We start from the raw sequence: 128,161 nt of genomic DNA on the forward strand, positions 1-128,161 counted from the left end.
ACCTTCTTGTATGTCCTGTGCTCTAACACATTAGAAATACTGCAAGAACATTCCTTCAGTATCTTTATTATACTCCCCACACACTTGTGGCTCTAGTCAAAAGACTTAAAGAAGTTTTTAAGGTAAATTAATTAAGCAAAATTCCTATAGAATTAAGTAGATGGAAAAATACTGCTACAGCTGTGCCTGTTAGAACCACGAGAGAATTTTTCTTCTCAGGATAAATTAGCAGTTTTTTGACATAATGAAATATTTCCAGTTCCCTGAAACAAGTTAGTACTTATTCTCCTCCTGCCCAGTAGCAGAAGAGATATCAGCTCACAGTTGTTCACAGCAGGTTTTCAATGATATTGTCACATATCAACATTTCTGCTCATAAACGCTTAAGTACACTGCAAATATGCAAACATGTAAAAACTGTGACTATTTAAATAAACTTTCTCCCTTACAGCTCTACTAGACTCATTGTGTAACAGATTATTTAAAAGAGAACAAGACAGCCATCTAGAGGGCAAGAAAAATAAACTATCTTTAGATCACAAGGGAACGCTGAATGACCAATTCACCCACTGCAAGCCGGGGGAGAAAAAAGGCCAAATGGATGTGAACCTACGTGAAAAGGATCCACCTTACTGTTACCCACCAGGGAATTGATTTTTATATGGTATTTCAACATAACGCACTTAATCCATAACCCTGAACCCCAAAAGTGGCAATTTTCTCTATTTAGGATGATAATTTATGCAGAAAGTACACATTTTTATAGAAGTGTTTCTCGCTATATGGCATAGAAGTCTAAAAAGCACGGATAAGCAGGGATAAAGATGTCCATTCTGTCTAGCTTCTTTGTATTACTGTGCTCGTCATTTCCTTCTCCCATACTGAGTGGCTCTGGTGCGAACCCCACACAGCATAAAAAGGCAGCTAAACTACCAGTGTGCTTCCTTACTACAGTATCGTAAAAGAGCATTTATGGCCATAACGCCCTCAGCAGTTCATAACTGGTAAGTTGTAAACTTCACAGTAAGTCAGAGAAGTGGCAGTTCCAAGCAGGGCATCTTTATAAGTAGCCAATTCTTTGTACACCAGAGGATTGTATAAATTTGAGGATTACAGCCCAGTGGGAAAGGATTCTTGGTAATTCTTACTGTTTTACTCAGATCAATTCCTGGCAGCGGGAAAGCTTAATGCAGTTCTGTTAGCATAGCTGTTTCGGAACAGATGTTATAGATGAAGAAAAACGTGCAGAAGAACTGAATTATCATTTGAAAAAAGTACAGAGAAAAATCTTTCTAGAGTTTTGATTCAGATTGGGTACAGGAAGATTGCGGGGTGAAACAAACATCAGCAATGTTTTTCTCTCTCTCTGGACTGATTTCCCTTTTTGTTGGTCTAATTTTCTACCCACAGTGACCACTGCAGGCTGTCTCTTAAGCCCATTACAGGTACCTGGCATATTTTTCATTGTATGGGGGACAAGGACATACAAAATTTTCTCGCATCTCTTGCCGTTTCCACAACATGGAGTAAAGGTCTTGGGTTGTCACGCAGGAAGTGGGGGGATGCATGGGGTGGGGACATTTAATTCTACTGTATACTGATTTAGAAAAAAGCCTACAGAAGACCGTTAACAACTGAGTATCTCATCCGCTAGATTTCTGTGTGAGCCCAAGACATTTCAAACCTTCTCTTTGCTTCATATCTGACATGAAGCATGGATGGCCTACTTACCAACACCAGCAAGAAATAATATTTGAATTAAATCCAACTGTGTTCTTTTAAAGACTCTTTACACTGGTCTTCTAATGATGACCTCTTCCCTAATCTTGCAGTGGTCTCAACCGGCTTTTCGATCATTGGTATAGCTATAAAAAGCAAAACACCTCCTCCTAACCCCATTATGATAAAAGCTGTAAATTTTATTATTCATTTTTAATGGGAAGAAGTTAAACTCCCTCAGGAACTATAAAAGGTAGTGTTTTGATCTATCTGCTAATGGAAGGTTGCTACAGAGTCATGCCTTCAGCAGACAGTCTGATAAAGAGTACACCCTGCAGTTGGATGACAAGAGAAAGACAGATGTTGCCCATTGTTGGGTTGGGTTTTTTTTAATAAATTCTTTCACTTTAAACAGGACAATTTCAGGAGTTCTGTTGTTTGCTATTTGGTGGGGTTTTGTTTTCTTAATCTCTTATCAGTCTTTGAACAGTATTTAAAAAATCATGTACCATCAACCAAAATTGAAAGCTCAGACCAAGACACTGTCTTAAGATAATTGTCTATTTAACATTTGGATCATGCTGCACAAAGGTAACATTTCTGTTCATCACTCTGTAGTTCTAAGTTGTAATAACCCCTGCTCTACATAGTGCCATTTTCCAAAAGCTGTTAACATCAGTATTTGTATCAGATACCATAAAGGCTATTTAAAAAAGAAAAAAAAAAGAAAAAGAAGGGAGGGGGGTGGTGCAGAGGGGAAGAAAGGCTGCAAATCAGACCACCTTCCAGGTCAAAAACTGTCTGGCCTAGCACCTGGTTGATCTTCACATGATATTTCAAAACCCGAGTGACTGCAACAGCTCAGAAGATGCTCTGAACAATAAGTATGATGAGCCTGGAAGCACGTTTTTATCCCAGTGAGCTCCAGCTGACGGGTACGTGACGTGTGACAAAAGCTGGCCTTGAGCCACTGGGGACTGCAAGGGTGACACAGGGAGGCTCACAGGATTTTTGAAGAGTGAATGTCCTTATGGGGAAGGGAGATATTTCCTTGCTTTCAATGGTAATCAAAACACAATTATATAGGCTTATAAACACAAATATTTCCTCTTTGCTTTTCTCTTACAGATTTCAGATAAAGAATAAGCAGTCAGCAGCCTGAAAGACACTGCAGGGGCAGACTGGGGAAGAAAGGGTGGGATGGGGATGGACACGACATAGAATCACAGAATAGTTTGTGCTGGAAGGGACCTTTAAAGGCCATCTAGTCCAACCAAGTTGCCATCTTCAACTAGACCAGGTTGCTCAAAGCCCCGTCCAACCTGGCCTAGAATGCTTCCAGGGATGAGGCATCCACCACCTCTTCGGGCAACCTGGTCCAGGGTCTCACCAACCTCAGCATAAAACATTTCTTCCATCAACAATAAAAACCTCTACTGTGAAAATTAAAGTCGGAAGCGAGATGTAGAAAGAAAACGGAACATTAAAGAATCAACAGCCGCCTAATTTACACATTTACCACTTTTTAATCAAAGAAAGTCCTACCTTAGGATTGCAACAGACTTCAGGGGAAGAGTTACTTCACCTCCAGACAATTCCATTATGAAAGCAAAGTGTGTAACTTTAGACATTTGTAGTTGCTAGAAATAAATACAAAAACCCTATTAAAAAGGCTGCATGAGGTGTAGCTAAAAACAAAGTTTCTCTCCAGGAGCTGAGCTCTGTTCCTGCATTTGGAATATTCTCTACTTTGCTGTGAAAAGAAGAGTTTCCAGAAAAGTCATAATTCAGATTCTTTAGTCTGGATCTTACAAACACTCCACTCTCCAAATGCCTCAGCTGTAGCCTCCAGCATTTTTCTAACCTCCTGTTTAAACATAGATTTATTTTAATTGGTCCTTTTCCTTCTGAATGGTCCCCAACTGCTTTTCTTCACTTGCCTCACCAGGTGTCTGAGAAGTAAATCAGGATAATTAGTTCTGAATTGCCCAACTGATTGTTGAAAGAAGTGACATTATCTAAGGTAAAAAAAGCAGGAAGGGTTATTCCAAAATAACAAAACACACAAATAGAGGGCAGAAAGGAAGAGGGCACTCAGAACAGTCTTCTGTCCTCCATCAAGCCCACGAGGCTAGCAAATGTGGTCACACTCCCTGCTACCAAAGGCAAATCAGTTGCTCACAAACCTAATTAGCAAACCCCATTTTGTGACAATTAAATACCCAGTAGAACTCACTGATTGCAGCCTCAGTAATCTGAAGAACATGACCAACCATCATATCTTCACCATCAGTAAAAGAGAGAAAGCAGCAAACCAGTCTTTAGGAGGTGTCATCAGCCCTGAACCTGTTTTCTCTGGAACAAACTACAAAAACCTTGGCAGATTTGGTTTGGCTTAGCTTGGACCGATTTATTAATACCAGCTGTGAATTTACTTCCACACAATTTTCCATTTATGTTGTAAAAATATCTTAGCTAGATAAATGGCATCAAAAAAGACGGAAAATATATTTGCATACAGTAGGTACTATTCTAATGCAAGCTAGAACTTTTGAAGTCAGTAATCTCTTAAAAGAGCAGGAGGAAGAAAACCGTGGCTGGGTCGGTAGAAGAAGGGGCATCTCACACAGAAAAGTCATGCCAATCATTCCCCTCAAGTGAGGGGTAACAGGCTACACCTGCGTGTGCTTGGTATAGCATTTAACCCAGGTGAGCAGACAAGGAAATAAGGACCTTTCTTGACTTACCACTGGGTTTGTACCCAGTGCTGAAACTGTATTTTGGTGGGTTTTGTTGTTGCATGCATTTGTTGTATTTTCACCTACAACACAGAACAAAGGTTTGTTTTAAAGAGTCTGCTTCCGATTTATTCAAATCAAATTTTTCATCCCAGAGCCCATACGAAAATGTTTTCAGGACACCTCCTAAACTTGAAGAAATTATATACAATTAGTAACTGTAAAACAGTAACCAGGTTTTGATGCTGCCGAGAGAATTATTTTAAAGCCAAGTCTTTCTGTACTTGCACTGAGCGTGATTACAGAGAAAGGCTGCTGTGGCACAAGCCCGGTGACTATGCTGCTTTTCCTAGTTGACACGAAGTGTCCTACTCGGTAATCACTTTTGATTGTATAGTATGTTACCCCGTCATTCAAAGAGATCACATCCTGTGTATGCACAGAGACTGGGAATAATGAGCAATCTATTTGTCACCTGGGAGAATACTGTGAAATTGTCAGCATTAATTACGTTATCAAATATAAAATGGTCTATTATTTCAGTGACAAGTTCTATAAATAGAAATACGATTTGTTTAAAGGGCGAGCCAGCAGCGTCAAACAGCAAGCACTCAATACCTTCCGAGTAGTTCAGTTACGCAGAAACATACACCAGATAGACTGTATTTCAAATTTTTTCCTCCATTATATGGAACTTTTACAGTGGGAGTGGGGAGGAGGGTCAGGTTAAGATCCTCAGCTGTGCTCAGTTAACACTGAAGACGAGTGAAAAATAACTACAAATGGCTGGACAAGCAATTCAGTAACTGCAGAAGTAATCCCAATCCAGGCACACGCAGTTTGGAATGCTCTCGCGACACGTGGAAGTCCTCCCCTAATACCTACACTCATGAACGGGTCGTGATGGTACATGTCCAGGAATACCCAGAGGGAAATGTTTTCTAATAACGCACAGAAATCTTAGCCCAGCAAGCAGTCGATATTCATGCCGTGCAAAGGACTGAGGCGTTGTGGGTATTTGTTCATTTAAGTGAAGGAGTTGCTTTGCGACTTGTATTATCACTAAATATTTAGGGGGTTGATGGGGGACTTTTTGGGTTTTGGGTGTTTGGGGTTTTTTGTTTGTTTGATACAGCTCACATTTTCTTTCTGGGATCAATGCTGTCACAGCAATGATGAAAAATAAAATGGTAGTACCTTTACTTACATTTCTAAAATACCACGAAAACTGTTCCCAGGCAGAACCCAAACTACATTATAGACTCACACTGTCACTCCGCTTGAAGCTGTAAAAGATTTTTTTTTTTAAGAAACCAATAAATCGGTAGCATAAATAAGTAGCTTTCTGTTGAATACAAATTGCCTAGCTGTGGAGGTACAGTAAGTGCCTGACATAATGACATAACGAGTCATGACTGGAGCTGGAAGGCTTATCTGCCCCTAAGTGACACAAAACTAGGGAATTAACATCAAAGTAGCTTACATCCAATATAAGATACATTGCTTCACTTCACAGCAGGTTTTTAGACTCAACTGTTAAATGATGGAATATTGATCTATTCCTCTGTGAAATAATGAAACTTGAATTTTCAAAAAGCACATCTTAAGTTATTTGCTGTTTCAGTGACATTTCTTTTCATGACGAATATATTATATTGTTATAAATTCTTTAACTAATATTTCAGCCCAAACACAACCATCTAGAAGGTTAATCACAGAAACAAAACAGTAGCTGCTTATGCCCAGAAAAATTATAGCTTTGAAAACAAGTATCAGAACAGAGTGCAAAGGAGGACAACATCCAAATTGCAAGCTAGCAACTTTGACTTCTATTTGGAACCACAAAAATGCTTGTATTTAAAACAAACTCTTCTACTCAAAAACCAATCTACTTCCTGACTAAAACCAGGAAGAAGTCACAAACTTAAATAAAATTATACCAAGGCTATGCAGCCTTCTCTGTGATATGGCTCTCCCTCCTAGTTTTACAGTGTTTGTATTTTTATAATGGTGCCTTTAATAAAGCTGTGCACCTGGAGATACACAAACACCCACCAGCAGCACCTTTACATGGATTTCAGAGCATACCCAAAAATCAAGATACAGTTAACATGCGGTTAATTAAAAAAGAAGAAATTGGCATTGCTTTCCTTCTCATGCTTAAGGGATACCTGTTCACTCATTAACGTCCAAACTGAGCAGCAACATACAGCTTTGAACCTCAGGAGCACTGAAGAATGTCAAATAATTCTCAAATCCAGACAAAAGTGCAGCTAGTATAGCCATATGTTAAGAAAAGCTCGGCAGACTTGCTTGGTTCAGAGTAAATTTAGGCAATACATCCTTTAAAACTACAAAGTTAGTTAAAACAAAGATAGATGCTTTGTTTTGCTTTACTGCATGGTCCTGCGCAATGTTTACATCAATATGAACCTTTATTCCCAACAGTAGCCAAGCGTTTACTTACTTACCTCACATTCTCTTGGGGAATAATACTTACAGAAAGAAAAAAGCATTTTTCTCACTATTTTTAAACATATTACACACTACAGACAACACATCTATTCCTGGTGGTCCTACCACCGATCTCTCTTCAGTAATACTGTATTTCGAACCACGAACAGACTGCAAAGTAGAAAGTGTTTAATCTGTTGCTCATACTCCTCACCTAGCAGAGTCAGAAATATTTTGCAGCATCATAGAGCTGTTGGACATAAGGAGCCCCTGAACGTCTTCATGCCCAACTGCCCTCTCAAAGCTATCACCAACACTCCACCAGGTCAGCCCTAGCTTTTCCTGGCTGAAGCGTCCAAGGATGGAGACCCATAACTCTCTGGGTAACCTGTTCCAAGTACTGCACCACCTTCTCAGCTAAGGCTTTTTTGCTTAGTATCTCGCCTCAACTGCCCAAGCTGCAACTTGTTACTCTCCCTCATCGTGCCATCAGCCACTATCAAGAATAGCTTTGCTCTACCATCTCTGTACCTCCACTTTGACAGTCCATTTACAGACACGTGGCGAGAACAAACACTGAGGTTAAAAAGAGTATCACGTAGTTGCAAAAACACGGTGGACAGTTATACTGAAAATAAGGAAACAGAATAATAATTCTAGACATGGAAAAATACTCTGTTCATAACACAATGGGAAAAATCCTAATATAACAGATTCCGGGCAAAAAACATTTACTATGCACTTGAACAAACGTGACAGGAGAAGATCCTACTTATCCACACAACATAAGAGAATTTTACCAAACGTAAGCTGACTCCAGAAACACTCCAGTAAAGGCACCTCTAGAACTCCTTTTTAGAGGACAGTCCCCTCCCGCCACCCAGCTCTCAGGGCAGACGCCAGCGCTAGGAAGGCAAAGCACAACGGAGAAGGAAAGAAAGGGAGAGGGTGGCCACAGGTTAACAGGAGTCAATGGAAACGCAAAGCAAGAAGAAATAAAGCACTTTACCTGGGATACAGCAGCGGCGGTTGACAAAACAGAAGCGTTTAAAGACGCCCGTTCTCCTCCGCTGCTCTCGGAGTCCACTCGGTCTCCGGGGAGGACCCGCCAACGCCCGCGGCCCGGCAGGCCCCGAGGGGACGTGCGTGAGGGAGGACGCGGGACGGCGGCTTTTCAGCGGCTTTTCAAGTCCTCAGGTGGGCGCGTCGCGCGAGTGCCACCTGCCGCGAGCGGCGTCTCCAGCGACACCGGCCCCGCCGCTCCGCGCCGACGGGGACACGGACCTGCCCGGAAGGTGGGGGCGGCTCGGGCCCTGCCGCCGCGGGACCCGCCAGCCCAGCACCTGCCCGAGCTCCCACGGGGGCGAGTAACGGCGCCGGGGCTCGCCATGGCCCTGGCCCTCGCCCTCGGCCCCGCGTGAGAGAAGGAAGCGCGCGGGAAACCGCCCGGAAGCCGCGCGACCGTTGCCCTTGCGACACTCGCGCGCCCCCTGCTGGGCGGGGCAGACACCGCGGACGAGGGCGGCGCCCCGGGCCCGGCCGCTGTGGCCGCCTCAGCGCCGCTCCCGCCCCGCCGCCCGCCGGCACGGAGCGGGGGCCTCGGTCACGCGTGTCTTCGGGGAGGCCCCGGCAGGCCGGTCGCTGCCCCAGCCGAAGACGGGCGGCTTGGAGCCCTCAGGGCAGCAGACACACACCACTGCCCGTGGCTGCGCCCCCTCTGCCCAGGCTGGGCCTCGCCTGCCCGCAGCCGCCGCCGCGACCCTCACTGGAAGCCCAGCCCGCCATCGCCGGCCACCTCCAGGCTTTGGAAGGTACCTCACAAGGGATTGCCTTAGTCTTCAACAGAAAAGGATTTTGTTCCTTCCCCCTGCAGAGGAGTCACCTTTTCCCTCACACCCGCCCCTGGCTGCAACTTTTTTCTCCTCAGAAGCACAAGGCCTCAGCTTGCAAAAACAACTGCAGGGCACCTGTACAGGTACAGGTTCAGAGGGGAAAAAAAGGCGGGAAGGTGAAGCAGTAGTTGATGGTCTGCTTCATAATTTCAGTCTGTTTCTTGGAGAGACTGTGATACTGCCTTCCCTTCTCTCTAACAGGGAATCTCTACCTCCCCCCAGCAGGTCAGCGCAGGAAGGGGAGACTGTCCCAGCACAAGGGAGAAAATAAAGCGTAATTACTATCCTTCCCCCTCCCTCCCCGGCAGCATGAAGGCTTCATCAGAAACCAAAAACTGCCTCACTAAAGCAGCAACGGGTTAAGTAACACTCTGCTTGAATAGCAGCATCTGACTTAAATTGAGTAATGTTAGGAAAGATGTTAAGACTAGTTCTAGTAAATCAAAGAAATAATGTGCTCCTCAGTAGAGACAAATTTAACTTTTAAAGCTAATATTGTTCAGGTAATAGTGAAAATAATCAATATTCTGTTTTGAGATGCTACCATTTACCTTAAGTAAATGCAACCTTTAAGAGTAAGGTAATGCTGACAAAAAAAAAAAAACACCACCAAAAACACACACAAAACCACACAACCACCGCACACCAGAAGGCAGAATTTCAGAACACTGCCTAAGGCTCACCATTAATCAAAAGAAGAGAACAAGTCACTTAATCATTTATATGCCTTTAAAGTCTAGAGTCATCTTCTGAGAACTGAGTATTCAGTTTGGAGTCAGCTATTGAGAAGAAAGCTAAGGGTGACTAAAATTTTTAAAGCCTGACATGGGAAAGTGGTATTTACCTTTTTTTTTTTTAAATACTGTGAAGATAACATGGCTTTTTAAAATTTGCTTAACCATATTGGCCTTTATAGACTTTTGTTGAAGTGTCTTACCCTCCAACAGAAACAACAGTGTTATGTTTCACCTTTTTTCATTTTATTAGCACAAAATCATGTAGAGAGTGAAGACAAAGAGAGGAAACATACATGTGTACTTACAACATGGAAAACTCACTGCACGAGTGGCAACGATTTCTTCCTTCCTGTGATCTTGCCCATTACTTCTCCTCTCACCTTGAGTACTAAAACACTGTGATAGAGCTTGCAAGCTGCAAAACCCAATCTTACAAGCCTGCAGCATTTTCTTAAAAAAACCCAAAACCCTGCAGTTCCATTACCAAAAAGGGGCTTGGCCTAGGTTCAGAACTACAACTGGTATTAAGAGAACTGAACTAGAGTACTTGAATTCTCAAGTCTCCTGCTGACTGTGGTAACTTTTGGAGCAGATCCTTTATGTATTTAGTATCATACAACATCTTTAAAACAAAGGAAAAACATTTAGACAGTATGTGGATACACCCTAATGTTAATGCATGTATATTCATTTTTACACAGTTCAATGAAAATTCATTTTATAAGCACAGAAGCAACCCCGTGGTTATCTCTGACCACATAAATACATCAGTTGCAGAGATCGCTTACAGTTACAGATCTTCTTGCAGAAACTTTTACAGTGGCACTTGTATAGTCAATTGGTCCGGTGGCTTCGCGACACCTATACATACACAGGGACAGGTAAAAAGAGGCAAGATCTTTATGGGCCAGAAGCTGAGCTTACCGTATAGCAAGGCTGATGTACAGAATGACACCTGCAGTAATAATACCAATAAATTAGATTAAAACAATTCAGATATACCTCCCATAGTATGAAAGCCAGCATTCACAAAATCAGAAAAAACGCTATTCTATTCAGATTGCATGGCGACAAACAAGAAGGTGTTTGCCACAGTCCAGAATCAACGCACTTTCAATGTCCAGTATTATTAGTAGGTTGTGGCACACTGATATTTAATCGCCATGCAAGCATAACACCCTCAGACATTTTCCTAAGAATTGTCTTGATTATCAGTCAGAGGGTAGAGAGAGATCCACCATCAAAAGTCAGTTACTTTGCAATTTCTTTGCTTGGGAATAGCTGAAAGTGGTTGTTTTCTTCCAACGGATGGCAGACATTTCAGTTTGGTTAGCCATGCAGTTGTTTTGTGAATCGCACAGATTTATGACATCCATGTTTTTGCAAAAGAGAGCAGGTAGTTTATTTCTGTTTTTAATACTTCCCTTCCATCAAAGGGGGCATACCAAGAAGCGTGGTCTGAAAGCAAGTATCACGATCTCTGAAAAATGAAGCTCCAGGTCAGCTCTCCAAACAAACACAGAATCACCTTGCATCCATTTAACAGGTACTGAATTCACAAGAATACTCTGAGCACACCGGCGAGAGCAAGAACTACTTTATGGAATGATTTGTGAGACCAGCCTCACCAAACAAAAAGCCTGTGTTTCACAAGCCTAAATAATAACACCACCTTTTTTCTTTTTTCTTTTTTTTTTTTCCCATAACAAAAGGGTAAACTTAAGCAAAAGTGGATATTCTACAGATTAATTTAAAAAAAAAAGTTGAGCAAGTGACTGTTCAGTGTTTCACGCAAAACTCAACTCAATCATTTGGAAGTCTTGACCGGGCAATCAGTCAGAGACAGACTGTTAAAATAGGACTCCAAACTGAAAAACCACCGCATTTGCAATAAAGCTGGTTTCAAACCGGCATTTCTAAGTCCACTGGCCTCAAAGTATTTTTACAGTAGTTTCAGTTGTCCAACGTGAGTTACAAGCTGCTGTTCCACAGTTAGCGCCACTCTTCTCCTGTGAAACATACTTCAGGCTTTCAGACTACTCTTCTCTTGTTCCACAAAACTTTGGAGTGAAGAGCTGACAAGTCTATCCAATGTCTTTAGTTTTCCTCTAGACTGCATTCCTAGGTGTGCCATTGTGAGTCACTGCTTTCATATTTGAGGCGCTTGATTGATGGTTGCAGATTCTGTGGGAAGCAACACCTACTTCAAAGACTTCATGAATGGCTTTGCGGAAGCAATGAAAATTGTAGTCTATCAGACCTGTCAAGAAGGAAGGGGGAGAGGAAAAAACTGTGCTTAGTTCGGCACATTTACATAATCAACACAGCTTCAAAATAAATATAAAATACTTAATTTAACCAACAGCTATTTTGCTTCTTATTTTAGTATGAATTTGGATTCAGAAGATTTAACAAAGTGTTACTGACGCCAGTATTTATTTAGACTGTCTCAGTTTTTACAAAAAAAATTAAAAAAGATACTCATTTGGAACGCAAGGAGTATATTTATAATTAAACAGAAGGTGAGCGGACACCACCAGACTCTACCCCCAAAAGACATGCTAGTAAAGAATGACCATCACTTGAACGTTACCTTGTACTTTATGTCATTGATATATATGCTAACTCCAGTCAGAAAAACTTTGAGATCAACTACAGTACAGTAATTAAAAGAACACATCTGGTTTTTATCTTTTTAAAATGCCAAGGTAAGTACTGTCACCATTTAAGTCAAATACTTTGAAATTAGGGCCTATGCTGTCATTTCTACCCTGTAACATGGGCAAGACCATTCACACCATCATCTCCTACAGGTCCAAGCAACTATAGTTGGTTAGACCTGCAATGTATTAAACACTTTGTTCTAAGTTCACAGAATCACACTCCTACCACACACTGCATTAGCCTACCACTGTTGATTTCTTCAGTCATACATTAAAAAAAAGTTACATCAGTGCAACACATAATAGAGAATACGGCTATTCACAATACAGCAGCTGTCAAGCAGAACATAATAAGCATTATTCCATTCTACTGATTCCACTATAGCAGATGGTAGTGACACAGAGCACATTAGCTACACAAGTCATTTCAGCAGGATAGCAATTAAAGCAATGATTCACAAGGATAAGAATAGGACCTCTTTACACCTATCTGTAGGAAAGCTTAAAATCCCTCCCAGAAAAAAATAAACAAGTTTAGTTACACAAAAATCAAGGTGACTTGTAAAGTCATATTAATATAGTTGATAAAAACCATTAGATAAAAGCCATTCCATGAGGGGGCAGTCCTTACCTTTGCGCTCAAAACTCTCTTCTCTAAGAATGCAAACTAATGCCAAAAACTTTGTTACTTCCTTTAAGTACAGGACCGTTGTGTTATTGAGCTTGATAATTGCCATTGACTCTTTATCATAAGCACTTCCAGTGCCATCTTCCTTTAACCTAAGAAAGAACGAGTTAACCCAAGACATAATATAGTAGGCACGCACGCGTAACTTCAAGACAAATACCTGTTAAATGCAGTCGGAAGAATATTACTGAACAGTGAGCAAGTGAAGAACCTGCAATGCAGGTTTTAATACCATTGTAAGACCATTGTCACACCTTAAGTTTCTCAGGAAAGCTAGACCTGAACAGAGTAGAGGCCTTCACAAGACACTATCTTAGATGAGTAGTTAAGGGCAAGCTATCAGCATGCCTTCTCTTGGTATCAAAGCAAGAGCTGTGGCTGGTTAGTCGACACTGTTTTCAGCTTACAGCCGAGCATTCTTCATGGAGGTAGTATAGTACATCAGTTATAGCACAGTTTACCTTCAGCCCAAAGAGTCACTGCTACTCAGTGTCTCACTGAGCTTACAATGACACACTGAAGCATCAGGTGACTGAAGATTCTAATGCAGCACTTCTATGCAGAAAGGTCAATGGAGTCACATCTCGGCGAAATTCCTTTTAGTAAATTAATACAAAGGCTTCCTCAGTGAGGCTGGGGCGGGCAGGGGCAAGGTGTGCGCCACAGGGAATAGGACACTTTTTGGTCTTAAGCTAAACCAGCCTGCATTTTCAAGAAAAGATTAGGATGCTGCTTTCTATTTGCAAGTTATTAGCGTAAGTTAAGTTACGGTAGAAGCAAAAGATGTATCACAAGCTACTTCTAAGCATTCACTCCTGAAAAAAAAAAAATCAAAACATTTACGCAACCATGGGTTGACCCGTCAGGAGACAGACCATTAAACATCGTGGTACTTCTTGGCAGCACTGAATTTTACAGGCTACAACCACAGTTCTAAAATAAGTTACCGCTTCTCCAGAGCCACTTCAAAAATCCATTGTGAATTATAATTCAGCCGTAAATTGTGAGAAACAAGCACTATATGCATCCCTCAGAGAAAGTCAGCAAGAGCCAAGCTGACCTCACACAAGCTGTTCTGTTCAGATAGCGGCAAGTCTTAAAGCAATGTGACTGCAAGTTACGCTTAAAAGCTATGGCAAGCTATCGACCCCAATTACTTACAGGTATTAACATACTTGCACCCACCATGCCAAACAAGACACAGTAGTAGTCGTGTTTTACATGAAACACTTGACTTTTACAAATGTCAGATGTTGGCCTAAGGCCACGAGTGGAGGGCAACAAACTGAGTACAAATGCTCAATCCAGCTGCCAAATCGTTTGGCTTTATTCTAGTTTCTTACAGAACCGATGTGCTCAACAGCCCAACCAATGACATCTTGCTGGATGACAAAGCCAGCACCACTTGCACAGTTTGCAACCTATTCTACAACTTTCAAGGACTTTTTTCCTAAGAGTATTCATCACTTACCCGTATATACAGGAAACATCTATCACTACATCAATCATGTCACAGCACAATTCATATGACTGCATGTCCACAGGGGAACTGTCTGTTGCAATGTAGATTTTGCTGACTACATCGAAGAGAAAAGCTTTTTCAATGCCTGAATTCTTCAGAAAGAGAAAGAATTTGGATGAATTTTAAGAATAACTGCATTTTTAAAATCGCAAGTAGAATGCATACACTTTCACATTCTTAATAGCAGAAAATGGTTTAAACATAACCAATTTAGAGGCTTAAGACAGAATCAAGATTTAGAGCATATAGTTTATAAATACAATACCCTTGTTGTCATAGTACATATCAACATTACCTTCTAGCTTACAAAACTAAAGCTGGGGACTCAGTTAGAAATCTTTTAGTTTATTATTTACCAGATCATAATTAAGGTTACATTTTACTATGCTTCCAGAACCCAAATTCAGCAGTTTTCCTCTTCTGTGGTTCTGTTAACTCCAGAAGAGCCACACATCCACATCCACCTGATGGACCAGGCTCAAAGACAAGCTACTTCATAGCAGTATGCTGACACTTAAATGTTACGCTTGTAGTAGTATCTTGGCAGTTCAGTTTCTGTGTGAGGCAGTTGCCGTGTAGTTTAACACAAGAGCAGATAAAGTCAGCTTCTAAACTTATGACTCCGTGGAGAGTATCACGTCATGGCAGTTACGTGTATGGAAAAGCGTGAAGCCCATTGTACCATGCCATTTGTAACTGAGCACTTTGGCAAAGTGCACGTGCTCATATCAAATTCAGAAGCTTTCTGTTGTTAAGCGAGCCAACACATATACACGATGGATTTCTGGCAAAGCTTAATTTCTATTTATGCACCAGAAGCATTCCTTATCGCTTCTTCCTAGCTAGTCTGAATACCCAGGGCAGTGTCCTGAGGACATCCAGATGATCCTTTTGGCATCAGCGCCACACTCTATACCCTTGTGGCACTGAACACAGTGAGCCATTAACGTGCCCTTTATTCACTGGGCTGGGTTATTAGAGACAGTCCTCTACCAACACAGGAAACAAGCATTATACAGCAGCAGGGGCGACACGTCTGACCTGCACGGCTTCTCTCAATCACAGCTGGTTTTTTCCACATTGTCCACATGCCTGCAACAGCAGCCTCACAGATGTAACTTAAATGAGACAAGCTACTTCAGCCTTGTCTCTAGGGTGAGATTTCGTTTGATTTAAAGTAGACAGCAGCAAATTCCTATATCATAAATTCTATAAGAAACACAAACACTAAAGGAATAAGGGCAAAAGTCTCACAGACCACATGAAATAGTCAGCTTAGCTCAAGGCCAAGTTCACACTATGAAAAAAGTCTCTTGCCAGTACAGCTACTTAGACTACTAAGTGCCTTAGCAGTCTAATCAGTATATTGTGCTAACAGAAAACTTCGTATCAACAGTTATAACCAGCCAAACTATGCCTTGTCAGATTTTAGATAAACCGTCACAAAGCACACAACAGTACAACTCAGCTGTGGTAAAGAGCTTCTGATGCAGACAACCTGGCCAGCAGAGATCACCAACATGAGTGCCACCCAAATCTCCCACGGGCACATCTAGCCAGCGTTCCTTAGCAGAACGACTTGCTTTACCATTCCGTGTATTTCACTCAACACTTACAGATATAAAGATACTAGTTAATGCTTACAGATAACACTTACAGATATAAAGATATTTAGTAGATTTTCCAGCGTTGGCAGTTGCGGAATGAGCTTCTGTACCACTTTACTGAAGGCTTCAAATATTGAATGGTCATAGATACTGGTCAAATAAAAGCTGAGAGGAGGAGGGAGGAAGAGGGACAAAAAAAAGGAAAAAGATTCAAGAGAACTTCAGAATTGCAATAGAAATGTTAAAGCTATACTTTCTAACATCAAGGCCGGATGATTTAGCTAGGATGCCTTTATCACAAATATACCTGGCCATTGCACCAAGAACCTAATTTCCAAGCGACTGCAGTAAACATGAAACAAGACTGCCCCCATCCCCAGGAGATGGGAGAACAGAGAGAAAAATCTGAACACGCTTTAACACATTTAGCCTAAAGAATGCTTATCACAAAGGCGTTAAACATTCAACTAGATTTCAAGTCCCATTCCTGATCTTCCACTGTATTCCGACTAACACTGAGGGGCACAGAGTCTAGTTGGAGACCAGTGACGAGTGGTGTTCCCCAGGGGTCAGTACTGGGTCCAGTCCTCTTCAACATATTCATCAATGACCTGGATGAGGGGATAGAGTGCACCCTCAGCAAGTTTGCTGATGACACCAAGCTGGGTGGGGTGGCTGACACACCAGAAGGCTGTGCCGCCATACAGAGAGACCTGGACAGGTTGGAGATCTGGGCAGAGAGAAACCTTATGAAGTTCAACAAGGGCAAGTGTAGGGTGCTGCACCTGGGGAGGAACAACCCCATGCACCAGTACAGGTTGGGTGCTGACCTGCTGGAGAGCAGCTCTGTGGAAAGAGACCTGGGAGTCCTGGTGGACAACAGGATGACCATGAGTCAGCAATGTGCCCTTGTGGCCAAGAAGGCCAATGGCATCCTGGGGTGCATCAAGAAAAGCGTGGCCAGCAGGTCAAGGGAGGTCATCCTCCCCCTCTACTCTGCCTTGGTGAGGCCGCACCTGGAGTACTGTGCCCAGTTCTGGGCTCCCCGGTTCAAGAGGGATGGGGAACTGCTGGAAAGGGTGCAGCGGAGGGCTACAAAGATGATTAGGGGACTGGAACACCTCTCTTATGAGGAAAGGCTGAGGGATTTGGGTCTCTTCAGTCTGGAAAAAAGACATCTGAGGGGTGACCTTATCAACGCTTATAAATACTTAAAGGGTGGGTGTCAGGAGGATGGGGCCGGGCTCTTTTCAGTGGTGCCTGGGGACAGGACGAGGCAATGGGCACAAACTGGAACATAGGAAGTTCCACCTAAACATGAGGAGGAACTTCTTTACCCTGAGGGTGGCAGAGCACTGGAACAGGCTGCCCAGAGAGGTGGGGGAGTCTCCAACTCTGGAGACATTCAAAACCCGCCTGGACATGTTCCTGTGTAACCTGCTCTGGGTGACCCTGCTCTGGCAGGGGGGTTGGACTAGATGATCTCCAGAGGTCCCTTCCAACCCTATGATTCTATGATTCTATGAAAGACACTGGCAATACTTAAAAGCTCCGTGAGAATCAAAATAGCAGTAAAAGCAGCGAAAAGATAGCTCATTTAAAAGGTGTTGGTAGAAGATACCTGGCTTAAAAGCAAGCCAAATATCAGGTAAGAGACTAAGTTTTTAAAACCAATCACGCTGAGAAGTCAGTGCTAGCCAGGACTAGAAGGCAGTTAGCTTCCCCTCTCCTTCCCCTGCCCATACCCCTCCAGGCCACACGTACAGATTTGGCCTCTTACGCTAAATGAAAAGTATGCAAAAGGACCCTGAGTTATCAGCAAGTTTATGAATAAATCTGTTGACTGGAATCCGATACAGTAGCCTGCCTTATTCTAGTCAGCCTAACAGCTGAGGCTTGGCCTTAAGTTCAGCGGTGTATGTTATAACAAGAGTTTGTGCAATATTAAGAAACTAACAAGTCCTGCTCCAATCCTTCCACTATTACATCTAAAAGCCATTAGTCTGTATGCATATCAGCAACAGCAGATCACACACGCCAGAATCTTTAACTCACCTAAGGTGAAGTTTTTCAAGCCCAGCATCCGCAAGGTCATCATTAGCCCTCTGATGAATATCCCTCTGAGTTTCTATTTTATGGTCATCCGATAAACCATCAACTTTATGAATAAAAACTTCAAAGTTCATTTCCGGGTTGACCTTGTAGGCTTTTGAAACTGTAATGTGGAGTCTTGTTAAAGCTTCCATGTAGTCATCCTGTAAATCAGTTTTGGCAGGAATGAATGACACGGCTTTATCTCCGATAACTATTCCATTCTGCACAAGGACAAAATATTTCAGTGCAAGAACTTCACTTGTGTAACTAAACAGAAGTATGGAAGAAGATAATACCTTGGAGTGTCAGAAATCCAAGCAGCTTAGATTGTTATGTAAATTAAGTTGCATCAGCTATACAAGGCTCAGCTATGCAGAACTAGGGCTCAGAGCAACAGGAAGGCTACGCTTCAACTCCAGCAAAAGGCAGCAGCAATCTCCAAGACGGTCCTAATAACCAGGTAATCTTCCATGGTGCAGTTCCTAAATTCACTAGAAGCTATCAGATACTCAATAGTACCAGTGCTTGAAAGTGAGGTCAGGAGCGTGCTGTTGTTATATGAACGCCACAGCAGCCAAGAGCAGAGGCGCGAGAATTCAGAGCACCTGGCACAGCAGCGTCTCACTGCTATAGTAGAAAAGGGAAGTTCAGAGTACTCGCCCCTCTCCACTCTCTCCACTGGAGCGTATGTTCCAGTCACTTCACAAAACGAAAAACCACACACCAGAAGTTAGATTGCCAACGCAACCTTTCATACGTAATAGATGTTATACGAACTTACCTAAAAGTATAAATTATTAGCTTCTCAATAATTCCTCTCACACACAAAGCAAAAAAAGAAAAATTCCTTGTGATTCTTAGTGATTTGTATTTACCTGGGCATCTATAACATATATTAGAGCACCTGTTCCTCTGAAGATCATCTCATAATCAAATGTTGGATCAAAAAAGTCCATCTGTCCAGGAAAATCCCATATTTGGAAATTCACAAATGAACTGTTGGAAATATCATCTTTGTAGATCTTGTTGGTACTTTCCAAGAACAGAGTCTCGTTGGGAGACATTTTGTGAAACACCACCTGTTAAAAGAACACAAATGATAGTCTCAACTTTATCTTACTGGAAGAGATTGGTTAAAATTCTGTGACTTGAATCTTACAAATAGGTTTGTCCATTCTAAAGCGTACAGTCTCCTTTCGGTGAATAGACAGCTCCCTGTATCAGCTAAGGAACTACCTACTCTCAACCAGAACCAAGCAACCGGACACAGTTAAACATTTTCACAAGTCTAAATAACACTGCTGCCCAGAGACACAGACATCCCAGTTACTCTTTCGTCCTTGCAAGTCTAACACAGTATTTCCAAATTCTGTTTTATTAGCCAATTTGGATCTGGTATACAGCCAGCATGGTAATCAAGCAAGCTTTTAAGAACTGTTGCTTTCCAGTCTTAGAAATTCCTAAAGGAAACTTTGCTTTTAGTCTGGTGTCAAGTGTTATGACAGAATATAATCAGACTGTCCTAAACTACAATAAAAGTGTACAACGTCTCAGCTTTAGAGACCAGAATAGCTAGGTAGTTTGCCATCTATTAACAACTAAATTATGTTTGTTGACCCTCTCCTTTCAAATACCCTAAAGAAACGATGAAAGCTTTCATGCTAGGTGGTAATCAGTTTAGCTGCAGTGATGGAAAACATCGCTAGTACTCAAAAACTGGGATTTTAGCCCTTTCTGGAACAAACAGAACTAACGTGTAACCCCACAGCAAAGCAGCCTGTAGCCAAAGCAGTCAGTTTCAGCAGCAAACGTCCTGCTAAAGCAACTCAACCACATATTACAGAAGTTATTACAAACATAAGGTGGTCCAACACTAGGACTGTTTCTATATAGCACTTGGTAATTTATTTATTTTTTTTTACATTTTGCACAGTTAGAGAAGTCATCCATTACAGAGACCTAGTGCAACAATCTGTCAAAAAAACTGCAAGACAAACAACTCTACACCCAGCGTAGTTAATGGGTTGTTTAGTGAGGTTCAAAGTAGTACACCAGCCTAGATTTTTAAGACTGAGGGGGAAAAAAACCAGCACTGTTCCTCAAGGCAAAAGTCAGACAAAGCCAGGATCTAAATGAGGTTTTAAACAGCAGGACATTTGCAAGGAAAAGTAAGAACAGTTCTAGATATGTAGCGGCTGCATTGCAAGGACTGGAAATTTCTCAGCGTTTGCAGCAATTTTAAAGCATTCCGAAATCAACGTTCCTTCTTCGGAACTCAGCATCTCCCACAGGGAGCAGGACAGAATTAGTGAATCCAGTTTAAAGCGGAAGAGTCTCTGAGAAGCAATGCCATCATCCCCCTTTCCCCTTCTTCCCAAAGCAGCACGTTTCGTCAGACTGCTGTTCCCCATCTGGTTTTTACACTAATAGGGGGACCAGGACACAGTTTTGATCGAATTTCATTTCTACCACCCAGCATCTATCCCCACTCTTACTTGCTTTACACAGCTTCGATAAAGCCAATAAAAAGCTGTGGAAACATCTGATCGGAAGCACGCAGCTAACACTGACGCCAAGCAATTTTGACTAGGCATATGCAGGCAGAGCAGAGAAAGCTACTAAAATTCTAAGAATCTGCTGAGTTTCCTCACTATGACTTTTATCATTTCCAAGTGTTCTTTTTATGCCTTCAACATCCAACAGTCTCATCGACTTCCTGCTTTTACCATATTTTAAGAACTTTTCACTGTCGGCTTGAGCACTCTCAGCAGTACGCTTGTTCAGATTTTTTTCTTTATCCCTCTGAATTTCCCATTCACACCTGACCTGTCAGGATCGCTGACTCTTCAGGATTGTTTTTGACGCGCCAACCTTTTCTCTACAATAACTTCTCTACAGCAGCACGTGGTTTTATTTTTGAATTGCAGCAGGTAAGCTGCACTCCTGATGCAACATTTCTGAACCATCTCCGTGGCTTTGGACTGCCCTTTTCTTGTTTGTTTGTTTCATTTCTTTAAAAACTCACAATCTCAGTTTTTGAGTAGTTACCCTTCCTTGGACCCGTGAGTTGAGCTTGTCGGACACGTTCATTCCCGCTACCTTAAACTTTGAACAGACTCTCCAGGGAAGTATGTGGTTGTTTTGGTTGTTGGTTTGGTTTTTTTTTAAACAAATCGGAGAACAGCTATATTCGGTATTTGACTTCCAGCTGAAATGTGGGCCTAATCCATACAAACACAAACTACCAAACAATAATCCTACGCGTGAAGTGACAAGCATGACTCCCACAGCATCCCTACTACAGGAGCTTATGATCGAATATAACCTGCCGCCACAAGACACCTTACAGGGTACATTGTAGCAACACCTAGAAAATGCAAGAAGAATATCTAGGGCAGGAATTACAAGTTGCTGAGAAAGTAACAACCCTAGGACAGTTTCCTCCTTTTCTTTTTTCTGACACACTGCAAACATGAATAACTGTTTTCTATCCAAGACATCTACATCCTTTTCCTCAGAAAGGAAACAACAACCGGAGCCAGAACTTTTCTAAGAATCTTCACAGCGCAAGTAACCCGAAGGGAAGAATCCGTCACTGGGAGTTGTCCCAGGCCACCACGAAACACGCCTCCATGAAGTCCGCAGAGCCAGTCTCCCCACGGCAGCACAGGACCATTCTGCACGTAAAAATAGGCTCCTTTACCTATCAGTCCAAACACAGAATGGGTTTTCAAACTCCCTTTTTTTTCCAGTCATAGTAACCCCTTGTTTTCTTGAGATAATATTAGACTATTTCTATTGCCCTGATGTCCAGAAAGGAATCTGCATGGGCAGACAGAAGGAGGTCCCTGAAACGAGAGAGAAAGTGTACAGTACTGCACGATTGTGCCGAGAACCTCATAACTAGAAGCAAACAACTGCTTCACAGCTAACAACGAAAAGCAAGTTGCAAAGGATTCCCTCACAGCAGTAAGATGTACAAACATTTTGTCATTTGCATGCTTTCAGGAATCTTTGATTTTGTGGATTTCTTAAGCTGATAATGAACGAGACAGTCTCAGAAGTAGCAGCTGTCTTTTTTCTCCAGAGGAGAGATTTGGGGTGTGGGGTGACGAGGGAAGAGAGTAAGTACAGGGAAAGGAAGACAAGACAATTTTTTTAAAGAAATTCAATAGTTATTAGGAGCACTACATTACATCTTGCTATAAGATTTTCTAAGTATTAGAGCTTGCTACAGAAGCACGACAGACAGCTGCTTCTGACTCTCTACTCACCTAATTCAATTCATTTATTTAACACCTTTAAAGAAAAACGGGTACAAATGAACGGTTTTACAGCAGCTCCAAACAAGTTGCTGCTTAAAGTTCTACCACACACACAAATTCCTCCCCCAATAGTATATTTATGCTAATCTTATGAAGGCAGAACAGCAAGTCTGGTGACCGTGACCCAAAAAAAACCCTGAACAAACAAACAAAAAAAACCCACATCCCCAAAAACCACAAACCAGGTACTCTGTTTGAACTCTTTACAGGTTCCTATTACATAAGGACAGTACAGCAGGTCCAAGTAGGCAAATCATAATTCTGCAGGAAAATCTCTGAAGGATTCCACACTTGGATTTGAGAAAGTTTGAGGGCCCTAAGTCTAGAGCTTGGAAACCATCGCGTTTCACTAGTGACGCCTTCCCATAAAGATATCACCTGAAAACTTCATAATAGGGACTGGAAATACAGAACTTGCACTGAGGAACAAGGATGGTTCTTAGTGCTCACTTCTCTTGAGCTACGTGGCAAATGAAAACAGCCAGTTTTGTCTTTTGTTTTTATTAAGAAACACTAGCAACTTTACGAAGCTACCAACAACCTAAGGCACTGAAACTTTTATTTCCTCCTCGACCAGCGACTCTCGTTTGCTCGGCCTAGCGCACCAAAGGAAACCAGAGGCTGCCCTTCTGCTCGTACAAAAGCAGAAGTCTCTTTCAAAGGATCACAAGGCAGAACAACAGCTTCTTCCGACCCGGAGCGACAGCTAAACACCGCGCACCTGCATCGCTCGTGGTGCTCTCACCAAAACGTAGTAAGTTTCACACCAGTATCTTCACTTTTTATTTTTGAAGCGTTACAGTGAAGAACTACAGAGGCTACCACCTGTGCCACACAGCCTCCCGCTCCGGGCCGGAGGGTCGCGGTCCGCTCTGGGAAGGAGCGTCCTTTGGCAGCCGCCTCCCCTCGCTCCGGCTTCGCCACACGCGCCCACGTTAAAGAGCAGGACCGGCCTGAACAGCCACCGGGGAAGGAGCGCGGGGGCGGGGAGCCGCCGGCCGCCCCTCACCTTCTGGATGGAGGACTTGCCGCTGCGCCGCAGCCCCATGAGCAGGATCCGCGGCTTGGAGTCCGCCCCGCCCGCTCCGCCGCCGGGCCCGCCCGCTCCGCCGCCGGGCCCGCCCGCTCCGCCGCCGGGCCCGCCGGGCCCTGGGCCTCCCTCCAGCTCCGCCTCCTCCTCCTCCTCCCCGTAGCCGAAGTCCTTAGGGAACGAGTCGGCAGCCCCGAAGCTGCCCCCCACCAAGGCCGGCTCCTCCGCCGCGCCCGCCCCGCCGAACTGCAGCGCCATGTCCGCCCTCCGGCCACCAGCGCCCGCCCCACCGCCTCCTCCTGCTCGCCCAACCCAACCCGCCACCGGATTGGCTGGCGCCAAGGCTCCGCGGCGCCGATTGGCTGAGGAAGGCAGCGGGGTAGGGTGGCTCCGGTCAGACGACCCAAGTCACCTGACGGCGCTGCCGCACGTGAGCGGGAGGGGCGGGGCGAGGCGCGGCCCCGGGCGCGCGGCGCAAAAGCCGCCGTAAAGCGAGGGCGGGAGCGCCCGCCCCCCCCCCCCCCTCCCGGCGCCTCAGCGCCCTCGGTAAGCGTTAATTGCCCGCCGGCGTCACTGCGCGAGCGCAGCGTCAGCAAACGCGTGTTATTTCGTCACCGCCCGCAGGGCTCGCAAGAGCGAACGTCCAGACGGGTGAGCGCGCGCCGCCGCGACCCCCGACGACCCCCTGAGCCCAGAACCCCCCACCCCCGCCCGGCCGCCGCCGCTCCACAGCGTCCCCCTCGCCCCGCTCCCCCTGACAAGGGACCTTCCTCCCCCTCTGAGGCAGAGCCTAAAGGAACACGGATATTAGCGCTTCGGTTTGAATAAAGTGACTCACTGGGTGTCGGGCCGCGCCGGGGCAGCGCTTCCAGCAGCTGGAGTCGCTGAGGCCTCAGGCCGCACCCTGCGAGCTTTCACCGGCGGCAGCTGCGCTCGTTTTGCACTTTAATTAATTACAGAAAGGAAGGCCCAGAGAGCGGGAGGCTGCTGGGGTCAGCAGAGCCTGCAACTCGAGAAGGTAAGAACATTTTCAGCCCGCCCGGAGACAGAAAGACTCCAGTGAGGAAGAAGGGCCCAGACCACAAACCAGCATTGAAGCAGGTGGCGGGTGTGAGGCACATGAAGGACACCTGAGGCTCGTAAGGGCACCATCACCCGGGAGTTTCTTGGTTCCTCTCTGGGGGCAGCTGTCCTTGCTGCTCTACAACTCAAGTTATTTTTACTCTCCTTGGGATTATTGCCTTAGACACCCGTATGGGAAACTTAGGGTAAAGAAACCTCTAACACAGAGGGTGGGGTGTTTTTTCTGTTTGGGGTTCTTCTCAGGTTTTTCCTTTGTTGCTGTTTTAAGGATTTGACACAATATTTTCCCCTCATTTTGCTCCCTTCTGGTCTCCTTAGATCAATAATAGGTAGAGTAGTAAGTTAAGCAACCATTACATTCATTAGCCCTTCATATCAGTTTGTAAATTGCCTTTAGCAAAAGTTCTGACCCGGCCTACCACACCTGTAAGACAAGCTGCAAAACACTTCCTAAGAACAAAGTTGTTAAACTAATATCCAGTAGATCTAATACATAAGACAACTACTGCACTCTTTCCCCCTCCCCTTCCTTTATTTTTCCTGTCATCAGTTGCCTTTAAACTACCTAGTTTTATGACAGGAGACAAATGCAGCTCTTTATAATGTTGTGGGTTTTTTTTTTTTTAAGGACAACTTTGCATTTCAGAAGAAATGTGAAGCCAATTCAGGGAAACAGGGGCTGTGGAACATAGAGGTGAAATTAGAAATGACAAGTCACACACACACACACACACTCCCCCCTTGGATTTTCTGCCCTGCCTAGATTTTCTTTTCCCCATTAGATGAATCAGAAGGCAAAACTCTCCACATTGTACTCTTACATGCGCCACTCCCATTACACAGGACATCCATTACAAGTAAGAATTTTATATTCTGTTCAGAACTGTCCAGGCAGTATCTGTATCAACTCTCCAAGGTCCGGTTTCTGAAAAAGGATTAGAAACATGAACTGCACGGAAACAGGTACACCTCATGCAAATTAAAAAGTGTAAGTTCAGGAGGTACTGTATCTCCAACAACAAAAAACCCACACACAAAACACATACACCAAAACAAACAAACAAAAAAAAAAGACTGCAGTTCTCAGGAAGCCCTTTATTAAGTCAAGGCATTAAAGGAGAAACTACTGTTATTCACCATGCTTCTCGTCTTGAGGTGGTTCATACTGAGCCAGCTGTGGATTTAAAGAGAGGAATTCAGTTAGCTGCAACATTTCAGAGACACTTTTTACATTAAGAAGTGTAGGAAAACACGTGGTCTGGAAGCGTTCCATTCACTTTGTGCATTTTAATCCACCACTGGCTTTTATGCCAGTCCATTTTCAAGTCAGGCAACAAAGTAACCCTTCCCTTAAAACATCGGTTTGTCACCTTGTATAATCGTGCAGCTATAACAAGTTTTTAAATGCATTTTCAAGCACATAGGTCTTGCTCTTCATTTTCCCCTGTTTCTTGTTCTAGGCCTCATTAAGTACTTTTCATCTCAAACTGCAGCTGATAACGATCAGTGCCTTCTAAGCTTTGATGTCACTGAAATATGATTAACAACAGTACCCAAGCTTACATTTCCTGTAATCATTCTAGTTTTCGTTATGCTTTCTGGAGACCTTAGGCAACTATGCACTAAAGTTATTTCCAAGTAAATATATGAAGGTGTTTACTTGACCTCAGTTACATTAAAGATAAGCTCAAGCTTCAGAAACAGTTCAAGCATTAGGACCAAGTCTCTGAAATATGCCAGTCCACTTTCCTTAATTACGATTCTTCCCTTCTCCTGCAAATTGCAGAGTAGGTTAAAAATAAACAAAATACATAAAAAAAATTAAGATACCCACATGTTTCTCGTAGCAACACTAAATTACAGCAATCACTATGCCACTAACACGAACCACTAAAATAGCGTTTTGTCATTCTTGTAGATTTTACCACAAGAGACGGCCAGTACACAATCCCAAATCAGTTTTCTTTTTCACAAAGGACCTGACCATTGACTTCCTGCCCCTACTCCACCCAAATACCCGACATTCTGACCAGTAAACGTAAGGAAAAGAACAGTTCTTCACAGATGAATGCAACAGAAGAACACCACCTATGTGGACATGATTCAAGTTACCAATAAATGCACAATTAAAGGTATGTGATTTATACTAGAGGACCACTAAAAAAAAAAAAAAAAGAAAAAAAACAGCAAAAAAACCTCAAAGCAAAACAGTGGTGTTCTCCCTGCATCCTGTCCCTCTGAACTTCTACAGTATACCAGAATGATGGGAAACAGGTAAAGTAAGAGTTACCATTTGAAGGCTGAAGAAGGTGAAAGCACAAAAAAAACCCCATGATTATGGAAAAGCTTACTCTCCTGGAACAAATTTTGACCTCTTTAAAAAGATTTCTTTAAACAAAGACCCAGGTTACTCCACTTTCATGTGTCTACTTACTATCAGTTGCATTTTTAAGTCGGCTACGCCGAGCGAACTGCTGGTCTATTGCTACTCCCCCTAAAATTCTGCTCTTTGCCATATTTCCTAGTAAGAAATAACAAATGTAGCTGTAAGGACTCGCAGCGGGTAACAGAGGAGGAGGAGGAGAACTACTAGGACAGCAAGAGGGCACTCCGGATGAGAAATACAAAAGGGTAATGCCCAAGAATCCCTTCTCCCAGACCTAAGGGGTGGTAGTTGTCTCCCAATAAAAAACTGAGGGATCTTCACACATAACAGCCGCCGTTCTCTTCCAGCTAATGCACAGAAACCTGCAGCAGCACGTAAGCTACTAGTTATTAAAGTTCTCAAATGTTTCCTTCTTCAGTGTTTTTCGGTTTACGGTCAGTGCCCTCTGGTAAGGGGACGTTGTTCACATCTCGGAGCTGTTCCAGGCAGCCCACAGACCCGTTAAAGGGTGGCTCTGCCTTCGCCAGCGCTTCAGATCCACCGTAGTTGCAGACAGAGGAATACCAGGGTCATTTTAGCTGAAAAGTGCAAGTTACTCTTTGACGTGGATACGAATGCCTCCACTGGTAACATTCTGCCACGTGCGAGTCTGTGCCAGGCCACACAAGCTAATGTATAATATTTCATCCTGCAGTTTGCCTTTTGAAAGCCTTTATAGTAGATACATCAGCTTTTTTTTTTTCTCCAAAACTCATGTGGAAACATGAGCTACATAATATCAGACAACTTAAACACATCCAGGCAGGGCTGAATGAAGACATGGGATTAGCCTGGAGAACATACACTTTCACTAAATAAATAAAATCCCTAGTTTAGCAATACCGTTCTGTGTTATAGAATATCAGAAGTGTCCCATCCAAAAAAAAAAATAAAAATCTTTACTATGATGAATTCTACCAGCATTCCTCAGACGTGAGGCTAAACAACGCAACAACGTTTATCAGTTACTCTAACAGACAAAAGTTAACCGTATTCTAAGTATTAAAGTATTCTTGAGTGATATGGAACTACTCAGGAACACTAAGTAGACCGTTACCTTGGTTTTCAGTTTTTTATTTTCTTCCAACACAGCTTCATATTTTTCTTTCATCTCTGCCACTTCCAAGCGAAGTGCCTCTATTTCTGGATTCTCAGGAGCTGAAGCTCCTAGATGATGCTTCAGAAAGCTGATATTTAGATGTTAAGTATTTCTTCAGTTAGATAACATAACCCCATTTTAGTTTTAAAACTTACGATGAAGTTAGTACTACAATACACGTGACCAAAACTGCATTAAACCACTTACGGTAACTACAGTGCTTTTCACCCCACAGGATGAAGTTACAAAAATAAGAAAGCTTTTCAAGTTCAGTGGTATATTCCTTTAAAAAAAAAAAAGAAAAGAAAAAACAAAAACAAGAGATCAGTACACACAGGACAAAGTCTCATGTTTTACTACATCCTCCTATCAAACACAGAAGTTTTGAAGAGTTAAGAGGAATAACCAAAAATTAGAAGGAATAGCCAAAAAGGGACGCTGCTTAAAACCAGCGAGAAACAAAAGACATTTTTTCCCCCTCTTGTATTATTAAAAGGAAAAAAAATACAACCCAGAAGTGTGCAGCAGCCAGCTTCAGAAGCCACAGATACTGTAAGCACTCAAATCTAATGCTGCAGGTCTACGATATTGTGTAATGGCCTGTAACTTCGTAATTGCTGGCACACTGATACGTTCCCCTGCGTCCTGCCAGACTGTCTGTTGCCTTGTAACAACGCAATTATCGGCTGAAATGCCTCCATAAAAGCCGTGTTCTCAACGAGTCTCTCCAGTTCACCTACGAGTCAGAAGCAGGACAGCTGTTTCGCGTCAAGTCTCTACAAAGAATTCACAGAAGAGAAAAGGATACTCCAGTGCACTATTTGGTTTCTCTGGCTCTTCGTATAAGGCTACCAACACTGCAAATAGAAAATATTCAACAATTGCAGGAAGTTCATGCAACTCCAAGTTTTTAAAACACGTCCCACCAGTCTGAAGGCACACAAGTTGCATGCCACATTTACCGCACGTTTTTCTGTTTAACAAGATTTTCACCTGTATACTTCAACATAAAGAACAGGTTTGCTGTACAGGAGGGAACAGAGCATCCCACCCAGTAACAGCCAGGCAGAGGTTCTGTTGATCCCCCTAACCACAGTCTTTGACTATTCTAGCACAGAACAGCCTGGACGGTTTTTAGACATTCCACACACAGCCCTAGTATTGGCTTTCATCAGCAAAATTGAAATTCTAACTATTTTGAGACTCTCCCTTCACAAACCATTACTTTCACTTAAGCTACACCTTTGAACCGCAGGACATCAGCCCTTCCGTGACTTTCAGCATAAAAGCTCCATCGAACACCTACAGTTACAAAACTTAACGGCTACCGTCAGAGCAGGTGACACCGATAATCTTCATGGATGGGGGCTCTGGCAGCCAACAGAGTGCCAGGGAGGTCAGGCACAGGCAGCAGCGCCCCGACAGCTTAAATAAAACTAGCCATGCACACACCAACTCCGTAGCTGGAGAACTCAGTCACACAAATACTCAGAAATTTCCCAAACATCACCACCACCCCACCTCCTCACAGGGCTCACATGTGGCTACAGAAGACATCTGCTTTCATAAATACTTAGATGCCCTTCTCCCAGTTTCAGATATCCAAACTGCACAGCCAAGTTGTGGTTTTGGCTTTGGTTTTAAGCCAAGCACCTAAGTTAAAAACAAAATTAGGATGCCACACTGCTTGGAAGGCTTGTTTTGCCATCCCACAGGATGCTCAGTATTGCAACAGAAGGAAATCAAACGGGACCCGCGTGCCAGACCAAGAGTCTTAGCACGGCACCTATTTGCTTGGCATCCTACATCTGCTGCTCCCTCTTTAAACAGTGTATTTTTCCAGCAGGAATTTTCTCCCCAAACTATCGGGAGGCTCTCAAGGAGACTTTAGAAGGATTTAAAAGACGCTAAGCCGTACAGAAAGCCAAAGTATACATCAAGTTTAGCATCATCATTTTCCCCATTCACTCTCAGAAAACTCGGGGGTCCATTAGTTTTAGGGGAAGCGCCAAGCTCTACCCCAGAAAGAATCTTTTTCGAGCGTTTTTGAGAGCACGTTTGCTGTTGTTTTGTCTCAAGCGTTTACTTTCTCCGGAGAGCTCTGGCAGAATAACGGCCCCCGAGAAACCCAGCCGTTCCCGAGAGCAAGCACAGAGAAGGGTCCCCGGCCGAGTCCCCCCAAGGCCGAGTCCCCCCCGGGCCGAGTCCCCCCCGGGCCGAGTCCCCCCCGGCTCCGGGGCAGGGAACCGCCCCCGGCTCCTTCCGCGCCTCTTCCCCGCGCGGCTCCAACACCCGCCGCGCCCGTGCGCGCCGCCAGCGGCCGGTTACGGCTCCGCGCCCGGGGCCGCGCCAGCGGAGGGGCCCGCCGCCCCGGCCCCCCCACCCCCCCGCCCCACCGGGCTCCGGGCGAGCTCCGCCGCGCAGAGCGAGCGCCCGACCGGAGGGGCCGAGGGGCGGCCGCGCCACAGCCGGAACAGGGCGGCGGCCGCGCCCCGCGGGGAACGGCCCCCGCCCGCCGAAGCGCCCGAAAAGCCGCCGCCGGGCGGCGGGACGCGGGCCGGGGACTTACCCTTGGTGAGCGTGTCCAGCACCCCCGACTTCTCCAGGTACCGGCGGAACTGCTCCCGCTTGGAGTCCGCGGCCTGAGGGAGGACGCCCACACCGTCAGATCGGCGACGCGCACCCCCCCTCACCTACGGAGGCGGCCGGTGGGACCGGGCCGCCCGCCCTCTCCTCCGCGGGGGCGGCACGAAGGGCCGAGCACGGCGCCGGTCCGCGTCCCGCCCCGCCGCCGGCGCGCTCCCTCCTACCTTGCAATGCGCCATCAACCCCGCACCGCGCCTGCCCCGGCCCCGCGCCTGCGCCCTGCCCCGCGCGCCGCGCTTCGGCGGTTTCCGCGGCGACGGGCGAGCGGCCACGCCCCCCCCCCCCCCGCGAGCGAACCGCGCCCCCGGCCACGCCCCGCCACGCGCCCCCCGCCCGGCCCGGGGAACCGGGGGCAGCCGCCGCCCCAGGGGCTCCCGCGGGGAAACCTCCGCGCCGAAGAGAAAGTGCCTTTCCCGAGCCCGCTCTAAGACGCGGGGGCGGTCACAGCCGTGTGGGTTTTGTGAAACGCCGGGGTATCTACGGGCCGGTAAAACCGGCTGGTTATGAAAATTCAACAAAAAAGAACGAACCGCAGAATCCCGCAGCGGCGACGTGAGGGTCTGTCCACGCTTTTTCTGCGCGCTCTCCTGCAACGTCTGCAATCCGCGCGGCATTTACACTTTCCCAGGCGCTGCGATGAAACAGAACGTTTGGCCCACGTCCACACCACAAAAGTTACTAAAACTCTTCTGTCAGCAGCAGAAAAACAAATTCTTTTGTATCTTGTCTTGAACCAGCAGAAATGCAAATGTCATGTCCCATATGTGACCATCGAAACGCTAATTTTCTGTTATTAACACAGTGGGAGCAGAGTGCATTAAATAATAGGCTTTTTATTATAGAGACGTTAAATGCAAAACACGCGTTAGCACAGTTACCGCCCCCAGAAACGTACACATCGAGAAGTGCAAGAATTGGAGCCAGAGGAGCAGCATCAACTCAGATAAATCACGCTATCCATTTATATACATTCCTGGATATTACACAATGTCAAATTTTACAGCGTAAGCAGGATTACACGGGGCTGTGTTTATGTACACACACAGCGATACCAGCGGTGAGCAGAGCGGCTGCTGCAGAGAAGTCTACCGCGAATAGTTTTAGTAGCATTAGCGTGTATTTCTTACGTGGACAGGGACAAATTAATGCTGCTGCTGCAAGCAAAAGAGCCTTTTAGGTTTTCTGGCTCCTTTTTTTCCTAATACTCTACCGCCTTCAGCCAATCTGACACACGGCTGGCTTGTGAGCGCAATGATAACGCTCGTTAAGAGTTTAATGATGTCGTAACAACGTGACGCTACATCTCACAAATTATCTCTCCAGCACACGTAGAGTAAGGCAAGTCCTCCGGTAAAAAATACAGGAGTACGCACAAACGCACCCCAGAGGTGAGCACCTCCCCGCACGTTTGCAGCCTGTCGGTGTTGTGCGACTCAAGTAAATGTATTTCGTTCGTAGAAGTCTTGATTACAAACGTAACGTAGAATTTTGTTCATCTTTCTCTCCTTTATTATTTCAAGGTGTTTCCTGGAACTTGCCTTACGCTATATGGACTGGAGCATCACGCGGATGAATGTCCTTTATTTGTTTTATTACCCCCATAAAAAGCACAGATGGAAACGCTCCTTCTAAAGTTTGTCAGGATTCAGGGGATAGATGGACCCCAGGGCATCCAGAAAAGGGGCAGTTTTACAGTTTGATAAACCTTTTATATGTTTTCTTGACATCGTAACTGAAAGTAGGAAGGTGCCATCATTTTGTCTTTTTTTTTTTAGCATAGTAAGCCGCCTAGTTTGTGAAATCCAAAATTTCTGATTAAAAATTTTCAGTAACTTGTATTCTGATTAAAAAAAATAAGAATAATAATTGGTAGTTACTAACGTTATGCAAAATCTCAAAATTAAAGCTCACGACTCATTTGTAATTCGTGTTGCTTTTAAAATGCAATAGTGTATTTAACGGTGATAGTGTACGGTAAGAGATTCGCTCTGATTTCTCTCGGAGGAAGTCGGTGGTGATACACTGAAGAAAAAGCGTAGGGTAGAGCCAGGGAATGAGCGATACATGTATCAAATGTTTTGTTCTTTTTGTATTTAACACAGTTCAAAGAGCGGAGCACCTTTGCCATTCTGCTTTGAGCAGCTGCCAAATGTCCGTTTGAATCCTCAGAGAGATTAAGCAGAAATGCATTTACCAATAATTAATTTCTCCTGAGAGCGCCCATCCCATATTTAGCCTAATTTCATTTACCGGCCTTCGTAACATATATATTTAGACTGTAAATTTTGTCTTCTACTTTTATTGAGTTTAAACAGTATCAGCTGAGATTTTATGCCTGATTTTTCCTGATGTGTGGATTTACACGATGTACGTTTTCCTTTTTAGGGGTAGTGCAGAAGTTTATACGCTGAGGTCTAAGCCAGCCTTTCCTCGGCTCTTTAGAAGTCACTTCGCTGATATGCCGAGGGCTGCACAACTCTTCTGTCTACGAGAAGCAGCTGGTTCAGGTTGAACGATTTGGCTACTCTTACACAGAGGCCTTGCCTGTGTCGCCATGTTCATGAACTACCCCAGCACTGACGCGGGTGCACATTAATTACCCCGGCACTGACGAGCGCCGTTCGCGGGCTAACTCGGGCTATATCTGCAGGTCAGTGGGGGCACGCCTGCTGCTGGCATCACTGGCCAGCGACAGCCGCCGGGAGAGCGAGAAAGGCGTAGGACTGTCGCAGTTTCTGCTGTGTTTAGATTCCGAGCTCACCTCCCCGGCAGAATCCGGAGTCTCTGGCCGGCTAGAATTTTTTACATCGGCGTTGTAAGGAGGCTGGGCTTTGTTTGCACTGAAACCACTTTGTCTTCTCTTGCTGTTCTTTGGGAGAGAATTCGTTGAAGATCCTGCGCTCTCCACCACGGCCGAGCAGTTCCAAGACGAACTGATTCCATGTTGTCTTCTGAAACCGGCAACGGGAAAAGTTGTATCGGGCTGCAGCGATGCTTGAGACGGCATTTCAGCAGAGCTTCTCAAGCACGTGCTCGAAGCCATATCTGCATTCTGGGTACCAACAAGGAAATGTTTCTTTTCACCTTCTTTCTGAGCATCACGCACTTCGGTCCCAAGGCTGCCAAACGAGCCCTCGTTATTATTTGTGCTGGTATTTCGAGTCTGATTGTCTAAAGCATTTGCAGCCGGCCTCTTCTTCGGTGATTTAATTTCCTGATTGTGATGGGTGTAATTATTGCTGCTTTCTGTACAGTTATTTTGCACAGACTGAAACGTGGGAGGAGGATTTAGAACCGGATAGCCAGCGGCGTCAGTTTGCTTTTCCATTAAAAAGGTATAACTGCTAAGTGCAGAAGGAACAGTTTTTTGCGGGGTGGTGGATATTCCCAAAGAAGAATGCGGGATCACAGAGTATTTCTTCGATTTGTTTACATAGAAATTGGCAGGCTCGTCCTTGGTTTTATTCTGCCCGCAGAGTCCCATTTTAATTTTTCGGAATCCTAGGTGGATAATTTCTAGGATATTTAAAAGCAATGATACAGTCGCTATTGATTGCATGAATAACATGAACACTGTCTTTTCTGTGGGTCTAGATACAAAGCAGTCAACGGTGTTTGGACACGGATCTCTCTGACATTTATAAAGGGGATCCAGATGAAAGCCATAAAGAAGATATTGCCCAACCATAAAACCGACTTCCACTGCGGACCTTGTGAAAATATGTATCACGTAGGTGCAGAGCAAAGAGCCTCTCAGGGGCGCTTTGTTGAGCTTTCGTTGATCCAGCTGCCGGAGTTCTCTCTCCAGCCTTTTCCGATTTTCAGTCATTTCTAATTCAGTGCTTTCGAGTTCCACTCTCACCTGAGCTTTCTTTTTTTGCCTCTCTTTTTCCAAGGCTCTTAGTCTGTACAGGGCATGACCCATGTACACCAAGGAAGGGGAAGACACAAATATAACTTGCAAGACCCAGTATCTTATGAGAGAGATGGGAAAGGCCTCGTCGTAGCACACGTTTCTGCAACCCGGCTGCTCGGTATTGCATATAAATTCTGATTGTTCATCGTTCCAAACATCCTCAGTTGCCACTCCGAGGACAAGCATTCGAAATATGAAGAGGATCGTTAACCAAATCTTTCCAATAATAGTGGAATGAATGTGGACCTCCTCTAAAATGCCTCCAAGGAAGTTCCAGTCTCCCATGGTTATTCTGCCATCCTAACACTACAACGTATGAGAGGAAAAAGTATCAAACACTGTAAAAGCTGCAGTCCTTAACACGTTATGACAAAAATGACAGTGGGAAAACCCATCGTATCTCACTTTGTAACCATGGCAACGTGACCCACTGCTCATCGATAATCTACATATTACTCTCTCTCATCTACAAGATGAAGTGCATCATCCGCCTGTGTCTTATCAGTAGAAGACATCCCGATAAGCGCAGGGCTATGAGGTGTTAAGCACCCTCCGTCTGCATCAAATCGGTGGAAACTAAGATGCCTGATTTGTAGTAAGATCTTAAGAGCATTGCGCGATCCGTTTGACCCATCATCCGACAGCAGCGTGAGAGCAGTACGTTTGCATTTAGGACGCTCATGAAGGTAGAGGAATATTTCCCAGTCCCCCTTTTTGGATGTTCTGAGCCCCACGTCGCAGCTGAAGTTACGGTAATGTCCAATTACTGTTTCGCAGTGAAAGTCGGTTATGCAAAGGAACTTGAGAGGGAATAAAACATCTTGCTAAAATTGCATTGTGAATTAAAGGGAAAATGGTTAAGTGTATAATTTTGGGCAGACAATTGCTTTTTGTTTGCAGATGTCAACAATAAACAAATAAATAGAATCACCATAATCACTCCACTTTCCTCTCATCAACGATACCTGCATTTGAAATACAGGATAGAGTGCCGAGGTGCCACACGTTGCTATCTTTGGCCTCGATTCTGTGAAAAATAAATGATTTATGCAAAAATTCTCTACTGGTATTTTCCGAAATGAATACCATCTGAGTACAGATAAACTGGCAATATATGCGTGCAATCGCACATCCCGCCTTTCTTTCCTATGTTTGTTTCTTTCTCTGTTACAGGATACTACATTGTGGACAAGATTTTAAATTCATTTTCTGTGTTTATGTTATTGTACACACTAACAAAAATATTTTTCTTTTTTATGTGCAGGGATAACCAGTAGATCTTTTCTTTTTACGTACAGTACAATGCAATAGAATTCAGTTATACTAAAAACAAAATAATCTGATTTTTTTTTAGGATAAAGGTGGTTTAACACAGTGTTTTCTGTTCAATTTGGATTAATTTTCACCCCGTAAAACAGGAGGGTTAAGAAATCAAATGGAAGTTGCAGTCTTAGGGCCGTGATACCGATGCCTAGAGAGGAACCTTTACGCCAGGGCAGCCTACTACACATGAAAATACTTTTGCAAATTGCTACACAAATAGGCAAGGCCGATATTTTTTAAAGACAAACAAATTAAAAATAAACGGCAAATTCAAAATAGAACGTACCTTTCTTTACAAAAATGTGCAAAATTAAAGAACCGCGGTGTCCGATTCAAAAGTTACACCTCCTGCCATCTTCCATCCGTGGGAGCAAGTTTCACGTTGTAAGCAGTTTATTTTGCTACGGGAGCAAGTGATAGAGTGCAAGCTTTGCCCATTGAATTTATATTTGCTAGGGATGGAGGGAGGAGAAAATCAATCTGTGGTTCAGTCTGCTGCCGCTCCAAGCATAATTTAACTATGACCGGTGAAAAACCTCATTAAACAAGGCTAGAAACGGAAAATCCGCAGCTCTAACTGCCTTCAGATTATCCTCCCTTTCACCTCGCCAAGTTTTCACCCTTCCAAGTTTTAAGAACGATCTCAGCCTCAGAAAAACAAAATAAAAGAAAACTTTTGGACTGTATTTTAGTTTACACATCTCAGTAGCAGCAAACACTGGACTTGCCTATGCCAAAGCCAAGAAGGTAAATCTTCCCAAATACCATCATTGTGGATTTCTGCAGACATTCCGTTCTCCTGGAATGGCTTAGCACCACTCTCCTCGTGTAAAAACCCAATGGTAGTGCTTTTGGCCCCGGTAAACTCACTCCCTCTTCAGAGACAGTATCTGTCCTTACATTCTACAATTCTGCACCTCTCCTTTATTCTCCTTATCCCACCTTACTTGTCATACCGACATCTTTAAAACACCTCTGAACGTGGCAAATGATTTACACCGTTTTCCCCAGCCATATAATTCAGTGTTTCTTTTTAGGAGCAAGTCATTATCATTCCAGTCTAAGTGTTGGACATCCTAAAGATGTCAGTCATTCTTCTTAAGAGAGCTTAAAATCTACATGAGTTTTTTTTGAGCCTATTGGATTGCCACAGTGTATTTTGCAGACCAACGGTAGACTGGGGAACACCATTTCAAACACTCTAAGCTTTAGGAAATGCCTGCCAAAAATGCTGGGGAGAAGGGAGGGAAAGAGACCTTGTTTCAGAAAAGGAAAGACAGGGAAAGAAATATGCTTGTTTTGTGTACAAAGACTGTCCTGGAGCCAGCGTCAGCGGTGCGATGGCCAAGGCTACGGCCTTGTTAGGCCTGGCCTAACTCCACCACTAGAATCACCAGGAGGTAAGAAGCAGATCTAATACTATAATGCTCTTTTAGATGATTCTCCTCAGCGCCCTGCAAAAACGTGTCACTGATCTAAGTGTCAGGATAATACAGGATAGGATAAATAAACTTCCTCTACTGAGAACTCTAAAAAGCTAATCATTATATTTTAATTTTGGTGCTGGGGATCAGTCAATAGGTCATGTCCGATTTCATGGTTAAACGACACTTGCCTGGAAGTATTCGATCATTTTGGCAAGCTATCAGACTACAGTCAGCCATTTCTATTAAGTACTTGAAGCAGGCTTCTAAACATACATCTCTTCTAGCAAGTACTTAAAGTAGGTTTCTAAACATTTTTCTGCTACTGGTGAAAAAAATTCTAAGTCCTTCAAAGTGGTCCACGGACCCTCCCAGCCCACCTCCTGCAAAGATGCTGAAGCTTTGTTTGAAAAGTCTGAGTGTTTGGCGAGACTAAACTACAGCGGCTGGGAATCTACTTGTTCCGTAAAAATAAATGTTAAGACAAACATTTAACAATCTGAACATAATATTTCTGGGGCGCATTATCTCCTTTAAAATAGTATTTCAGTCAAATGACAACAAGTTGGGAGGGAAAATGAATTCAAGCGCCAACGGCAATTTTATAACACGAATGCTGCTCTTCACCTTAGTCCAGACATTTTGCAGATGTGACTATTTACACAAACGTCACACCAACATTAGGTGTTTAGTAACAAAATACTTTGTCATCTAAGGAGAGAAAACTTGTTTTTCTTACAGCTCTAGAAGCTACCTCACTGGCTTTTCACTGATGGGGGGTTTGCTGCAAAACATCCCACAAACTTTAGCGACTATATGATGTTTTCTGAGCTCAGGGTCAAATGCCACAGAAATCATTCAGTTGTGGAAATATTCTCGGAAGATCAAGACCTTTTCACTCCTACTCATCAATAACGTGCACTTTATGTGTACAATTGATTTTTATTTTCTACAGTATTTGACCGACCCACAAGGCCAGCTGGATAACTGGAGGCACAAACATCAGTGATGTGTCCTACAGGCTTTCCGGGCAACAGGGACTCACTCCCACAGTTTTCTTTCAGTAGTGAAGTTAGGATCACAAATGATAAACGGCAATAATGAGAAATACAGACGACTGTACTACTCAATATTGTCTTTGGGACCGCCAAATCCAGTGGTACTGTGTTTGAAGGCAGAAAGAAGAGGCCGATTGGTTGTAACAGTTGTCACTGGCTCTGGACGTTTGCCCGTGGAGCTGCGAGGACTAAAAATATCAAGTTACTGTCCCTAATGCAGGTTAACTGGTTCTTGTGGGGCTGCAGGTAGAGTGGGTGGAAGTGCACTTTAGTTCAATGATTGGGATTGGTTCACACCTATGGTCACGTTAGTGAGGCGGCTAAAACCAACTTCTAAAAAGCAACTGTAACGTGTGCTGGTGTCCGTCGGCATGTTCTGTTGAGATTTGTGAGGGGCAAAACATTTCGAGCTGTGAGCAAACATTCCATGGCACCTCTGTATCAGTCTCCTGCTCGTATGTGTGTGGTTGGTTTTTGTTTAAAACGGAGGGTTCGGAGTTTGCCATTTACATTTTGTTTTGTTCAGAGGTTGCTGTTGAGGGTTTCTCACGAAGGTGCTCACGGTTCACTACTTTATTCTGTGGGCCTCGGTATTTATCAGTCAGCGTTTCCCGTTCAGTCATTTACCGATCATGGCGCAGGATTTAAAATCTAACCTTATACAAAATACGGCTGTTTCGAGTTCAAGCTGCTCCAAAAGTTCCTCTGTGCTTGTTCTGGGCGTGCATTTTGTAGCGCTTTACTTGCTTTACTTTACTTGATTTCCTTGTGTTGCCTGCGGTGCCGTCTGTCATCCCTGGGGACGGGCGCTTGGCGATGACCCCTGTGCGCTGTGTCTGCTCTGGGGAGGGCGGGCGGCCACCCCCGGCCTGGGCGGCCATCCAGTCGCAGGTAACACTTTTTACCTTTTCACCTCCGAGAGCTTCATGCCCGTACTTCAGCGGCCATCCAGCGGAAATCGTTAGGAATTACACTTTTTACCTTCTCTCCTCCCGGAGCCAACAGCTGGATCGCAGCTCTGGGGATGCCTGGTGCCGGTGCTTGCTTTCCCCCGCATCATCTGCTGTTTATCTTCAGCCTGGGGAAGGATCGGGGAGGGGGGAGAAAACTCAATAAACCTGTTTGCAGTGGAAAAGAAAAACTTGTTTTGGATATTGTCATTGCTTAAAGTACTTCTGCAGCAGAAAGAAGCCCTGCATCCAGAGCAGCCACAGCACTGCAGCATGCAGAGGCTCAGCTTGATCCCCCAGAGCAGGGCTCAAAGGGGATGGTTTTGCTCCCAGTTGCCCGTCTGCTGCAGGGGAGGAAAGCACTAGGCAGGAAAGGCCAATTTCCAGCCTCACACCCTGAGGAACTACTGACGGAAGAAGCTATTTGTTAATAAATGTCTTATTGGAACAGTCTCACACGTTGCCTTGTGAAGAGCATCAGTGGTGTCTGCTATAGCATCTGAACTTGATCCTGAACGCCTGCTGAGCTGGAGAGGGTGGCACTGTGAGTTTGCAGATCCTGTAAGTTTGTAGTAACCACTAACATTTATTAGCCCTAATGTGTGTTTGCACTCGATGAGGTGTGCAGGGCACACCGACTCCTGTAGGAAGCATTTCTTCCTTCCCTGGGGAATTTATCATGTTACCAGTCCAGATGGTGCTAAGTCAGTGTTGCCCACCGTGGCTGCACCCCAACACGCAGCCTTGCCTCCCTCCCCACCACAGAAGAGCAGCCCCTTCCTTTCCTTGGAGCCACTTAGAGAGGGCGGCCATTTGCCTGTTTTGGGAGTGATGCGGATGTGCATGCACAAGGGTCGTTTTGGAGCCTGGGGCAGGTCACAGGCGATGTACAGGCTCCGACTGGCAGCAGGACAGGCTGGCTATGCTCTTTGCCTGGCTGGTGGCACCCTGGTGCGATAAGGGAACTTGGGTTTGATATTTGTCTGTCAGAGGAAATATGAATCGGTGCTCCTAAATACAGCACAACGCTCACTGGAGTGAAATACAATGTTAATTTAACAAGGAGACAGATTTGGGGTCAAAACCTTATATTTCCTTCCCGCATAAGGAATGCTTTTTTCTGTACGTGTCCTCACTGTCCCTTCTACCACCTGTCTCATTTCCAACAGGACTGGTGCTTCGCTTGGAATCAAGCTCTTATCCCAAGGAGAGATTTGGGGGAGACCTGTCCAGCCAGCTGGCCAAGTAAAACAAGAGACTGCAAAGGCACTTTGGGAGGAGCTTTCTAGTCTTGCTGTGGTCGACGTGGGCATGTGGCTGGTGCAGGTGGCTGTAGAAGGGAGAAGCTCCTCAGTGAGCAGCTGGCCAGGCACAGCCCATGTGCTGCTCAGCACTCCCCTTGGATGTCCCTGTCTGAGGGGTGGGGGCCGAGAAGGAGAAGACGTTCGTGTTGTATGTTTTAGGCAGACAAAAACAAACCTTAGCTTGTTTTTATTGCCTACAACCCTGTATTTCCCCTCCATCCTAGCAGACTGCTCCCACCCCTCTTGCAACCAGAGACAACAGACTCATCTCTGTCTCGGGAGGCAGTGAACGGGGTGATGCAGCAGGGTCCGCCGCGCTGCCGCCTGCCCAGGGTTGGGGTGCAGATGGCAGAGGGACACGGTATGGCGCACAGTCTGGGACTGCATCGGCAGCCGTGCCTCCCACCCCCTTGGTCCAAAAAAATCCCCACTTGGGGCTCCCTGGAAAGCTAAATCCACTTGGATTTGTGCAGCTGTAAAGGAGAGAAAAAAAAAAAACATTTTCATGCAGGAAAGCGCAAGTCGCCAATTTTTATGTTGTGGATAAGGCGCTGCCACCACCGCCTCCCTCCCTGGTCCCCGGCGGACTCGCTGCTGTCACCCCCCCCCCCCGGCCCTGGTGCCCCGCGCGGAGCGATGCAGCGTCCCTGGGGGTCATTCTGGGGGAAAAACCCTGTTCCGCAGGTTTTTGGCACGGAGGCGCTGGCTGTCGCTGCCTGGGCTGCGAGCGCGGACAGGGCAGAGAGACGGGAGCCCAACACCCCAGTAAGTGGTTCCAGTCCTCGGCTGGACTAAAGCGGGCTGAGAGCGGTCGCTGCTCATCGCCCTAATGAGCGCCGAGCGCGGGATAACAAGCGGGTGCTGCCGACCGGAGCCGCGCGTGCGCCGTGGCCCCGCCTCCTGCCCGCCCCGGCCCCGCCCCCCGGCGGCGCCGTGCATCGGTCCCACAGCGCGTGCGCATGCGCGGTTCGCAGCCATGGCCGGCGCCGGGCCCCACAGAGCGGCGGCCGGAGGGCGATCCGGGACCGACGGGGCTCGGGCGACCTCCCCGCCAACCGGAGCGGGTTCTGTGCCACCCGTCCGGCCCCGAGAGAGCGACCATCGGCGCCCCGGTACCGGCTCTTACCGCGCTCCCACGCCCCCGTCTGTCCTCCGAGCAGCAATCTCTGTAGCGCGGACCTCCAGGACACCGGAAGTACCCCCTCAGTCCTCCGGAGGGCGTCTCTATGTCACTTTAGTCCTCCAGGACGCCAGAAGTGGCCCCTCAGTCCTCCGGAGGCCGTCTCTATGGCAGTTTAGTCCTCCAGGATGCCCTCAGTCGGCTGCAGTTTTGGGGCTGGCCCAGCCCTTTGGGCAGGTGTCTTTGGGCATGTAGAGAGGCAGAGGTCAGAAGTTTGAGGTAAGACCTTCAGAACCAGTTAATGTTCCGCACCCTGGATAGTAGAAAGTCAACGTGATGCTTTTCTTTATTGTATGGTTTTCTTTATTCCAGGAGCACCGTGTTTTCCTAGAATTCCTGACTTTATTGAAGACGGAACTGTGTGTGGTTTTGCCATTTTTGCTGTACGCTATGTAAGTTGCTGATGGTCTTTCTCTTATTGTTTATCTAGCAGGGGTTGGGTGAGCATCTTGTATGCACCTGTATGTGGCGTTTTAGCATTTCTCAAGAAAGCAGCAGGGGTGTAAGGCGTAGGGCCATTCAGGATGTGGGACGGCTCCTCACCTTTCCCCACTGTCCACAGAGTACCACGGTACCACAAACTGCAGAACAACCGTCTCATCTCTGAGAGCTCCTACTTTACAAAGGCACAAATCTGCTGTTTCTGCTGCAAGGGAAATCCCGGCTCTGCAGGAGGGGTCACGTTGGCAGCCCCTCCCCTCCCTAAGGAGAGCCTAAAGGCTCTTCAAAATTGCAGTTTAGAATTGCTCTCTGCTCCCCTAGTCTGTGCCTGCTGCTTTAATGTCAGGGGGGTTGGGTTCATTTGTGGATCTTTATCGTTCTCTCTTGCAGAAATTGCACCCATGATGGCCAAGGCTGTCAAAGATTTCAAAACCAGGTTCTCTCGGTAAGAAGTTTGCCGGGCCGGCCTGGCACTTTCCCTCCCGGGGACAAGTGGCACTGAAGGAGGAGAAGGTCCCCAAACAGCCCTTTTCTTCGGACTCTGGGGAGGCTGCAGCTTTGTCATCTGGCAAAAGAAGGGCGTACAGAATCTCCCAACACAAAAACCTGGGAAGTCTTGGCACCGGTGGAGAGTGGAAGATCCAGAGACCATTTACTGTTTAACCTCTTAATACGTTATTAAATGGTTTTCATTACTATTTTGCCCCTTGTCATTTTTGCCCTCATCAAGGTACGTTCCCCCCTAACAGCAATGCTGGGGGCAATACCCACACCCAAGTATGCCGCTCGCTCTAGGGTTCATTAAGGGCCAGTTGAGCAGCGCCCAAGATTGGCTTTGGGCCTCAGCTTTGCCCCGGTCAGCGCGCACAGACAGCTCCGCCGGCTCGGCCTTTGGCAGCCACGGAACCAGCGGCAGAGCTGCTCCAGAGCTGCCACCAACAACAGCCTCCACTACCGGCACCTTTTCCGAGACAGCCAAGGCCTAGGACAGCCAACATGGCTTGCGGCAGGACAATCTCTTCCCTTCACCACCCAGCCAGACCCCTGAGCGCTAACAGAGAGTTTAAGCATTTATAAGCATTGATGAGATCCCCCCTCAGTCGTCTTTTCTCCAGACTAAAAAGAACGAAATCCCTCAGCCTTTCTTCGTAAGAGAGGTGTTCCAGTCCCCTCAGCATCTTGGCAGCCCTTTGCTGTCCCCTCTCCAGCAGTTCCCTGTCCTTCTTGACCCAGGGAGCCCAGAACTGGACACAGCACTCCAGATGTGGCCTCCCCAGGGCAGAGCAGAGGGGGAGGATGACCTCCCTCCACCTGCTGGCCACGCTCTTCTTGATGCACCCCAGGATGCCATTGGCCGCCTTGGCCACAAGGACACATTGCTGGCTCATGCTCTCCACACCAATGGGGGCTCTGGTTCCTTTGCCCTCCCTCTCAGCCAAGACCAGAGCAGGGTTTAACCGGTGATCCCCAAATGGAGCTGAGGGACGGCTGAGGAGTCAATGCCAGGGGCTCCGTGGGGCTGGGAGCACACGCAAGACTTCCCATCTCAGCTCAGCATGCTGTGCACAGAGAATTAGTGCTCTCGTTTGCTGACCCTCGTCTCAGATTGGGGCAATAACTCCTGTCTGTGTGTCTTGGCCATTGTAAGCCTTCAGGCACTGGTTGCACAGGCTGACTCCATCTCCAGTAACCTTGCCGTGTTCAGTCCTTTCTCTGTTCATCCCATGCAGTTTTGCAAGGGGAAGGAGAGTGGGAAGCATTCTCAGGCTGTTCCTAGCTAGGGTAGGACTTTAAACCATTCCCCTGCTCCAGCAGAAAGGTGCTGTAACCTGTGCTCTTCCTATTTCCGATACCTTCTCAACGATATCCGTGGCAGTGTTAGTGTTTCTAGGCTTGAATTTAGTTGCCTTTGCATCACCTTGATAGATTGTGAATCTTCTGAGCACCTCCCTGTGTCAGAAAATGGCTTTTGGCTCTTCTGCTATAACTGTTTCCACTACAGTTCTGTAGCAGCTACAGCTCTACCCTGTCAGCAGGACAAATCCCCGGCACCTCTGGGTGCTACCCACACGTTGCACCATTTCCACTCTTTGGTTTTCTTGCCTTCTCCTTTTGAAACATTTATCAGTAATGTGAAAGAATAGGATTTGCCCGGTGTTGTGTACAACTCTATATTGCCTTGCTGAAAGGTGTCAAGTATGAATATTTTCTGGGGTTGAAAATAGGGCTGCTGGCACAGACGTGTATGAGTGAAACTACGGACACCCCTGTAACCGTTTGGAAACGGTCTTTTTTACTCCAGCAGAGAAGATACAAACTCTGCTGCGGGACTGAAGGAAGAAACAGGGCCAATGGTTGCGTTTGCCAGGGACCGTGTTGAGCCACAGTGTGGGCAAAGGAACAGCAGTTCTGAACTCTGAGAGGATGCCGGCATTTTTAGCTCAGTTGGGTTCTTTTTTTCCCCCGTTTTGTTTCCCCATCGATTGAGGTAGGTGGTGCAGCGCGTTACCTGCCCCGGACCCCGTGAATCCCGAGGGAGACTCTGCATTAACGTCAGCCCGGAGGTGCAGGGACGGAGGGCTTGCAGACCCAGTTAGCCGTGGTTACGGCACTATTGCATCCCCCTCAGCATCCCGGCGCAAGAGCACTGAAACACACCGTTACTGGTGGTGTCAGTTTCCCTCTTCCAAAACAATCAAGAAAACCCAAACTTTCAGTCATGGCAATGAATTCCTAAATGCAATGGAGATGGATCAGTGGTTTCTGGTGAACAGAAGCATCTCAGGAGCCTGTCTGAGCTGCCCATCACAGTGGACGCTCTTGTGGTAAAGGGCTGGGAAATCTCTCCCACCTCCCTCCTGTCTCTCAAGTCACCGGATAATCCTGGCCACGGCAATGCTGCTTTCCCGGGAATGGGGCCTGTTGCCTCGGCCACCTGCTGCAGCCCGCTGTCACAGGCACGATTGTGATGCGGTCCTAGAGATAAAAGGCACGCGGACGGAGCGGGGCAGAGCGAGTGTGAAGCCTTGGAGGACAGTGGGTCGCCCTCGGTTCTTCCAGAAGCTTCACACTTGATTGGGATCTGCAAGTTGGAGCAGTTTCTGACGCTAACGGGATTGGCATAAGATTAGGAAGTGCTAATCCTGACAATTATTTGTGACGACTTCTGTCTTCAAACCTACCCGCAGCCATGGTAAATACTAACTTGGGTTATTGCTACTAATAATTAACGTTTGCCTAAGGCAGAGTTAAGTCGTCTTTGATTTACAGAAATGCTGTAATGGCCACTGAAATCATTATGGCTTATATGGGGTATCTCTGCCGTTAGATCAAGGGGGTTTCTTTCTACCTGGCAGGGATAGGCAGCGGGGTAACTTTATTCACTCTGTCGGAAGTTTAGCAGAGGTGAGAATGCTGCGTGTTTTGCTAAGATGAATTGATGTCTGGGCTCTCTCCAGAAGGAGATCGCTGTTGGGAAGACTGTGACCGGCTCACGGAAACTCGAGCTTGTCGCAGACTTTGCGAGGAAGTTCTTAGCCGGGCGGAAGAAGCTGGGCCTGGTGTCCCCAGAGAGAGACAGGTAAGTGAACCTGTTTGGTGATCTTGATGGATAAACTACATTCTATTTTTGAAGTGGGGATGATAAACTTCTCTGATGAAGGTAATAAAGGTGAAGGCTCTGCGAACACTTTTAAGACAAGTGTGCTGACTCTGCCCGGGGTTTCTCCTTGCTTTGGCAGAAAATCAGTGGGCTTTTCCAGCAGTTCTGAGGAGGATGACGATGAGGACAACTGTGAACCACCTACTATGTCCTTTGAGGAGTACCTCACTTATGACCAGCCCCAGAAAAAGAAGCAAGCGGTCAAACCCTCTGTGTCACCTGGGCAGAAAGACCACTGGCACAGCACCTGTTTGCCGTGCCAAGACGGCCTCGACAGCGCCTGCTTGAGTGCGAAAAGCCCAAGCCTCAAGCGCACAAATGAGAAAAGGGCAGAGAAGGAACCACCAGAGGCTCCTGAACCAAAGAGGGTAAGGTTCTGAAGGATCTGCAAGTGAACCGAGAAGGTGGGATCAGCTGCTCTCGGTCCTCGGCCATCTGGGGCTTCTTAGTTTTCCCCTTGGAGGTGCTGGCTGTGTAAAACCTTGACAGATGAAGCTTTTTCCTCAACTTTGAAACACTTTGCACTTCAAAAAGTGTGTTTATAATCTTAGCAGCCTTTTATGATGCTGTAATGGTGCCTCACATCCAAGCTTTGGATTTCCCCCACTTTGGGAGGTTCCCCTCTCCTCCACCACTGCAGAGCTTTTTCTAGGAGGCAGGGAGGAGGAGAAGAGGCAGGAGGAGTCAACGAGTGTTTGACTAAATGAGTTCTTTGCATTGTTAATCTGCCTTGGGTTCTTGACGGAGGCCTTTGGTGCTCAACCTTGTAGGTTAAAGATGTGGATGGCTCTTACTGGATGGAGCCAAGAGCTGAGTGATTCAGATCCCAAATTTTGGCTTCTTTGTATTGACAGCCTAGACAGAGCCACAGTAACGTGGCAGAAGGGCAGCCTCCCGCTGAGGCTACTCCCTGGTGTGAGCTGATCAGCGTTGAGCGGCTTCTTCAAAATATCAAACAAAATGCAGTTCAGCGCAGTTTGTACGCTGGCAGGATGTAACATTCTCCCGTATTCTTGGCTGACTTGCATGCACGTCGTCTCCTTCCAGATACTGTTAGATGTGGACATAAAGTTGCCCGACATCCCGCTGCCGCCGATCCAGGCCAGCTGCAGCCCTCCTCCTCCAGTTGAGTCCGCTCCCCGTTCACAGAGAAAAAGGAAAGGTACGTTGGGCAGGCAAATAGGTCTGAAATGGGCTGCAGCCACTGTGTGTGGGAGGGAGGGGATGGTGGCTGGGTTTGAGTCCTTCTCTTGGGGTCTGGCATCCCACCTGTAATGCCCAGAGCCCGGGATTCAGACAAGCGGTGGCTTCTCTCCCATGTGCTCTAGCAGGAATGAGGAAGATCCTCTGCTGACCCTGCTGGAGCCTGGGGCTTTGGACTTGCCCTTCCTCAACTAGGCTGTGGGTCTCTTAGAGAAGCCCTTTAGCTTGCTTCTGGGGGACTCTGATTTGTGTCTCCTGTGCCATTCCTCAGGCTGGGCTCTTCTTTCCTCACTTCCCTTCTTACCCCAAGTCTTTCACTTTACAGCACCGGCCTTGACACCTGAAGAGAGCGAAGAGGGGCTCTCATGCTACCGGCAGAATTCAAAGACGCTAGTGCGTCCAGGCCCTAAAACCGCCCCGGTCCCACGGACGGTGCCTCCTCCTCAGCAAAGTACCCGACTCCTCACTAACAGCATTGACTGTAAGTACCCTTCCTCGTCTGTCTTAAAGTCGCGTTGCCAGGCAGATATACTGCTGTCTTCCTCACTTGTCTGTATCTATCCCAGCAGCATCGGGCTGGGAGCACATGAATGGTTAGTTGCCCCTTGTCGCAAGGCAAGCGAACTCATATGGGGCACATCTCCCTGAAAGCTCAGGTGCTGCAGCATCGGCAGCCAGTGTGCTTTCAGGGGGCGCTCAAGCACGGGAAACAGGGGTAAACGGAGCCTTGCGCAGGCACCCCTTCACTGGGAGAGACTGGGGCCTGATGGCCCACTAGAGCTACGGCACCTGCGGCTCCTTTCTCCTTCCCTTCCTCTGCCGTAGTGGCGTGCAGCGCTGCACTGCTCTCCACTGCCTTCAACGAGTCAAACCCTTTCCTTGGCGGAGAGGGAGCAGGATAAATACTCTGCGTTTTGCTTCTCTCTAGCCATCTGTGAAGTTAGTGGTGTCCCTTTCTCAGAGCTGGAGCCAGTATTGGAGAGATGCACCCCAGAGCAGCTCCATCGCATTGAGGAACGTAATCATGTGAGTGCCTGGGCCTGGGGAAGGGCTGGTGACACGCAGGAGGGACGTTCTCTCCTCACCTGCAATAGCTGAAGAGTCAAGAACAGCGCTCTTTAGAACAAGAGGTGGCATTTGCTAGTTCTGAGTTCCTGCAGTTGCCATCTGCCCCTCTCTTGCTGCAAGTTGGTCATGAAGCCGCCTTGCCCTCAGTGGTATTCCAGCGCCACTGGCACTAGCTGTTGTTGAGGGAGAGGGGGGCGATGGTCTCAGGGGGGATCCCAGATTACATCTGCATTTGTTTCAGGCCCTCATTGAGTCTACGGATCGACTGTGGCACATCCACTGTCTCCGAGACTTCAAGAACGAGAAGCCAGAAGCGTTTGAATCCTGGCGGGAGATGTACCTTCGCCTGCACGAGGCACGAGAGCAGCGGCTGCTCATGTTATCCTGGAAGATTGGCTCAGCTCATAGCAACAAAGGTAAGGGAGGGCTGAATGACGAGAGAGGGGTCTGGGAATGCTGCCTTGGGGATGTCTTTGTGTGGGGAAGGTCTTCCGGAGTGGCTGGTTTAAATCTAGTCCAATTTAGGAGTTGCTTAACTCTCTGTTCTCTACTAAGACAAGCACTGAGGAGCCTCCTTTATCATAAGCTGCATCTAAGCAATGTTTCCCTTCGGTCTCCTACAGGTCAAGCAGCCAAAACTGTGTTTCTGGCCTCTCCACCAAAGGCCCCTTGGGACGTGCGAAGGAGACAAAAGAAGTTTGGAACTGGGGGACCTCTTGTGCCAGAGAAGACCAAGTGAGTATTTGTCAGTAGCGCCTTGCTGTTCCTGCCTGCTGTGCCTTAGCCTGAAATGTCTGTTCCATCTCTCTTTCAGAATAAAAGCAGTCTTGTGCGCCGCGAGCAAAAGCCACGCTCGTGGGAGTGAGGAGAAGTTCTATGATGGGCCCAGCACCAGCAGTGCCCACTCTGTCCCACCTTCAGCAACCACCTTCTCCTCCTGTGGCCCCAGGAAACCACCAGTGAAAAGTAAGTACAAACCACAGAACATCCCTTCGGCTCCTAGAGCTCCTCCTTTGCAAACACCTGAAGCTGCTGTTTCTGTTGCAAGACAAATCCTGGCTCTGCAGGAGGGGTCATTTTTGTTGGCCTCTCTCCTCTCCTCTCCCTCTCCCTCTCCCTCTCCCTCTCCCTCCCTCTCCTCTCCCTGAAAGGCCAAAGGCTCTTCAAAGTCCTTGCACAAGAAAAAGCACAGGCAAACGTGCGATTCAGCTGCCTGCTCGGTGCCGACTGTCTCAGCCTGTCCTAATGGTACAGGTGAGGCACAAACCCTGCCTTGCCCCTCCTGCTCTCCATCTGTGTTTGTCCAGCTGTTGGGAACCATGAAATTGTCCTGCAGCTCCCTTGGGAAGGAAGCAGGGAGAGTTTCACCACAGACCTGTGCTCTTGCCATGCAGAAAGCTGAGTGGGCTCTCCTCGGTGTGTGACCTGAAAATACAACAGGTCGTGGCCAAAGAGCACACGCTTACGCCTGCCTTGCTTCTGCTTTGACAGGGCTGCAGCTTGGAATTGCTCTCTGCTCTCCTAGGCTGTGGCTGCTTGTCCTGGTTCCGGCTGGGAGGGACAGGGTTAATTTTCCCCAGAATCCCAGCTTTGCAATGGATGGACTGGGAAGAGGTGCTTGGAGCTTGCCGACATTAGACAAGCACTGAGGAGCCTCCTTTATCATAAGCTGCATCTGAGCAATGTTGCCCTTTGGTCTCCTACAGCTCAAGCAGCCAAAACTGTGTTTCTGGCCTCTCCACCAAAGGCCCCTCAGAACAAAGAAAGGAGACAAGAGAGGTCTGGGACTGGACGAGCTCTTCTGCCAGAGAAGATCAAGTGAGTATTTGTCAGTAGCGCTTGCTGTTCCGGATGTCTTTGCCTGAACTGTCTGTCCCATATCTGTTCCATAATAAAACCTGTCCTGTGCACTTCTAGCAAAAGCCACGCTCCTGGGAGTGGGGGCGAGTCCCACGATGGGCCCAGCACCAGCACTCCCCACTCTGTCCCATCTTTGGGCAGGACCATGTTCTCCTCCTGGTTTCCTGAGCCCAAGAAACCACCAGCCAAGAGTAAGTACAAACCGCAGAACATCCCTTGGTCTCTTAGAGCTCCCCGTTTCCAAAGGCACAAATCTGCTGTTTCTGCTGCAAGGGAAATCCCGGCTCTGCAGGAGGGGTCACGTTGGCAGCCCCTCCCCTCCCTAAGGAGAGGCTAAAGGCTCTTCAAAATTGCAGTTTAGAATTGCTCTCTGCTCCCCTAGTCTGTGCCTGCTGCTTTAATGTCAGGGGGGTTGCGTTCATTTGTGGATCTTTATCGTTCTCTCTTGCAGAAATTGCACCCATGATGGCCAAGGCTGTCAAAGATTTCAAAACCAGGTTCTCTCGGTAAGAAGTTTGCCGGGCCGGCCTGGCACTTTCCCTCCCGGGGACAAGTGGCACTGAAGGAGGAGAAGGTCCCCAAACAGCCCTTTTCTTCGGACTCTGGGGAGGCTGCAGCTTTGTCATCTGGCAAAAGAAGGGCGTACAGAATCTCCCAACACAAAAACCTGGGAAGTCTTGGCACCGGTGGAGAGTGGAAGATCCAGAGACCATTTACTGTTTAACCTCTTAATACGTTATTAAATGGTTTTCATTACTATTTTGCCCCTTGTCATTTTTGCCCTCATCAAGGTACGTTCCCCCCTAACAGCAATGCTGGGGGCAATACCCACACCCAAGTATGCCGCTCGCTCTAGGGTTCATTAAGGGCCAGTTGAGCAGCGCCCAAGATTGGCTTTGGGCCTCAGCTTTGCCCCGGTCAGCGCGCACAGACAGCTCCGCCGGCTCGGCCTTTGGCAGCCACGGAACCAGCGGCAGAGCTGCTCCAGAGCTGCCACCAACAACAGCCTCCACCACCGCCACCTTCTCCCAGACAGCCAAGGCCTAGGACAGCCAACATGGCTTGCGGCAGGACAATCTCTTCCCTTCACCACCCAGCCAGACCCCTGAGCGCTAACAGAGAGTTTAAGCATTTATAAGCATTGATGAGATCCCCCCTCAGTCGTCTTTTCTCCAGACTAAAAAGAACGAAATCCCTCAGCCTTTCTTCGTAAGAGAGGTGTTCCAGTCCCCTCAGCATCTTGGCAGCCCTTTGCTGTCCCCTCTCCAGCAGTTCCCTGTCCTTCTTGACCCAGGGAGCCCAGAACTGGACACAGCACTCCAGATGTGGCCTCCCCAGGGCAGAGCAGAGGGGGAGGATGACCTCCCTCCACCTGCTGGCCACGCTCTTCTTGATGCACCCCAGGATGCCATTGGCCGCCTTGGCCACAAGGGCACATTGCTGGCTCATGCTCTCCACGACAATGGGGGCTCTGGTTCCTTTTCCCTCCCTCTCAGCCAAGACCAGAGCAGGGTTTAACCGGTGATCCCCAAATGGAGCTGAGGGACGGCTGAGGAGTCAATGCCAGGGGCTCCGTGGGGCTGGGAGCACACGCAAGACTTCCCATCTCAGCTCAGCATGCTGTGCACAGAGAATTAGTGCTCTCGTTTGCTGACCCTCGTCTCAGATTGGGGCAATAACTCCTGTCTGTGTGTCTTGGCCATTGTAAGCCTTCAGGCACTGGTTGCACAGGCTGACTCCATCTCCAGTAACCTTGCCGTGTTCAGTCCTTTCTCTGTTCATCCCATGCAGTTTTGCAAGGGGAAGGAGAGTGGGAAGCATTCTCAGGCTGTTCCTAGCTAGGGTAGGACTTTAAACCATTCCCCTGCTCCAGCAGAAAGGTGCTGTAACCTGTGCTCTTCCTATTTCCGATACCTTCTCAACGATATCCGTGGCAGTGTTAGTGTTTCTAGGCTTGAATTTAGTTGCCTTTGCATCACCTTGATAGATTGTGAATCTTCTGAGCACCTCCCTGTGTCAGAAAATGGCTTTTGGCTCTTCTGCTATAACTGTTTCCACTACAGTTCTGTAGCAGCTACAGCTCTACCCTGTCAGCAGGACAAATCCCCGGCACCTCTGGGTGCTACCCACACGTTGCACCATTTCCACTCTTTGGTTTTCTTGCCTTCTCCTTTTGAAACATTTATCAGTAATGTGAAAGAATAGGATTTGCCCGGTGTTGTGTACAACTCTATATTGCCTTGCTGAAAGGTGTCAAGTATGAATATTTTCTGGGGTTGAAAATAGGGCTGCTGGCACAGACGTGTATGAGTGAAACTACGGACACCCCTGTAACCGTTTGGAAACGGTCTTTTTTACTCCAGCAGAGAAGATACAAACTCTGCTGCGGGACTGAAGGAAGAAACAGGGCCAATGGTTGCGTTTGCCAGGGACCGTGTTGAGCCACAGTGTGGGCAAAGGAACAGCAGTTCTGAACTCTGAGAGGATGCCGGCATTTTTAGCTCAGTTGGGTTCTTTTTTTCCCCCGTTTTGTTTCCCCATCGATTGAGGTAGGTGGTGCAGCGCGTTACCTGCCCCGGACCCCGTGAATCCCGAGGGAGACTCTGCATTAACGTCAGCCCGGAGGTGCAGGGACGGAGGGCTTGCAGACCCAGTTAGCCGTGGTTACGGCACTATTGCATCCCCCTCAGCATCCCGGCGCAAGAGCACTGAAACACACCGTTACTGGTGGTGTCAGTTTCCCTCTTCCAAAACAATCAAGAAAACCCAAACTTTCAGTCATGGCAATGAATTCCTAAATGCAATGGAGATGGATCAGTGGTTTCTGGTGAACAGAAGCATCTCAGGAGCCTGTCTGAGCTGCCCATCACAGTGGACGCTCTTGTGGTAAAGGGCTGGGAAATCTCTCCCACCTCCCTCCTGTCTCTCAAGTCACCGGATAATCCTGGCCACGGCAATGCTGCTTTCCCGGGAATGGGGCCTGTTGCCTCGGCCACCTGCTGCAGCCCGCTGTCACAGGCACGATTGTGATGCGGTCCTAGAGATAAAAGGCACGCGGACGGAGCGGGGCAGAGCGAGTGTGAAGCCTTGGAGGACAGTGGGTCGCCCTCGGTTCTTCCAGAAGCTTCACACTTGATTGGGATCTGCAAGTTGGAGCAGTTTCTGACGCTAACGGGATTGGCATAAGATTAGGAAGTGCTAATCCTGACAATTATTTGTGACGACTTCTGTCTTCAAACCTACCCGCAGCCATGGTAAATACTAACTTGGGTTATTGCTACTAATAATTAATGTTTGCCTAAGGCAGAGTTAAGTCGTCTTTGATTTACAGAAATGCTGTAATGGCCACTGAAATCATTATGGCTTATATGGGGTATCTCTGCCGTTAGATCAAGGGGGTTTCTTTCTACCTGGCAGGGATAGGCAGCGGGGTAACTTTATTCACTCTGTCGGAAGTTTAGCAGAGGTGAGAATGCTGCGTGTTTTGCTAAGATGAACTGATGTCTGGGCTCTCTCCAGAAGGAGATCGCTGTTGGGAAGACTGTGACCGGCTCACGGAAACTCGAGCTTGTCGCAGACTTTGCGAGGAAGTTCTTAGCCGGGCGGAAGAAGCTGGGCCTGGTGTCCCCAGAGAGAGACAGGTAAGTGAACCTGTTTGGTGATCTTGATGGATAAACTACATTCTATTTTTGAAGTGGGGATGATAAACTTCTCTGATGAAGGTAATAAAGGTGAAGGCTCTGCGAACACTTTTAAGACAAGTGTGCTGACTCTGCCCGGGGTTTCTCCTTGCTTTGGCAGAAAATCAGTGGGCTTTTCCAGCAGTTCTGAGGAGGATGACGATGAGGACAACTGTGAACCACCTACTATGTCCTTTGAGGAGTACCTCACTTATGACCAGCCCCAGAAAAAGAAGCAAGCGGTCAAACCCTCTGTGTCACCTGGGCAGAAAGACCACTGGCACAGCACCTGTTTGCCGTGCCAAGACGGCCTCGACAGCGCCTGCTTGAGTGCGAAAAGCCCAAGCCTCAAGCGCACAAATGAGAAAAGGGCAGAGAAGGAACCACCAGAGGCTCCTGAACCAAAGAGGGTAAGGTTCTGAAGGATCTGCAAGTGAACCGAGAAGGTGGGATCAGCTGCTCTCGGTCCTCGGCCATCTGGGGCTTCTTAGTTTTCCCCTTGGAGGTGCTGGCTGTGTAAAACCTTGACAGATGAAGCTTTTTCCTCAACTTTGAAACACTTTGCACTTCAAAAAGTGTGTTTATAATCTTAGCAGCCTTTTATGATGCTGTAATGGTGCCTCACATCCAAGCTTTGGATTTCCCCCACTTTGGGAGGTTCCCCTCTCCTCCACCACTGCAGAGCTTTTTCTAGGAGGCAGGGAGGAGGAGAAGAGGCAGGAGGAGTCAACGAGTGTTTGACTAAATGAGTTCTTTGCATTGTTAATCTGCCTTGGGTTCTTGACGGAGGCCTTTGGTGCTCAACCTTGTAGGTTAAAGATGTGGATGGCTCTTACTGGATGGAGCCAAGAGCTGAGTGATTCAGATCCCGAATTTTGGCTTCTTTGTATTGACAGCCTAGACAGAGCCACAGTAACGTGGCAGAAGGGCAGCCTCCCGCTGAGGCTACTCCCTGGTGTGAGCTGATCAGCGTTGAGCGGCTTCTTCAAAATATCAAACAAAATGCAGTTCAGCACAGTTTGTACGCTGGCAGGATGTAACATTCTCCCGTATTCTTGGCTGACTTGCATGCACGTCGTCTCCTTCCAGATACTGTTAGATGTGGACATAAAGTTGCCCGACATCCCGCTGCCGCCGATCCAGGCCAGCTGCAGCCCTCCTCCTCCAGTTGAGTCCGCTCCCCGTTCACAGAGAAAAAGGAAAGGTACGTTGGGCAGGCAAATAGGTCTGAAATGGGCTGCAGCCACTGTGTGTGGGAGGGAGGGGATGGTGGCTGGGTTTGAGTCCTTCTCTTGGGGTCTGGCGTCCCACCTGTAATGCCCAGAGCCCGGGATTCAGACAAGCGGTGGCTTCTCTCCCATGTGCTCTAGCAGGAATGAGGAAGATCCTCTGCTGACCCTGCTGGAGCCTGGGGCTTTGGACTTGCCCTTCCTCAACTAGGCTGTGGGTCTCTTAGAGAAGCCCTTTAGCTTGCTTCTGGGGGACTCTGATTTGTGTCTCCTGTGCCATTCCTCAGGCTGGGCTCTTCTTTCCTCACTTCCCTTCTTACCCCAAGTCTTTCACTTTACAGCACCGGCCTTGACACCTGAAGAGAGCGAAGAGGGGCTCTCATGCTACCGGCAGAATTCAAAGACGCTAGTGCGTCCAGGCCCTAAAACCGCCCCGGTCCCACGGACGGTGCCTCCTCCTCAGCAAAGTACCCGACTCCTCACTAACAGCATTGACTGTAAGTACCCTTCCTCGGCTGTCTTAAAGTCGCGTTGCCAGGCAGATATACTGCTGTCTTCCTGACTTGTCTGTATCTATCCCAGCAGCATCGGGCTGGGAGCACATGAATGGTTAGTTGCCCCTTGTCGCAAGGCAAGCGAACTCATATGGGGCACATCTCCCTGGAAGCTCAGGTGCTGCACCATCGGCAGCCAGTGTGCTTTCAGGGGGCGCTCAAGCACGGGAAACAGGGGTAAACGGAGCCTTGCGCAGGCACCCCTTCACTGGGAGAGACTGGGGCCTGATGGCCCACTAGAGCTACGGCACCTGCGGCTCCTTTCTCCTTCCCTTCCTCTGCCGTAGTGGCGTGCAGCGCTGCACTGCTCTCCACTGCCTTCAACGAGTCAAACCCTTTCCTTGGCGGAGAGGGAGCGGGATAAATACTCTGCGTTTTGCTTCTCTCTAGCCATCTGTGAAGTTAGTGGTGTCCCTTTCTCAGAGCTGGAGCCAGTATTGGAGAGATGCACCCCAGAGCAGCTCCATCGCATTGAGGAACGTAATCATGTGAGTGCCTGGGCCTGGGGAAGGGCTGGTGACACGCAGGAGGGACGTTCTCTCGTCACCTGCAATAGCTGAAGAGTCAAGAACAGCGCTCTTTAGAACAAGAGGTGGCATTTGCTAGTTCTGAGTTCCTGCAGTTGCCATCTGCCCCTCTCTTGCTGCAAGTTGGTCATTAAGCCGCCTTGCCCTCGGTGGTATTCCAGCGCCACTGGCACTAGCTGTTGTTGAGGGAGAGGGGGGCGATGGTCTCAGGGGGGATCCCAGATTACATCTGCATTTGTTTCAGGCCCTCATTGAGTCTACGGATCGACTGTGGCACATCCACTGTCTCCGAGACTTCAAGAACGAGAAGCCAGAAGCGTTTGAATCCTGGCGGGAGATGTACCTTCGCCTGCACGAGGCACGAGAGCAGCGGCTGCTCATGTTATCCCGGAAGATTGGCTCAGCTCATAGCAACAAAGGTAAGGGAGGGCTGAATGACGAGAGAGGGGTCTGGGAATGCTGCCTTGGGGATGTCTTTGTGTGGGGAAGGTCTTCCGGAGTGGCTGGTTTAAATCTAGTCCAATTTAGGAGTTGCTTAACTCTCTGTTCTCTACTAAGACAAGCACTGAGGAGCCTCCTTTATCATAAGCTGCATCTAAGCAATGTTTCCCTTCGGTCTCCTACAGGTCAAGCAGCCAAAACTGTGTTTCTGGCCTCTCCACCAAAGGCCCCTTGGGACGTGCGAAGGAGACAAAAGAAGTTTGGAACTGGGGGACCTCTTGTGCCAGAGAAGACCAAGTGAGTATTTGTCAGTAGCGCCTTGCTGTTCCTGCCTGCTGTGCCTTAGCCTGAAATGTCTGTTCCATCTCTCTTTCAGAATAAAAGCAGTCTTGTGCGCCGCGAGCAAAAGCCACGCTCGTGGGAGTGAGGAGAAGTTCTATGATGGGCCCAGCACCAGCAGTGCCCACTCTGTCCCACCTTCAGCAACCACCTTCTCCTCCTGTGACCCCAGGAAACCACCAGTGAAAAGTAAGTACAAACCACAGAACATCCCTTCGGCTCCTAGAGCTCCTCCTTTGCAAACACCTGAAGCTGCTGTTTCTGTTGCAAGACAAATCCTGGCTCTGCAGGAGGGGTCATTTTTGTTGGCCTCTCTCCTCTCCTCTCCCTCTCCCTCTCCCTCTCCCTCTCCCTCTCCCTCTCCCTCTCCCTCTCCCTCTCCCTCTCCCTCTCCCTCTCCCTCTCCCTCTCCCTCTCCCTCCCTCTCCTCTCCCTGAAAGGCTAAAGGCTCTTCAAAGTCCTTGCACAAGAAAAAGCACAGGCAAACGTGCGATTCAGCTGCCTGCTCGGTGCCGACTGTCTCAGCCTGTGAGGCACAAACCCTGCCTTGCCCCTCCTGCTGTCCATCTGTGTTTGTCCAGCTGTTGGGAACCATGAAATTGTCCTGCAGCTCCCTTGGGAAGGAAGCAGGGAGAGTTTCACCACAGACCTGTGCTCTTGCCATGCAGAAAGCTGAGTGGGCTCTCCTCGGTGTGTGACCTGAAAATACAACAGGTCGTGGCCAAAGAGCACACGCTTACGCCTGCCTTGCTTCTGCTTTGACAGGGCTGCAGCTTGGAATTGCTCTCTGCTCTCCTAGGCTGTGGCTGCTTGTCCTGGTTCCGGCTGGGAGGGACAGGGTTAATTTTCCCCAGAATCCGAGCTTTGCAATGGATGGACTGGGAAGAGGTGCTTGGAGCTTGCCGACATTAGACAAGCACTGAGGAGCCTCCTTTATCATAAGCTGCATCTGAGCAATGTTGCCCTTTGGTCTCCTACAGCTCAAGCAGCCAAAACTGTGTTTCTGGCCTCTCCACCAAAGGCCCCTCAGAACAAAGAAAGGAGACAGGAGAGGTCTGGGACTGGACGAGCTCTTCTGCCAGAGAAGACCAAGTGAGTATTTGTCAGTAGCGCTTGCTGTTCCGGATGTCTTTGCCTGAACTGTCTGTCCCATATCTGTTCCATAATAAAACCTGTCCTGTGCACTTCTAGCAAAAGCCACGCTCCTGGGAGTGGGGGCGAGTCCCACGATGGGCCCAGCACCAGCACTCCCCACTCTGTCCCATCTTTGGGCAGGACCATGTTCTCCTCCTGGTTTCCTGAGCCCAAGAAACCACCAGCCAAGAGTAAGTACAAACCGCAGAACATCCCTTGGTCTCTTAGAGCTCCCCGTTTCCAAAGGCACAAATCTGCTGTTTCTGCTGCAAGGGAAATCCCGGCTCTGCAGGAGGGGTCACGTTGGCAGCCCCTCCCCTCCCTAAGGAGAGGCTAAAGGCTCTTCAAAATTGCAGTTTAGAATTGCTCTCTGCTCCCCTAGTCTGTGCCTGCTGCTTTAATGTCAGGGGGGTTGGGTTCATTTGTGGATCTTTATCGTTCTCTCTCGCAGAAATTGCACCCATGATGGCCAAGGCTGTCAAAGATTTCAAAACCAGGTTCTCTCGGTAAGAAGTTTGCCGGGCCGGCCTGGCACTTTCCCTCCCGGGGACAAGTGGCACTGAAGGAGGAGAAGGTCCCCAAACAGCCCTTTTCTTCGGACTCTGGGGAGGCTGCAGCTTTGTCATCTGGCAAAAGAAGGGCGTACAGAATCTCCCAACACAAAAACCTGGGAAGTCTTGGCACCGGTGGAGAGTGGAAGATCCAGAGACCATTTACTGTTTAACCTCTTAATACGTTATTAAATGGTTTTCATTACTATTTTGCCCCTTGTCATTTTTGCCCTCATCAAGGTACGTTCCCCCCTAACAGCAATGCTGGGGGCAATACCCACACCCAAGTATGCCGCTCGCTCTAGGGTTCATTAAGGGCCAGTTGAGCAGCGCCCAAGATTGGCTTTGGGCCTCAGCTTTGCCCCGGTCAGCGCGCACAGACAGCTCCGCCGGCTCGGCCTTTGGCAGCCACGGAACCAGCGGCAGAGCTGCTCCAGAGCTGCCACCAACAACAGCCTCCACTACCGCCACCTTTTCCGAGACAGCCAAGGCCTAGGACAGCCAACATGGCTTGCGGCAGGACAATCTCTTCCCTTCACCACCCAGCCAGACCCCTGAGCGCTAACAGAGAGTTTAAGCATTTATAAGCATTGATGAGATCCCCCCTCAGTCGTCTTTTCTCCAGACTAAAAAGAACGAAATCCCTCAGCCTTTCTTCGTAAGAGAGGTGTTCCAGTCCCCTCAGCATCTTGGCAGCCCTTTGCTGTCCCCTCTCCAGCAGTTCCCTGTCCTTCTTGACCCAGGGAGCCCAGAACTGGACCCAGCACTCCAGATGTGGCCTCCCCAGGGCAGAGCAGAGGGGGAGGATGACCTCCCTCCACCTGCTGGCCACGCTCTTCTTGATGCACCCCAGGATGCCATTGGCCGCCTTGGCCACAAGGACACATTGCTGGCTCATGCTCTCCACACCAATGGGGGCTCTGGTTCCTTTGCCCTCCCTCTCAGCCAAGACCAGAGCAGGGTTTAACCGGTGATCCCCAAATGGAGCTGAGGGACGGCTGAGGAGTCAATGCCAGGGGCTCCGTGGGGCTGGGAGCACACGCAAGACTTCCCATCTCAGCTCAGCATGCTGTGCACAGAGAATTAGTGCTCTCGTTTGCTGACCCTCGTCTCAGATTGGGGCAATAACTCCTGTCTGTGTGTCTTGGCCATTGTAAGCCTTCAGGCACTGGTTGCACAGGCTGACTCCATCTCCAGTAACCTTGCCGTGTTCAGTCCTTTCTCTGTTCATCCCATGCAGTTTTGCAAGGGGAAGGAGAGTGGGAAGCATTCTCAGGCTGTTCCTAGCTAGGGTAGGACTTTAAACCATTCCCCTGCTCCAGCAGAAAGGTGCTGTAACCTGTGCTCTTCCTATTTCCGATACCTTCTCAACGATATCCGTGGCAGTGTTAGTGTTTCTAGGCTTGAATTTAGTTGCCTTTGCATCACCTTGATAGATTGTGAATCTTCTGAGCACCTCCCTGTGTCAGAAAATGGCTTTTGGCTCTTCTGCTATAACTGTTTCCACTACAGTTCTGTAGCAGCTACAGCTCTACCCTGTCAGCAGGACAAATCCCCGGCACCTCTGGGTGCTACCCACACGTTGCACCATTTCCACTCTTTGGTTTTCTTGCCTTCTCCTTTTGAAACATTTATCAGTAATGTGAAAGAATAGGATTTGCCCGGTGTTGTGTACAACTCTATATTGCCTTGCTGAAAGGTGTCAAGTATGAATATTTTCTGGGGTTGAAAATAGGGCTGCTGGCACAGACGTGTATGAGTGAAACTACGGACACCCCTGTAACCGTTTGGAAACGGTCTTTTTTACTCCAGCAGAGAAGATACAAACTCTGCTGCGGGACTGAAGGAAGAAACAGGGCCAATGGTTGCGTTTGCCAGGGACCGTGTTGAGCCACAGTGTGGGCAAAGGAACAGCAGTTCTGAACTCTGAGAGGATGCCGGCATTTTTAGCTCAGTTGGGTTCTTTTTTTCCCCCGTTTTGTTTCCCCATCGATTGAGGTAGGTGGTGCAGCGCGTTACCTGCCCCGGACCCCGTGAATCCCGAGGGAGACTCTGCATTAACGTCAGCCCGGAGGTGCAGGGACGGAGGGCTTGCAGACCCAGTTAGCCGTGGTTACGGCACTATTGCATCCCCCTCAGCATCCCGGCGCAAGAGCACTGAAACACACCGTTACTGGTGGTGTCAGTTTCCCTCTTCCAAAACAATCAAGAAAACCCAAACTTTCAGTCATGGCAATGAATTCCTAAATGCAATGGAGATGGATCAGTGGTTTCTGGTGAACAGAAGCATCTCAGGAGCCTGTCTGAGCTGCCCATCACAGTGGACGCTCTTGTGGTAAAGGGCTGGGAAATCTCTCCCACCTCCCTCCTGTCTCTCAAGTCACCGGATAATCCTGGCCACGGCAATGCTGCTTTCCCGGGAATGGGGCCTGTTGCCTCGGCCACCTGCTGCAGCCCGCTGTCACAGGCACGATTGTGATGCGGTCCTAGAGATAAAAGGCACGCGGACGGAGCGGGGCAGAGCGAGTGTGAAGCCTTGGAGGACAGTGGGTCGCCCTCGGTTCTTCCAGAAGCTTCACACTTGATTGGGATCTGCAAGTTGGAGCAGTTTCTGACGCTAACGGGATTGGCATAAGATTAGGAAGTGCTAATCCTGACAATTATTTGTGACGACTTCTGTCTTCAAACCTACCCGCAGCCATGGTAAATACTAACTTGGGTTATTGCTACTAATAATTAACGTTTGCCTAAGGCAGAGTTAAGTCGTCTTTGATTTACAGAAATGCTGTAATGGCCACTGAAATCATTATGGCTTATATGGGGTATCTCTGCCGTTAGATCAAGGGGGTTTCTTTCTACCTGGCAGGGATAGGCAGCGGGGTAACTTTATTCACTCTGTCGGAAGTTTAGCAGAGGTGAGAATGCTGCGTGTTTTGCTAAGATGAATTGATGTCTGGGCTCTCTCCAGAAGGAGATCGCTGTTGGGAAGACTGTGACCGGCTCACGGAAACTCGAGCTTGTCGCAGACTTTGCGAGGAAGTTCTTAGCCGGGCGGAAGAAGCTGGGCCTGGTGTCCCCAGAGAGAGACAGGTAAGTGAACCTGTTTGGTGATCTTGATGGATAAACTACATTCTATTTTTGAAGTGGGGATGATAAACTTCTCTGATGAAGGTAATAAAGGTGAAGGCTCTGCGAACACTTTTAAGACAAGTGTGCTGACTCTGCCCGGGGTTTCTCCTTGCTTTGGCAGAAAATCAGTGGGCTTTTCCAGCAGTTCTGAGGAGGATGACGATGAGGACAACTGTGAACCACCTACTATGTCCTTTGAGGAGTACCTCACTTATGACCAGCCCCAGAAAAAGAAGCAAGCGGTCAAACCCTCTGTGTCACCTGGGCAGAAAGACCACTGGCACAGCACCTGTTTGCCGTGCCAAGACGGCCTCGACAGCGCCTGCTTGAGTGCGAAAAGCCCAAGCCTCAAGCGCACAAATGAGAAAAGGGCAGAGAAGGAACCACCAGAGGCTCCTGAACCAAAGAGGGTAAGGTTCTGAAGGATCTGCAAGTGAACCGAGAAGGTGGGATCAGCTGCTCTCGGTCCTCGGCCATCTGGGGCTTCTTAGTTTTCCCCTTGGAGGTGCTGGCTGTGTAAAACCTTGACAGATGAAGCTTTTTCCTCAACTTTGAAACACTTTGCACTTCAAAAAGTGTGTTTATAATCTTAGCAGCCTTTTATGATGCTGTAATGGTGCCTCACATCCAAGCTTTGGATTTCCCCCACTTTGGGAGGTTCCCCTCTCCTCCACCACTGCAGAGCTTTTTCTAGGAGGCAGGGAGGAGGAGAAGAGGCAGGAGGAGTCAACGAGTGTTTGACTAAATGAGTTCTTTGCATTGTTAATCTGCCTTGGGTTCTTGACGGAGGCCTTTGGTGCTCAACCTTGTAGGTTAAAGATGTGGATGGCTCTTACTGGATGGAGCCAAGAGCTGAGTGATTCAGATCCCGAATTTTGGCTTCTTTGTATTGACAGCCTAGACAGAGCCACAGTAACGTGGCAGAAGGGCAGCCTCCCGCTGAGGCTACTCCCTGGTGTGAGCTGATCAGCGTTGAGCGGCTTCTTCAAAATATCAAACAAAATGCAGTTCAGCACAGTTTGTACGCTGGCAGGATGTAACATTCTCCCGTATTCTTGGCTGACTTGCATGCACGTCGTCTCCTTCCAGATACTGTTAGATGTGGACATAAAGTTGCCCGACATCCCGCTGCCGCCGATCCAGGCCAGCTGCAGCCCTCCTCCTCCAGTTGAGTCCGCTCCCCGTTCACAGAGAAAAAGGAAAGGTACGTTGGGCAGGCAAATAGGTCTGAAATGGGCTGCAGCCACTGTGTGTGGGAGGGAGGGGATGGTGGCTGGGTTTGAGTCCTTCTCTTGGGGTCTGGCGTCCCACCTGTAATGCCCAGAGCCCGGGATTCAGACAAGCGGTGGCTTCTCTCCCATGTGCTCTAGCAGGAATGAGGAAGATCCTCTGCTGACCCTGCTGGAGCCTGGGGCTTTGGACTTGCCCTTCCTCAACTAGGCTGTGGGTCTCTTAGAGAAGCCCTTTAGCTTGCTTCTGGGGGACTCTGATTTGTGTCTCCTGTGCCATTCCTCAGGCTGGGCTCTTCTTTCCTCACTTCCCTTCTTACCCCAAGTCTTTCACTTTACAGCACCGGCCTTGACACCTGAAGAGAGCGAAGAGGGGCTCTCATGCTACCGGCAGAATTCAAAGACGCTAGTGCGTCCAGGCCCTAAAACCGCCCCGGTCCCACGGACGGTGCCTCCTCCTCAGCAAAGTACCCGACTCCTCACTAACAGCATTGACTGTAAGTACCCTTCCTCGGCTGTCTTAAAGTCGCGTTGCCAGGCAGATATACTGCTGTCTTCCTGACTTGTCTGTATCTATCCCAGCAGCATCGGGCTGGGAGCACATGAATGGTTAGTTGCCCCTTGTCGCAAGGCAAGCGAACTCATATGGGGCACATCTCCCTGAAAGCTCAGGTGCTGCAGCATCGGCAGCCAGTGTGCTTTCAGGGGGCGCTCAAGCACGGGAAACAGGGGTAAACGGAGCCTTGCGCAGGCACCCCTTCACTGGGAGAGACTGGGGCCTGATGGCCCACTAGAGCTACGGCACCTGCGGCTCCTTTCTCCTTCCCTTCCTCTGCCGTAGTGGCGTGCAGCGCTGCACTGCTCTCCACTGCCTTCAACGAGTCAAACCCTTTCCTTGGCGGAGAGGGAGCGGGATAAATACTCTGCGTTTTGCTTCTCTCTAGCCATCTGTGAAGTTAGTGGTGTCCCTTTCTCAGAGCTGGAGCCAGTATTGGAGAGATGCACCCCAGAGCAGCTCCATCGCATTGAGGAACGTAATCATGTGAGTGCCTGGGCCTGGGGAAGGGCTGGTGACACGCAGGAGGGACGTTCTCTCGTCACCTGCAATAGCTGAAGAGTCAAGAACAGCGCTCTTTAGAACAAGAGGTGGCATTTGCTAGTTCTGAGTTCCTGCAGTTGCCATCTGCCCCTCTCTTGCTGCAAGTTGGTCATGAAGCCGCCTTGCCCTCGGTGGTATTCCAGCGCCACTGGCACTAGCTGTTGTTGAGGGAGAGGGGGGCGATGGTCTCAGGGGGGATCCCAGATTACATCTGCATTTGTTTCAGGCCCTCATTGAGTCTACGGATCGACTGTGGCACATCCACTGTCTCCGAGACTTCAAGAACGAGAAGCCAGAAGCGTTTGAATCCTGGCGGGAGATGTACCTTCGCCTGCACGAGGCACGAGAGCAGCGGCTGCTCATGTTATCCTGGAAGATTGGCTCAGCTCATAGCAACAAAGGTAAGGGAGGGCTGAATGACGAGAGAGGGGTCTGGGAATGCTGCCTTGGGGATGTCTTTGTGTGGGGAAGGTCTTCCGGAGTGGCTGGTTTAAATCTAGTCCAATTTAGGAGTTGCTTAACTCTCTGTTCTCTACTAAGACAAGCACTGAGGAGCCTCCTTTATCATAAGCTGCATCTAAGCAATGTTTCCCTTCGGTCTCCTACAGGTCAAGCAGCCAAAACTGTGTTTCTGGCCTCTCCACCAAAGGCCCCTTGGGACGTGCGAAGGAGACAAAAGAAGTTTGGAACTGGGGGACCTCTTGTGCCAGAGAAGACCAAGTGAGTATTTGTCAGTAGCGCCTTGCTGTTCCTGCCTGCTGTGCCTTAGCCTGAAATGTCTGTTCCATCTCTCTTTCAGAATAAAAGCAGTCTTGTGCGCCGCGAGCAAAAGCCACGCTCGTGGGAGTGAGGAGAAGTTCTATGATGGGCCCAGCACCAGCAGTGCCCACTCTGTCCCACCTTCAGCAACCACCTTCTCCTCCTGTGGCCCCAGGAAACCACCAGTGAAAAGTAAGTACAAACCACAGAACATCCCTTCGGCTCCTAGAGCTCCTCCTTTGCAAACACCTGAAGCTGCTGTTTCTGTTGCAAGACAAATCCTGGCTCTGCAGGAGGGGTCATTTTTGTTGGCCTCTCTCCTCTCCCTCTCCCTCTCCCTCTCCCTCTCCCTCTCCCTCTCCCTCTCCCTCCCTCTCCTCTCCCTGAAAGGCCAAAGGCTCTTCAAAGTCCTTGCACAAGAAAAAGCACAGGCAAACGTGCGATTCAGCTGCCTGCTCGGTGCCGACTGTCTCAGCCTGTCCTAATGGTACAGGTGAGGCACAAACCCTGCCTTGCCCCTCCTGCTGTCCATCTGTGTTTGTCCAGCTGTTGGGAACCATGAAATTGTCCTGCAGCTCCCTTGGGAAGGAAGCAGGGAGAGTTTCACCACAGACCTGTGCTCTTGCCATGCAGAAAGCTGAGTGGGCTCTCCTCGGTGTGTGACCTGAAAATACAACAGGTCGTGGCCAAAGAGCACACGCTTACGCCTGCCTTGCTTCTGCTTTGACAGGGCTGCAGCTTGGAATTGCTCTCTGCTCTCCTAGGCTGTGGCTGCTTGTCCTGGTTCCGGCTGGGAGGGACAGGGTTAATTTTCCCCAGAATCCCAGCTTTGCAATGGATGGACTGGGAAGAGGTGCTTGGAGCTTGCCGACATTAGACAAGCACTGAGGAGCCTCCTTTATCATAAGCTGCATCTGAGCAATGTTGCCCTTTGGTCTCCTACAGCTCAAGCAGCCAAAACTGTGTTTCTGGCCTCTCCACCAAAGGCCCCTCAGAACAAAGAAAGGAGACAAGAGAGGTCTGGGACTGGACGAGCTCTTCTGCCAGAGAAGACCAAGTGAGTATTTGTCAGTAGCGCTTGCTGTTCCGGATGTCTTTGCCTGAACTGTCTGTCCCATATCTGTTCCATAATAAAACCTGTCCTGTGCACTTCTAGCAAAAGCCACGCTCCTGGGAGTGGGGGCGAGTCCCACGATGGGCCCAGCACCAGCACTCCCCACTCTGTCCCATCTTTGGGCAGGACCATGTTCTCCTCCTGGTTTCCTGAGCCCAAGAAACCACCAGCCAAGAGTAAGTACAAACCGCAGAACATCCCTTGGTCTCTTAGAGCTCCCCGTTTCCAAAGGCACAAATCTGCTGTTTCTGCTGCAAGGGAAATCCCGGCTCTGCAGGAGGGGTCACGTTGGCAGCCCCTCCCCTCCCTAAGGAGAGGCTAAAGGCTCTTCAAAATTGCAGTTTAGAATTGCTCTCTGCTCCCCTAGTCTGTGCCTGCTGCTTTAATGTCAGGGGGGTTGCGTTCATTTGTGGATCTTTATCGTTCTCTCTTGCAGAAATTGCACCCATGATGGCCAAGGCTGTCAAAGATTTCAAAACCAGGTTCTCTCGGTAAGAAGTTTGCCGGGCCGGCCTGGCACTTTCCCTCCCGGGGACAAGTGGCACTGAAGGAGGAGAAGGTCCCCAAACAGCCCTTTTCTTCGGACTCTGGGGAGGCTGCAGCTTTGTCATCTGGCAAAAGAAGGGCGTACAGAATCTCCCAACACAAAAACCTGGGAAGTCTTGGCACCGGTGGAGAGTGGAAGATCCAGAGACCATTTACTGTTTAACCTCTTAATACGTTATTAAATGGTTTTCATTACTATTTTGCCCCTTGTCATTTTTGCCCTCATCAAGGTACGTTCCCCCCTAACAGCAATGCTGGGGGCAATACCCACACCCAAGTATGCCGCTCGCTCTAGGGTTCATTAAGGGCCAGTTGAGCAGCGCCCAAGATTGGCTTTGGGCCTCAGCTTTGCCCCAGTCAGCGCGCACAGACAGCTCCGCCGGCTCGGCCTTTGGCAGCCACGGAACCAGCGGCAGAGCTGCTCCAGAGCTGCCACCAACAACAGCCTCCACTACCGCCACCTTTTCCGAGACAGCCAAGGCCTAGGACAGCCAACATGGCTTGCGGCAGGACAATCTCTTCCCTTCACCACCCAGCCAGACCCCTGAGCGCTAACAGAGAGTTTAAGCATTTATAAGCATTGATGAGATCCCCCCTCAGTCGTCTTTTCTCCAGACTAAAAAGAACGAAATCCCTCAGCCTTTCTTCGTAAGAGAGGTGTTCCAGTCCCCTCAGCATCTTGGCAGCCCTTTGCTGTCCCCTCTCCAGCAGTTCCCTGTCCTTCTTGACCCAGGGAGCCCAGAACTGGACACAGCACTCCAGATGTGGCCTCCCCAGGGCAGAGCAGAGGGGGAGGATGACCTCCCTCCACCTGCTGGCCACGCTCTTCTTGATGCACCCCAGGATGCCATTGGCCGCCTTGGCCACAAGGACACATTGCTGGCTCATGCTCTCCACGACAATGGGGGCTCTGGTTCCTTTTCCCTCCCTCTCAGCCAAGACCAGAGCAGGGTTTAACCGGTGATCCCCAAATGGAGCTGAGGGACGGCTGAGGAGTCAATGCCAGGGGCTCCGTGGGGCTGGGAGCACACGCAAGACTTCCCATCTCAGCTCAGCATGCTGTGCACAGAGAATTAGTGCTCTCGTTTGCTGACCCTCGTCTCAGATTGGGGCAATAACTCCTGTCTGTGTGTCTTGGCCATTGTAAGCCTTCAGGCACTGGTTGCACAGGCTGACTCCATCTCCAGTAACCTTGCCGTGTTCAGTCCTTTCTCTGTTCATCCCATGCAGTTTTGCAAGGGGAAGGAGAGTGGGAAGCATTCTCAGGCTGTTCCTAGCTAGGGTAGGACTTTAAACCATTCCCCTGCTCCAGCAGAAAGGTGCTGTAACCTGTGCTCTTCCTATTTCCGATACCTTCTCAACGATATCCGTGGCAGTGTTAGTGTTTCTAGGCTTGAATTTAGTTGCCTTTGCATCACCTTGATAGATTGTGAATCTTCTGAGCACCTCCCTGTGTCAGAAAATGGCTTTTGGCTCTTCTGCTATAACTGTTTCCACTACAGTTCTGTAGCAGCTACAGCTCTACCCTGTCAGCAGGACAAATCCCCGGCACCTCTGGGTGCTACCCACACGTTGCACCATTTCCAGTCTTTGGTTTTCTTGCCTTCTCCTTTTGAAACATTTATCAGTAATGTGAAAGAATAGGATTTGCCCGGTGTTGTGTACAACTCTATATTGCCTTGCTGAAAGGTGTCAAGTATGAATATTTTCTGGGGTTGAAAATAGGGCTGCTGGCACAGACGTGTATGAGTGAAACTACGGACACCCCTGTAACCGTTTGGAAACGGTCTTTTTTACTCCAGCAGAGAAGATACAAACTCTGCTGCGGGACTGAAGGAAGAAACAGGGCCAATGGTTGCGTTTGCCAGGGACCGTGTTGAGCCACAGTGTGGGCAAAGGAACAGCGGTTCTGAACTCTGAGAGGATGCCGGCATTTTTAGCTCAGTTGGGTTCTTTTTTTCCCCCGTTTTGTTTCCCCATCGATTGAGGTAGGTGGTGCAGCGCGTTACCTGCCCCGGACCCCGTGAATCCCGAGGGAGACTCTGCATTAACGTCAGCCCGGAGGTGCAGGGACGGAGGGCTTGCAGACCCAGTTAGCCGTGGTTACGGCACTATTGCATCCCCCTCAGCATCCCGGCGCAAGAGCACTGAAACACACCGGTACTGGTGGTGTCAGTTTCCCTCTTCCAAAACAATCAAGAAAACCCAAACTTTCAGTCATGGCAATGAATTCCTAAATGCAATGGAGATGGATCAGTGGTTTCTGGTGAACAGAAGCATCTCAGGAGCCTGTCTGAGCTGCCCATCACAGTGGACGCTCTTGTGGTAAAGGGCTGGGAAATCTCTCCCACCTCCCTCCTGTCTCTCAAGTCACCGGATAATCCTGGCCACGGCAATGCTGCTTTCCCGGGAATGGGGCCTGTTGCCTCGGCCACCTGCTGCAGCCCGCTGTCACAGGCACGATTGTGATGCGGTCCTAGAGATAAAAGGCACGTGGACGGAGCGGGGCAGAGCGAGTGTGAAGCCTTGGAGGACAGTGGGTCGCCCTCGGTTCTTCCAGAAGCTTCACACTTGATTGGGATCTGCAAGTTGGAGCAGTTTCTGACGCTAACGGGATTGGCATAAGATTAGGAAGTGCTAATCCTGACAATTATTTGTGACGACTTCTGTCTTCAAACCTACCCGCAGCCATGGTAAATACTAACTTGGGTTATTGCTACTAATAATTAATGTTTGCCTAAGGCAGAGTTAAGTCGTCTTTGATTTACAGAAATGCTGTAATGGCCACTGAAATCATTATGGCTTATATGGGGTATCTCTGCCGTTAGATCAAGGGGGTTTCTTTCTACCTGGCAGGGATAGGCAGCGGGGTAACTTTATTCACTCTGTCGGAAGTTTAGCAGAGGTGAGAATGCTGCGTGTTTTGCTAAGATGAATTGATGTCTGGGCTCTCTCCAGAAGGAGATCGCTGTTGGGAAGACTGTGACCGGCTCACGGAAACTCGAGCTTGTCGCAGACTTTGCCAGGAAGTTCTTAGCCGGGCGGAAGAAGCTGGGCCTGGTGTCCCCAGAGAGAGACAGGTAAGTGAACCTGTTTGGTGATCTTGATGGATAAACTACATTCTATTTTTGAAGTGGGGATGATAAACTTCTCTGATGAAGGTAATAAAGGTGAAGGCTCTGCGAACACTTTTAAGACAAGTGTGCTGACTCTGCCCGGGGTTTCTCCTTGCTTTGGCAGAAAATCAGTGGGCTTTTCCAGCAGTTCTGAGGAGGATGACGATGAGGACAACTGTGAACCACCTACTATGTCCTTTGAGGAGTACCTCACTTATGACCAGCCCCAGAAAAAGAAGCAAGCGGTCAAACCCTCTGTGTCACCTGGGCAGAAAGACCACTGGCACAGCACCTGTTTGCCGTGCCAAGACGGCCTCGACAGCGCCTGCTTGAGTGCGAAAAGCCCAAGCCTCAAGCGCACAAATGAGAAAAGGGCAGAGAAGGAACCACCAGAGGCTCCTGAACCAAAGAGGGTAAGGTTCTGAAGGATCTGCAAGTGAACCGAGAAGGTGGGATCAGCTGCTCTCGGTCCTCGGCCATCTGGGGCTTCTTAGTTTTCCCCTTGGAGGTGCTGGCTGTGTAAAACCTTGACAGATGAAGCTTTTTCCTCAACTTTGAAACACTTTGCACTTCAAAAAGTGTGTTTATAATCTTAGCAGCCTTTTATGATGCTGTAATGGTGCCTCACATCCAAGCTTTGGATTTCCCCCACTTTGGGAGGTTCCCCTCTCCTCCACCACTGCAGAGCTTTTTCTAGGAGGCAGGGAGGAGGAGAAGAGGCAGGAGGAGTCAACGAGTGTTTGACTAAATGAGTTCTTTGCATTGTTAATCTGCCTTGGGTTCTTGCCGGAGGCCTTTGGTGCTCAACCTTGTAGGTTAAAGATGTGGATGGCTCTTACTGGATGGAGCCAAGAGCTGAGTGATTCAGATCCCGAATTTTGGCTTCTTTGTATTGACAGCCTAGACAGAGCCACAGTAACGTGGCAGAAGGGCAGCCTCCCGCTGAGGCTACTCCCTGGTGTGAGCTGATCAGCGTTGAGCGGCTTCTTCAAAATATCAAACAAAATGCAGTTCAGCACAGTTTGTACGCTGGCAGGATGTAACATTCTCCCGTATTCTTGGCTGACTTGCATGCACGTCGTCTCCTTCCAGATACTGTTAGATGTGGACATAAAGTTGCCCGACATCCCGCTGCCGCCGATCCAGGCCAGCTGCAGCCCTCCTCCTCCAGTTGAGTCCGCTCCCCGTTCACAGAGAAAAAGGAAAGGTACGTTGGGCAGGCAAATAGGTCTGAAATGGGCTGCAGCCACTGTGTGTGGGAGGGAGGGGATGGTGGCTGGGTTTGAGTCCTTCTCTTGGGGTCTGGCGTCCCACCTGTAATGCCCAGAGCCCGGGATTCAGACAAGCGGTGGCTTCTCTCCCATGTGCTCTAGCAGGAATGAGGAAGATCCTCTGCTGACCCTGCTGGAGCCTGGGGCTTTGGACTTGCCCTTCCTCAACTAGGCTGTGGGTCTCTTAGAGAAGCCCTTTAGCTTGCTTCTGGGGGACTCTGATTTGTGTCTCCTGTGCCATTCCTCAGGCTGGGCTCTTCTTTCCTCACTTCCCTTCTTACCCCAAGTCTTTCACTTTACAGCACCGGCCTTGACACCTGAAGAGAGCGAAGAGGGGCTCTCATGCTACCGGCAGAATTCAAAGACGCTAGTGCGTCCAGGCCCTAAAACCGCCCCGGTCCCACGGACGGTGCCTCCTCCTCAGCAAAGTACCCGACTCCTCACTAACAGCATTGACTGTAAGTACCCTTCCTCGGCTGTCTTAAAGTCGCGTTGCCAGGCAGATATACTGCTGTCTTCCTGACTTGTCTGTATCTATCCCAGCAGCATCGGGCTGGGAGCACATGAATGGTTAGTTGCCCCTTGTCGCAAGGCAAGCGAACTCATATGGGGCACATCTCCCTGGAAGCTCAGGTGCTGCACCATCGGCAGCCAGTGTGCTTTCAGGGGGCGCTCAAGCACGGGAAACAGGGGTAAACGGAGCCTTGCGCAGGCACCCCTTCACTGGGAGAGACTGGGGCCTGATGGCCCACTAGAGCTACGGCACCTGCGGCTCCTTTCTCCTTCCCCTCCTCTGCCGTAGTGGCGTGCAGCGCTGCACTGCTCTCCACTGCCTTCAACGAGTCAAACCCTTTCCTTGGCGGAGAGGGAGCGGGATAAATACTCTGCGTTTTGCTTCTCTCTAGCCATCTGTGAAGTTAGTGGTGTCCCTTTCTCAGAGCTGGAGCCAGTATTGGAGAGATGCACCCCAGAGCAGCTCCATCGCATTGAGGAACGTAATCATGTGAGTGCCTGGGCCTGGGGAAGGGCTGGTGACACGCAGGAGGGACGTTCTCTCATCACCTGCAATAGCTGAAGAGTCAAGAACAGCGCTCTTTAGAACAAGAGGTGGCATTTGCTAGTTCTGAGTTCCTGCAGTTGCCATCTGCCCCTCTCTTGCTGCAAGTTGGTCATTAAGCCGCCTTGCCCTCGGTGGTATTCCAGCGCCACTGGCACTAGCTGTTGTTGAGGGAGAGGGGGGCGATGGTCTCAGGGGGGATCCCAGATTACATCTGCATTTGTTTCAGGCCCTCATTGAGTCTACGGATCGACTGTGGCACATCCACTGTCTCCGAGACTTCAAGAACGAGAAGCCAGAAGCGTTTGAATCCTGGCGGGAGATGTACCTTCGCCTGCACGAGGCACGAGAGCAGCGGCTGCTCATGTTATCCCGGAAGATTGGCTCAGCTCATAGCAACAAAGGTAAGGGAGGGCTGAATGACGAGAGAGGGGTCTGGGAATGCTGCCTTGGGGATGTCTTTGTGTGGGGAAGGTCTTCCGGAGTGGCTGGTTTAAATCTAGTCCAATTTAGGAGTTGCTTAACTCTCTGTTCTCTACTAAGACAAGCACTGAGGAGCCTCCTTTATCATAAGCTGCATCTAAGCAACGTTTCCCTTCGGTCTCCTACAGGTCAAGCAGCCAAAACTGTGTTTCTGGCCTCTCCACCAAAGGCCCCTTGGGACGTGCGAAGGAGACAAAAGAAGTTTGGAACTGGGGGACCTCTTGTGCCAGAGAAGACCAAGTGAGTATTTGTCAGTAGCGCCTTGCTGTTCCTGCCTGCTGTGCCTTAGCCTGAAATGTCTGTTCCATCTCTCTTTCAGAATAAAAGCAGTCTTGTGCGCCGCGAGCAAAAGCCACGCTCGTGGGAGTGAGGAGAAGTTCTATGATGGGCCCAGCACCAGCAGTGCCCACTCTGTCCCACCTTCAGCAACCACCTTCTCCTCCTGTGACCCCAGGAAACCACCAGTGAAAAGTAAGTACAAACCACAGAACATCCCTTCGGCTCCTAGAGCTCCTCCTTTGCAAACACCTGAAGCTGCTGTTTCTGTTGCAAGACAAATCCTGGCTCTGCAGGAGGGGTCATTTTTGTTGGCCTCTCTCCTCTCCTCTCCCTCTCCCTCTCCCTCTCCCTCTCCCTCTCCCTCTCCCTCTCCCTCTCCCTCTCCCTCCCTCTCCTCTCCCTGAAAGGCTAAAGGCTCTTCAAAGTCCTTGCACAAGAAAAAGCACAGGCAAACGTGCGATTCAGCTGCCTGCTCGGTGCCGACTGTCTCAGCCTGTCCTAATGGTACAGGTGAGGCACAAACCCTGCCTTGCCCCTCCTGCTGTCCATCTGTGTTTGTCCAGCTGTTGGGAACCATGAAATTGTCCTGCAGCTCCCTTGGGAAGGAAGCAGGGAGAGTTTCACCACAGACCTGTGCTCTTGCCATGCAGAAAGCTGAGTGGGCTCTCCTCGGTGTGTGACCTGAAAATACAACAGGTCGTGGCCAAAGAGCACACGCTTACGCCTGCCTTGCTTCTGCTTTGACAGGGCGGCAGCTTGGAATTGCTCTCTGCTCTCCTAGGCTGTGGCTGCTTGTCCTGGTTCCGGCTGGGAGGGACAGGGTTAATTTTCCCCAGAATCCCAGCTTTGCAATGGATGGACTGGGAAGAGGTGCTTGGAGCTTGCCGACATTAGACAAGCACTGAGGAGCCTCCTTTATCATAAGCTGCATCTGAGCAATGTTTCCCTTTGGTCTCCTACAGGTCAAGCAGCCAAAACTGTGTTTCTGGCCTCTCCACCAAAGGCCCCTCAGAACAAAGAAAGGAGACAAGAGAGGTCTGGGACTGGACGAGCTCTTCTGCCAGAGAAGACCAAGTGAGTATTTGTCAGTAGCGCTTGCTGTTCCGGATGTCTTTGCCTGAACTGTCTGTCCCATATCTGTTCCATAATAAAACCTGTCCTGTGCACTTCTAGCAAAAGCCACGCTCCTGGGAGTGGGGGCGAGTCCCACGATGGGCCCAGCACCAGCACTCCCCACTCTGTCCCATCTTTGGGCAGGACCATGTTCTCCTCCTGGTTTCCTGAGCCCAAGAAACCACCAGCCAAGAGTAAGTACAAACCGCAGAACATCCCTTGGTCTCTTAGAGCTCCCCGTTTCCAAAGGCACAAATCTGCTGTTTCTGCTGCAAGGGAAATCCCGGCTCTGCAGGAGGGGTCACGTTGGCAGCCCCTCCCCTCCCTAAGGAGAGGCTAAAGGCTCTTCAAAATTGCAGTTTAGAATTGCTCTCTGCTCCCCTAGTCTGTGCCTGCTGCTTTAATGTCAGGGGGGTTGCGTTCATTTGTGGATCTTTATCGTTCTCTCTTGCAGAAATTGCACCCATGATGGCCAAGGCTGTCAAAGATTTCAAAACCAGGTTCTCTCGGTAAGAAGTTTGCCGGGCCGGCCTGGCACTTTCCCTCCCGGGGACAAGTGGCACTGAAGGAGGAGAAGGTCCCCAAACAGCCCTTTTCTTCGGACTCTGGGGAGGCTGCAGCTTTGTCATCTGGCAAAAGAAGGGCGTACAGAATCTCCCAACACAAAAACCTGGGAAGTCTTGGCACCGGTGGAGAGTGGAAGATCCAGAGACCATTTACTGTTTAACCTCTTAATACGTTATTAAATGGTTTTCATTACTATTTTGCCCCTTGTCATTTTTGCCCTCATCAAGGTACGTTCCCCCCTAACAGCAATGCTGGGGGCAATACCCACACCCAAGTATGCCGCTCGCTCTAGGGTTCATTAAGGGCCAGTTGAGCAGCGCCCAAGATTGGCTTTGGGCCTCAGCTTTGCCCCGGTCAGCGCGCACAGACAGCTCCGCCGGCTCGGCCTTTGGCAGCCACGGAACCAGCGGCAGAGCTGCTCCAGAGCTGCCACCAACAACAGCCTCCACTACCGCCACCTTTTCCGAGACAGCCAAGGCCTAGGACAGCCAACATGGCTTGCGGCAGGACAATCTCTTCCCTTCACCACCCAGCCAGACCCCTGAGCGCTAACAGAGAGTTTAAGCATTTATAAGCATTGATGAGATCCCCCCTCAGTCGTCTTTTCTCCAGACTAAAAAGAACGAAATCCCTCAGCCTTTCTTCGTAAGAGAGGTGTTCCAGTCCCCTCAGCATCTTGGCAGCCCTTTGCTGTCCCCTCTCCAGCAGTTCCCTGTCCTTCTTGACCCAGGGAGCCCAGAACTGGACACAGCACTCCAGATGTGGCCTCCCCAGGGCAGAGCAGAGGGGGAGGATGACCTCCCTCCACCTGCTGGCCACGCTCTTCTTGATGCACCCCAGGATGCCATTGGCCGCCTTGGCCACAAGGACACATTGCTGGCTCATGCTCTCCACGACAATGGGGGCTCTGGTTCCTTTTCCCTCCCTCTCAGCCAAGACCAGAGCAGGGTTTAACCGGTGATCCCCAAATGGAGCTGAGGGACGGCTGAGGAGTCAATGCCAGGGGCTCCGTGGGGCTGGGAGCACACGCAAGACTTCCCATCTCAGCTCAGCATGCTGTGCACAGAGAATTAGTGCTCTCGTTTGCTGACCCTCGTCTCAGATTGGGGCAATAACTCCTGTCTGTGTGTCTTGGCCATTGTAAGCCTTCAGGCACTGGTTGCACAGGCTGACTCCATCTCCAGTAACCTTGCCGTGTTCAGTCCTTTCTCTGTTCATCCCATGCAGTTTTGCAAGGGGAAGGAGAGTGGGAAGCATTCTCAGGCTGTTCCTAGCTAGGGTAGGACTTTAAACCATTCCCCTGCTCCAGCAGAAAGGTGCTGTAACCTGTGCTCTTCCTATTTCCGATACCTTCTCAACGATATCCGTGGCAGTGTTAGTGTTTCTAGGCTTGAATTTAGTTGCCTTTGCATCACCTTGATAGATTGTGAATCTTCTGAGCACCTCCCTGTGTCAGAAAATGGCTTTTGGCTCTTCTGCTATAACTGTTGCCACTACAGTTCTGTAGCAGCTACAGCTCTACCCTGTCAGCAGGACAAATCCCCGGCACCTCTGGGTGCTACCCACACGTTGCACCATTTCCAGTCTTTGGTTTTCTTGCCTTCTCCTTTTGAAACATTTATCAGTAATGTGAAAGAATAGGATTTGCCCGGTGTTGTGTACAACTCTATATTGCCTTGCTGAAAGGTGTCAAGTATGAATATTTTCTGGGGTTGAAAATAGGGCTGCTGGCACAGACGTGTATGAGTGAAACTACGGACACCCCTGTAACCGTTTGGAAACGGTCTTTTTTACTCCAGCAGAGAAGATACAAACTCTGCTGCGGGACTGAAGGAAGAAACAGGGCCAATGGTTGCGTTTGCCAGGGACCGTGTTGAGCCACAGTGTGGGCAAAGGAACAGCGGTTCTGAACTCTGAGAGGATGCCGGCATTTTTAGCTCAGTTGGGTTCTTTTTTTCCCCCGTTTTGTTTCCCCATCGATTGAGGTAGGTGGTGCAGCGCGTTACCTGCCCCGGACCCCGTGAATCCCGAGGGAGACTCTGCATTAACGTCAGCCCGGAGGTGCAGGGACGGAGGGCTTGCAGACCCAGTTAGCCGTGGTTACGGCACTATTGCATCCCCCTCAGCATCCCGGCGCAAGAGCACTGAAACACACCGGTACTGGTGGTGTCAGTTTCCCTCTTCCAAAACAATCAAGAAAACCCAAACTTTCAGTCATGGCAATGAATTCCTAAATGCAATGGAGATGGATCAGTGGTTTCTGGTGAACAGAAGCATCTCAGGAGCCTGTCTGAGCTGCCCATCACAGTGGACGCTCTTGTGGTAAAGGGCTGGGAAATCTCTCCCACCTCCCTCCTGTCTCTCAAGTCACCGGATAATCCTGGCCACGGCAATGCTGCTTTCCCGGGAATGGGGCCTGTTGCCTCGGCCACCTGCTGCAGCCCGCTGTCACAGGCACGATTGTGATGCGGTCCTAGAGATAAAAGGCACGCGGACGGAGCGGGGCAGAGCGAGTGTGAAGCCTTGGAGGACAGTGGGTCGCCCTCGGTTCTTCCAGAAGCTTCACACTTGATTGGGATCTGCAAGTTGGAGCAGTTTCTGACGCTAACGGGATTGGCATAAGATTAGGAAGTGCTAATCCTGACAATTATTTGTGACGACTTCTGTCTTCAAACCTACCCGCAGCCATGGTAAATACTAACTTGGGTTATTGCTACTAATAATTAATGTTTGCCTAAGGCAGAGTTAAGTCGTCTTTGATTTACAGAAATGCTGTAATGGCCACTGAAATCATTATGGCTTATATGGGGTATCTCTGCCGTTAGATCAAGGGGGTTTCTTTCTACCTGGCAGGGATAGGCAGCGGGGTAACTTTATTCACTCTGTCGGAAGTTTAGCAGAGGTGAGAATGCTGCGTGTTTTGCTAAGATGAATTGATGTCTGGGCTCTCTCCAGAAGGAGATCGCTGTTGGGAAGACTGTGACCGGCTCACGGAAACTCGAGCTTGTCGCAGACTTTGCCAGGAAGTTCTTAGCCGGGCGGAAGAAGCTGGGCCTGGTGTCCCCAGAGAGAGACAGGTAAGTGAACCTGTTTGGTGATCTTGATGGATAAACTACATTCTATTTTTGAAGTGGGGATGATAAACTTCTCTGATGAAGGTAATAAAGGTGAAGGCTCTGCGAACACTTTTAAGACAAGTGTGCTGACTCTGCCCGGGGTTTCTCCTTGCTTTGGCAGAAAATCAGTGGGCTTTTCCAGCAGTTCTGAGGAGGATGACGATGAGGACAACTGTGAACCACCTACTATGTCCTTTGAGGAGTACCTCACTTATGACCAGCCCCAGAAAAAGAAGCAAGCGGTCAAACCCTCTGTGTCACCTGGGCAGAAAGACCACTGGCACAGCACCTGTTTGCCGTGCCAAGACGGCCTCGACAGCGCCTGCTTGAGTGCGAAAAGCCCAAGCCTCAAGCGCACAAATGAGAAAAGGGCAGAGAAGGAACCACCAGAGGCTCCTGAACCAAAGAGGGTAAGGTTCTGAAGGATCTGCAAGTGAACCGAGAAGGTGGGATCAGCTGCTCTCGGTCCTCGGCCATCTGGGGCTTCTTAGTTTTCCCCTTGGAGGTGCTGGCTGTGTAAAACCTTGACAGATGAAGCTTTTTCCTCAACTTTGAAACACTTTGCACTTCAAAAAGTGTGTTTATAATCTTAGCAGCCTTTTATGATGCTGTAATGGTGCCTCACATCCAAGCTTTGGATTTCCCCCACTTTGGGAGGTTCCCCTCTCCTCCACCACTGCAGAGCTTTTTCTAGGAGGCAGGGAGGAGGAGAAGAGGCAGGAGGAGTCAACGAGTGTTTGACTAAATGAGTTCTTTGCATTGTTAATCTGCCTTGGGTTCTTGCCGGAGGCCTTTGGTGCTCAACCTTGTAGGTTAAAGATGTGGATGGCTCTTACTGGATGGAGCCAAGAGCTGAGTGATTCAGATCCCGAATTTTGGCTTCTTTGTATTGACAGCCTAGACAGAGCCACAGTAACGTGGCAGAAGGGCAGCCTCCCGCTGAGGCTACTCCCTGGTGTGAGCTGATCAGCGTTGAGCGGCTTCTTCAAAATATCAAACAAAATGCAGTTCAGCACAGTTTGTACGCTGGCAGGATGTAACATTCTCCCGTATTCTTGGCTGACTTGCATGCACGTCGTCTCCTTCCAGATACTGTTAGATGTGGACATAAAGTTGCCCGACATCCCGCTGCCGCCGATCCAGGCCAGCTGCAGCCCTCCTCCTCCAGTTGAGTCCGCTCCCCGTTCACAGAGAAAAAGGAAAGGTACGTTGGGCAGGCAAATAGGTCTGAAATGGGCTGCAGCCACTGTGTGTGGGAGGGAGGGGATGGTGGCTGGGTTTGAGTCCTTCTCTTGGGGTCTGGCGTCCCACCTGTAATGCCCAGAGCCCGGGATTCAGACAAGCGGTGGCTTCTCTCCCATGTGCTCTAGCAGGAATGAGGAAGATCCTCTGCTGACCCTGCTGGAGCCTGGGGCTTTGGACTTGCCCTTCCTCAACTAGGCTGTGGGTCTCTTAGAGAAGCCCTTTAGCTTGCTTCTGGGGGACTCTGATTTGTGTCTCCTGTGCCATTCCTCAGGCTGGGCTCTTCTTTCCTCACTTCCCTTCTTACCCCAAGTCTTTCACTTTACAGCACCGGCCTTGACACCTGAAGAGAGCGAAGAGGGGCTCTCATGCTACCGGCAGAATTCAAAGACGCTAGTGCGTCCAGGCCCTAAAACCGCCCCGGTCCCACGGACGGTGCCTCCTCCTCAGCAAAGTACCCGACTCCTCACTAACAGCATTGACTGTAAGTACCCTTCCTCGGCTGTCTTAAAGTCGCGTTGCCAGGCAGATATACTGCTGTCTTCCTGACTTGTCTGTATCTATCCCAGCAGCATCGGGCTGGGAGCACATGAATGGTTAGTTGCCCCTTGTCGCAAGGCAAGCGAACTCATATGGGGCACATCTCCCCGGAAGCTCAGGTGCTGCACCATCGGCAGCCAGTGTGCTTTCAGGGGGCGCTCAAGCACGGGAAACAGGGGTAAACGGAGCCTTGCGCAGGCACCCCTTCACTGGGAGAGACTGGGGCCTGATGGCCCACTAGAGCTACGGCACCTGCGGCTCCTTTCTCCTTCCCCTCCTCTGCCGTAGTGGCGTGCAGCGCTGCACTGCTCTCCACTGCCTTCAACGAGTCAAACCCTTTCCTTGGCGGAGAGGGAGCGGGATAAATACTCTGCGTTTTGCTTCTCTCTAGCCATCTGTGAAGTTAGTGGTGTCCCTTTCTCAGAGCTGGAGCCAGTATTGGAGAGATGCACCCCAGAGCAGCTCCATCGCATTGAGGAACGTAATCATGTGAGTGCCTGGGCCTGGGGAAGGGCTGGTGACACGCAGGAGGGACGTTCTCTCATCACCTGCAATAGCTGAAGAGTCAAGAACAGCGCTCTTTAGAACAAGAGGTGGCATTTGCTAGTTCTGAGTTCCTGCAGTTGCCATCTGCCCCTCTCTTGCTGCAAGTTGGTCATTAAGCCGCCTTGCCCTCGGTGGTATTCCAGCGCCACTGGCACTAGCTGTTGTTGAGGGAGAGGGGGGCGATGGTCTCAGGGGGGATCCCAGATTACATCTGCATTTGTTTCAGGCCCTCATTGAGTCTACGGATCGACTGTGGCACATCCACTGTCTCCGAGACTTCAAGAACGAGAAGCCAGAAGCGTTTGAATCCTGGCGGGAGATGTACCTTCGCCTGCACGAGGCACGAGAGCAGCGGCTGCTCATGTTATCCCGGAAGATTGGCTCAGCTCATAGCAACAAAGGTAAGGGAGGGCTGAATGACGAGAGAGGGGTCTGGGAATGCTGCCTTGGGGATGTCTTTGTGTGGGGAAGGTCTTCCGGAGTGGCTGGTTTAAATCTAGTCCAATTTAGGAGTTGCTTAACTCTCTGTTCTCTACTAAGACAAGCACTGAGGAGCCTCCTTTATCATAAGCTGCATCTAAGCAACGTTTCCCTTCGGTCTCCTACAGGTCAAGCAGCCAAAACTGTGTTTCTGGCCTCTCCACCAAAGGCCCCTTGGGACGTGCGAAGGAGACAAAAGAAGTTTGGAACTGGGGGACCTCTTGTGCCAGAGAAGACCAAGTGAGTATTTGTCAGTAGCGCCTTGCTGTTCCTGCCTGCTGTGCCTTAGCCTGAAATGTCTGTTCCATCTCTCTTTCAGAATAAAAGCAGTCTTGTGCGCCGCGAGCAAAAGCCACGCTCGTGGGAGTGAGGAGAAGTTCTATGATGGGCCCAGCACCAGCAGTGCCCACTCTGTCCCACCTTCAGCAACCACCTTCTCCTCCTGTGACCCCAGGAAACCACCAGTGAAAAGTAAGTACAAACCACAGAACATCCCTTCGGCTCCTAGAGCTCCTCCTTTGCAAACACCTGAAGCTGCTGTTTCTGTTGCAAGACAAATCCTGGCTCTGCAGGAGGGGTCATTTTTGTTGGCCTCTCTCCTCTCCTCTCCCTCTCCCTCTCCCTCTCCCTCTCCCTCTCCCTCTCTCTCCCTCTCCCTCTCCCTCCCTCTCCTCTCCCTGAAAGGCTAAAGGCTCTTCAAAGTCCTTGCACAAGAAAAAGCACAGGCAAACGTGCGATTCAGCTGCCTGCTCGGTGCCGACTGTCTCAGCCTGTCCTAATGGTACAGGTGAGGCACAAACCCTGCCTTGCCCCTCCTGCTGTCCATCTGTGTTTGTCCAGCTGTTGGGAACCATGAAATTGTCCTGCAGCTCCCTTGGGAAGGAAGCAGGGAGAGTTTCACCACAGACCTGTGCTCTTGCCATGCAGAAAGCTGAGTGGGCTCTCCTCGGTGTGTGACCTGAAAATACAACAGGTCGTGGCCAAAGAGCACACGCTTACGCCTGCCTTGCTTCTGCTTTGACAGGGCTGCAGCTTGGAATTGCTCTCTGCTCTCCTAGGCTGTGGCTGCTTGTCCTGGTTCCGGCTGGGAGGGACAGGGTTAATTTTCCCCAGAATCCCAGCTTTGCAATGGATGGACTGGGAAGAGGTGCTTGGAGCTTGCCGACATTAGACAAGCACTGAGGAGCCTCCTTTATCATAAGCTGCATCTGAGCAATGTTTCCCTTTGGTCTCCTACAGGTCAAGCAGCCAAAACTGTGTTTCTGGCCTCTCCACCAAAGGCCCCTCAGAACAAAGAAAGGAGACAAGAGAGGTCTGGGACTGGACGAGCTCTTCTGCCAGAGAAGACCAAGTGAGTATTTGTCAGTAGCGCTTGCTGTTCCGGATGTCTTTGCCTGAACTGTCTGTCCCATATCTGTTCCATAATAAAACCTGTCCTGTGCACTTCTAGCAAAAGCCACGCTCCTGGGAGTGGGGGCGAGTCCCACGATGGGCCCAGCACCAGCACTCCCCACTCTGTCCCATCTTTGGGCAGGACCATGTTCTCCTCCTGGTTTCCTGAGCCCAAGAAACCACCAGCCAAGAGTAAGTACAAACCGCAGAACATCCCTTGGTCTCTTAGAGCTCCCCGTTTCCAAAGGCACAAATCTGCTGTTTCTGCTGCAAGGGAAATCCCGGCTCTGCAGGAGGGGTCACGTTGGCAGCCCCTCCCCTCCCTAAGGAGAGGCTAAAGGCTCTTCAAAATTGCAGTTTAGAATTGCTCTCTGCTCCCCTAGTCTGTGCCTGCTGCTTTAATGTCAGGGGGGTTGCGTTCATTTGTGGATCTTTATCGTTCTCTCTTGCAGAAATTGCACCCATGATGGCCAAGGCTGTCAAAGATTTCAAAACCAGGTTCTCTCGGTAAGAAGTTTGCCGGGCCGGCCTGGCACTTTCCCTCCCGGGGACAAGTGGCACTGAAGGAGGAGAAGGTCCCCAAACAGCCCTTTTCTTCGGACTCTGGGGAGGCTGCAGCTTTGTCATCTGGCAAAAGAAGGGCGTACAGAATCTCCCAACACAAAAACCTGGGAAGTCTTGGCACCGGTGGAGAGTGGAAGATCCAGAGACCATTTACTGTTTAAACTCTTAATAAATTATAAAATGGCTTTCATTAGTATTTTGCCCCTTGTCACTCTGTCTGAGCGGACACTGGGAGTCACGGGACTCTTTCCTCATGATCTGGTACCTGTTGGGGCCAAAGCCCCACCTGGACCCTCTGGAACAGGTCAGACCTGTGGCCTGTCTGCTCATCCATCCTTTCGCAAGCACACCAAGTCCTGAGGCTTTGCTCTCTCCTCATGTATGTTCATGAAATCTTAGCTTTCAGCCTTCTCTCTGCTGTTACTGTAGATTTTGTGCAGATGATTACGTTGTCATGCAGGGATGCCAAGAGCCATTAGGGACTTGTTCTCTGCTGATGTTGTTTTCTGCTGGCTACTGGGAATAAAACTCTGAGGGGTTTTGGGAGAAATCTAACTTTGCATCAAATCAGATTTTAATTTTTTTTTTTTGAGAGAGAGAAAGAGGGGACTTTGTCTGCCTCTGAAATTAAAAACAGTTTTTAAGATCAATTGTTTGGAGGTTCTAGCAGGGGAGCACAGCTTCCCTGTACCCTTGACAGATGAATGGTGTGTCTCTATTGGGGAACGTCATCTTTGACTGAGCGCGCAGCTTCAGGAGGGACACACATGGAGCAGAGGGAAGAAGGGGACACGCCCCTCACCAATCACATCAGCCGAATCAACCCTGGTCACCCATGGGGTGACAGATGTCACAGCCAGATCGCCCTCACATCCAAAGGTTGGATCAGATCATCCTTGAGGTCCCTTCCAACCTGGAATTCTATGATTCTGTGAGATCAATGAAGGCATCGGTTTGTCTCTTTTGGTGGAAAGACGGAATCCTTTTATTTTGTTTTCTGTGTGGAACTGAGAAGGAATTATTGCCAGTGTGGGAGCTGGTGCTTAAGTCCCGTCTCTTCCCTGTACGTTTTCTTCTGCACCCTCTTGGAAAAAGCAAGGATTTTAGTCTTTAACCTGAAACCACTTGACTGGGGGTGGAAGGAAGTGAATAAGGGAATGTGGTTTGTTTTTAATGTGTGCGTAGTACATAGGAGGATTTCCAAAAGCTGGGTTGTGCTTGGTGCCTGGGGAAGTGGAGGTCTGAAAGGAAAGAGTGTGCTATGTAGCCCAGTGGCTGGGGCCGCTGGGCTTGGTGGAAGCATGAGGAGGTGCCCTGGAGCAGAGCTCCCCTGGGGAGGGAGGTCGGGAGCCCAAGTTCTACAAGTACTGTGTCCAGCTCTGGAGCCCTCAGCACAAGAAGGACATGGACCTGTCGGAGTGGGGACTCGGAGACGATCCGAGGGCTGGAGCCCCTCTGCTGGGAGGACAGGCTGAGAGAGCTGGGGGGGTTCAGCCTGGAGAAGAGAAGGCTCCGGGGAGACCTTCCAACCCCTTCCAGTCCCTAAAGGGGCTCCAGGAAAGCTGGGGAGGGGCTGTTTGCAAGGGCCTGTAGCGACAGGACGAGGGGCAATGGTTTAAACTAGAGCAGGGCAGGTTCAGATCAGACATGAGGAAGAAGTTCTGTACACTGAGGGTGGTGAGACACTGGCCCAGGTTGCCCAGAGAGGGGGTGGAGGCCCCATCCCTGGAGACATTCAAGGCCAGGCTGGATGAGGCTCTGAGTGACCTGATCTAGTTACAGATGTCCCTGCTGACTGCAGGGGGTTGGACAAGATGGCCTTTAGAGGTCCCTTCCAACCCAACACATCCTGTGATTCCACGAAAAGAGGGAAATCATGCCGCAATAAAAGCCGAAAATGCACCCCCTCTCCTCCTCCTGCTGCCCCTGAGCAGAAACGGCTAATGGCGCGGTGGGCGGGGCTACGTGGCCGCGGTGGGCGGGGCCGCGGTGGGTGTGACCGCATGGGCGGCGCGCCGTGGGCGGGGCCTCGACGCGCGGTGGGCGGGGCGGGGGCGGGAGCGCGCAGGCGCAGTGCGGGCGGCGGCGCAGACATGGCGCACGGTCCAGGGCGCTGCTGCTGCTGCTGCGGGGAGGCGGCGGCGGCGGCGGGCGGCGCGGAGCGGGGCGCGGCCTGGGGCCTCTACCTGCGCATCGACCGGCAGCGGCTGCAGTGCCTCAACGAGCGCCGTGAGGGCAGCGGCGCGCTCGTCTTCCGCGCTTGGGAGGACCGCGGCGATCGCGCCCAGGTGGGGCCGGGCCGGGTCCTGCAGCGGCGACGCGGCCTGAGGGGAACCGGGCGGCGGGAGGGGGCGCGTGGGGGAGGGAGCGAGTGGCTGGGTGTCCCCGCCGTGTCCCGGAGCCCCCACCGCCGTGTCGCGGGGTTACCCACCGGGGTTACCCGCCCCACCGGTCTGCGCTCCCCTGACCTGCGCTTCTCTCTCCCCAGTTCGTGGAAAGCGACGACGACGAGGAGCTTCTCTTCAACGTCCCGTGAGTTCCTTCCCCGAGCTCCTCCAGCAGCGTCCTGGCCGCTGGCAGGGCCGGTTCCTTGCCTTTGCGTTCCCCAGGCGTGAGGCACGTCTGCACGCTGCGGTAACCGGGGCTGGTTTGGGGAGAACAGAGCTGAAACCGCCACTTGTGTGTCTCTGGGCAGGTTTACAGGCAATGTGAAATTAAAAGGAATAATCGTGATGGGAGAAGACGACGGTACGCATCCCGCAGAGATGAGACTGTAAGTGACATGAGTATCAACTCCGCTGCAGCGTAAATGGCAGTGATTGAGTGGTAGCTAACGAGAGCAGCAATTCTCACGCTGTTGAGTGTCCCAGTGCCCAGCGAGGGTGCACAGTGTGGGAGAAACCAGCATCACTGTGCAGCTCCTCAGTCCTTCCAGGGCCCTGGGAAGAAAAAGACACTCTAAATGAAAGGGGATGAGCGTGGCTACGTGCTGCCTCTTCTCTAGAGAAATGAGGCGCTGGTTTTAATGAGAAGAGGCCGTTTGGTTGAGACACTGGCTGTGCTGTCAAGAAACCAACCTGCTGTGGGCTTAGTGGGCTGCAGAAGGATCCATGGGCCAGGAGGAAGGGACACAAGTGACAGAGTGTCCTGCAGCAAGGTGAGGTCTCTAAGGCTCTTGGCAGCAGTCCAGCTGTGTTGAGACATGTGGCCTGTTTTAGGCCCTGAAGGGAGGGGGATCCCTTTGAATACTGCCTTTGTTTTCAAAAAATGAGAGAGTATTTAGTGCTCTGCGGTTCCTGCTTTTGGGGAAAGAAATACACCTTTTTCAAGCCCTTCTTTTCCTTCACCAACAGTGTACTGGAGTCTGGGTTCCTTCGGCACCCAAGCGTATGGAGATCTGTATCTCCCTAGCTTTGTTCCTCGCTCTTCCTTGTTCTTTCTTCAGGGTGTTTGGTATCTGGAACACGATGATGCTTTGTGGTGGCATTTATTGGTATTTTCTCCCTTAGAAGATGGAGCAAATGCAGTTTCTCATTGTTGAGAGGAATGTGGGTAGTACGAATGGCTGGGGAGGAAACTAACGAGCTGATCTGTGTAATAACTTCCTGGGTTTCCTCCCTTTCTTCCCAGGTTCAGGAACATTCCTCACATGTCCTTTGATGACACAGCCAGGGAACCGGAGCAGACATTCAGCCTGAACCGGGATCCAACGGGGGAGCTGGAGTACCCAACCAAGTACGATGCCGATCATGGGCCTGGGGGTTGTGGGGGGCTGTTCCTCCTGAGTGCAGGCTCCACACTCTATCCAGCCTGCTGGCATGCCCCCAAGTTTAGGGCAGTTCCTTCCCTTGCATCTCAAAGCTGCCCAGAGTAGGATTTGCCTCCACAGCTCCTTCCTGCTCTTGTCAGGTGAGAGCTCTGGCCTGAAACCCATCTCCCTGGAGCCAGGGGAATTCCTGTGCCTGCGCCCCAGGGTTTTTTGGGGTGCAGAATTATCCCGATGTCACGTCCCCTGCTCCTGGCCCCAGTATCAGCTTGTTGCTGGCCCCCTTGCCACAGGCGTGAGGGAAGCTACTCCTCCTGCACCCTTGGTCCTTGGCTTCCAAGTCTGACTTGAATTAGGATTGGAGCTCTGCAGCGCCATGCTGAGAAGAGGTGGCAAGGCAGCAGGGTGGCAGCCTGGACACACAGCTCCAGTTTCAGAGTGTGTTTTCTTTCAGAATTGCCCGTTTCTCCAATGTTTACCACCTCTCCATCCACTTTCCGAAGAACTTTGGAGCGGAGACAACAAAGATATTTTATATAGGCCTGAAAGGGGAGTGGACAGAGGTAGGTCATCTCTGGATGTGCAAGGCTGTGCTAGTAGTGTAAAAAGAGCTTTAAATCAGAATTTAAGTGGAGCTGTAGCAGTGAGGAAGAAGTGGCAGTGGTGAGGGCGTTGGGGATGGAAGGCCTGTGATGAAAAGTCTGTAAGATGGGAACTTGCTCAGCTCTTGCCAGTCAGGTGTTTTAGGAGGAACTTGAATTCTGCTCTCCTCTGGAGTAACACCTTTAATCTGAATTCAGGCTCATCGCCACGAAGTCACCATCTGCAATTATGAAGCATCAGCAAACCCAGCAGATCACAAGCTGGAACAAATCACCCCACAGACTCACTTCATCTCCTAACTGCTGTCGGGAATCTCCTGAAGGCTCTGATACAAGGCTACGGACACGATGGGCTGACTCGGACAGAACTGCCTTCCTGGAGCACTGCAGAGTGTTGGATCAGTTTTACGTTTCGGTCTTTGCCTCGGAAAGCAAAGCGCCGAGTGTGGGCGATGCCTGTATGAAGGCGGCCACTAAGGGCAGTGGCGCATTGGGTCCCGCAGAAAGCAGTGGATCCGCTCTCCTCACGGGAGAGTCAGTCTTGGGGCGGTGGTGAGCTCGGGTCCGGTATTGTTTACTGCTCTGACTGCCAATAAAACACGCTGAGGTGCCGAGCTGTGGCTGTGGCCTGCTCACCGCCATCCCCCTCCCTGAATGCGGGTCGCAGCTGGTGTCTGGAACTGACAGGGGTGAGGGAGTAGCGACACGGGGACGTGACCCGGCACCGGCAGTTGTGTGGTGGGGAGCGGCGCTCGGTGCCTCACCGGTAGCAGGGGGGTGCGAGCCGGGCCGCTGGGGTAACGGCGGGGCACGGGGGCTGCAGCCTCTCACCAATAAACCCGTAGCAGCCCCGCGCTCCCTCGCCGCGCTCGCCTCAGCCCCGCTGCCAAGATGGCGGTCCCATGAGGAACAAGGGGCGCGTCACTTCCGCCGCGCTGACCCCAGCGGCGGGCGGAAGTTCCGGTTGGGAGCGCGTCGGGGGAGCCGGGAGGAGAGCGCGCGCCGGGCCCGCGGGAGAGGTGCGGGGGGGGCGGGGACCGGGACCGGGGGGCGCGGTGACGGCAGGGCCTGCTCACGGGGACGGGGCGGCGGGAGGCCGGGGCGGGGCCCTTCCCGGGGTGTTGAACGGGGGAGCCGGTAGATCACCGGCTGGGGCAGCCGCGGGCCGGGCACGGGGGGCTCCGGCGGAGAGGCCGGAGATCCGGAGCTCCGCTCCCCGGGCGCGCCCCGCCGCGGTTCTGGCTCCCGCCGGTAGCCGACGGCGGGCCCCGGTTCCCCGCGGCCTCATGCTCGGGGCGGTGGGGGGACCACGCTGCCGGTAACGGGGCCGCTCCTCCCGTCGCCGCCCGCCTCCTCCCACGCCCCGCGGCCTCCCGCGCGTCGGTACGAGTCCCCAGGCTCCCGGCCTTTAGGAAAACCCCCAAAAAAGCCCCATTTCCACGGAAAACCGGCGTTCCCTTTCCAGCCGGGAAGCCCGCGGGGGCGGCCGAGCTGAAGCCCCCCATTCCCCCGGGGTTTCTCCAGCCTCCTGTCGCTGTTCCCTCCCTGCGCCGGTTCCCCTCCGGGCTGCGGGAGCGGGAGAGGCCGGGGACACGTTACTAAAGGATAATTAGTGCCTTGCTCCCCCCCGACCGGGCCAGGCCGTGGGTTTCCGACTGGCATCGCTCCTGGGGCACGACAGCCCTGGGGCTGCCACCAAAACAGCCCAAATCAGACGCAAGTTCGTCTCCTTTTTGTGCCCGTGGGTGCTGCTATCCAGGCACAGGCACGGTGGGGGGCTTTATCCTTCCCGTGTGACGTTTTGGCCTTAGAGCTGCCTCTGCTCGAGCTGTTGTGGCAGCAGCCATGGACCCTCCTGTAGATCATAGAACTGTAGAATGGTTTGGGTGGGAAGGGACCTTAAAGCCCACCCAGTGCCACCCCCTGCCCTGGGCAGGGACACCTCCCACCAGCCCAGGTTGCTCCAAGCCCCGTCCAACCTGGCCTTGAACCCCTCCAGGGATGGGGCAGCCACAGCTTCTCTGGGCAACCTGGGCCAGGGGCTCACCACCCTCACAGCCAAGAATTTCTGCCTCAGATCTCATCTAAATCTCCCTCTTTTGGTTTGAAACCATTTCCCTTGTCCTACCCAGGGCGTAGAGCAGAAACACCCCAGAGAAGTCTCAGGTGTCTTGGAGGGGTGCCCGTGGGGTGCTTCAGGTATCCTCGACCCTCCAAACCCCTCCTTTCCCTGAAGCCTCTGTGAATAAGGCAAAGACATGAGTCTGTGTCTGCTCAGGGAGCGCGTTTCAGCGTCTCCATCTGTCATGGAAGATGCTTTTATTTATGGCTCTTCTTGCCAGGAATTTTGGCAGGTGCTGTTTTTCCTCGCTGGTTGTTTTGACCCTGGAGTACACACGAGCACGTGGGCTGTGTGTCTGTGAGGTTTGCCAGACCCGAGGAGCTTGTTGTTCCCGGTGTTTTTATTTGAGTCGGGCAAACAGCTGACGAACAGTTGGTGAAACGAGTCGGGCAGGTCTCGGTCCAGGCTGGTAGAGGAGGCGGCTGTTTCTGTTCGGTAAGGCTGTCTGCTGGGGTACCGGGAGTTTGGGGGGGTTCAGGTGGTCCCGTGCCATCCAAAACCCTCTGGGGATGGGGTTCACTGTGAGATGTGAAGACTCGAGCAGATCATGGGGACTGATCTGGCTCCTGGCAGTAGCTGGGAGGCTGATCTTGTTCCTGGGAGATGATGGCAGCGCACTAAACGTGCTCTGATCTCATTAGTCCCGGGCGGTAAGCAGGGGTTAGGGCCTGTCATGTGAGTTGCGGTAGTTTTAGCGATTTGTGCCGGACTAGGAACAAACACCATCGACTGCTGTGTCTGAAGGCGGTGTCGAGGGGGCTGTCAGCTCTGCCGGAGCTGCCTCCCTCACAGGTGACTGGGATCCGGGAAGTGACAGTCAGCCCTTTGTGCTGGCAGGAGGTTGTTGTGGTGGGGACAGCAGTGGTGGCCCTGGCTGGCTGCCCATCGAGGAGAGACAGCGATGCCGTCACCGGGGGGGTGCAGGCTCTGGAAGGCAGCGCGGGGCTGGGTCTCAGGCCAGCGCCTGAATGCTCCGGTTTATCCTTGAACAGCTCCATAAAAGAGGGCTGGACCTTTTATTAGTGCTATAAAGCCTGTGCTGCTGCGTGCCGAGAGCCGGCGTTTCCTGCTTCCCTGTCGGAGCAGATGTGGGTCAGGCTCCTCCTTGTCTCCGCTGGCAGCCGGGAAGGGATGCTGAGGCTGCGTGACGCCCGGCTGCCCTCTGCCCACGTCGTTACAGTCACAGAAATAACTTTGGCTTTGAGGTGTAACAGAAAGAGCTAATTTTAACACTTCCAACACCCCACGCGCCCATCTCCGCTCACACGCATCTGGTGTTGCGATGTGGGAAGCGTTTGCTGTTTCCTGGCTCTCTGGCGTTGCCAGGCCAAGGATGGAGCAGGGCTGTCCCAAGGGCTTAAACATCAAAGCCTTCATCTACTCTTTAATTTTCCCCCAAATAGCTGGTCCCTCTGGAGCAAATAGTTGCCAGGGGGGGAGAGGCGTTTATTTTCCTGCTTACCTTTGTCCCTCTGTCCTGCAGGTGCCAGTGTCTGAGTCCCTCTCGGTGTATGTGTGGTAACAACATGTCTGTCCCCCTCCTCACTGATGCAGTGACTCTCTCAGGGCCAGAGCGGGAGACTGCCGCGGTAAGAGCCGGACCCCTCCTGCCTCACCTGCTTCTTCCCTTTTAGCAGTTTTGAAGATAAGGGGCTGCTTCCTTGGGGTTCAGAGTAGCCACGAGCTCAGCTCGTAATCCCTCAACTCTTCAGGTGTACATCATGGTGCATCAAAGGGGACACAGGACCAGCAAGGTCCCATCTTGCTGGGGAAAAGTAACTGTCCTTTGGGCTGGGCTGTTTGTATCTGGTGCTTGGTCCAGCGCGGGAGCACAGGCACAGCCTCGCAGCTGGGCTTGACCTGCACTGAAGTCAGTGGGAGCTGGATCTGATTTGTCTATTTAGGTTTTTAAAAGCAAATCCCCAAAGAAAATCCTCTTCCCTTCCTTGGGGCTGCCTTCCCTCTGCTCCCCATTGCTTAGGGGTTGCTCTAGCCTTAGATGAAAAGCCTGTAGGAATGGGGTTTGTGAGTCCTTGGCAAGCTCAGCCTCCGCGCAGCGTGGTGCTGTGCAGCCTGGCAGGATGATCCGTCGCTCCCTGTCCTGCTGCTACGCTGGGCAGCCCAGGGGCCGATGACGCCCACGGACCTGGCTGTGACAGCAGGCTCTGTGGCATGATGACGATGATGTGCCTGTTCCACCCATCCGTCGTGCTCAAAGCTGCAGAGATGTGTCGTTAGCATCGGCTAATTTCTGCCTGTTTGAGTCTCTTCTAGTTAGTAACTAAGTGGCCTTTTGCCGCTTCCCTGTGAGCCCAGCCTTGCCTCTCTCCCAGGGCATCCGCTGTTGCACTGGCTAATTCTTTTGTTTTTCTGCTTAATTTAACAGGTCATTTTTTTACATGGCCTTGGAGACACGGGGTGAGTATTCCTGGAGCTGGCTCTGGCTGTGACGTGTGGTTTGCTGACGCCTGGCCATTCACTGCGAGCACTGGTGCTGCTCTCCCCAGGGGCAGCTCCAAGATTTTCTGTGGCTTTGAGCTCGGTCCGATAGCCGTGCCTGCGCCACGCTCACAGGGAATCGCCGGCCAGCGGCTGTCTGCAATTCAGCTTGAATATTTATGATCCCAGCAGCCTGGCAGGCCCCCGTGGGTTTGATTTTCTGCTTTCTTTAAGGCAAGCAGATAAGCACTGCAGTTTTTCCATTCCTTGGGAGGGCTGGGAAGTTGGGTTGTGTCTATGTGAGTGCACCTCTGTAATGTGCAAGGCCACCTTAGAGGACAGCGTGAGATCCAGCAGTAACAAAGGCTTCTCCCCGCACAGGAGAGGTCTCTCCTCCCTTGCTGATAGCAGCTCCTCCACTTCCACCCGCGGGACTTTGTGTGCTGCCTTTGCCGTGATATGGAGATCTGTGCTGGGGATTCCTGTTGGGATTCAGGCTGCTGGGGTGGGCAGGACCTGGTAAAATAACATCAGGGCAGGGGCAGGGGGCCAGCAACCTTGGAGAAAGCCTGTCCCTGGGGGAAAACCCTCACCTTTGCCAGCGTCCTCCAAAGGCAAGCCTTGAACTCCTTCCTCTCCTCTCTCCCCAGGCACAGCTGGGCTGACGCTCTCTCCTCCATCCGCCTCCCCTACGTGAAATATATTTGCCCTCATGCGTAAGTGCCATCCTTGCTTCAGGAGGGGCCTTGGGGGTCCTGGGTGGGCTGTGACACTGGTCCCTGCTGCCAAGACTGTTCAGGGAGGCAGATGGTGGCCTGTGCCCTGACCTACCCGCGGGGCTGTGCAGTGAGGCTTGCTCTCCTGCTGTCGCCAGTTCGGCCGGGGCCCCAGCCCTGACATTTTCTGCCTGCAGGCAGGGCGGTTCCCCACAGAGCTGATCAGCATGCGCTGATGCTGGGTCTGTTTTCTCCCCCGTCCTGTCCTCTTCCTCTCCCCGATGGCTGCAGTTAAGGCCAAAAGCTCCTTCCCCATCCCTCTGGTCAGGCAGAAAGGGAAGGAAATGTCTCCCCAGTGTCATTAGCAGCCCACACAGGGGGCACTCACCGGGCTGGGAGAGCTCTGCCGTGGCGGTGTCCCTGGCAGCAGGGCCTGGGCTTCCCAATGTCCCGTCTCAGCAGAGGCAGCTGCTCTGTCAGCGTCTCCTGGCTCGGCAGCAGCAAACAGGAGAGGGACGCAGGTGCTCTCCTCCCCAGGCGGGCTGCTTGGCAACGCCGTGGAGCCTCTGGCTCAGCCGGGATCTGCTCGGGGCTTGCGGGTGAACCCTGCGGTCACATTGCAGCCCCCAGGCTGGGTCTGGTGGCACTCACCTGCTGCTGTCCCTTGGGAGAGGTGTCCTGCAGCTGCAGCCAGGAGGGCCAGCCACCACGCTTCCCTTGGCTCGGATTCTTTTCTCCTGCACTTGAACTAAAACACCCAAACTGTTTTCTCCACAGGCCCCGGATCCCGGTGACCCTCAACATGAAGATGGTTATGCCCTCCTGGTGAGTGCTTTGGGTGGCAGGGGTGGGAAGGACCCTTTTGGGGATGTATTTTGGGGAGTGCGAAGGGTGCAGGCATTGAAGAGCCAAAATCCACTGCCCTGTAGGAATCAGGGGAAGGGCAGAGCACACCCAGCTCCCACTTCCCCACGCCCTGGGTGCTGGGAGAGGTTTGGGGCTGACTTTGATTCTTCTCCCAGGTTTGACCTGATGGGGTTGACTCCAGATGCACCTGAGGATGAAGCTGGGATCAAGAAAGCTGCAGAAAACAGTAAGAGGCTTTCGGGAGGGGGAAGTGCTGAGCTCCTGGGTGCCGCTCCCTCTGTGGGACAGGAGCAATGTCTTCCTTCCTTTCTCCTCTCCTGTCTGGGATGGCACCTTCTCCCTGGCTGAAGCCAAGTGTGTTCAGTCCCTGGGACCTCTGGCACCTGCCTCTCCCTGACGTGCTGAGGGTCCTGTGTGCACCCCCAGGCATCAGATGATGCTCTTCAGCCTCCCCTGCCTTTCACTGACCCATTTCTCTGTCTTCTTCCAGTTAAAGCAATTATTGAGCATGAGATGAAGAATGGGATCCCACCCAACCGCATCATCCTGGGGGGCTTCTCACAGGTGAGCTGGGCTGCAGGGGGCTAAGGTGGAGCGGACTGAGGGTTGGGACCCCTCTTTCCCCTCCGAAGACACCCCTCAAAGGGAGCACCCGTGGGGAGGAGATGGGTGGATGCTGGGTGAGCTGGGTCTGGTGGGTGGTCCGTGGCTGCAGGTCCCTCCATCGCACTAACAGACCTTCCTCATCTGCTGCAGGGCGGCGCCTTGTCGCTGTACACGGCTCTCACCTGCCAGCACCAGCTGGCCGGCATCGTGGCGCTCAGCTGCTGGCTCCCGCTGCACAAAGCCTTCCCGCAGGTACCCTGCGCTGCTGCCGTCCGGTGTGTCCACAGGGAGGGTCGGTGCGGGAGGGGGATTTTCCCATCTGAAGTTTGCTGCGGTGTGAGCCTGGGGCTGCTGGAGACATGAGGTGCCTGTGGTGAGGGATTAGTCCCACAGCCCTGTTCCTGGGGCAGGTGGGGGCACAGGAGAAATCAGTGTCGCCTATCTGGTGTGGGCGTCTGTGAGCCCATCTTTTCCTCAAGCCTCCTCACGCCCGCTGGGCAGCAGCTTGGTCCTGGTGGCAGCGTGGGAGATGTTTGGTGGCAGGGCGGCAGGCGCTGGGTGAGCAGCTCTCCCAAGTCCCTCTTGAGGAGGGGAGCTGCCAGGCGATGTGCATGGGGACATAGATAAAGCATCTGCCCCGTTCCTCACTGGGGATTCCCTCTCCTGGGCACCCCTGAGCAGTTCCTTCCTCGCTGCAGGCGGCGAATAATGGTGTGAACAAGGACATCGCCATCCTGCAGTGCCATGGGGAGATGGACCCCATGATCCCTGTCCGCTTCGGGGCCCTCACTGCTGAGAAGCTGAAATCTGTTGTCACTCCCACCAAGGTCCAGTTCAAAACCTACCCTGGCGTGATGCACAGTTCCTGTCCTCAGGTCAGTGCCTCGGCGTGGAGAGAGGGGACGGGGCTGTGAGGGGCTGGTCTCACCTTCGGGACCAACCCCGCCACCGTGGGTCAGGCGGGGCAGGGACATTGCTGAGTCCACAATGCGTTTGTTCCTCGATTCACTCTGAGGTGGCTGCGCAGTCCTCGTGCCCCCACGCTTGGGGCAAGGCATGGCGCTGAGGAGCCCCGGAGTGACAGGCTCTGCACTCTCCGTAGGAGATGATGGCGGTGAAGGAGTTCATTGAGAAGCTGCTGCCCCGGATCTAAGCGGAGCCAATCGAGACTTGTCGCAGGGAAGGATGCCGAGGTTGCAGCCGCCGATCTTTCCCTCGTGACCTGTCCGCTGCAAACGGAAGCCATGGCACCCCACCGCACCTCCCGCCGCACCCCCGGCCCCCGCCTCTCCCCGTCTCCTTGCACCGTGCCCTCTCCATCTGGGGGTGCCCGTCTCTCCCTGCTGCTCTCGGAGCCGAGATTGGAGCTGTCTAAGGCGAGTCTTCGAGTGGCCTTTTCTCTCCTCCTCTTGCTCCGAGTGGTTTCTGTGGGGGTCACCATCCCCTTGACTCCCCGTTCAGGCACCGCAGTGTGTGGGTCTGGCACAGCGCGGGTGAGGTATTCTTTTTTGTTTGGTTTGGTTTTCTTTGTAACAGTATTAGGGGTGGGACATGCCTCCGTGCGGCAGGAGGAGCGGTGTGGGCACAGGGCAGGGCTGGGGCACCCTCCGGAGCCCTCCGTGGCCTGGAGCAGCCCGTGCTCCTCCTCTGCCCTCGGCCTGGCCTCTCCGCGGCTGCTCTCGGCCTCCGTTCAGGCGACTCACGGGTTTTCAATCAGAGCTCAGGAACCCGAGACTCTCCTGTGAATGCCTCAAGGCCCAGGGGAGAGGCTCTGCTCCGGGCCGCTACAGCCAAAGGCTGCCCCATCTCCCGGGGCCGGCAGAAAGGCGTCCGTGCAGCTCCTGCACCTCCTCGCACGGGGCCCCGGCCCCCGCCCTGTCGCACACGCACACTCCCCGGCGGGCTTGTCCCCCACTCCAGCAGCCTCAGCCCTCGGCTTGTGGCAGCTCTGCCCTCCTTGAGATAATCGCCTCCTTCTTCTTCCTCCTCCTCCTCTTGTTGCTTTTACAATCTCTTCCTCAGCCCGGCGGGGGGTCCCAGAGGCGTCTCTCCCTCCCTCAGCCCAGCTCTGTGCCCTCAGAGCCTCAAAGTGCTGCCGTTTACAGCCGGTGTCTGAGCAGCTTTGCCGCGGAGCCTGCCTGGCGCTGGCCCAGTCCTTGACATCTCTCTTGCTGCTACTTCTCCTTCCCTTTGGACTCGGGCTGGCTCTGGGAGGGAGAGGTGAGGTGAGGAGAGACTCCCGGCCCCCATGGATGGCTCCTGGCGCAGCTGGAGGAAGCAGGTTTGCTCCCAGCCATCATCTCACCAGCATCTAACGCCTGGGTGCCGCTGCACCCCACCCTGTGGGGCAGCGGGGGGAGTCTCTGTGCGCCCCAGGGCCAGGCCTGCGGGTTCTGTTGGCCTTTCCATGTACAATCACAGGTTTCTCCAGCTGGAGGCTGCAGCCAAGGCTTGTCCCCTCAAGCGGTGGCCGGCTGGGGCATGGGGCTGGGACCGTCCCCACCAGCAGAGCAGCTCCCTGGACACAGGGCCCCGAATGTCTCCTCTGCGGGTGGGCTCCTGGCCACCCCCTCCCCTCCCGCAGGGCTGAGGGCACTCGCTGTTGAGCAGCGCTGCCCTTCTCCTCGCCTCCCCTCCATGGGCTGAGCCCACAGCGCTGTTGGGCCCTTCCGGGCTGGAGCTGTACATGTCTTTTAAGAAAAAAAAAACAAACCACCACCACAAAACCCGCCTGGCCTAAGGGCTGTCGCTCCCTCCTGCGTGCTCTGTCTGGCTCCTCACCCCGCAGCCTCTGCTCCGTGCCCCATGGCTCGCAGTGGGCTCGCTAGCAGGGGCTGGGACCTCCCCGAGGGCGAGGGCTGCTCTGGGGAGGGGGCAGGCGGGGGGGCTCGGCGCCAGCAGCTCTGCTCCAGCCATGCCATCCCCGCCCAGGATGCGCAAAGCAATAACCCGCTCTCCGGAGAGTCGGATCTGTCGGACCCATCCTCGGTTGGTTTCTTGGGTTGGTTGGGGTGTTTGGGTTTGTTATTTCCGCCCCCCCGCCCCCGCCGCCTTAGGAAGTCTTAAACCAGCAAACCTGCTGCTGGCACTGGGGGGGGGTCGTGGGTGGGTGGCTCTTCCCCTTGCTTTTGTGGTTCAGTCCTGCTATTTCTTTTACTTTGTCTGTTTTAAAGCTGCTGTGTCCTCCCCTCCCTGCGCTCGGCGGGCAGGGAGACGAGCGGGGCTGGCTGGGACGGGAGCACAGCTCCGTGCAGGTTACCTGAGGGCTGGCGGACAGACAGACCGACCTACTTGACTGTGAACTGGAATCATGTGCATAGCGGGGGCCAGCGGGGGCCCGGAACTCGTGGCCATCCTTGGGCGTGGCCCGGGTGGCCGCGCTGGCCCCTTTGCAGAGCATTCCTGCTCCCTCCCTGCCTGAGCAGCACGCGCCTGGCCGGGGCCGTGCTGAGGACCCGGGAGGGAGAACGGCTTCTCTCCATTCCTCAATACAGCTTTTTTTGGTTTTTTTTTTCCCCTCTCCTCTCTTTCTCTGTTTTTGTCTTCCTTGTAAATGTTTGGGGTTTTTTGTGCGTGTGTTCCACAGAGTCAGATACAAGGTTAAATAAATCATGAACCTCTCCCAGAGCTGCACTGGCGTCATTCGTGGCCGGGCAGGAAGCGCCGTCAGCACCTCTGTAAGGGAGGTTCGGGGGGAGCGGATTAGCGTGAGGCCCCAGGGTGCCGTTTCTGGGGGCAGCAGCTCCAGCTGAGGGAAAGCAGAACAGAGCTGCCACTTAGAAAGTAAGAAAGTTTATTTAAAAACAAATCAAAAGCTCAATTCATAATTTAGTAGCATAAGTTATTAATCCAACTGACAGCAGACTGGGCTGACTGCGTCAGCACTGCCTAACGAAGCCGTTAGAGCTGCCAGTAATAAATAGGACCAGTATTTGACAGCTGAGCAGAGCCTTCTCCTGGGCAGCCTTTGGCAATGTGATTAGGGAAGCGGCTGCCACAGGCAACGTGGAAGCAAAACCAGGCACCGGCCCCATCAAACGGCAGCAGGGGGGGCTGCGTGCAGCCGGGCGAGGCTGGCCGTGCCCAGGGCTGGCACAGCCGTGGGCAGGGGCTCCTCCGGCGCAGCGGGACATGAGGCTTGGTCCCCAAAACTGCACTAGGGGCCAGGGGAAACAGTATGGGGGGCAGCTGCTGGCAGCCATCCCTGGAGGGAAACGAGCCTCGGGCTGTGACTGGTCCCTGTGGGAGTGGGAGGAAGACGTGGCACCCTGGCCTGGGGGTTCCTGGGGCCTGAGGTAGGGGCTCAGCAGCCGCCTCCATACCCAGGGCAGGGGGCAGCAGGTACCCGGCCTTTCTCCAAGAGTGGGAAGCTCCCCCACTTCCCAGTCTGGGTGGGTTGGGGGCCCGGTGCAGCAGAGAAGGTGCGGTTTCCTCTGCAGTTTCGGCTCAACAGGACTCAAGTGTTTAAGCGCTGGATGCGGCCACTTCCCAGGGCCCAGGGAGAGCCCAGGAGCAGCTCCAGCAGTAGCCACAGGGCCCAGCCAAGCACCTTCTCCCTGCTGGGGCTGTCACCAGCCCCTGTACAGTTCCCTGACGGGATTTCATGCCCTGGGTCCCAAAGCCGGGCCCTGGCTCTGTTCTTCCTTGTGTTTCTGCTCTGTGAGTTGCAAAGAACCTGGGGGGTTGAGGATGAGGAGTGGAGAGGCTGGGGATGCTCCTGCCTTCCTGCCCCATGCGAGAAGCAGGAGGGGGAGCTGGAATTGCACCCAGGATGGTGGCAGCCTCGCTGGGAGGCAGGTGGGGCTGGTCCCAAGCCACCCATGGCAGCCAGGCGAGCCCTCGGGCCACAGCTCAGTTCTTGCTGAAGCCTGTGGGATTCTGCAGCTGCCAGCGCCACAGGTCCTCACCTGCAACAGGAGAGAGTGGGGGTGAGGGGTGGGCCAGGAGAGGGGCAGCTGGCAACACACGGCGTGCTGGGGAGGGGGATGCTCTTACACATCTTGTCCAGGCCAAAGGCAGCTTTCCAGCCCAGCTCGCGCTCGGCCAGCGCCGGGTTGGCATAGCAGGAGGCCACATCTCCCTCCCGCCGGCTTGTGATCTTGTACTTGATCTACAGGGAAAGCAGCACCGTGGGGTTTGGCGGCTCCTGGCTCTCAGCAGAGGGGACTCATCTGAGGCCCGGGAGTTGAGGGAGCGGTGCCAGTGGCTGTCACAGACACGCACAAGGGCTGCCGTGGCTGTGATGGCTTGGGGTGGCGAGGGCAGGGGGCTGTGGGAGCAGCTGGCTCTGTGCCTGTGGCCCCTGCAGGCAGTGGGTCAGACCTTACCTTCCTCCCCGAGGCTTTCTCCATGGCCTGGACCATCTGCAGGACAGAGTAGCCAGTACCTGTGCCCAGATTGTAGATCTGAGAGGAGGATAAGGGACATAGGTCAGTTTCTTTCACAAGGGGAAAAGGGACAGGCCCCTTTTTAGCTCCCCCAGGGATCTGAGAGCCCGGCCCTGGCCTAGCCCCAGCCCCACAGCCCCAACTGCACCCAACAATGGCCGCCTTCATACCTTGCAGCCACAGTTCTCCTTGAGCTTCTTCAAAGCAGCGATATGGCCCTTGGCCAGATCCACAACATGGATGTAATCCCTGACACCTGTGGGGACACAGAGTGAGCACAAATCCCTCCTGTTTGGGGTGAGGCTGGGCTGGGGAGCTGTGACGGCTGCCCTGGAGGATGGGGTGTCTCTGCCCCACCCCACAGGTTCTGCAACGCACCCGTTCCGTCGTCTGTCTTGTAGTCATTCCCGAACACACTCAGGAATTCCCGGCGCCCCACTGCCACCTGCACAGAGGGACAAGCCCGCAAAAGCCCCATCAGTCTGTGCCCCACACAGGTATCGTGAGCCCCGGGGTTCTCAAAGGCTGCAGCAGGTCAGTACCTGGGCCACGTAAGGCATGAGGTTGTTCGGGATCCCCTGAGGATCTTCTCCAATCATGCCCGACTCGTGGGCACCGATAGGGTTGAAGTAGCGCAGGAGAATGGCATTCCAGTCCTGGGGAGACACACAGATGTGCATGCCTGGGGAGAGTGTAGTGTTGTGCGCCGCTACCTGGTCACCCCAGCACACTCCAGTGGGAAAAGACCCCAGTTCCCAGCCCTGCGCGCCTCGGGGCAGCTCCTCACCCTCTCTGCTTTGCAGAGATCTCGAATCATCTCCTCGATGAAGTACTTGGATTTGCCGTAAGGGTTGGTGCAGCCTCCGACCGGGTGGTTCTCATCCAGGGGCAGGTACCTGGGGTCTCCATAGACGGTGGCAGAGCTGCTGAACACGATGTTCTTCACGCCGTGGGCTTTCATGGTCTGGGGAGCAGGGACCAGCCACCTCTAAGCCAGCGAGCTCCGTGCCCTCCAGCTCAGCCCTCCACAGGTGGCAGCTCCCACCATGCAGGCACTGTTACACCCCTGGGATAGGGCCTGGGCATGGGTACCACCACAGGGATCAGGCTGCCGGCCAGCCACTCTAGAGCAGGATCACATCCAGCACCAGTCACCCAGCACCCATGCAGCACCGAGCACCACATGCAGCCTGCTGGCTCCACTCACCTCCAGCAGCCGGATGGTCCCAGTGAGGTTCACCCTGTAGTACTCCAGGGGCTTCTGCACAGACTCCCCCACTGCCTTCAGCCCCGCAAAGTGCATCACGGCTGCGAAACGGTGCTGCAGAGCGAGAAAGAGCTTGGTATCAGGGCCACAGCAATAGGAGATGGAAGCTCCACGCAGAAACCAGGCAGAAGTCTCCCCAGGAGTTTCACTCAGCCAGCCCATGTGGGTCTCCATGGCCCAGAGCAACATTTGCTGGTCACAGCATTTCCTCAGCACTGTCCACCCTGCTCAGCTCCTGCCCAGTCCACATCCCCCTCTGAGCTCCCCAGCACAAACCCCTCACACCCCTCAGAACCCATGAGGCCACCCTGGGGCACTGCAGCTCTTGCTCTCACCTTACTGAAGAGCTCCTGCAGCGCTGCCTCGTCGGTGATGTCCAGCTCCTGGAAGAGGATGGGCTGGTGCACGATCTCCTGCACACGCCGGAGGCTCTCAGGGAGCGCGTCTGCCCCTAGGGAGATGGAAGGGAGTGAGGCGCTGGGATAGCTGGAGGTCCTGACACAGGCTGAGAGGAGCTGAGCCCCTTGCATGGGAAGGGATGACGGCTCTCTGTACCTCGGATGGCATTGTGAAAGTTGTCTATGACCACAGGGACATAGCCAGCCTCCACCAGCTCCAGCACACAGTGACTGCCGATGTAGCCAGCTCCGCCGGTCACCAGAATCTTCTCTGCCATGGTTCCCTGTGGGAGGAAAGGCCCTTCAGCACGGAGCACTGTGTGAAGCAGCCTGGGGTGGGCACGACAGCCAGGGCCCCTGGGAGGGAAGGGGCAGGCAGGATTTGGACACTGTCACGTCAGCACTGCCTCTGGGCACTCCCTGTGCTTGGCCTGGCCAGTGCCAGGATGACATCCGGAAAGGAACGGGCTGGGCAGGGTGTAGAACACCCTGCTGACGTGGTTCACACCTCTTGGACAGAGAGGGTTTATCTGACACTTGTCACATACCAGGAAAAAACCCTTGTTCTTCCTGTTGTATCCAATCAAGATCCTGGTATCACCCACATCCTACAGCACAAATCCCTCATGCTAATTCGCCCCTCAGCACAAGGGCAGGGAGACATCTGACAGTATTAACTTGGGTATCGGGTAGTCTCCTCAAGGGGCATCAGCTCTGCCCTCTTCCCCCCATTCCCTGTTTTTCCTCCCATTCTGAAAGCCTCTCTACACAACAGCCCCAGCACTCCCTCCAGCCTCCCTGCCCAGGCCCAGCACTGGCCCCGTTCCTTCCCTGCTTCCCAGGAAGGTGGGCATTGGGTCACTGCAGACTACAAGGACATTTGCTGACATACACAAAGTAGAAACCTGGAAAATAACCTGCAAGAAAACCCCTTTCCTTGGCAACCAAGCAGCGGCTCCTGCCCAGTGGGCAGGAGGGAGAATCCACTTTATTACCAAGGCATGTGGAGGCAGCACAGGGAAAGTTTCCACCCTGTGTGACTTTAGTCACTCTCAGAGCTGCGTCTCAGGCTGAAAACCACACTGACACTCCTAAACTTCCCTGTCCTCTGTCTGCTGCCGGCCCCGGGCCTGCTCTGGCAGCCAGGAGGGGCAGCTGCAGGGGAGGCCAAAGCCCGAGCCAGGCAGGCGAGGGCTGGAAACCCAAAATAACGCTGCATTTCGCCAGGCAGGTGAGCTGGCAGCGGGACAGGGGCCTGTGGGACAGCGTGTGGATGTGGGGCAGCCACAGGACCGACTTACCTGCGAGGCTGCCGATACCCGCAGGGCTGGGAGTTACCTGAGGAGCCGGGACCAGGGCTGCCTGTGGGGACAGGGTTCTCCTGGGGGGGCTGGGGTCGGGTTCAGGGCTTACCTGAGGGGCTGGGGCCTGGGGGCCCCGTGGGGTTGGGGGGCCCTGAAGGGCTGAATTTACCTCAGGGGCCGCGGTTACCTCAGGGGCCGGGGGTTACCTCGGGGGCCGGATTTGCCTCAGGGGCCGGGGGTTACCTCAGGGTCTGAATGCACCACAGGGGCCCGGGGGTTACCTCGGGGGCTGGGGGTTACCTCGGGGGCCGGATTTACCTCAAGGGCCGGGGGTTACCTCGGGGGCCGGATTTACCTCAGGGTCTGAATGCACCACAGGGGCCTGGGGGTTACCTCAGGGGCTGGATTTACCTCAAGGACCGGGCCGTGGGAGCCCCCCGCTGCGAGAGGGCACGGCAGCACGTCCCTCCGCTCGCCCCCCGCCACCCTCGGCGTCCCCCGGCCGCTCACCCGCCGCTCCAGCCGCCTCCCGCCGCCGCGCTGCTTCTGCCCCCGCGGCGGGTGCGGCCCCTTTAAGGGCCGGCCGCGCTCCCCGCCCCCCCGCGGTGCCACGCGCCCCGCTCTCCCATGGAAACGTGTCACCGGCCGCTGCAGCTACGGGGCGGCGGCGGGGACAATAAGCCTCGGGGGGCGCATGCGCGGGGGCACGCAGACCTAGGGACGGGAGTAGCATAGAGAAACGTCGCCCATTGGCGCGCGGAGGGGAGGGGGCGGTGAGCGAGCGGCCCCACAGCGCCCCCTGGCGGCGGGAGGACGCCGCTGAGCCGCGGTCTCAAACCCACACATTCATTCACCGATTCCAGCTTATTTCAGTGTCACGGTTTATTTAATCGTTACAGCTTACTTAAGTGGTGCGGAGAGACCCGGAGGGACGGTCGCGTACGCAGCTTGTCTCTGGTCTCACTAATAAACTATTAAATAAATTATTTCAAGTAAAAGATTGGGTACGACTGCCCTAGGACCTGTCTACCGTGACGAGCACGTGTGCGTAGAGAACGAGGGTGTTCCACGCTCTGCTCGCAGGGGATGGGCCACAGCCCACCACGATGCGGCGTTTCCACGTTGAGGGGTGGTGGAAGAGGCACTTGGAACCAAACCAGCAGCAAAAGCTCTTTAACTGGCTTAGATAAACTCAATTTCTAATAGTTTAGAATATTAAATAATGTGTTTATTACTGCTAGTATTTAGAAGTATCTTACAACAGATACAGTCCTTTATTACAAGCCCTAAATGCTAAGACAGAAGGTCCAAGGCTGCCCCTTGCAGGAGGAAGGGGAGGCCTTTCGATTTCAGCCTTAACGTCTGTAGGGAGGAGAGAGAAGGGCAGGAAGGGTCAAGCCCAACCTGGAGAAGTGCTCTAACTGGGAGAGCTGTGCTTTATCCTTTGCTGGTAGTTTATGGAAACACACTTTCAAGGCAGAAGTTACTGGACGGTCTTCTGAGCTGGTGCTGGAGACCGCAGCTCCCTGCGGGAAGGCAAGTGCTACGGTGGCTACTTCTCCCTCAGCCCCTCCACGTCCTCCCTTCTCTAAGGCAAATGGCTAACGGCTTCGAGGTTGGATATAGTATTCTCATTTTTTTTCTTTTCTTCAAAGATTCTGGTGGATTATGCATTTCCTCTCAAGCGCCAAGCCTGGAAGGAGCACTGAAGATCAGAGGCAGCAGAAGAGAGGGGAAACCCAGCCAACGCCAGATCCTTGCTTTCTTCTTGATCCAAGGAGAAACACGATTCGGAATCACAGTCTGCAGGACGCCTGGGACACTTTGGAATTGGTTCGTCTGTTGAGGGCATTGCAAATAAACGTGCCCGTGTCCATCAGCTTCTGCAGATCCACACCCTTCATTGGGGAAAAAAAAAGATACAACACGCCTTGGTACCGGTTCTGCCACATAAAGCTGCCCAGTAACAACTGGCATCACTGGGAGAGGCCAGCAGGGGGTGAGGGAGCCTTTAAAGGGTACTTTAAGGAGGTTTAGGGTATTTTAACTAAAGTACCCTTTAGTTAACGGGTTAACTTTAACCAGTGAGCACAGTGCCTGCTGCTCACTAGTGCGATTCTGAGCGAGGGTCAAACCGCAGAGCACTGAAAAAGGGAGAGGAAGAAGTTCTCCTGGTGGGTGGGGGTGGGATTAGCATGGCAAAACAGCCCTGGAGCAGCCCTTGCAGCTCCACTCAGGCTCCCCGGGACAAATTTGGAACCCCCTCTGAAGCCCAAGCAGAGCCATTGTGCGAGAGGCTCGGCTGCCACGGGCAAAGGCTGCTCGCGCTTACCGTGTGGATGCCCAGGCCGTTCAGCATGTACACCAAGTCCTCTGTAGCAACGTTTCCTGATGCTCCTTGGGCATAGGGGCAGCCTCCAAGGCCAGCGACGGAAGCATCGACCACGCTCACACCCATCTGCAAACAAAACCACTATCAGTAAACTCCTCTTAAAGTAAAAACTACGGTCCTACTCCTCAAATCTACCATTCACAAGCAAGCACAGAAGAAACTCGAGGAAAGATGCTATACTGCAAAACAAGAATCTTACCTGAAGCGCTACCAAGATGTTGGCAAGAGCTTGCCCGTAGGTATCATGGCAGTGAACAGCAAGAGCCCCCACCGGCACCTCTTTCATGACTGCTGTCAGCATCTCCTTCATGCTCCCTGGGGTCCCAACGCCAATGGTGTCACCGAGGGAAATCTCATAGCATCCCATCGAGTACATCTTCTTTGAGACCTGTCCAAAAGGCGAGATTCTCACTGAGAAGGCAGCTTTGTCATTCCCTTCCCCAGAGCTGGAGACTCGCCGTACAGAGGAGCCAGAGTCTGCTTCCCTGGAGCGCAACAACCAGGAGACTCCTCTCCCTGAATTCCCCCATTCATTTTGGCGAGATCCAGCCTTCCCTCCCCGTGGTGGCAGCTAGCTGTGACCTTCCCCAGTCTTCCCTCAGCCTTCGGTTAAATGGCCTGACACATCCTCCAGCCCCCAGTGTCCAATTCATATCCAGAAAAAGGGAGCCAAAAACCTCTCTGAAATTCTGGTTATATTTATGATGAGCTCACCTCTGCGACTTTAGCTGCAGAGATCTTCCCTTCATAGGGACATCCGAGGACACAGGAAACATATCTATGGTTAAAAAAAAATAATTCACTTTTAGCTAGAGAACTGAAGTAAGATTATACTGGCCAAATTAGTCAGGACTTGTGCTGCATCTTGCATGCTCTGAACAATGGAAGAATTAATTTCATATTCTAAAAATCAGTCCAGTGGACAAAGCTTACATAATTAACTATTCAACAACTACTACTTCTAAATTCAAGCAGTCAGATCTCTCCACACGACCTGCTCGACGCCAAGTTTGCAGCAGGAACTCCTTACCCCCGGACAGGAATGCTGGCTGCTCTCGCTGCGGCCATCACTTCATCGAATCTCTCCAAACTCTCCTCGATGGAACAGTTGATGTTCTTCTTAGTGAAGAGCTCAGATGCTGCTCCAAAGATCGACACTTCTTTGGCCCCTGCTGCCACCTGCCAATAAAAAGCATAAATTAAAGCGAGCTGATTTCTCTTGCAAGGGAAATGACAGGCACAACCATGACCACAGTTCTCTCATTTTATAAAGAAATATTTTTTCCCCAATTCTTCCCCAAATAACCCAATTCATTCCTCAGTTCATTCTACAGCAAAAACATGATACATCCGAGTTTGTCTTCAAAGGAAGTGTAAAATTACAGATGCAGCAGTAAAGCTATGTCTGCAGGATATAGTCTGGAGAGCTGCGAGACATGAGGATTAGGCTGAAAGCATCACTGTCAATTAAAATAGATTACTTTTTTTTATTAACAGAACATGGATCAAAGTATTTTCTACTATAAACAACAGCTATATATTTCCCTAGCAAAATGGTCCCTTGTAAAGGAACTACAAGATGCGACAGCTGCCTGCCAGGTGGAAAGATACTTTTCCCACCCTTAACCACAGCCGAAATATTCCTTCGCAGGCAGCCCTGCACACGAGGCACCGACAACACCGAGACGCCGCCAGCTCTTACCGCTGCCTGAAATCCTTTCAGATTAGGGGTCAGCACAGGATAACTAATACCAGGCAACTTATTAATTCCTTGCATGACTTCGGTATGGTCAGCCATCTGCAAAGCAAACAAGGAAAGGTTTCTAAGAGTGACAACATCCACTTCGGCAAAATTATAAAATCATTTTTAAAACAGGAACAGAAATATTTAGGAATAAGAGAAATGGGCCTCTAAAGCGCAAACAGCACTGCACCCTGTGAAGGCTCATAGTTCAGTCACCCAGCCGAGCCAGCGCCAACACGTGCGCAACCGTCTGTTTGCATTTGAGCTGCACATTTGGTCTTTCGCAGGGTCCAAAGGGAAGGTCTGGGACACTGCAACCTCTTTTATTTGGCTTTGCTGCTTCTTGCCCAGTTACAAGCCACAGTAACAAGGATTTTGGGGCAAGCACAATCTTTTCATTAGATTACTATCTATTATTTGGCATTTTTATACCACAGAATTGTAAATCCTGTTTGAATACTGACCTGAGGAACCCACTTGGGGGAAACAAAGCTGGTGGCCTCTATAACCTGAAGCCCCGTCTCTGACAGCATATTGATTAAATTGATTTTCACCGGTGTCGGTACAACATTCTAAGAAGGAAAAGGAAAAACGACTTTAAGTTATTATTTTCACAATAAAATTTTCCACTACTGCAAAACACCTCACATTTCAAGGTCAAAAGCGGCATTTAAAAAAAAAAAAGACCCTGCCGGTGGGGCACACCGGCACGTTCCGGGTGTTTGGTCAGAGAGCGCCTCCCGTGAGGTGCCGGCAGCCCCGGCCCGTCCGTACCTTCTCGTTCTGGAGCCCGTCCCGCGGCCCCACCTCCACCACCTTCACACGCTTCGGAAAGGCTCCGGCCGCCGCCGCGCCGCTGACCTGGGGACAGAGGGAGAGCGTCAGCCGAGCCCCGCGCCCCCCGGTCCCCGATCATCGTCCCCCCGGCCCCGCTCACCGGCCGCAGCGACACGGCCCAACGCGGGAGCAGCCGCCGCGCCGCCGCCATGTCCGCCCGCCCTCACGTGACCGCGCCCCCACGTGACCCGAGGAGGGGTGTGGTTTGGTGGTCACATGACAGCCGCGCTCTCCACGTGGCGCTGGGACCCCCGCTCCGCGCCGGGGTCGCTGCCGCCGTCCCGTTCCCTCCCCTCCGTCCCTTCCGTCCGCGAAGGCCCCCAGCGGCCAGGCAGCCCCAGCCCGTACCTGTCCCCGCGGGCCGTCCCGCGGCAGCGAGCCCGTGTCGCACTGGGGCATGTTTCCTTCCCGCCACCGGCACTGCGCGGCCGCTCGGCAGCCGCTTACTTTATACCGCGGCGCTTCGGCCGGCCCGTGCCGCTGAATAAACACGGCGTGTTTGTTTTGGACGGGCCCCCTCTCCGCGCCAGAGGTTACCGGCGTGATGGGGTTGGGAGACAAAAGGGGCATCGCTCTGTTGTCCCTTTTCTTTTTTTTTTTTTTCCCTTTTCCCCCAGTTCTGTGTTTCTAACGACGTCATCGCCGGAGCCGGGGTGATGCTCCCGTGAGCGGGTCTCTGGCAGCCGGTGCCAGTCCCCTGAAGTCTGCACAGGTTGATCAGCACAGATCATTATTTGTCAATTGAGTAACAGCTCCTACACCACCAGCCCAGCACGCGTCCCAGCCCTGGGGCTTCGCTTGTGCTAAACTCCGAGTGTTCTGGCAATTTTTACCTTGCACCACCCGGTACAGTAACAAAACAACACTGGCGTGCAACCTTGTGGGGCCTTCACAACAGCCGTGCGGCAGAAACACACGCTAGTATGAGGAGTTTCATCATTTAAGTACATATTGGTCAACCGTTTTTAGAGAAGTTCGACGTCAACACAGGAAATCTTATTTCACTGAAACAGCAGGAGTCATAGTTTCAATTCAGAACGGCGGCTTCTGTGTTAAGTTCGTGTAAGAACAAAAACATCTGCTTATAGCTGTCTCCACCAGACTATAAATAAAAGTTCATTAATGGATTTGTATTAGATTAGGATTTTTTACAGCTGATTTCTTCTAGACCTCTTCCAACAATCAGCTTCCTTTATATTTATTCATGATGGAAATATGTGATTGTAATTATTTCAATCAAGACCAAAGTGATACAACACGTTATCAAGTACCTATTTTTACGCAAGTACATTATATGCAGGTATTTGTGATGGCGCTGTGGTTGGTCTTCATTAGAACATGCCCATCACACGCAAGTCTTCATGATTCTACATGTAAGAGTATCACATTGGTTATCAAAATTAATTTCCACGAGTAATTAAGCCAGGGACATGGCAGGGGCTACTCCTGTCTGGGTGGCACGGTCCCCGTTTCGTGGGTAGCATGGCTCACCAGCGCTGGCTACACGCAGGTGAACATGGATGCGGCTCCCGTGGCTCCACGTCCTGCAAGCTGCTCTAGCAGACCAGATCCTCTCACCGTTACCGTGTGCATCCCCTCTGTGGCTGCGTGATCTGGCAGCTTCACGCATCAGTACCTGGGTGCCGCGTGGCCTGGCCTGACACCCTGGTGCAGGTCCTCTTACCTGCCCTCTGCCCAGTCTCCCACCAACTCCAAGTCCGTCCAGCCTCATCACCTACAACCACAGCAGTGAAGCAGTAACATCTGCCAAGAAACCCAGCTTTACATCAAAAAATCTTCTTTTTCCAAGTGTAGATGGATGTTTGGCTCGCGGGCTGTCCCATGCCAGCAGAATAATGCAAAAGACGTCCCAACTTCCCACTGCTGAGCGGAGAGGTCAGTCCCTTGCTGCCAAACAAGGTCTACCAATACACAGGTCGCTTACAGGCAAAAGGGATTAGAAGAGAAATTCTCTTAAGAGAAAAACAATTTATTCAACAATAAATGAAAAATCCTCTCAGACTCAATTTAAAAGAAAGGCAGTAGGGGTTGCTGCTTTCATCCCACAGCATCACTTCACACCCTCAAGCTTGACAGTCCAGCCAGACTGAGGAGGTAGAGGAGAGGGAAGCATGTAGGGCAATGTTATGAGCAGTCCTTTGCCTGGGGACTCCTGCCACTTCAGAGTCCCTGCAAAACCCAACATTGTCACCTGCAGAGGAGGACAGGGGAAACGATCAGTTGTAGCTCACCCAGGTACTTCCCATTTGAACACCCCAAAACGCGTTTACATTCCCTATAGCATTTCCCCGACATCCAAAGCAGTCCCGCACATTTCCACCCATCATTCACAGTGCACAAAAGGTAACACACAGGATATTTTGGGGCCAAACTGTAGTTTGTTGTTTGTTTTGGGGTTTTCTGGTGTTTGTTTTTTTTTTTTACTGAGAAGGCTTTATTACCTCTGTTTGTTTAGAGCAAAGGGCACTCTAGCATTTGCGTCACTTACAATTACATTTACAATTAGCGGGTCAGTGTACCTGATTTGAATTTGAGATGCAATACCAGTGATCCCTTCTATGTGTGAGGCTGTCCTGGTTTGAGGTAAAACAGGACAGGCTTTTTATTTACTTCACCTTCCTGCGTCAACAGGAACAAAAGACTCCTGGGGAGAAGCGTTTCTGCCTATTCCATGGCAGACTATGAGCCTTCCCAACAAGCCCCATCCAATGTTCTGTGCTGAACAGCGAGCTAAAGCCTGGAGAACAACCTGGGATGCTGCAAGGATCTGGAGGGAGGCCAGAGCACCCCAGAACAAGAAGTACGGGATGACAACTTCCACACTCCCCCCAGTTTCCAAATGAAGTCAGGTTGGACCTTCCCAGCCCACAGGTGCCCGATACAGGCTCACAGAGCGCGTTACTGTTTTTTCAAGTTCCCTACTTGTGTGGCTGGGGATGGAGTGGGCGAGGACAGCTCCAAAACGTTGTCCCGAGGCCAGATCAGAAAGATGGCATAGACAACTGGTCCCTTAGAAGTGTACCTAAGAGAGGAAGAGTTCAGCAAGGTGAAGAGCCCGATAAGAGTGAGAACCAGACATGAGCTTGACCTTTCTACAAGCACAAGAACACTGGCTTGCCTACTGTCACCACACAGGGGTCACCTACTTTCCCCTCATTCCAAAATCTGTCACTTTGAACCCACCATTTAGCCAGTCAGCACTGGCTGATGAAACCCAAACAAAGTCCATGCGTGCTTCCTAACAGCAAATGTCATTTGACGATCTGTCCTTGCCTCAGCCTGTGGTCAACAGAGTGGATACGCTGCCTTATCCTGATCATTGCTCTCCATTTCCAGATTGAACACACTTGGGCACACTACAGGAAAAAAAGCCCCTCTGTTTTGTAGCAATTTCTCTCTCTTGACTCACTATGCCCCCCTCAGTCAGTGTAACTCTAAGCGTTGGGTAACAGTGATATAACAGCTTAAAAGCAAATATCACTATATTTACAAGCTGTATGTTTGGATGATCTACATTTGTGCAATTCAAACTAGCCAGGACCACTACTTACACAGCCCTGACAGCAGCAGCATGGGCGTTTTTTTAAAGGAAGAGTTGGTTTTTTTCTAAATCAAGCAGGATGTATGAAGTCCTGATTTTCATTCTCTTATTTCTCTTATTTCTAAGATATTCCTTAGATAACACCCTAGGGCAGGAACTCAACACTCCAATTGTAAGATTACCTAAATGCCATCTGCACCTGATGGCAATGCTTCATAGTGTACCAAATTTAAGAAAAAAACACAAAAGAAATGTCAGCTCTGGAATCCCCAGCCCAAATGGTACCGAGCAATGGAGTCCTTACCAGACCGTATCTGTGCTGTTCTCCATCTGTACTCTCCATGGCTTCGATTCATAAATTGCCTCCCCATTAGTGTCCAGCCACCTCCCAAGGGCCAGAAGTCTTTCTTGGAAGATGGGAACAATCACCCCTTCTTTTGTAGGTCCCACATTGAGAAGGTAGTTGCCTCCAAAACTCACAGTCTGCACTAGCTCCTGTGACAGATAAACCCAGGTAACAAATTGCGTTATCTTCACTTCTGATAACAAAGAAACCTGAGGAGGGCTTCGTCCTCATCAACTGCTCCTTTAACTCCAGCCCAATTGTATGAAACACATGACAACTCTTTCTGCAAGTCAGAGGATTAAGGGAACCTCTAATTCTCAGTAACTCCTCCACACCTCTTATTTTGATTTGAGATTTCTTACCTCAATGATACTTGCTTCATCCATTAACTCAGAAATGTTCATGTCGCTCCGATAGCCCCAGGAAAGCTTGTCGATGGAGGAGCACATCTCCCACTTGTGAGTTGGCAGGGTCCCTGGCTTGTATTTGTCAGCACAATTGTAGTAGCCTCCATGATGGCAAGAGCAGTTATTACACCAACGATCATTAACAACAACAGTGTCCTGAAAGAAGAAACTCAGCTCAGTAGGGAGAATGTCTTGTCTTGGACTTTTCAGCTTGCATTCATCCCTCCTAAGTTAGCAAAGGCATCAAAGTTAGGAAGTAACTCCCTGTGTAAACAAAGGAAAGAGAGAGAGGATCCTCCAGAGAAGGCTGAATCCCTTCCTGGGAGAACCTCTATCTATTCACTCAGGTAGAAGTTGAGGCAACAAGGTTCCTGGCCTCTGAGCCTCCCACGTGTGTGCTGTAAGGCCATGAGAGTCTTCTCGTAGGAGCACACTGTAGGTGTCTTATTTTTTGTGAAATAATAAAGCACATTTATCACCTGTCAAGCAGGTTTCTGATTCGATTGCATTTATATCTCACTGCTGACAGACCTTCCATACCCATAAAATGCTAGCAGCCATGAGGGGTAGCTGAAAGAAAATACCTTGACAGGACTATCGTTATAAAGCCAGGCAAGGAAAGAGGTAGAATTCCAGTATGAGTCCGGAGCTTCCCAGTCTCCATCCGACCAAATCAAATCTGGTTTATATCTAACAGAGAGATGAATGTTATTTCAAAATGGCTTATTTTCTCCTACCACAAAGGAAATGTGTTTCTTGCGTCTGAAGTCTAGCTTCACTTCCTCTTCCTATTCCCTGACATTACCAGCAGGTTTATGCTATTGCTTTCTGCTTCAGACAAAGCTGTAAGTGAGGTTCTTGCAGCAGCAAAGAATGATGTGTTGATCACGTCTCAAGAGAGGATGCAGTTCTTCCAAAAACCAGAAGATTGCACCTCAAAGGCAATTACAAGGCACATACTTGACCTGGTACAACGACCATTCTGAGCAACACGTGTCCAAGCCTCGTATTTTTGTCAACAAGGGGAAGTAAGGCAAGGATGTAAATTCACCGTGAAATTGCTTTTCTACTCTACTACATACTAAACAGCTTGCTCCACTTTCAAAGCCACTCTGCATGTAAAATTTGTCTCTACCTTATTCTACAAGTTAGACTGTCCACAGGGCAAATGTGAAGCCCTTTTCTAATATCCACAAATCATTACCAATAAATAAACAGATTTGCCTTGGCAAAAATTAACATTTGTCACCTCTCTTGTCTGCATCCACTCTGCATCTTTCTCTACAGTATTGAAATCAGGAAATGTTCTTGATTCCTAACTGGTTGCAGCTCTTACTTCAAGACAAGATCATAAAGTTCTGGCATGGTCTTCTTTAAAACGAAGTTCTGGGTCTTGAAGCCACTTTCTTTGTCAGCTAGATAGAGTGGATTAAACCACTCTAACAGAGAGTGATACAGTCCATAGTGTATGTTGCTGAAGGACAGAAAACACAGAGGAAAGAGTTAGGCTGGCAGTAGGGACTAAGAACCAGTGGCAGGTTAGAATACTAGCATTACTATTTCACAGAAGACATCGTGACTTTGCAAGAACTACTGTTTTCATATTAATCTGTTTTCCGCTATTTATCAAGAACAGTCAGGAGAATTCAATGCACATAGAAGAAAGGAACAGCACAGTTTGGCAGGGCCGTACCTCTCCCTGAGGGCTTGTCCCAGCTCTCCTACGAGATCTCGGTGGGGCCCTGTATCCAGGGAATTCCAGTTCCAGGACACGGGCGACCCCCAGTTGGTGAAGCCTTCATGGTGCTTCGTGGTCAGTACCACGTACCTGAGGGGAAAAAAAGTGCTCGATCAGGATGACAAAGGAACCACCTAAGATATTCCCCAGCCTCACTGCCAAACCCAGTCACTAAGAAAGCAAGGGACTGAATAATCATGCTGTGAGGAGCCCTCTTTCATTACCCTTTGAGAAGCAACTACAAGAATAATAGAGGTTTTAAACGGATTTTAATGCTGGAAAAGAATGAACAATGAAGACTTGGGAAGTAGCAAGACCCGTTGTCTCCTCAGCACCCTGGGCATGACCCCTCAGGGATCTCCAGCATTGCTCAGGGCCCCCCAGTCCCTCAGGGTTCCCCAGACTTAGCCCTTCCATCCCCTCAGGGACCCCCACATCCTCCTGGGGACTTAAGGCACAGACCCCCCATCCCCTCCAGGCCTTCCCATCCCCTCAGGGACCCCTGCATCCTCCTGGGGACTTAAGGCACAGACCCCCCCATCCCCTCCAGGCCTTCCCATCCCCTCAGGGACCCCCGCATCCTCCTGGGGACTTAAGGCACAGACCCCCCATCCCCTCCAGGCCTTCCCATCCCCTCAGGGATCCCCAGACATGGCTCCCCCATCTGCTCAGTGACCAGGGACCCCCGTCCCCTCACAGATCGCCAGAAATGGCTCCTACATCCTCTCAGGGACCCCCAGATAGGACCCCCAGACATGGCTCCCCATCTGCTCAGTGACCAGGAACTCCCCCATTCCCTCATAGATCCCCAGAAATGGCTCCCCTATCTGCTCAGGGACACGTGAGCATGGCACTCATCCCCTCAGGGACCCGCCATCCCCTCAGGGACCCCCAGACATGGCTTCCCCATGCGCTCAGTGACCAGGGATCCCCATCCCCTCACGGATCCCCAGAAATGGCTCCCCCAACCCCTCAGGGACCCATGGGCATGGCACTCATCCCCTCAGGGACCCCCCCATCCCCCCAGGGACCCCCAACCGCCCCGGCCGGTGCCCGGCACTGACCTGGCCCCAGCCCGCTGGAAGAGCTGTGCCCACTCGCGGGGATGGAAGTCGTGGGCGGTGAAGCGGGGCGCAAAGTCCGCGTATGTGGTGTGGGGCGGGTAGCGGCGCTGCACGAAGCGCTGGTAGTCGGAGCGGTGCTCGCCCTGCCAGTGCCACCAGAACCACTCGGAGCCCCAGGCCGGGACGGAGAACACCCCCCAGTGCACGAACACCCCCACCTTGGCCTGGTCGAACCAGGCCGGCAGCGGCCTCGCGTCCAGGCTGTCCCAGTCCGGGCGGTAGCGCGGCCCGGCCAACACCGGCCCCAGCGCCGCCGCCAGCCACAGCAGCCCCACGGCCGCCATCCTGCCGCCTGACGTCAGCGCGGCCGCCGCCATGGCTACCGAGGCAACGGCGCCGCGGCCGCCGCCATGGCTACCGAGGCAACGGCGAGGCGCCGCCATCGCTGCCCAGGGGCCCCCGGTTCGAGGCTGCGCTCCGCCGGGCAGCGGGGATGGCCGCCCCCTTCCTCCCTTCTTCCCTCACTCCCAGCCCAGCTCTGCCCCGCTGTAACCGCCTGAGTGCCCTTTTCTGCGGTTTGAGCCTCTGAGGGGCGAGCAGAGAGCCCATGGGGTTGGCCCCATGGCGGCTGGGCCTCCATGAGACCCGTCTCCCCCTGGCCTGCCTGGGCAGCCGGAGCAGGCCCAGCGCCTGGTTCCAAAAGCCGCACGTGAGGGCTAAGTGCATCCCCTGGGGAAATAGGGCAGAGTCCAGGGGTCTCATGGCCATTCCCCAGGCCAGGCTCATCCCTGTTGGAGGCATTTCGGGAGCCCCGCTGCTCTTGGGGACACCGGCAAAGGGCCCTGTCCCCCTTTGCTCTCCTTGCAGGTTTTGCAGCTGAAGATGTCTGCTTTTGTGTAATTTGCAAAAAAACCTACCGAGTTCCTCACGCTCAGAGTATCTGCCCCAGCTTGGGCTTAAACCTGTCGCCTGAAGGAGTTTGTACCCCAGAGGCTAAAGGAAGAAAAGGCTGGAAAATTACTTTAATGTTTAATCACATAACATCCAAAAAATGCCTGCGTGGCACAGGTTAGCTTTCCTTAAATTTGCTGAAAGAAACACACTGCCCTGCAGGGTCCGGTCCACCTCGAAATCCTCAACTATGGCAGAGTCCATAAACCACAGTGAGAGCATTTCAGTTTTCCATGAAGAATTAGATGCTAACATCAACACGACCCTAAATACTGTGAGACAGGATTAGGCAGGACCATCTGCAAGCGAGTCCAGAGAAATCATCTGCACCTTTCCCAGCAAGGGCTGAGGTCCCTCCTGCTGCTGGTCCTGCTGCCGAATGATGTAGCGAGGCATGAACCATCACCACGACCTCATCACGACTCGGTGGTGTTCTCTGCGACCTTTGCCAGGACCTGAAGTGCTTTCGTCACCATGCTGCTAATACATAACACCCGGGGACAGCATTCGAGCATTCGATGTACCTCTGCTACGTAGCGATGTGCTATTAGCAGTTTGCTGACGGTGCTCGTACAACTCTGGCTGTGCTCAGTTAAGGGGTTTAGAGAGAGTTATGTGATGCCAGGGGATTTCTAGAGAAACTGAAGGTCTGCAGAGCGTTTTACTTGAGGTTAGCTATATTTTAAGGAATTGTAAGGAAGACACCGCTGAATATAAGAAAAAACGGGTTAGGAGGTTACCGGTGGACAGGCAGGAGGACAGGCAGGAGGATTTGTCATAAAATGGTAGGATCTGCTGTTCTGGGGCATGGCAATATCTGCTGCCTCATAGCTGGCACACTGACGTGGCACCAGTATCTCTGCAGCTTGGGGACCGTCTGCCTGTGTAAGTCTGTGCACTTTTTGTCCCAGCACCTAAGAATAACATCAGTGGGAGCTGGCTCCATGACAGGCATCTGATCCCTCATGTCCCAGGACCTCCATAAGAAGATAAAGGAAAAAGAAAAGTGATCCAGACTGTTTCTGCCAGTCCGAGCATGGACTTTCCATGACTGTCTCCCTACATTACACGCATGTCCTCGCAGGCGGTCTCTATCACGGAGGACTTGTGGGTGCTCTCTACTTCTGGGCTTTCCTCAGAGGCCTTCAGCTGCCTCCTGAAGCGAGAAAAGACCATCGTCAGGGAGGAATATAGTTCTTTGCTGCGCAGGGCATAAATAATGGGGTTCACCATGGAATTGAGCAGGCAGAGGGTGCTGCAGAAGGCAAACACCTTGCGCAGGTGATTGCTCAGCCTAGCAAAGATGCTGTAGATCATGAGAACGAGGATCGGAGACCAGCACAGCACGAGGACAGTCAAGACCATGACGAGGGTCTTGGCCAACATGACATCCATCCTCATCCTGGTGTTTTGCTTTCCCACCTGTGCTTGGTACTTCTCCATGTAGGCCACGTGCTGGTGAGCCCTCCATAGCACGTGCGTGTAGGCGTAGATGATACACCCCAGCAGGACCATGATGAAGCAGATCCAGCTCGACAGATATTTGTCATCCACAAACGGGAATAGCTCTGAGCAGGTTGAATTGAGTGTGCAGCAGTTCCAGCCCAGGAGGGGCAGGGAAGCAATGGTCGCACATGTCACCCAGAGCACCACCAGGGCTATCCAAGCTCTTTTCCTTGTCATGAGGAGCTTGTATTCGGAGGGACGGCTGATGGAGATGTAACGGTCCAGGGCTGTCAGCAGCAAGCTGCTCAGGGAGGCGGAGAAGGACGTGTTCACCCCGCCCAGCTGCAGCAGGAACGTTTCTTTAGAGAAATCAATTTCATTAAAGACGTGGAAGTTAACAAAACTGCAGACGAAGATGATGCTGGCCAGAATGTCAGCCAAGGCCAGGCTGCTGATAAAGATGTAGGAAGGCTTTCTCCTGGTCCCAGGGGAAGAGAAGATCAAGTACAGCACCAAAGAGTTCTCAAAAATGCACAGTGTCCCAAAGAGGCCACACAGTGTGGCAATGCTTATTTTCTGCGCTTGCGTGCTGAGGACCATGAAGCACTGCATGGTGTTCACACTGCATTTGGAGGCATTTTCATGTGCCTTACAAATATCCATTGTAATTAACTGGAACCAGGAGCTCATAGAGACAGTTTTTGTTTCCTTCTACACTTCTTCAGATGCTCTGAAACAGACCAAGGGGAAGGGAACTTACAGGAGCACAATGAGCAATAAATTCAGCCCACTCAGACACATCCTTCTCTTTAGGTGGAGGCAAGCAAAAGGAAAATAGCCCAGGGACACCTACTTTCAGGTCCACGGCCCAAACGCTGGAGCCAATTCCACCCTTTCCCAGCAGCGATCCAGGCTTTGTCCCACCGGCAATTTGGCTGAGACCCATCTATCACAGCGCGTAGGTAACACGTCCGTACCACGTCCGTAGTCTGTACCACGTCTGTCTCTTGGGCTGTTTCCTCACCACAAGAGGGAAGCAGCAACGCTGAGAATTGTACAATGGAGAAGGACGAGGGATATTGTGTTGCCAAGGACTCGGTGCGACTCATCTGGGAAGACAAAGTGTACTTTGAAGCATTTACTCTTCACCAAAGCTGTTTGAACACAAAAAATTGCAAGATTGATTTTATATTTAAGCTTGCCCATTGCAGTTTTATAAAGCTTAGTCTCATTAAAATTGTGTTTCTCCCCCCATAATCCCTGTGTCATGAGTCAGCCTGTCCCATGGTCAGAGTGATTAAAAGTTATAGTTTCACATCTATATTAAAATGCAGGTTGGACTTAACAATGGGGACATGCAGGAGTTAAACCACCTACAAACCTAAGAACCCCTGTATATGCCCACGATTAGATTAATTTTATCAGTATTTTTAGCTTCAGCAGAGATGTGATGGAGGGAAAGGCCTTATTTTCCCCCAGGCAGATGTTGAACTGCTCGGTGCACCCTGTGGCAGCAAAGTTGTGTTTTTCTCTACACTTCTGCAGCTTAATGCATTTAAATTTTCATTACACAGATGAGCTTGTCCTTCAAATGTTGTTTTTCTCCCATTCTTGCTCTTGATTATACTCGTGCTTTAAACCAAATGCACTTTCATTGAGGGCTCAGCTGCCTTGCGTTTCCTCATGTAACAGGGGGAACAAGGTCATCCTGGACCGGGTTATAGAGAGCAGATGAAGAGGTGGGTGTTGAGTACACTAAAGCTGCCTTATTACCAAAGAGATGCTGTGTCCCAAGTGCCACGTACCAGCAGGTCATACCACCTGTGGGACAGGAACCCGTTCTCAAAAGCATACGCCTGGCTTTGAGTATCCAAGATCCCACATCCAGGCACCACGGGTTCCCGCTGCTGGAGGAAAGCACTGAGCTGACAGCGTTCCCTTTCCCCCAGAACAAACACGCCACCGTCTCTCCCTGCCGTCAGCTCTCTTTCGAAAGAGGAAATGTCCAAAACGTGCAAGCCACAGCAGACGGGATGTGTGATGACTACGGCTACCCGGGGAGCGGAGCGAGCACCCAGGCAATGCAGGGGCTGCGCTGCTGGGCTCCATCTGTGGCCGACCATCTGTGGTTTCTCTGTCTGTTTTTTGAAATTCATCAAAGGCAACGGCTGTCTTTAGAGGTGACAATAGCCAGCAGGGACCAACACCCTAGAAACCTCTGTCCACAACATCTTAGCAGTGACACGTATTTTATACCTGTCTTCATTACGTCCTTCCCCACTGATTTCCCCGTTCCCTGGCACCCATCACTGTTTCTGTGTTTAGCAGTAGTTGCAAAATAGCCCTGAGCACTTGAGATGCTGCCCAAGAGGTCACGGAGAAGAGCCCAAGCCCCACGCTTTGCTCCTGCCTGCCTGTCAGGGCTCGAACATGGGCAGTTGCAGGGCATTCGGTGCGTATTGCAGCCAGAGCAGTTCAACCCTGCTTTGCATTTCTTGGCATATCAGACTGGCGGAGTCCTGGACTTTGGGCTGAGATGTGGCTCGGCATTGCAGCAAACCTCTCTCCTCTTACATCAGGCTCTGGCATGGGGCAATCACACAGGACCGGAGATGTTGCACTCTAATCTCAGCACTCTTGTTTCCTGCAGCTCTCCACAAAAACACTACAAGGGCAGCAGTGACTACTAACTGCTGTTATTAAACCTGACAACATCTCCCTCTCCAGAGAGAGATGGATTTAGCGGATAGATCGACTTTGACACATCCCAGGGCTCACCAGGGCCCACCAGGGCAGCAGCTGCCTCCTCAAGTACCCAAAACTCCCCAGCCAAAACCCTAGCATCCAAACCAAGACATCTCTTAATTAAGCAGACTCCAGCACCACCTTGACATGTATTAATTGCAGCCAGCATTCCCAGGACCATCTTAAATTCTCAGTATCCGCAGTCGTGCAATGTCCAACAAACATACTTAGGAGCTTGGAAACTGTGCTGAATGCTAGGCAAGAGACTGAGGCCAGTAAAATGCCATCGCTCATGTTACGTTGCTTGGGGAGAGAATTTGGTTATAACGGCAAACTAACTCCTGCACTGACTGTTCTGGTACAGCCCTCTCCATTAAGCTGACATAATTCAGATAAGCCCTTAGGTTCAGAATACTGTGCTGGGCTCGTAGCAATCAGCCAGCCCAGACCTTCTCTTCCCACATGTGTTGTGTCTCAGGCTGAAGGACAAGGATGAATCCCTTTACAGTTTTGACTGAACTCCACCAAATCCTCCTTCCAGCTCCTGTGTCTGTGAGGGAAAGCACAAGGCTTTGCTCCAGCGCAAGATCTCTTCTGCAGAGAAAACACGGTGCCAAGAGCCTCTCTCCTTGCACTGCCTGTCCCTTTGGGTTTTTTTAGCCATAAGGCTGCTTTTTCCTGCCCAGGGGACATTTTTCTCTTGTCAGATGGGCTCCTGGATTCAACCATTTGTTTGTTCATGCCCACTGCCTCCTGCACGCTTCAGCTCCTGGGAAACAAGCCAGCCCGTATCTGGATCCCAGGGGAGAGCTGATCCGCAGCATCCTCCATGGGGCAAGTCCCACTTCCAGGGTGGAAACCCCCTTCTGAGGGGCGGCATCTCCACCTCCCTGGGAATTACAGCCCCAGGCACGGCTGTGCATCCCCGCCACAACCAGCCCAACAAGCCCAGTGTCCCTGCCTGCTGGGCTGATGTTTCAGATCAGCAAGAAAGAGTGAAGGGGCTTCTCACCCTCCTTTGGAGCCAGGAGGCTGCGGCACAGAGGGACTGGGTCCCTGGGAGCTGCAGGAGCCAAGGAGGGTTTTCCTGGGCCTATGCACAGGATTAATTCTGCTCTAGCACAGCAAAGTGTCTCCTGCCGGCAGGATCTCCCAGGGTGGGAAATATTCTGCAAAATAAAGCAATGGAAACCCCATCTCTTGCAATGGAGAAACCCCCAGACAGTGCCAATAGTAATAGCAGAGCCCCGGGAGGCAGCAAATGGAGGCAACGCACTGAACGAACAAGAAGCCCGGCAAAACAAAACATAGATAAGGCATTTGGGAATGCAATATATTTCTGATACAGCCTCACTGACTGCAAAATCTGCCCAGAAGCAGCAGAGAAACCTTTCCCCCGCTAGATCTGCTTGTGAGCCCACTCACTCCAGCCTAATAACTCCACCGGCTTCAGCTGAAATTAAATCTACAAGTGAAAAAGTCCTTTTCCATTTCAGCGCATTGCTGCGATTGATTTCAGCTGTCAGACGCACACTGCCTTGCACACAGCAGCACCATTTCTGATATCTCTTGGGATGGTTTCTTCATTTACAGAGACATCTCAGAATCCTTGTTGATTAATAAGTTAACATATCGGTTGCTTAGATAATGTAAAATTACATTTTCCTGATGCAATCAGCCAGTGCAATGTGCCTGCAGCACTCTGAAATCACTGGTCTTGAATATTTTGTCGCCAGAATTTCTGAGAGATTTGATGTTTACAATAAAATAAAATGTCTTAAGTGATCACCTAGTATGAACAAGTGAAGTGATTTATCCAAAAACTGGAAATTTCACTTGCTGAAAAAGCAAAATATCTTTTGCTCTACAAATATTACAGTTTGTACACGATTTCTTGTTTTAGTTGCAGGAGAAGTTTTGCCATTATTTTGGAAATAGCCGTTCATCCCGGTTTGTTCCTCCGACTACATTAAATAATGCCGAGCAGAGTTACCTCCCTGGTGAACTGTCTGGCACAAACGCCACACCGAAGATTATACGCTTATTTCTATTTAGCGTCCAGTTCTGTCCATGGGTGACTGCTCGGGGGGGGTGGGTGCAGAGCAGCACTGCGAATGCCCGTCTGGGTACAAAGCGTGACAAAACAGAGCTGCTCTCACTCCACCAAAACCACAGCACGCGAAGTCATAATAAACAGTAAGTCTGGCAGAACGCTCAGCCTGAGAGCTCAGTATCGTACTCGTGCTTGCGAGACATTTGGAAATACCTCTGACATATCCAGTGTTAATATTTCCTAAAATCAGCTGTAAAGAGTTAATCCCCACTCCGCTATTTAGACACTTACCTTCCGTGTTCTCGTTAAGAAAGGATTCATCCTAAAAAACAATTTTCCCACCCTTTGTTACACATGGCATTGCAGTTTATCCTGAATAACCCCAGGAATTTCCCCGTGACAAGCCCTGCGTGGCAGAGTCTCCCCAGTCTGTGTGTGTGTGTCAGCACCGTGGGCTCAAAGGGACGATGTGCATTTTACTGCGAGAAAAAGGATCCTTGGCTGCAGGATCTCCCCCCGTGTCAGCGAACGCAAACCACTCACCTCCTCTCGCCCGCGCCGCGGGCTGGGGGTGCCTGGGGGCTTCCCATCCCTCCAGCTCTCAGGGCAGTTTGTGCAGCCGCAGACGGCGCCTGCTTCCTTCTCCTTTCACATCACTTCTGGTCTCATCTGGGTTTCTCATACCATTCTGTTTTATTCCCCTGGGCTGGAAATCCATCGGTGCAAATCCTTCCTCTGGTTTCTTGCTCTCTTTTGCATTCTTTTGGTGAACGTGTGTCAGGTTTTCTTTCCTTACCCACTTCCCCTCTGGGTCTTGTGTTCTGCTTCTGGCTGCTAGTGTCACATCTCACAACCACCCCAACCCTCCGGCTCGCTGAAATAATTTGCTCCGTCCCTCCGATTCCTCTGTGTACCTGCAGTGTTTGAGGCAAGAGACACTCAGGGGCTTTTCCTGATTTCTCTGGGGAAGTGGAAGAGGAGGGGAAGGAAAAGAGCTAGGAGGCAGACATGGAAAAATCTGGATATACCTAGCTGCGTGTAGGTATAAGGGCAAGCTCAGAAATCTGCCATCTGAGTGCTTGTCTGGCACCATTAATAGCAAGAACCCCACCTGTCTGGGCCCCAGAAAGTGGGCAAGCCACTTCTCTGTGCACAAACGCGCTCTGCTAATGCCAGAAGAATAAGGTGATTTTCTCTTTGCAAGTGGAAGAGACAGGAAACGGCTTAAGGTCTGAAGTTAACACAATCATAGCCCTGTGGTCATGCTGGACCCAGGGCCGCAGAGGCTGAGGGCTCTGCTCTACCCGCTTTCAGCCACCCTCTTCCCCTCAGCTGGGCAGCAGCGTCTGGAGCTGGTCATTTGCAGGTTGTGCTGCTGCTGCTGCTGGAAAGCGGGGACACCTGGCAGGGGACACCAGAGCACTGCGGTGGGAGAATATCTCCTGTTACTCGAGGCTGCCGGTGGGTAGAGGCAAGTTTGCCCAAAATCCCAAAGGAAGTGGCCATATTATGGTTGGGTAGAGACCGTACAACATGTAGTGGGGAGCACACGCTGCGCTGGCTGCAAAAGAAAGGCTGTGCTTCTGGTTCCCAGACGCACCCTGCCCCGCAGCAGGTCCCACTCTGACATCTTACAGAGCAGCCACAACCATCAACCTGTCTTCTCCCGAGCGAGAACTCAGCCTTCCCTCCTGCTCGTATCCCAGTTCTCCCCATTCGGTGGATTCATGGTGGTTTTGAACAGCAATTACTTCTCCTGCTTTCTAAACCTTTGCTTCGCACATTTCCCCTCTGCCATTATTCCTGGCTCAGGAGTTTCCCAGCAGCTGCTGGAGCTCAGCAATGCTCGGCTGCCCTCTCCAGGGGAGCCCACGACACTCACGGGGACATCAGCCTCCGGACACTTGAGAAATAGGCAGAATTGGGAACCCAGCGCTTCCTCTTGGCCCCTGGCCGGGGAGAGGGGGTTTCCCTGCACGCTGGGGCGCTTGAGAATGGCTGGGACCTGGGTCCTGTCTGACCCTTTCGATGCTGCTCAGGGCTGACTGTTTCTGAACGTCCCTCTCTGGATCTCATGCACGGAAACCACAATAAAGACGAAAGGCCTCAAGGACTATTGTATGAGCAAAGGGGAAGAGGCAGGTTATTGGCTTCATCTCAAAAAACAATGGCTTCCATTTCGGCTCCTGACAAATTTTCCTTTGCAAGAACAAATGTGAGACTGCAAAGGGCTCGTGAAAACCCGAAAGATACTTTATGCTAGTCCTGTGTTAGAAAAGCAGCACTCAGCCCCAAACTATTCCCTCCTCTGTCGCAGCTTCACGACCAGCAGGATCCTGTGAAACGTAGACCCAGGTTTCCTCCATCTGCAGTGAGAGCTGCTGTTCTGTCAGAGGAGCATGTGCTATAAAGAGAGAAACACCATTACTGCAGCACAGCTAAAGCCTTGCAATTTGGTTTCTGGACACACTTTTGCAGCAAAATTGACCTGTTAGAGTAAGAGCAAGTTCTTAAAAGCTGACTTCTGTAATGTAAGGGCTTTTTGTTCCCCTCTAGCTTAGTTTCTTTCCCTTGGCATCAGCTGCAGCTAACACAGCTGTGAAGAGCCCTGCTCTGGGAAACCCCTGGTACCCAGGGTCAGCCCCTGGGAGCAACGATCAGCTTTACATTCCCATAAAGGTCATGTTCTGCTTTTGTCTTTTTGCCTGCTGGTACTGAGCAGAAGTACAGTAAACTTGTGAATACCAGGAACTACAGGAGCACCAGCACTCTAAGAGAATACCTTGGCTGGGTGGGCTTTAAATGCCCCCTCCCCACCCAGTTGGGTGGGGCTTGAATTCTGTGCACCTGATTTTTATGGTATTTAAGCCAGAAACATCGTCAGGCACAACTGGGCAGTTATGTAGATGGTGGTGTAGGGTTTTGCTGGGCATTTTGGGATGGTCTTGGCAACGGTTTGTGTTTCTTGCCTTGCTGCATCCCTCTGAGTGAAGGAGGCTGAGCAGAACTGGCAAGCTGGGGAGATGACCTAGGGAGGGGTGCTTTCCCTGCAGCCCTGGTGCAGGTACTCACTCTGGGCTGGTGGGTGCCCCAGTTTGCTGGGTGCAGGATGGGCTGGGGCTGGGTGAGCTGCTAACTCTGGTCCTGTGGTGTGCTGGAGGGGGGGCTCAAAGAAAAGCTGTGTGGGCAGCGGGGAAAGGGGCTTATGAGCTTGGCCATAGAGTTACAGAATGGTTTGGGTTAGAAGGGACCTTAGAGATCATCCAGTGGCACCCCCTGCCCTGGGCAGGGACACCTCCCACCAGCCCAGGTTGCTCCAAGCCCCGTCCAACCTGGCCTTGAACCCCTCCAGGGATGGGGCAGCCACAGCTTCCCTGGGCAACCTGGGCTAGGGGCTCACCACCCTCAGAGTGAAAAACTCCTTCCTAATCTAAATCTCCCCTCTTTCAGTTTGAAGCCACGACCCCCTGTCTTGCTCAGTAGTAGTGTCTCTGTCTCCAGAGCTGTAGGGAACAACCCCTGGGGCTGCTGTTAGGACATAGCTCATGTGATGGGGCACTTTGTCACCAGCACTTGCAGAAGGCATGGCTGTGCTTTGCTGAGAGGATAGTGACTTGGTTGTATTTCTCTGACTTTGGCGTGTGCTGGGGCTGAATTTGGAAACCGAGTGGCCCAGACAGCACAGAGGGTGGAGGCACCACTCACGCTGATAAGGTGTGAATCAGGGTGAGACAGCGTGACTTTATACTGTGCTCTTTGAGGAAATGCTCAGAGAAAAAAAACACCCTTATCTTCTTTTGCACAGCATAGCTCAGGTGAGCGAAACATGGCTCGTCTGAGGAGTTTGCCCTCAGTCCCCGTGAGGCTGTGCCCTGGGTGGGCTGTCCTGGAGAACCACCTCTGCTCGCTCTGGTGTCGTGAGGTGTGTTGAGGGTGGAAATGCTTTTCCTGCTGATAGCACATGAACCAGGTGTATTGCTCTGAATGGGCTGAAGGCTCCCGCAGGCTTTGGTGACTCAGTGCTGGTGTGGGTTTGCACAGGGAGCTGTTGAGGCAGAAAACCTACAGGGTGTGATGGGGGAGTCACGCCTGGATGGGCGTTTATTTACAAAGTTCAGACATCAGCTGTAATGAAACACAAGCCCTTTAAACCCCCCTGGGCCATGAGGCTCAGGGCTTGGATAACTCATCTTTGGTGAGCCCTGTGTGTCCATGGTGTTAGCAATCTCGGTGCTGCGTTTGTTGTTCTGGGTACGTGTGTGCGTACACAGAGGTGCACGCTGCGGTCAGGCAAAGGAGATTTGTTCTCAGAGACATTCTTGAGTGTGTAACTGGTTTCAGCCGTGCAGAGGAGGAAACTCTTATTCTGGAGACGATGCAACTCCGGGTACTGGTGGACACTGACTAAATTAATATCTACAGTTTATATAGAAATTATCTTTAGTTATCCTGCCTCTGCTTTATTTAACAACAAACTGATATAAGGAGCTTTAAGCAATTAAAGTACATTGTTTTATTGAATTGATGGGGTGCTCACCTTGTGCCTCTTCTCTATTTACTCTGCAGAGATTCAAATATTCACTTAGTTCCTGTAGATCACTGCTGTGGATTTCCCGAGCTTTATTTGACTGAGAAACAGGGATCCTCTGCCAAACAGAATAAAGGATATTCTAAATGTTACTGTATACTCGTTACTTCCATGCAGGTTTTTAAGAAAACACAAACTCAACACATTTCCCACACAAGGAAAACTGTTACCCTGGGTAATGTTTGGCTCTGTTGGAAACATCTGACTAGTTTCAGGTGTGTCATGGGACTCTTAGTAACCCCAAGGTGTTTGCTTTTTATGGCTCTAAATAATCAAGTACCACCGGAAGCTCGTCACCTGTGGAATAAAACTGGGGCAATGGTTCACTATTGACTTAACAAATGATTCATCTGCGCTGCTGCTTTACTTCCTGCAGCATCCACCAGTGGGTGTTTCCACTGAAACGCTCGGGCATGAATATGTGCATGGTTGGATCCGTCTCGATCGCAGCTGGAAGCATTTCAGTTTGGGGCTAATGAAGCTCAGAGGACTTTGTCTTCACTGGAACTTCTATGCAAATTGCTAGTTGTTGCAGTGCCAGCACAGATGGAGCTGCTTCCCTGGGCTGGTATTAACACTTGCTTTGAGAGGGAACGGAGATGCTGAACAGAAAATAATAGTGGCTAGGGAAAACCTTGAGTTGCTGTCACTGTGGCAGCACAAGTCTGGTGAGGGGCCGAGGGGAGGATTTGAGTAATGTAGATCCTGGCTCCCGGGAACATGGGGAAACTCGGTAGTTATTGCAGTCAGCCTTAGATTACCTGGAGGAAGCAGAATAATCCTAGACCAAGCAGACGCTTGCACAATAGAAAAAACACGTACAATAAGAGTGTGTAGCAAAGGTGTAGTGGAGCTGAGGTCACTGAGTGTGTGTCGCCACGTGGCAACGTGCAGCAATGTCAGGTTTGGAGCTTCAAGCAGTGTGTTGAAGGGCACTGTCTCTTGGACCTTGTCTTCAGCAGGTGGAGGGCTGCACGGCATGGGTGGTGGGGACAAGCTGCTCCTCGAGGCAGCTCACATCCCTCCACAGCCCAGACCGTCTGCCCGTGAGCAACTGAGGTGCATATAGTGCTACAGGCTTTGGATTGGGAAGTCTTGTGTTGAAGAAAGAAAAAAAAAAAAAGCAGAGAGGGTTTAAAAATCATTATTTGAGGGAGTGGAGTAACTTCCCTTGAGGGGGTCTCAGGCCTTAGTAATAAGGGATCCAGACTGAAGGCTGGGACTGTCTGTGCTGTCTCCAGGACATGGCAGGCACTTGAGGGGCCTCTATATGTGTCGGGGTTCCTGTAGCTCTGGGAATCATAGAATCACAGAATGGTTTGGGTTGGAAGGGACCTTAAAGCCCACCCAGTGGCACCCCCTGCCCTGGGCAGGGACACCTCCCACCAGCCCAGGTTGCTCCAAGCCCCGTCCAACCTGGCCTTGAACCCCTCCAGGGATGGGGCAGCCACAGCTTCTCTGGGCAACCTGGGCCAGGGGCTCACCCCCCTCACAGTAAATGTCTCCTCCCACTGCAGGAGAGGAAACCTGCCCAAGGTTTTAGCAGCTGAAGTGTGAAGCATGAGAAACCTTATCTTCGCCTGCAAGTTGGGCATTGTGGTGTTTTGGGTATTCTGGACCGCCTGCCCTTTTGATTTAAAAATACCCCTTTGTGTTCCTGCTTGAACTCTGAATGACACAACTTACTGTAGCATTCAACTGGTTTCTTGGTGTGTTTCAGTGAGTTTCTGCAAAAGGACATGATCGGTTTATCCCTGACATTTCCTGCTCTCCTGTGGCTCTGGCTAAATGTGTCAGCCTGACCCAAAAAGCAATTCCAAAAGACATGACATTTTTTGAAGTATCTAAAAGACAGTGAGGAACAACTGCCAGACCTTGTGTCATCCTTGATCTGACTTGAAAAGTACATGGCTGTTCTGTTCCCCAGACAAGAGAGCATGTGTGCAGCCAGTAAAATGCTATTTCTAAATATCAGTGACATGTCCTGACTCAAAAACATCTGCACACTGAGCTAAGATGATGTTTTAGCAGATATAAACATGCTGAAGACAGAACCAAAGCAAAAAATCTGCTGATATGCACCATAGGAGAGTTGTTTGAGATAACTAGTGGAATTTCAAGGCTTAAGTGTTTGGTTACAGGGGATACTGTTGTCTTCTATCTAAATGGAAGCTACTAAAAGGATCTTAGACATAACATTAAGTGCCAAGAAATACAGAGCAAAGGGAGGAAAACAAATTAATCTCAGCTTGGTTTGTGCAACATACAATAAAGAACAAGAACAAAGGTCTGGACTTCATTATGTCAACACATTTCGTATATTAAAAAATAGCATCTTTTTTTCCAATAACACTGCATAATGAAAGACAAACTTAAAGTTGCAGCTTCCCTTTGCAGGATTTACCTTTGTCCCACGAGTGCCTCAAGACCCTATGATGGGTCAGAGCCCTGTAAAACCAGGTGCTGCTCAGTCAGAAACCAGCTCTGGTTTAAACGGTTTACAGATAAAAGGAGGAAACAGTAATTTTTCCATTTTGTAGCTATAACTGTGTAGTACCTCAATGAACTCTTCGAGGTATTTGTACCTGAAAATCAAAACTTTGAATC

General features: G+C 50.9%; 14 protein-coding genes and 1 long non-coding RNA gene across 24 annotated transcripts; 8 read left to right on the top strand and 7 right to left on the bottom strand.

The window, feature by feature from the left end:
* Window positions 1-9,744: 9,744 nt before the first annotated feature.
* RRAGC (Ras related GTP binding C) lies at window positions 9,745-23,753 on the bottom strand. Its single transcript, XM_063356131.1, has 7 exons — window positions 23,449-23,753; window positions 18,990-19,193; window positions 18,076-18,275; window positions 16,071-16,185; window positions 14,363-14,505; window positions 12,835-12,983; window positions 9,745-11,800 (listed from the first exon to the last, which is right to left on the bottom strand). Exons 1-7 carry the CDS (start codon window positions 23,725-23,727, stop codon window positions 11,649-11,651), a joined length of 1,242 nt encoding a protein of 413 aa, XP_063212201.1. The 5' UTR covers window positions 23,728-23,753; the 3' UTR covers window positions 9,745-11,648.
* A 1,879-nt stretch (window positions 23,754-25,632) lies between these two features.
* On the bottom strand, window positions 25,633-30,970 carry MYCBP (MYC binding protein). Its single transcript, XM_063356132.1, has 5 exons — window positions 30,887-30,970; window positions 30,646-30,718; window positions 28,885-28,933; window positions 28,035-28,164; window positions 25,633-25,726 (listed from the first exon to the last, which is right to left on the bottom strand). The coding sequence occupies exons 1-5, from the start codon at window positions 30,899-30,901 to the stop codon at window positions 25,682-25,684; spliced, it is 312 nt and encodes a 103-aa protein (XP_063212202.1). The 5' UTR covers window positions 30,902-30,970; the 3' UTR covers window positions 25,633-25,681.
* A 560-nt stretch (window positions 30,971-31,530) lies between these two features.
* Window positions 31,531-41,962, bottom strand: GJA9 (gap junction protein alpha 9). 3 transcript variants are annotated; one of them, XM_063356129.1, is made up of 3 exons: window positions 41,824-41,962; window positions 36,248-39,521; window positions 31,531-35,665 (listed from the first exon to the last, which is right to left on the bottom strand). In XM_063356129.1, the coding sequence occupies exon 3, from the start codon at window positions 34,921-34,923 to the stop codon at window positions 33,361-33,363; it is 1,563 nt and encodes a 520-aa protein (XP_063212199.1). In that variant the 5' UTR covers window positions 34,924-35,665; window positions 36,248-39,521; window positions 41,824-41,962; the 3' UTR covers window positions 31,531-33,360. The 3 variants fall into 3 exon arrangements, with proteins under 3 accessions (XP_063212199.1, XP_063212197.1, XP_063212200.1); XM_063356127.1 differs by having other exon boundaries at window positions 31,531-39,521; XM_063356130.1 differs by having other exon boundaries at window positions 31,531-39,561; window positions 41,824-41,881.
* LOC134525344 (uncharacterized) lies at window positions 41,957-43,014 on the top strand. Its single transcript, XR_010073755.1, has 3 exons — window positions 41,957-42,096; window positions 42,190-42,269; window positions 42,709-43,014. It is a non-coding gene; the product is annotated as an uncharacterized LOC134525344 (long non-coding RNA).
* A 2,568-nt stretch (window positions 43,015-45,582) lies between these two features.
* LOC134525389 (elongin-A-like) lies at window positions 45,583-53,755 on the top strand. Its single transcript, XM_063356223.1, has 12 exons — window positions 45,583-46,347; window positions 47,027-47,141; window positions 47,508-47,663; window positions 48,111-48,200; window positions 48,424-48,666; window positions 48,874-48,985; window positions 49,065-49,216; window positions 49,957-50,068; window positions 50,168-50,301; window positions 50,562-50,616; window positions 52,474-52,525; window positions 53,630-53,755. Exons 1-12 carry the CDS (start codon window positions 45,925-45,927, stop codon window positions 53,753-53,755), a joined length of 1,770 nt encoding a protein of 589 aa, XP_063212293.1. The 5' UTR covers window positions 45,583-45,924.
* Window positions 52,934-61,659, top strand: LOC134525390 (elongin-A-like). The gene is made up of 13 exons (XM_063356224.1): window positions 52,934-54,200; window positions 54,880-54,994; window positions 55,361-55,516; window positions 55,964-56,053; window positions 56,262-56,519; window positions 56,727-56,838; window positions 56,918-57,146; window positions 57,321-57,408; window positions 57,861-57,972; window positions 58,072-58,205; window positions 58,466-58,520; window positions 60,378-60,429; window positions 61,534-61,659. The coding sequence occupies exons 1-13, from the start codon at window positions 53,778-53,780 to the stop codon at window positions 61,657-61,659; spliced, it is 1,950 nt and encodes a 649-aa protein (XP_063212294.1). The 5' UTR covers window positions 52,934-53,777.
* LOC134525391 (elongin-A-like) lies at window positions 61,340-64,037 on the top strand. The gene is made up of 4 exons (XM_063356225.1): window positions 61,340-62,104; window positions 62,784-62,898; window positions 63,265-63,420; window positions 63,868-64,037. Exons 1-4 carry the CDS (start codon window positions 61,682-61,684, stop codon window positions 64,035-64,037), a joined length of 864 nt encoding a protein of 287 aa, XP_063212295.1. The 5' UTR covers window positions 61,340-61,681.
* A 5,446-nt stretch (window positions 64,038-69,483) lies between these two features.
* LOC134525392 (elongin-A-like) lies at window positions 69,484-77,408 on the top strand. The gene is made up of 13 exons (XM_063356226.1): window positions 69,484-69,970; window positions 70,650-70,764; window positions 71,131-71,286; window positions 71,734-71,823; window positions 72,032-72,289; window positions 72,497-72,608; window positions 72,688-72,916; window positions 73,055-73,157; window positions 73,610-73,721; window positions 73,821-73,954; window positions 74,215-74,269; window positions 76,127-76,178; window positions 77,283-77,408. Exons 1-13 carry the CDS (start codon window positions 69,548-69,550, stop codon window positions 77,406-77,408), a joined length of 1,965 nt encoding a protein of 654 aa, XP_063212296.1. The 5' UTR covers window positions 69,484-69,547.
* LOC134525393 (elongin-A-like) lies at window positions 77,367-82,154 on the top strand. The gene is made up of 11 exons (XM_063356227.1): window positions 77,367-77,853; window positions 78,533-78,647; window positions 79,014-79,169; window positions 79,617-79,706; window positions 79,915-80,172; window positions 80,380-80,491; window positions 80,571-80,799; window positions 80,936-81,038; window positions 81,491-81,602; window positions 81,702-81,835; window positions 82,096-82,154. The coding sequence occupies exons 1-11, from the start codon at window positions 77,431-77,433 to the stop codon at window positions 82,152-82,154; spliced, it is 1,791 nt and encodes a 596-aa protein (XP_063212297.1). The 5' UTR covers window positions 77,367-77,430.
* Window positions 82,155-84,263: 2,109 nt separating this feature from the next.
* PITHD1 (PITH domain containing 1) lies at window positions 84,264-87,189 on the top strand. The gene is made up of 6 exons (XM_063356177.1): window positions 84,264-84,495; window positions 84,696-84,739; window positions 84,903-84,980; window positions 85,838-85,942; window positions 86,428-86,536; window positions 86,774-87,189. Exons 1-6 carry the CDS (start codon window positions 84,301-84,303, stop codon window positions 86,873-86,875), a joined length of 633 nt encoding a protein of 210 aa, XP_063212247.1. The 5' UTR covers window positions 84,264-84,300; the 3' UTR covers window positions 86,876-87,189.
* Window positions 87,190-87,524: 335 nt separating this feature from the next.
* Window positions 87,525-94,597, top strand: LYPLA2 (lysophospholipase 2). Its single transcript, XM_063355816.1, has 10 exons — window positions 87,525-87,594; window positions 90,181-90,286; window positions 91,084-91,115; window positions 91,787-91,852; window positions 92,630-92,677; window positions 92,875-92,945; window positions 93,210-93,283; window positions 93,476-93,577; window positions 94,024-94,200; window positions 94,428-94,597. Exons 2-10 carry the CDS (start codon window positions 90,209-90,211, stop codon window positions 94,476-94,478), a joined length of 699 nt encoding a protein of 232 aa, XP_063211886.1. The 5' UTR covers window positions 87,525-87,594; window positions 90,181-90,208; the 3' UTR covers window positions 94,479-94,597.
* A 2,458-nt stretch (window positions 94,598-97,055) lies between these two features.
* Window positions 97,056-102,333, bottom strand: GALE (UDP-galactose-4-epimerase). Of its 6 annotated transcripts, XM_063355811.1 has the most exons (11): window positions 102,192-102,333; window positions 100,535-100,661; window positions 100,315-100,430; window positions 99,920-100,033; window positions 99,500-99,676; window positions 99,255-99,368; window positions 99,091-99,157; window positions 98,883-98,968; window positions 98,653-98,730; window positions 98,321-98,435; window positions 97,056-98,232 (listed from the first exon to the last, which is right to left on the bottom strand). In XM_063355811.1, exons 2-11 carry the CDS (start codon window positions 100,653-100,655, stop codon window positions 98,177-98,179), a joined length of 1,044 nt encoding a protein of 347 aa, XP_063211881.1. In that variant the 5' UTR covers window positions 100,656-100,661; window positions 102,192-102,333; the 3' UTR covers window positions 97,056-98,176. The 6 variants fall into 6 exon arrangements, with proteins under 6 accessions (XP_063211881.1, XP_063211883.1, XP_063211882.1 ...); XM_063355813.1 differs by lacking the exon at window positions 99,500-99,676; XM_063355812.1 differs by lacking the exon at window positions 97,056-98,232 and having other exon boundaries at window positions 98,414-98,531.
* Window positions 102,334-102,554: 221 nt separating this feature from the next.
* On the bottom strand, window positions 102,555-107,239 carry HMGCL (3-hydroxy-3-methylglutaryl-CoA lyase). 2 transcript variants are annotated; one of them, XM_063356111.1, is made up of 9 exons: window positions 107,003-107,239; window positions 106,592-106,678; window positions 106,282-106,389; window positions 105,776-105,871; window positions 105,104-105,252; window positions 104,788-104,851; window positions 104,273-104,461; window positions 104,014-104,139; window positions 102,555-103,579 (listed from the first exon to the last, which is right to left on the bottom strand). In XM_063356111.1, the coding sequence occupies exons 1-9, from the start codon at window positions 107,222-107,224 to the stop codon at window positions 103,478-103,480; spliced, it is 1,143 nt and encodes a 380-aa protein (XP_063212181.1). In that variant the 5' UTR covers window positions 107,225-107,239; the 3' UTR covers window positions 102,555-103,477. The 2 variants fall into 2 exon arrangements, with proteins under 2 accessions (XP_063212181.1, XP_063212182.1); XM_063356112.1 differs by lacking the exon at window positions 107,003-107,239 and adding an exon at window positions 106,755-106,855 and having other exon boundaries at window positions 102,556-103,579.
* Window positions 107,240-108,609: 1,370 nt separating this feature from the next.
* Window positions 108,610-114,229, bottom strand: FUCA1 (alpha-L-fucosidase 1). 2 transcript variants are annotated; one of them, XM_063356107.1, is made up of 8 exons: window positions 113,772-114,229; window positions 112,663-112,797; window positions 112,306-112,443; window positions 111,554-111,659; window positions 110,925-111,125; window positions 110,521-110,711; window positions 109,598-109,697; window positions 108,610-108,866 (listed from the first exon to the last, which is right to left on the bottom strand). In XM_063356107.1, exons 1-8 carry the CDS (start codon window positions 114,212-114,214, stop codon window positions 108,726-108,728), a joined length of 1,455 nt encoding a protein of 484 aa, XP_063212177.1. In that variant the 5' UTR covers window positions 114,215-114,229; the 3' UTR covers window positions 108,610-108,725. The 2 variants fall into 2 exon arrangements, with proteins under 2 accessions (XP_063212177.1, XP_063212178.1); XM_063356108.1 differs by lacking the exon at window positions 109,598-109,697 and having other exon boundaries at window positions 108,753-108,866; window positions 113,772-114,214.
* Window positions 114,230-114,790: 561 nt separating this feature from the next.
* Window positions 114,791-117,065, bottom strand: CNR2 (cannabinoid receptor 2). Its single transcript, XM_063355873.1, has 2 exons — window positions 117,022-117,065; window positions 114,791-116,898 (listed from the first exon to the last, which is right to left on the bottom strand). Exon 2 carries the CDS (start codon window positions 116,856-116,858, stop codon window positions 115,782-115,784), a length of 1,077 nt encoding a protein of 358 aa, XP_063211943.1. The 5' UTR covers window positions 116,859-116,898; window positions 117,022-117,065; the 3' UTR covers window positions 114,791-115,781.
* Between the last annotated feature and the right edge of the window lie 11,096 nt (window positions 117,066-128,161).

The sequence above is a fragment of the Chroicocephalus ridibundus genome, chromosome 19 (genome assembly GCF_963924245.1).
Source record: "Chroicocephalus ridibundus chromosome 19, bChrRid1.1, whole genome shotgun sequence".
Lineage (NCBI taxonomy): Eukaryota > Metazoa > Chordata > Aves > Charadriiformes > Laridae > Chroicocephalus > Chroicocephalus ridibundus.

Bases quoted from the DNA above. Each gene is read 5' to 3' on its own strand.
- RRAGC (XM_063356131.1), bottom strand. From the start codon at position 23,727: ATGGCGCTGCAGTTCGGCGGGGCGGGCGCGGCGGAGGAGCCGGCCTTG. The intron at 18,276-18,989 runs GTAAATACAAAT...ACTGATTTACAG, and splicing joins TATATGTTATAGATGCCCAG to GATGACTACATGGAAGCTTT. The intron at 16,186-18,075 runs GTGAGTTAAAGA...TCCTCCTCTCAG, and splicing joins CTTGAAAAACTTCACCTTAG to CTTTTATTTGACCAGTATCT.
- MYCBP (XM_063356132.1), bottom strand. The intron at 28,934-30,645 runs GTAAGTCCCCGG...TTCTATTTGCAG, and splicing joins GCTGGACACGCTCACCAAGG to TGTTGGTAGCCTTATACGAA. The intron at 28,165-28,884 runs GTATCCTTTTCT...TCTAAATATCAG, and splicing joins AAACCAAATAGTGCACTGGA to CTTTCTGAAGCATCATCTAG.
- GJA9 (XM_063356129.1), bottom strand. From the start codon at position 34,923: ATGGGAGACTGGAACTTCCTTGGAGGCATTTTAGAGGAGGTCCACATT.
- LOC134525389 (XM_063356223.1), top strand. From the start codon at position 45,925: ATGGATAAACTACATTCTATTTTTGAAGTGGGGATGATAAACTTCTCT. The intron at 50,069-50,167 runs GTGAGTATTTGT...GTGCACTTCTAG, and splicing joins CTTCTGCCAGAGAAGATCAA to CAAAAGCCACGCTCCTGGGA. The intron at 50,617-52,473 runs GTAAGAAGTTTG...TTTTTACTCCAG, and splicing joins TTCAAAACCAGGTTCTCTCG to CAGAGAAGATACAAACTCTG.
- LOC134525390 (XM_063356224.1), top strand. From the start codon at position 53,778: ATGGATAAACTACATTCTATTTTTGAAGTGGGGATGATAAACTTCTCT. The intron at 55,517-55,963 runs GTAAGTACCCTT...GCTTCTCTCTAG, and splicing joins CCTCACTAACAGCATTGACT to CCATCTGTGAAGTTAGTGGT. The intron at 57,147-57,320 runs GCAAGACAAATC...TCTCCCTGAAAG, and splicing joins CTGAAGCTGCTGTTTCTGTT to GCTAAAGGCTCTTCAAAGTC.
- LOC134525391 (XM_063356225.1), top strand. From the start codon at position 61,682: ATGGATAAACTACATTCTATTTTTGAAGTGGGGATGATAAACTTCTCT. The intron at 62,105-62,783 runs GTAAGGTTCTGA...GTCTCCTTCCAG, and splicing joins AGGCTCCTGAACCAAAGAGG to ATACTGTTAGATGTGGACAT. The intron at 62,899-63,264 runs GTACGTTGGGCA...TTCACTTTACAG, and splicing joins TTCACAGAGAAAAAGGAAAG to CACCGGCCTTGACACCTGAA.
- LOC134525392 (XM_063356226.1), top strand. From the start codon at position 69,548: ATGGATAAACTACATTCTATTTTTGAAGTGGGGATGATAAACTTCTCT. The intron at 69,971-70,649 runs GTAAGGTTCTGA...GTCTCCTTCCAG, and splicing joins AGGCTCCTGAACCAAAGAGG to ATACTGTTAGATGTGGACAT. The intron at 72,609-72,687 runs GTGAGTATTTGT...TCTCTCTTTCAG, and splicing joins CTTGTGCCAGAGAAGACCAA to AATAAAAGCAGTCTTGTGCG.
- LOC134525393 (XM_063356227.1), top strand. From the start codon at position 77,431: ATGGATAAACTACATTCTATTTTTGAAGTGGGGATGATAAACTTCTCT. The intron at 79,170-79,616 runs GTAAGTACCCTT...GCTTCTCTCTAG, and splicing joins CCTCACTAACAGCATTGACT to CCATCTGTGAAGTTAGTGGT. The intron at 81,039-81,490 runs GTGAGGCACAAA...GGTCTCCTACAG, and splicing joins AGCCTGTCCTAATGGTACAG to GTCAAGCAGCCAAAACTGTG.
- PITHD1 (XM_063356177.1), top strand. From the start codon at position 84,301: ATGGCGCACGGTCCAGGGCGCTGCTGCTGCTGCTGCGGGGAGGCGGCG. The intron at 85,943-86,427 runs GTACGATGCCGA...GTTTTCTTTCAG, and splicing joins GAGCTGGAGTACCCAACCAA to AATTGCCCGTTTCTCCAATG. The intron at 86,537-86,773 runs GTAGGTCATCTC...ATCTGAATTCAG, and splicing joins TGAAAGGGGAGTGGACAGAG to GCTCATCGCCACGAAGTCAC.
- LYPLA2 (XM_063355816.1), top strand. From the start codon at position 90,209: ATGTGTGGTAACAACATGTCTGTCCCCCTCCTCACTGATGCAGTGACT. The intron at 91,853-92,629 runs GTAAGTGCCATC...TTTTCTCCACAG, and splicing joins AAATATATTTGCCCTCATGC to GCCCCGGATCCCGGTGACCC. The intron at 92,678-92,874 runs GTGAGTGCTTTG...TTCTTCTCCCAG, and splicing joins AAGATGGTTATGCCCTCCTG to GTTTGACCTGATGGGGTTGA.
- GALE (XM_063355808.1), bottom strand. From the start codon at position 100,655: ATGGCAGAGAAGATTCTGGTGACCGGCGGAGCTGGCTACATCGGCAGT. The intron at 100,034-100,314 runs GTGAGAGCAAGA...CTCGCTCTGCAG, and splicing joins TGCAGGAGCTCTTCAGTAAG to CACCGTTTCGCAGCCGTGAT. The intron at 98,731-98,882 runs GTATGAAGGCGG...TCCTCCTCTCAG, and splicing joins AGGAGAACTGTGGCTGCAAG to ATCTACAATCTGGGCACAGG.
- HMGCL (XM_063356111.1), bottom strand. From the start codon at position 107,224: ATGCCCCTTTTGTCTCCCAACCCCATCACGCCGGTAACCTCTGGCGCG. The intron at 104,462-104,787 runs GTGAGCTCATCA...CCTTTTGGACAG, and splicing joins CTGCAGCTAAAGTCGCAGAG to GTCTCAAAGAAGATGTACTC. The intron at 104,140-104,272 runs GTAAGATTCTTG...TTTTGTTTGCAG, and splicing joins ACATCTTGGTAGCGCTTCAG to ATGGGTGTGAGCGTGGTCGA.
- FUCA1 (XM_063356107.1), bottom strand. From the start codon at position 114,214: ATGGCGGCGCCTCGCCGTTGCCTCGGTAGCCATGGCGGCGGCCGCGGC. The intron at 112,798-113,771 runs GTCAGTGCCGGG...TTTTCCCCTCAG, and splicing joins TTCCAGCGGGCTGGGGCCAG to GTACGTGGTACTGACCACGA. The intron at 112,444-112,662 runs GTACGGCCCTGC...TCTGTCCTTCAG, and splicing joins GGACAAGCCCTCAGGGAGAG to CAACATACACTATGGACTGT.
- CNR2 (XM_063355873.1), bottom strand. From the start codon at position 116,858: ATGAGCTCCTGGTTCCAGTTAATTACAATGGATATTTGTAAGGCACAT.